Below are 114624 nucleotides of genomic sequence, written 5' to 3'. Positions count from 1 at the left end.
ACTATCCATACCCCTATCATCATGTCCGAAGCTGACTATAAAACCAAGACCGTTGCCGAAGCTAACGTGGAAGTATTCCAAAAAAGACGCTTACCAAAAAAACTTTGGATTTAAAAATGACAATTTTGAGATTTGAAAAACAGTTGGTTGCATTCAGATTTTTTTCAGAGTCTGACAAAAAAATATTAAAGCTGAAAACACATTCAACGTTTGAGTAAAGTTTTGTGTCATTAGGTCTGTACGATAACTTCGCAAGTAAAAAGTACTTGCAAGTTCTCAGTAACTTCTCACCACTCTTGACATAGAAGGCGCCTTCAATAACGTCAAACTCGAATCCATCCACAATTCACTCTTGAACTTAGGTGTTTCCACCATACTGATCAATTGGATCGATGGAATGCTTAGCGGCAGGATAATCAATTCAAACATCGGTGAGACCTCCATTCGGAAGTCTGTCACCAAGGGCACACCACAAGGTGGCGTACTATCACCACTGCTGTGGCTCCTCGTGATTAACGAAATACTTAAAGAATTTGACCAACTACGTATAAAAGCAGTAGCTTATGATGATGATGTGGTCATAATGATCAGCGGGAAGTTCCCACTAACGCTATCGGAACTCATGCAAGGAGTTCTAGTCAATTTATCAAGATGGGCACACAACAATGGACTTGGGGTGAACCCATCTAAGACAGAGCTGGTTCTATTTACGAACAAGAGAAAAGTCAAACCATTCACCCTACCAACGCTGGACGGAGTGGCCCTAAAGCTCTCTCTAGAGGCCAAGTACCTTGGCATTATCCTGGACCATCAACTAACGTGGAAAAGGAATGTCGAAGAACGTGCCAAGAGAGGACTTATAGCCCTTTATTCATGCAAGAATTCTATTGGTAAGAAATGGGGATTGAAACCACAGGTCATCCACTGGATTTTTACGACTATAGTTCGCCCTACTCTGACTTATGGTTCATTGGTATGGTGGAATGCCACCTCTACCCGGTATAAAGGTTTATACCGATGGCTCCAAGATGGAAAGGGGAACAGGAGCGGGCGTCTACAGCGATACTCTCAACTTACGGATCTCGTACAAGCTAAGCGAAAATTGTAGCGTCTTCCAAATCTTTGCGGTCACAAAAGCAGCAGAGCTGATAAAAAACATGGAAGGGGACATAGCTGGACCGGTGACTGTCTATGTGGATAGTCAAGCGGCCCTAAAATCATTTAGATCCCACTCAATCAAGTCTGCTGCGGTCTTGCACTGCAGGAAAGCTTTGGAGGCCCTAATATCATTCGTTACCTTGTGCTGGGTCCCGGGTCATTGCGACATCGAGGGAAATGAAAAGGCGGATGAACTGGCACGTCGCGAATCTGAGTCAAACGACATCGAAGTGGATAACTCGATCAAGCCACCCTTGTGTCAGTTCATGCGGCTCCTAGAACAAGCATACGGGGAGAAGGCTGGTCAGATCTGGAACAACGAACCTGGCTGTAAGGTATCAAAGGCAATCTGGCCCAACCTCTCCAAACGGAAGACCACTTCTCTACTCTCTATGAGAAAACCCGACCTGAAACTAATGGTTGGAGTAATCACGGGACACTGCAGAATAAGATCAATGACCTGCAAATGGGATAGAGATTACTCCACGGACTACTGAAGATTATGCGAAGATGAAGAAGAAACAGAGACCAATGAGCACTTATTATGCCGTTGACCAATGCTCATGACCAGGAGAATTCAAACAATGGGTGAACATACAATATCATCTCTGACAACATTCTGCCAAGTCGAGCCGACAACACTGCTTCTTCTCGCCAAGGGTCTGAAGTGGCTTCAACACAAACAAATTACAGCACCTTAATATGGCAAAACTTCCTCAACTGTCTTTCAATCCATAGCACTTACTTAAATATTCTTAATTACTTACTTCTTCCCTCGATAACTTCTATGCAATTTTATTTCTTCTCTTTTATCCAACCCTCACTATAGGATGAACACAATGGACCATAAGGTCTCCGAGTGGAGTGGCTGTCCAACACGACAGCTGCGAGTCCCTTAACCTAACCTAACTTCTCTTCACTTGTTTTACTCTCTCGAAGCTAAAAATTTGCAGAATGTTATCGAACAACAATTTGCAAAAACTTGCAAGAAGTCAGTTGATTTGACAAACAAGAAGTTTGGCGGATAGGATTTAATTTAACAATCGAAGATTGTTTCCGACTATTGTTTGATTATCCATTGCTACAAAAACAATTATCTTTCCATATAATAAATTAACGGCTGGCTGTACACATAGTGTTCATCCTACTCCGTGGATGCGCCGCTTTTGCTGGGATTTGATACCTTAGAAATAAAACAATCATCACAAACTACAAAAAGTAAGTTATTATACAAAATAAGTCGTTTCCCATAATTTGTTTAGTTATCTCTTCTATTTTTTATCTTGTAATTATTTTAATAACCAAATGTTAGTTTATGTTTTTGCCAAGAATTGCAACGTCCGCCACAAAACATTCGAATTTAAATCAGCTGATCAAACTTGCAAATTCTTACAAGGACAATTTTGCTTGCAAAAACTTGTAAGTTCTCAGTCACAAAACTCTTCAAAATTCTCTCCAAAGTCGCTCTCTTTTACTTTGTTATCGAACAGCATTTTGTACAAATTTGTACAAACTTTTGGGTTATCGTACAGACCTATTATGTGTGTTCGTTTACTTACAATTTGTACAAATTGTTACTGGATGTTGTTCGTTTACTCTACAGTACAATGTAAAATACCTTAGTCGATTGCAAGAAGTTACTGGACTTGTACAAGTTATTGAGTAAACGAACACACCTAATATGTGTGTATGTTTACTTCCTAGTTCTTACTGGAACAAATTGTCCAGTAAAATCCAGACAGTTCTCAATGAAGAAAAGTATAAATAAACTAAACATTTGGTGTTAATGGACAATATCCAGTAAAATTTGGTAACAATTGTTACTAAATATCGATTAACCAGAACGCGATAGTGCCTCGTATGACTTGTTTCATGTGGTCTCATCAACATCATCACAAATATTGCGTGCTAATATTTTTCAGACATTGATGAATAAAGGAGTTAGAATCGCATGTACAACATGTATAATTATTAAACTTCCAATGAAGGACACGATTTAAAGGAATGGATAAAACGGAGAGGAACACTTATTCTGTAGTTACATAATATTTTTATATCATCAAAAGATTTATTTACTTTTTTTCAGCCCATTTAATATGGGTCTGCGCCATGTTTTTTTTTTTTTTTTTTTTGGTGACTAGTAGTGGAATTCTGTAACCATTTTTATGGGCTTTCGACAACATAAGTCTATTGTCAACATCCTCTTCTAATCCATTTTCCGTTGACACAGTGACGCCAGGCAAGATCTATTTAACAGGTCACGTAAGTAGCACAACAACAACTCTATTTTGGCCGAAAATTCTTCAATATGTCAAAATGTTTGTTTACGTTTTCATACAATTTATTCACAATAACAAAATATTTGCAGATTGAAACCAATCAGCTGGCCGTTTTACGCCACCTTATAATTTCATCATGACGCCAGGATAGCAAACCAGTCTATCTTTCAGAACTTCTTATTGAGTCTAATCCACTCGATTTCAACTGTCAATTCCATTGCTTAAACGTCAAATGAAATCCAATGGATTTCAGATGAGTATTCATGCAAAGGAATTGACAGTTGAAATCGAGTGGATTTCGTAAATGTAAACCAAGCATAAGGCTTTTTTGAAGTCTACAAAAACTAAATAAAGAGGTGTTCTCAGTTCTAGCGATTGCTCAATAATTATTCGTAGTGTGTTTGTTTCATCCAAAAAACTTCTTTGCTCATCTCTAAGTATTTTTTCGATTGATTACCATTGTAGTATGATCATAGGTCGTTTTTCTTGGGCGGTTTTATTATAAGGCTATTGTTCTTGAATTGGTCAATTCTTCGTTGATCCACCCGTTACGGACATGAGGATGTAATATTTCTGCTGACGTTATTGGGTTAGATTGTACGAGTTCTGGTGTGATTCCATCTTCACCTGGTGTCTTGCTTCTTTTGAGCTTTATAATGGTTTGTTTTATCTCGTTCAATTTTGACGTTTCTTTGGATGATCGATTGTCGCTTCTGGGTTCGATATATATTCACGTATGTAGCTTATCATTTCAATGTGTTGTTTCCATCGATGCGTTTGTTCATCAACTTGGGTGATCGGTTGACTGTTTATATCTTTCACAATGTAATCACAACTTCAACATATTTTGGTTACTTGGCCACCCTATAAGTTTATGCAATTCTCTCATTTTGTTTGATTCTGCGTAGCTTCTGCATAACTGGCTTAGTTTTTAAAATAATTTCTTGTATCTTTCCTGGCATATTTTTTCATAAAATTTGCCGCAGTTTTGAATAATTTTGACGATTTTTTTCATTCATGCCATGGTTTTCTTTTTCCCTTTTCTTTGTAACCGTTTACGTATCTTCCGAAGGTCTGTCGCGCTTTGCCTGTGTCTTTCCATTACTTTTGCCCAACCATCCTTCTCTTTGCTACATCTTTGAGTGATTGGAGATCCAGTTGTCGGATCGTATTGATGTTTTTTTTATAGTTATACTAATAGCTCTTGATCGTTGCCCATGTCAGTACGTCTTTCATCTATCTTTACCTTGAATACACACATGTTCTGTTAGGTTGTGCGAATTCCAGTTAGGCGATGTTCGTGTATATTTGTGGATTGTCCAATGCGGAAATATTTATGCGTCAATGACTAAGTCAAAAGTTCGACCCAATTCTATGAACGAAAACGGTCTCCATTTTCATTTTTCAAACCTATTCCGTGTTTACCCATTATGTGTGAGAGGTCGTACTTATCATTGTCAATTTTCGCGTTGAAGTCTGGTTTCAGCATCATTATCAGGTATGTGATGAAAATCGATTTCGATCTGAAAACGAGTCGATAACGACTGTAGGTGTGATGCATGAACTTTTATAGATATCGAAAACGAAATCGATTTCATTTCTAATTTTGTTCTATGAAAAATTCGATAAAAATGCCTGTGCTTGAATTCGATAATCGTTTATTCTACGCGGATTGAAAACCTTCAATTTCTTTTCGTCGCTTTCAAAGCGATTTGGCTATTTCGAAGCAAAAAGTGCAAAATGTAAGTATAATGTAAGGACATTTAATAAAAAATAAACCTTTATTTGTTTCGGGAAAGCATATTAACCAGCAACAAGAGGATATCTTAATAGATTATATGGAAAAGCATCCTAATTTGGCCAAAGCGTTTCGATAATCGGTCAGATTATTTTCGTCGCCTTCGAAATGATTTGGCTATTTCCAAGCAAAAGTGCAAAATGTAAGTATATTTTTAAGGACATTTAATAAAGAAATAAACCTTTATTTGTTTAGGGGAAAGCATATAAACCAGCAACTAGGGGATATCTTAATAGATTATCTGGAAAAGCATCCCAATTTATCCAAAGGTTTTTCTAAAGGAGACAGAAGGGAGATCGAGAACCTGTGGCAAACTCTTGCTAATAATCTTAATACGGTTGGGCAACCTATAAACCAAAAAATCAACAACTAAACGAAAATTGGCTGCAAATAAAAAGTGCAACAGGAAGTGACCCATACAACCAAACGTACATATCCAGCAAAGACGAAGCAATCGCCAGGCTTAGTGGATTGTACAATGTGGTGCATGGAATAGAGAATACCGACGACTGTGGATTTCAACGTGTGGAAACAGAAGAAGAACGTGCGACAACATCTTCGGATATGAGTGACACCGAGAACGCAGTGGAAGAACTTCCATCAACTTCTTCTGCCGCCTGAAAAACAAAATCAAGCGACATGCAAAGTGCAGTAAGTGCGGTCTTAACAAAATTGCACACCACAATGGAGGATACCCAGGATGTGCAAAAAAATGTAGAGTCAAATACTAAACGTATGTACAGGGCCTTTGATAAGATAAACGAACAGGGCCTTTGATAAGATAAACGAACGAACGAACAAACTATGAAGCTAAAAGGGCAAGAAGCTAAGCAACTAAGACGTAATAAGAAATAGGAAAACACCTTTATGAAAAATATTGAAGAAAGAAGTATTAGAGCTCCAAAAAGAACAATATAATCTCCATAAAAATTAATAGATATATTTATAAAATAAATGATCCAGTGATCCTGGTTTTATAACTTGAATATCATCAATGCAGCCGACTACTCCAGGAATTCTATACTTGTCAAAGAAATGTTTTTTGCATTTCAAGATTTGTTGTGGATCAGTTGGTAGTTTTACCCATTGTCGGCATAACTCATTTTCCAAAATCGCAATCATATTTCTCGAGATCTTAGAAAATGTTGTACGGTGTACTGAGACTAGTACATCATTGCCTACTGACCGTTGAAAACTGTCTTCAGCCGATATTGGATTCCATGCAAAAATGCCTTCTGTAGATGTTTTGAAATTATGAATCCCATCATGCTTTTAACTCTTTTGTCTTTTCCACTATACATACAATAAATAATTTCAAAAATTTCGCCCAAAAAATTAATCATACTTAAAAATTAAAATAAAACAATTTAAGGTTTCCATCCAAATACAGTAGACCTTCTCTCTCTAGTGTAGTAAGGATTCTTGGTAGCTGGACTCGATAAGAGGTTCAACATTTGTAGTCTGGTTAAAATCGTCAGCAATAAGGCTGTTGCTTAGATTTTACGCCTTCTCTAGGAAATTCAGTGCATCTCTAACTAGAAACACATCTATCCTGTCATAACATATACTTCGGATTTGTGAATCAGTTTCCAAATTCCCCCAATTGAGGTCCTATGTCTAATAAACATTCCATCCTCTTCTTCTGATATATTTTTAAAGTTTTTAAAGATTTGACTTTAAAAGCTCCCTTAGTTTTTCTCGCTACACTGTGTCGAAAAAAACCTTTAACGCAGACAACAAAATATTGGTCCCTTTTCAAATTCTATATTTTGAATACAAAACAAACAACAACAAAAATTGCAATGGAAAATTTCCACATTTTCTTGAACAAATTTTCTGATTGTATAACCCATTGTCGATGTTTTGCTTGTGTACGTGGGTCGCTTTTGTCTTCAGCCTTTTTCGTTCAGCACAACAAACATGCATAAACGGAACACAAAAATTCCTTTAGTCGCAGCCACACAACAACTTGGTGGTATGGGAAAAATTTGTTTTTGTTTATTTTATGCGTTCTGTGTGCATATTGCCCCGCGCTGTTGTTGCTTTACGGATTCAATGCTACTTTTACTGCGTCCCAATGGCTGGCTGGCTGTTTGGTGAGAAAAAGATATGTGGTGTTTGCATTTTTATGCTTTTTGTGTTTCTAACACAGAAATATAAAATATTGTTGCGGCCCATTGGGGATCTCTCGCGCTCTAGCTATCGTGCGCTTTTTGTCCGCAAAGAAACACACATCACAAAAACCGAACAACTTTCGAGGAGGCGATAACAACCAGAGTCAGAGCTATAGAAGCAGCAACAGCAGCAAACACCGCCACATCAAGCAAGCCAGTCAACCAGCCAGCCAGTAAGCCATCCAGCTACATTAGCTAGTGAGTGAGCAAGCAAAAGTGAACAAGCAATCCAACCAGACCAGACCCACCAAGCAGTCAAACTGCAAACAGCCAGTTCACTTTAGGCAGTCGCAAGGAACGGTTGTTGGTTATTTCTAGAAACTAGAAATTTTTATATATTTTTCTTTTAAAAAATAAACACACACAGACATACAAACGAAGCACGCAGACGGTTAGTAAGAAAAAAAAAAATAAGAAACAAAAATAAAACATCAAGAGTTAAGAGGCGGCGGCGCGTGAATCGGTCGGTCGCTCGGTGGTATATAAGAGCCAGAAAAAGCAGCGGCGGACACATTAACGGAAGCAACAACAACATAAACATGGATAAAAATTACGAAATATTTTCAGTTTCTAGATGGGAATCCATCCATGGTCCAGTGGAAGTTAATTATTACCACTTTCAATTATTCTAAAGACCATGTTGAGTATTTGGGGAACGTATGACCGACTACAAACCCATGCAGCTGTAAATCATCATTTGCTGGGTGATTTTCCCCAAATACTTTCGTTTTCGCTAGTAATGGAGGTCATGCCGAACACAACGTTTCATGAATGAATCTCAGAATTGGTTGATATGGTTTTTTTTTTTGGGGTTTCGATTTTCGATGTCAACGCTCCACATACAACCTATCTCTACATAAATAACATAAAGGCACAAATACCGCCTAACCAATACCTGTAGCTCCACTCACTCACACACACGCAGATGAGTGTGTGGCTATAAAAAAAAACAACAACCAGCTTTTTTCTCTGCCCATTTCTTTTTCACGTTTTTTTGTCATCAAACGACAAATTTCAATTTTCCGCTCCCGCTCCACATTGTATCTGAAATCGTGCGCGGGTTTTTATTTGTTATTCTCATTAGAAGTGGAGTACGCGCAAAGCGTATGCGTTAACCGCTACTCAATCGAACTCGATAAAAATCACATGCACCCAGTGGGTTGTTGTTGTATTTGTTTTATTAATTTTCTTTAATTTGTAATTGGTGTTGTTGCTGTTGTTGCCATTGTTATTGTTGGCTCTGTTGCTGCCGATATTTGGTGTTTTGAAATACATGTTTGCCCGATGTACGGATTTATGGACGACGCGTATGAAAAATGCGTTTCTTGCGGTCGCGTTTGGTGTCAACGTTTCTTTTTTTTTTGATATAGTAAAAGAATTTTGAAAAGAGCGAGAGAGATCGAAAGAAGAGAAATAAACACATTCTTTCTTTGTGGTGTTATAAAAAAATCGACCAAAAAACTCATTGATAAAAATAAAACGGATAAATTAAAGAAAGAAAATAAAAATAAAAGCAAAAAAGTGTCTACAAAAAACAGAAAATTTACTGTGAAAATTTAAATTTAAGCCAAAAATAATTAAAATAAAAAATAAATAAAATAAATAAATAATAAAGAAATTAAAAACAAAAATTGTTTAAAAAACTATTTTTAAATTAAAATAAACATTGATCGAAATTTTCACAAAAATTGATTTCGCTTTCTAAGTTATTAGCTGTTACAATAAAACCAAAAACCTGGCTGAGATCCTAGAAGAAGAAACCCCCAAATTCCCAAAGGATGTGACCTAAATTTTGGGGACATAGCTAATAAAAGTTCTAGAAGTAACGGTCTAAAGTGATTGTAAAATTCACTTTGTGATTCTATTCTGGGAATTTAGCATTTGAAGTTACGTTTAATTCACCAAAACAAATTCTTGGGAGTTGGGTTATTCTTCCTATCTCCTTACATTACGTTCTGAACTTAATGAATTTATAGCTACATATTACATATTCGACGACCAAAGTAAAAGGAGGCAAATGTTTCCTATTTAAGTCTTTAACATGATATTTTCTTTTTATTCGAAACACATGTGAAATACAATAAGATTTCCAACTTATCTTACTTACAATCAACATTGCACTGAGGCTATAAAGAAAAAAGAGATTGGCGGTTGAATTTTTGGTTTTAGAAATGCATTGTGAACAAGTTGAAATTAGAATTTTTTAATACTAACAACTCCACTCTTTTGTGTTCGAATTTTCTATATGATTCATTCGTATTTAACTTGTACTAAATGGAAGGTAGATATTGAAAATATTTGAAAACTTTTTAAAGAATTGCAAGGATTGGAGAAGAACAGTTTCTAGATGAAAACATTACATTGATTTCATTTGACGTTTAAGCAATGGAATTGACAGTTGAAATCGAGTGGATTTCGGAAATTTAAAACGAGCATTAGACCTTTCAGAAATAAACAAAATTCCTCGATCTAAAGACAAAACTATTAACACGAATTTTGGAAAGTTGTTAAAAATGATTGAAGATATCGGTGATAATATTGTGAATGGTAGAACAAAATGACACAATCTTGGAAATTACACATTTTGTGGTGTAAAGGAAAATTCCGTAATTGATGCTATATGTCGGGAAAATGGTGTAAAAGGAATGTCTACTCCTAATCAATACGAATTCTGGAATGTTGTTAAAAATTATTGAAGATATCGGTGGTAATATTGTGAATGGTAGAACAAAATGACAAAATCTTGGAAATTACACATTTTGTGGTGTAAAGGAAAATTCCGTAATTGATGCTATATGTCGGGAAAATGGTGTAAAAGGAATGTCTACTCCTAATCAATACGAATTCTGGAATGTTGTTAAAAATTATTGAAGATATCGGTGGTAATATTGTGAATGGTAGAACAAAATGACACACTCTTGGAAATTACACATTTTGTGGTGTAATTGACGATGCTATATGTCGGTAAAATGGTGTAAAAGGAAGGTCTACTCCCAATCCTAATGATATAGACTTATCGAGAATCGATCTCGATATCTAAGAAGGGGGAGAAAGAAAAGGAGACCAACAAAGGAAGCTTCTTCTTCCAAACTTTTTTGCTGGGAAGGGACATATTACAGTGTTTGAAAGAAACTGACGTGGCTAATGCTCCAAGAATATACGGTCTCCCAAAAGTCCATAAAATGGATATCTCTTAAAACCCATCTGTTCATGCTTTTATCCTTATCCAGTCCTTTCTGATCCGGCTTTGGCTTCGGAATAGCTTTAGGTTCCGCGTTACTGCCAGAAGCAGCAGGCTTCACCTCCACTTTTTTGCTTGTCACTGCAGTCTCTTTCGAGTCTTTGGCTGAAGCAGTGACAGGGTTTGGGAGGAAGATTTTGTCCACCAAGAGCTCACATCTGGGTGCAATAGCATAAGTTCTATCGAGCTTCCTGACGTACTTGAGCTTACTCTTGATGAATATAATATCCCTCTTTGAATGCGAGTTCGCGTCCCTTACCACGAACTTGCGCAGATACGAAATCACACGTTTATAGTGCCTCGTATCTGCAGCCTCTTTGGCGGATATTTCAGTTACGTCGGTGTCCGTCGATGAGGTCTCCTTGGATTCCCCAACGCAAGCCGGAGACTTAGAGTCAGTGGCTATTGTTGGAGTTTCCGTTGATTCCTCATCGTTGGCCATCGACTTAGAGTCAATGGCTGTTGATGGATCTTCTTTAGATTCTCCAGCAACATCCATTGACTCAGTAGCAATCTGCCTCCGAAGCTTAGTATCGCCGGGTGCCGATATCAGACCAGGGGCTCAATTCTGTTTCTATTAAAATGTGAAATGAAAACTTTTATAAAGAAGAAAAATTTTATTTTTATAAATGAAAAAAATATAAAGGAAATATTTTTTATTTCAAATTTTCATAGAACAAGAATCCAGCCCCAGACTGGATTCGATTTGTTAGGGCTTGTGAACCTAGGTCCACAGCATCTTCGACCACATCACCGTCAGTGGACATGTCATCATCAGACCTCCTAGTTGACTCAGCTGGGATCACCGTAATGTCCAGTTCGTCGTCAGTGAGGGTGAGATTATTTAACAAGTAATCTGGTGGCATGGTCGGAACAAGTCTCTCTAGTTGGTCAAGGAGTTCCCTACTCTGTCTCTCACGACTGTCTCCAATAACTTTGAGATTTCCGTGTAGGTCGTCCCCGCCCAAGACTACGGTCCTGTCAGCCGTGAACTGATTTAGACCAGTTATGGCTAAAGCGTTTTCCTTTGACGTTGCCGGTTCGTCATCTATATTGCGGATTGAATTTTCTGCACTTGTAACAGTTACAGCTGTAGGTGCCAAGGCATCCACACCTAAGACAGCCGGACCACAATCGCTTGATCTTGACGTTACGTGGCTTGTGATCTCACCAACGCTTACCGCCGGTACTTTACTCCCTTTACGTCTTTTACCCATCTTAGTTGATTTGTTTAAGGGAACTACCCCGATCCAATTTTGGTCCACGGGGGGTTTAAAAAAGAAAACCCCCAAGGTCTTGGAAATATGTGAAGACAGCATCGCCTTCGGTTTCCCTCAAGCAGTGCTGACTCCACATCTCCCACCCCTTCCCATCCGCCACGCGAGAAGACGCGCCCAGTAGAAGATTGGCAACTTCTATGAAAAGACCCCTCCATATTCTACTGTAAGTCTACATGGTCTTCTGTGCAAAGAACCTTTGGTCTTCTTTAAGAAGATCTTAAGTATTCCAAGTGAATACCTGTGGTTTTTCTATGGCAAGACCAGATGGTCTTCTATGAGAAAACTGTTGGTATTCTATGGCAAATCTTCTATGAGAAGACCTGTTCATCTTTTATGAGAAAACTTTCGGCCTTCTTTAAGAAGACCTATTGGTCTTCATAAAAACATTTGTTACGAGAAGGCCGAATGTTCTTCCATGATCTTCAAAAGACCTGTTGGTGTTCTATCGGAAGACAATATTGTATTCTATCAGAAGGCATGTTGTTGTGGGGAGACAAAACGGTTTCATATGAGAAGCCTTATCTGTCTTCCATGTTAAGACCAGTTGGTCTGTTATGCGGAAATTTTTTATTCTAATATAAGAAGACTTCTAGGTTTTAAAAAGCTAGATATTATTTACTTTTATGGGTAAACCTAGAAGTCTTCTTATATTAGAATAAAAAGTTTCCGAATAACAGACCAACTGGTCTTAACATGGAAGACAGACAAGTCTCGTTATATGAAACCGTTTCATTGGCAGTACCTGATGGTCTTCTATAAAAACAACTTTTATTTATGAGATTGTTTACTATGGAAAGACCCGATGGTTTATTATTAAAAAGATCTGTTGATCTTCTTTGAAAAGATCTTTTGGTATTCTAGGTGATGACCTATTGGTAATGTCTTCAATGAAAAAATCATGAAAGTACCTGTAGTGGGATTCTGTAACTCATTTTTGCTGTTACCGACAAAAATCGGTAAAATTAAATCGCAAAATTATGACTAAAAACATAAAGAAAAGTTGGCATCACTGTTTGTGTCGGAGATGATAGCGACTACTTTTTATTCATCGTTAACTTGCCGAAAAATTTCGTTAATTATCGAAATTATAAGCATTTTAATTTTACCGACAATTATCGATAACAGCAAAAATGAGTTACAGAATCCCACTACTGTTGGCGGTCTATGAGTCTTCTATGAGAAGACGTATTGGTCTTCCTCAAAAAGACGATCAATCGTATGGCCTGTTCCTTTACTTTTGAAAATGGCAAAACCGACAAAAGTAGTAAAAAATGTATACTATGTTTACATTTACGAAATCCACTCGATTTCAACTGTCAATTCCATTGCTCAAACGTCAAATGAAATCCAATCGATTTCAGATGAGTTTTCATTTGACGTATACACAAAGGAATTGACAGATGAAATCGAGTGGATTTCGTAAATGTAAACATAGTATTAGACTGCTCCCATATGAATTGTATGGTGTCTTACTAGGCGTTTACACCAGACAGTTTGTCTTCAAATACAACTCTGATTTACTAACACATGCATACATTTGTCGTTTGTCTCTCAGCTGTCCAACAGTTTTTCACAGACAGCCAGGTTGACAAATTTTTGACATTTTTGTGAAAAAGAAGTAAGATGATAATTCAAATGTGCTGAAAAACAAAATATGTGAACGGAAAACAAAAAGAAATCGGTGATTTTCATTCATAATTTTACAACTGTTTTTGCAGTTGTCTGGACGCCTACGTCACATAGGCAAGTTGTGGGATTTTGACAACCAATACATGAAGTCAACTGTCCTGTCATTTGTAAACGCAACGTTAGTAACTAGGCGTTTACACCAGACTGTTTGTCTTCAAATACAACTCTGATTAACTAACACATGCATACATTTGTCGTTTGTCTCTCAGCTGTCCAACAGTTTTTCACAGACAGCCAGGTTGACAAATTTTTGACATTTTTGTGAAAAAGAAGTAAGATGATAATTCAAATGTGCTGAAAAACAAAATATGTGAACGGAAAACAAAAAGAAATCGGTGATTTTCATTCATAATTTTACAACTGTTTTTGCAGTTGTCTGGACGCCTACGCTACACAAGCAAGTTTTGGTTTTTTGACAATCAATACATGAAGTCAATTGTCCTGTCATGTGTAAACGCAGGGTATAGGAACCCTTTTCGAGTAAAAAGTGGTAAAACTTGAAGATTCTTGTACGTAAAAAAACAGAGCTATAACAACGCATTTATCTGTTAGACCCTATTCCCAACTTTTTATTTGCATCCTTTGGAAAATAGGAACCTGAAAAACCTTATAATTCGATTATTCTTCGGTGGAATCGATTTAAATATATGAAAATTCGATCAATGTTTTTATTTTAAATGCTTCACAAGTTAATTAATAATGTCGAACCCCTTGTCCTTGCAATAAAAAAACAACAGGAAGAAAATTCGTCCTAACATCCCCCACATACAAAAAAACTGTTTATTTCTTTCATTGAGAAAGGGGGCAACACATTTAACAACTTTTGTTTTTCTTTTAATCGCTTAATTCAACCCATAAAGGTAAATAATATCAATACCAACAACAGCAATAACAACAACGAAGAATAGTAACAACAAGTAACAAGATATCCCCAACAGCAGCAACAACAAAAGACAATTGTCAATAAACAGCGCAGCAGCCGCATTCATTCATACAGCATTTACTCACTGAAAAAGGTAAGTAACAACAACCATTATGAAGTGGAAGAAGAAGAAGAATGAGTAGTGTGGTGTGCTGCAGCACACCATACCATACGACACATTTACTCTGCAGTTGTATTGTACGTTAGTGTTCCCCATATATTGTAAATACGATGAGAATGGGAGAGTGAAAGAGCTCCAACATTATTTGGCACCCATTCACTCATCATCACTCATACTACAAATGGGGTTTGGGGAGCACGAAATATGTGTGAGAGTTGGATACATGTTATGCAGAGAAAGAGAGAAGGAGATTTTGTGTTCAGGTGGTATTACATTGCTGTTTTTCTGATCTTGGTAGGAGATGGAAGGAAGGTGTTTTTATTGTTGTTGTTGTTGTTCTGATGTCCATTTCACGCAATTGGAAGTGGTTTAACCGGCACTTCTAGTTAACAACAACAAAACAGCAACAAAAAATGACTACTACAAATAAAGGGTGCTAATCGATTGATTAATGCAGAGTGAGGCAGAGAACATTTTTGGGTCTCTCTTGTGCTCTCAATGAGCGTAAATTTGTTGTTGTTCACAACGTGTTAGCATCTACACAGGCTGTGAGCGATAACAAATTTACGCTCACTTAGAGCAAATGGGCTCTCTTGTGAGTCACAATGCCTCCTCCTGGATTAATGAATGCATTATTTTTTTAGGGTAAACAGTGACGTATACGTATTAAATGATTTTTTTTAAATACGTATGTAAATAGAGCTTTTTAAGTTAATTTTGAAACGGGTTCATAAATTATTTTGACTTCATTAGAATATATCTCTGTGGTTTTTGCTGTGTGTCACGTGTTGTTTAGGGGGGAATATTTTTTTTTTCTAAATTTCGTGGAATTTCCTACCCTTGTTTTCCCATTAACTTGGGTGTGATGACATTTTAAAGATAGGTGTGCCATCATCTTCATCATATGGTCAATATTTGTTTTTGAAAAAGCCATGGAAAAAAAAGCTTGCAAAAGAATTGTATGTTGAGAGGGATTGTAGTGTTTACTTTTAAGCCTAACCTTCAGTTTATGTTGTCTTTTTTATGAAATAGTTTCAGATTTCATGATTGATGATTGCAATTTTTTTTTATTTGAATAAGCATGTCGCAGGGACTTTTAGTTTATTTTGCATAATTATTACTGATAACGTTCGTTATCTCATACAACTAGAAAGGTTGTGAAATTCGTAAGCAGTACCTACGTGTGATTGCAGTGATTTTTCATATTTTTTATCAAAATGATAATAATTTAAGAAAATAAGTAGGCAGTAATTTTTATATGGGATTTAACAAAATTTACCACCAAATTATGAATCACGTGTTGACTTTATTATGACTATTAAAAAAAGGTGTTAATTTGGGGAGAATGTCGTTTACAGACGGGCATGAGAAAAAAAAACAAAATTTAAAACTTTGAGGTCATATTTTTGATGTTGATTCGAATGTCACAAATCGCGGACGGAAAATATTTTCATATACCGTCCAAAACCGAGTAAATCTGGTATGCGATGGAAACTGAATTGTTTTCAAAATATATGTGATTCGAACAACAACGATTGATGGTTAGGTATAAAAAGTTTTTTTTTTGGAAGCAACAAAATGTGGATGCATTAAACATACATAAATAAATTGAGATTGAAAGTTGCTTCACATGCCTTGGCAGAATAATAAATGACAATAGTGGAAAACACGAAGATATACTAAACCGAATCAACAATTTTTCTCCAGACAGACAAAACTAAGAATGAATTATAAGACAGACACCGAACTTACTTACTTAGCTGGCGCATTACAGAACATTTGTTCCATAGATCGAACTAAGAAAAGATCTCTAGAGTTGGGCAATCTAGTTCCCGGAGCGGATCGATCTTTCTAGTTCCTTTTCCCAAAAGGAACTAGTTCCTTAAAGTAGTTCCATAGTTCCGACATCGATATAGTTCAACGAATTTTTCTCTTTCATCGTTCTTTTTATTCCAAATGGTTCCGAGACCGAAACAGTTCAACGAATCTTTCTCTTTCGTCGCTCTTTTTGTTTTTTTTTTTTCGTTCCAAATAGTTCCGAGACCGAAATGTTTTCATTGTTTGGTGGATGAATTGACATTGCAGCGAACAAACAGCAACAACGAAAGATCGACGTAGGCATTAAATTGAAGGAACGAGAAAAACGAAATGAACTATAGTAACTAAAGAGTTGGATATAGTTCCAATAGTTTCTTGTCCGGAATATTTCCTTGGAACTAGTTCGTTCCGGAACTACACAACTCTAATGATGTCCAATTCTCTCCGTCTTGTCATCTCTTCATCCACTTGTTTGCGCCATCTATTCTTTGGCCTGTCAATTCTGCGTGCACCGCCATGTGGCTCAAATTTATACGCCTTTTTAGCAGGTTCATCATCGCTCATTCTTATTATATGGCCTAGCCAACGCAATCGCTGCATCACGATACGTTTAACAATATTGATGTCGTTGTATAGCAGATACAGCTCGTGGTTCATATGACATCGATATTCACCGTCAACGCAGATTGGTCCGTAGGTCTTCCGAAGAATTTGTCTCTCAAACACGCCAAGCACTGCCTTATCTGCTTGCGCAAGTACCCAGGCACGGGTAGTATTAGTGTTTTGTAAAGCGTTATTTTTGTTTGACGAGTTGTGGCTTTGTTTTTAAACTTCTTACTTAAGCCAAAGTAGCATCTGTTGGCCAATACAATTCTTCTTCTTATTACACAACTGATGTCGTTTGTTGTGTTTACGGCGGTGCCGAGGTATACGAAGTCTTTTACTGCCTCAAAATTATAGGAACCAACTTCAACAGTTGGTCCGATCTCAATGGACGCATTGCGCGTCGACACCATTAGCTTGGTCTTCTCGCCGTTTACCGCCATACCCACTTTAGCAGATTCTCCTTCGACCTTCATAAAGGTATCGGTTACTACTTTTACTGATCGTCCCATGATGTCTATATCATCAGCATAAGCAAGTAACATGTGGCTATTGGTGTAGATTGTGCCACTTCCTTTGACGTTTGCCTCTGGTATAACCTTTTCTAGCAGAATGTTGAAAATATCACACGAAAGGCTGTCTCCTTGCCTGAAACCTCTTCTGGTACAAAACTCTTCGGAGAGGTTCTTCCCAATTGTGTCAGTTAGAATCATTTTACAAAGCCAAATGAGCTTTGCGGGTATACCAAAATCAGACGTGGCTTGGAATACCTTTGAACGTAGCGGGCTGTCGAAGGCTGCTTTATAATCGACAAAAAGGTGGTAGGTGTCGATCTGCATCTCTTGGGTCTTCTCCAGGATTTGTCGCAGGGTAAATATCTGGTCAATGGTGGACTTGCCAGGTCTAAAGCCGCATTGGTATGGTCCAATTATTTCGTTGACCATTGGGCTTTAGTCGTTCGCACAATATCCCTGACACTATCTTGTAGGCGATAGGGAGAAGATTTATGCCCCTATAGTTGGAGCATAAAGTCTTATCTCCTTTCTTATGGACGGGACATAGGATGCTCAGATTCCAATCGTCGGGTACGCGTTCTTCCTGCCAGATGGAGCTAACTAGCTGATGCATGTACCTTATCAGCGTGTCGCCTCCGGTTTTAAACAGCTGGGCTGGTAGGCCATCAGCTCCTGCTGCCTTATTATTCTTCAGCCGGTTTATTGCTGTCTTTACCTCATCTTGGCCGGGTGGTATACATTCAATACCATCTTCTGGGATTGGATCTGTGGTATCTTCGTCGACTTCGATACTATTGGAAGCCAACAGTTTGGAAAAATTCACTTTCCATATCCTTAGCACACTATCTGTATCAGTTACCAGATTACCTTGCTGGTCTCTACAGGAGGATGAGCCAGTTCCAAAGCCATCAGTTTGATGTTTCACTCTTTGTTAGAATTTTCGGACTTCATTCTGTCTCCTGTGCATCTCGATTTGTTCACACTCCCGCTTTTCCATCTCTCTCTTTTTCCTGCGGAAAAGACGTTTCTCCTCTCTCCTTTTCTCTCGATACCTCTCTCGTGCGCTACGCGTTGCTACTGATTGTAAAGTAGCCCTATATGCAGCACGACACTCCTGGTCATACCATGGATTCCTTGGTGGAGGTCTCTGGTATCCAAGTACTGATTTTGCGGCTATTTGCATGGAGTGGGCAATGTTTTGCCATTGTCCTGATATGTTATCGGGACGAGGAGACACCGAACACTGTACACAAATATACAGGAATGTCATTGAAGATCGCAAGAAAATTTAGTTGGAAAATTCTTGTCAACAAAGAGGATGCTATAAGCTGTTAGAATAATACAATGTAATTGTTATTGCAGCATTTGCTTTATATTTTTATAAAAATAATTATACTGTTTTAAAGCCAATAATTCCCTGATGGTGACCGTCGATAATAGTCGAAATATCGGAAGAATAACTCAGCATTAAATACAAATTTTGTTTTTTATTTTTATTGACCTCCAGCCAAATGAAGAGAAGAAAAAAAAACTGAAAATGGAAGACAAAATTGTCTTCTATGCGAATATCTGTTGGTATTCTATGAGACGACCTGTTGGCTTTCTATGAGAAAACCTGCTGCTCTTCGATGAGAAGACCTCTGGACCTTCTTCAAAACGACCTATTCGTGTTCTATGAGAAGTGATTGTTAGTATTCTTCAAAAAGACTTATTGGTATTCTATGGGAAGACCGGAGGGTCCTTTAAAAGAGGACCTGCTGCTCTTTTTCAAAAAATTTGTTGGTTTTCTTCTTCAAAAAACTTGTTGGTATTCTATGGGAAGACCAGGGGGTCCTTTAAAAGAAGGCCTGCTGCTCTTCTTCCAAAAACTTGTTGATTTTCTTCCAAAAGACCTTTTGGTCTTCTAGGGAAAGGCCTATTGGTTTTCTTCAAAAAGAAATGTTGGTCTTCTATGGAAAGACCAACTTGTCTTCTATGAGAAGACCAAATTATATCCCACGATAAGATTTGTTGATCTTCTATGGGAAAACCTTTTGTTTTCCTATGAGAAGACTCTTTATGGGAAGACTAAATGTTTTCTATGAGAAGATCAAATGTTTATCTATGGGAAGACCTGTTGCTCTCTTGTCAGAAGACCTTGTTGTTTTCTGTGATAAGACATTTAGTGTTCTGTGACGACCTGTTGGTCTTCTACTAAAAGGCCTGTTGGTGTTCAACGAAAAGGCCTGTTGATCTTTCATGAGACGACCTGTTTTGCTCGTCTGTGAAAAGATCTGTTGACCAACTAAAATGGCTGGTGGGCACAATAATGCTTGGTTTACATCAGCCATGCACGCGGCTTTACGAAAAAGTTAACTACAACTCTCTTTCCCATACAAAAACCCAAAATATCATTCTCTTCTTGTGCACCATTGGTTTACATTTACGAAATCCACTCGATTTCAACTGTCAATTGCTGTGAGTATACGTCAAATGAAATCTCATCTGAAATCCTTTGGATTTCATTTGACGTTTATGTAATGGAATTGACAGTTGAAATCGATAGGATTTCGTAAATGTAAACTTACTGTAACTATCGAATGGAGTGTTTGTTTTTGGCCCAAACATTGCACATTAAAAATAGTGGATTCTTGCAGGTTCTGGAACAAAAAAAAAATGTTTTTATATCTAAAACTGTGCGCGTGTAGTCTTCATAATGTTGAAATAAATAGGTATTCCTATTCTGACCCATTTTTTGGACGCTAGCTTCTAAATATTATTCCAAGATTGACAGATAGATATGACGATCTCATCTATGAAGCCATCGGGAGCTATCCTCTTGATTTACAGTAGCTTTGGTATTTTCCCATAGCTTCAGTGGATTTTCTCCACTCTATATAACCTCCAATCGAGACAAATATGTTGAATTTGTCAAAAATTAAAATCCTAGTGGGTTTCCCCGAGGATAATCAATTTTTCTCTATATCAGACATTATAGGTTCTTCCTTGCTACACTTTCATGATCTTTTATTATTTTAATTACATTTTGAATAGTTCTTTTTGTTTTATGGCGTATAGTTCCTGCTAATATATGCTTCTCTAGCGCTACAGGGTCAACCCTTTCTTCCTGAAGAGAATAACTTTAAATACAAATATGGCAAGATATTTTTGGGAGGCAAATGGGTTATAAATATTCAAAGCAATCGCAAACCTGGAAAGATATAAAAAGTGAGAATAATTTAAATTAAATAAAATTATGTAATCGATATTGAAAGGATTCTTGTTCCTAATTATTTGTTTGATTTCTTTATTACTGATTTTAGATTATTTTTCTTGAAGCTGTTTTACATCAGCCATTCATGGTAAAGAAGTCTAAAATAGTCTTGTCATTGTTATGCCCTTACTTATAAAAAAACGTGCAAATTCACACAAAAATGATATTGAAAGTTTTTTCCCAAGAATTATTTGTGTTATCTACAAATTAATTTTTTTGTCAATGAATTTGATAAGATGTTCTTCGTTCCACTGTTTTAGTTTTATATTTAGATACAGACGAAAGACAATGTCGCAGGAGAATTGTGTAGCATAATTAAATAACCTATATAGATATAATGATATCTGGAAAGACAGACGCATGAAAGTGAATGACATATATATAAATATATGGTATGTTCCCGCACTTTATAAAGGAAACCCAAAATTGGTAAAAGTAGTAAACATTTCAAACACTTTTTAGTACTGGTATTTACATTTAACATTAACATAGCATATTTAAAATTTACAGTATGTAAGAGCTGGAAACGAAAAATTGCTACGTTATAGAGAAAATAAATTCTAAGGAGGCTGTTTTCTGTGACAATCAATATTTATGGTTTACAAAACTATCTATATAGATAATAATTCATTATCTAATCCTTCTTTATAGAGAAGTTCGACTGTATATGTTATGTATGCATTCATGGTGTAAGAAAGAAGGTGATACAATAATAGCAACCTATGTCTTCATTTGCTGTCAAAACATATTTTTAATCAAAAATAAATAACAAATATTTCGCTTCTATAAAAAATATCTGTGTACAACATCTTTGTTTAAGCTTCGCGAATAATATTTCAATGTTTTCTTCTAACTTTTGTGGATATTTCGCGCAAAAAAAATTTGACAGCAAATGAAGACTACAACCTAACCTCAACTATTGGATCACCTTGTTAAATTCGCCTTGGTATGCATTATAATTAAAATATGTATTTTAATTTTTTTCTTAAATTGAATACAATTTTCATAAAACATTTTATCACATTGTTGTTATTCCACAATTTATACTCAATTACCACAGTTCATATCAATAAATGCTTTAACTGACAACACTGTGAACCGAAATTTTGGGGGGTGGAAAATTCCTTTTGGGGATGAAAGCTCTTGGTGAGTATATACAGAACCCAGAAGGACAGATCCGCCGTGAGTCGAACTTTTGAGATATGGCGTGATGAATATTTTGCTGGATACCCTATAAGTCCACAGATATTAGCGTTATATCTTTGTCCGCTGTTGTTTTAGCTTATTTTTGAGATCACATTTCTTCAGCCAAATCAAATGAAGATTATTTTCGTAGAGCATTTTGACCTTCTATCTCGCTTCCTTCAATGTCATTTTCGTCCTTTATTTTAAGAGCAGCTATAAAAGTACCACAAGTTGACGTTTTTTAGCTTCGATATGTTCTGCAAAAATGTCGCTCAGAAAATTTTAGGTACGGCTCTCATTGACAACAAATCGATTTTGTCGCGTTTTAATAGTCATTTTTTTACATTTACTCCTGTTTGCTCAGAAAAAAACTGTGTTTGTGTTTTTTGGTATGTTCTGTAACAAATATACAAAAAACAAAATATAGTCTTTTTCTGAACAAAAACAGGGTAAATACACAAAACGACCACCAAAACGCGACAAAATCGATTTGTTGTCAATGAGAGCCGTACCTAAAATTTTTTAGCCGACATTTTTGCAGAACATATCGAAGCTAAAAAACGTCATCTTGTGGTACTTTTATAGCTGCTCTAAAAATAAAGGACGAAAAGGACATTGAAAGAAGCGAGATAGAAGGTCAAAATGCTCTACAAAAATAATCCTCATTTGATTTGGCTGAAGAAATGTGATCTCAAAAATAAGCTAAAACAACAGCGGACAAAGATATAACGCTAATATCTGAGGGCTTATTGGGTATCCAGCAAAATATTCATCACGCCATATCTCAAAAGTTCGACTCACGGCGGATCTGTCCTTCTGGGTTCTGTATATACTCAGCAAGAGCTTTCATCCCCAAAAGGAATTTTCCACCCCCCAGACTTCGAGCTCCATTTTGTTGCACAGTGCAATCAGTAAAAATTTGTTATTCTAATTATGCCGTTTTTTGCATTTTTTTTTTTGCAAAACAAAATGCATTTGATAGCAACACCCTGTAATCATGTTTACGAAGTGTTTTTGTATGACGATGTCGATGTTTTGTCTCGTGTCTGCTAGCTGGCGCTGACATATTTGTCTGTTTGTGCCGTCAATAAGAATATTTTTCTTTTCTGCAGTGATTTAACCTGCTCGGCTCTCACACATACTCGTACTTGGAGGGCATTCTGATCAATGAATGATTGTGAGATTGCGAGTTGTAAGATTCTCTCAGTAAATAATCGTATGTAGAATCTTATTGGTAAACAACATGATCTTCACGGCGTCAAGTAAAGGGTCCCGCCGAATGGAAGAAAACTCTGTTTATTAGTTCGGTTTAATGTAATGCCAGTGGTATGCATAATATGACCGATAATTGTATTACTTATACCAATTTCAGATACAAGCAGCTTAAAAGAAAATATAAATATTCTGGGATATGAAGAAGCTGGGCAGACCAGACCAAAACTCTATACATCATTATAGAAAAGGTTTTAAAAAGGCTCAAAGGGGGACTCCTTTTAATTGATTTCAAGAAAGATTTCTTGCAAGGAAAGTCAACGTAAACCCGGTCAGAAGTTGAAGCGGATCTTGAAAAATCTTGTCATATACGAACTGTAGGCCGTGTGTTGCACAGAGCCGAGTATTATGGCGAGTTATGAGAAAAGAAACCATTTAATCGTAAATATGGAGTAATGTTCGCTAAAAAATATGACCATCCACAATTCGTCTGAAATGCGGTTACTTTCTCTGACGTTCTTCCGCTGCGATGGATGGGGGTGGTCCCCATGTACGGCATTCACACTGTACCTCTGTACTGCATGCGCGACTGAATCAGTAAGAATGATATCCTAGCCTGCATATTAGTCTCGTTGGTGTAGAGGTTCCGTTTATACCATTGGAACTCTCTCTAGATCATGAAGATCTCTCCTGACTTGCCTGGGAGGGGGAAACCTGTCCATTAAATCGTGACAGGGATAAAAACCAAGTGGGAACTGCATCTGTTGTGCTGATGCACAGGTAAAACACTCGTATCCTCAAGAGGATGCTCCACTGGTGTCATGAGGAGGAACCTTTTGCAGTCCTCAGGGGGGCATTCCGACAGTTTTGAATATTCTTCCACTGCGCATCGCTAACATTTACACACCACGCTGGCGTCGCATAGCTTACCACGGACCTGTCTAACCTCTGCTGTCTGTAGAATACCTCAAGAGGTCTTTTATTGTCTATAGAAGACCTCAGAAGGTATTCTAGTGTCTATAGAGAATTCAAGAGATCTCCTGTTATGTATAGAAGATCTCAAGAAGTTTTCTGCTGTCTATAGAAGATTTCAAGAGGTCTTCTGCTGTCCATAGAAGACCTCAAGAGGTCTTCTGTCTTTAGAAGACCTAAAGAGGTCTTTGCTGACTAGGGAATACCACAAGAGGGCTTCTGCTGTCTATAGAAGGCCTCACGAGGTCTTCTTCTGTCCGTAAAAGAACACAAGAGAGCTTCCGATGTCTATAGAATACTTCAATAGGTCTTCTGTTGCCTATAGAAGACCTCAAGAGGTATTCTGCTGTCTATAGAAGACTTCAAGAAATCTTCTTCTGTCTATAGAATAACTCAATAGGTCTTCTGCTGTCTAACGCTTCGTAAGATGTCAAAATGGTTTTTTTGTCATCACCCCAAGCACTGCAGGCCAGCGACTTGAGGACTTTTTACCTTAAACAAGCGCACTTTAAGGGAACATTTGTTAACTTTTATGGCGAACATAACCGAAGAAGTGAGCCGGCAATGCCATCTTTCATAACTTTAAATGCAAATATGCCAAATTAATACCAACCTGAAAACAAAATAAAAAATATCATAATTATTATTAATTTAATTTACATTAAAAAGTTGCCATAACTTTTTAGTTCTGATCTCAAGATCATGACATTGATGGCGGTAACTGGTGTTGCAATCTCACAATGAACTCGTCTGCCACAGTGTCGTTTGTGTCAATTGTCATTTTAATTGGTCCATTGTCTTAGGAAGTATGGATTTGTCCTAGGAAAAAACAGTTCCGTCGTCTTTACGTGTGCACATTTTGGACCAATCGTTTATTGTATTCGAGAGTTACCGTGTGTACTTTAAGGGAACATTTGTTAACTTTTATGGCGAACATAACCGAAGAAGTGAGCCACCCAAATCCATCTTTCATAACTTTAAATGCAAATATGCCAAATTTATTTTTTTTTACCACCCCTCAGTGATATTTCGGAATCCCTCCAAAAATACTACGAGCATAACTTAATACCAACCTGAAAACAAAATTAAAAATATTATAATTATTAATTTAATTAACATTAAAAAGTTGCCATACTTTTTTAGTTCTGGTAATGACATTGATGGCGGTAACTGGTGTTGCAATCTCATAATGAATTCGTCGGACACAGTGTAGTTTGTGTCATTTGTCATTTTAATTGGTCCATTGCCTCAGGAAGTGTGGACTTGACCCCGGAAAAAACAGTACCCTCGTCTTTACGTGTGCACATTTTGGACCAATGGTTTATTGTATTCGAGAGTTACCGTGCGCACTTTAAGGGAACATTTGTTAATTCTTATGGCGAACATAACCGAAGAAGTGAGCCAGTAATGCCATCTTTCATAACTTTATTAATTATTTTGTTACCACCCCTCAGTGATACTTCGAAATCCCTCCAAATACACTACGAGCATAACTTAATACCAACCTGAAAACAAAATAAAACATATCATAATTATTATTAATTTAATTTACATTAAAAAGTTGCCATACCTTTTTAGTTCTGATCTCAAGATCATGACATTGATGGCGGTAACTGGCGTTGCAATCTCACAATGAACTCGTCGGCCACAGTGTCGTTTGTGCAGCAATGCCATTACGGCTGAAGTATGAGAAACTTTCGACACAATGCAACATATTGTACAACACTTAACACCGAACTTAAGGCACTGAGCTGAGCTTATACTGTTGCATTAAAACATGTTTCGGGGTTTTCAATGAATGAACGAAAGAGCTATGTGTTGTTTTTTGTTTTCGTTGTATCCAGTTTGAGGCCAAGCAGCAGACAGACAATGCCGAAGTATCGAATACATTTTTGTTCTCATGATTATTTATGTAGTATTTCTTCATTGAACCTGAAAAGGCAAAAAAGGAAATCGATGAACCATTCTGTTGTTGGCTGGTTATTGTTTTGTTTTTGGCTATTTTCGCACTGTCTAATGAGGGAACACTGTGACGGGAGGGGTAGTTCATTTTGTTGTTGTTTTTAGTGTAGAACACTGATTCTTAAGAAGAAAATACATACACCAAATTCATTCTCGTGTTTTTTTCTTGAGGAACGCTTTTTAACGATACCAGGCAGTCGGGCAAATGCTTTGAGAAAATGTTTACGCAGCACAGTGTGTTTAATATTACCTTAATTCGTTTTATGCTGTTTACGTTTGTTGTTGATAAATCAGTTGAGGCAATGTTGAAATGTTTGCTGAACATTCTAGAATAAACAATAAAAATGCATTTGGTTTTATTTATTTAAAACAAAACATTTGTGTTTCAATTGCAAACATTTTTGCATAATAAACAATTTAAATGAAATATATTTAGATCTTTTTAAAGATATATCAGGAAAAATGTCTAAAATTGTCTTTTCCATTTCAAAAAAATCAAAAAAAAAATTTGATACTACATCAATGATTTTTGGTACATAGATTAAGAAAAAAATCAGCATTCCAAATCTGTTTTCGTTACTAACTTTGATCGTTGCGCGCAAAAGATATGACCGTTTTAATTATGATAATTAGAAAAAATTCTAAAAAAAAATCGCGGCTTAATATAGTTAGCTGTTATATCCTATTATCGTTAACTGAATTCGTAACCTTTGCGATGATGCAAAAAATAATCGCGAAGCCTCAATGGATTCGCGAAAAATCGAATTTGTTAAATAATTTCACGTATTTATAAACATAGTTTTGAAACAATAGCGCTCATACTTACGAAAAATATATAAAAAAATTATAACAGCATCCAGACATTTTGAGGAATAAAATGAAACCTAAGTTGTGAAGGTTGGAGCTATAGTATTCATGTTATTTGCAAAAATACGAAGAAAACATTACGAAAAAATTAAAATCATATTATTCTAATTTTATTTTTTTATGGTTTTATAGGAAAATTTGGAGAAAAAATGTTTGAGTTCTTCGGCATTTTCGTCAAAATTTTACGCAATAATGATGATATTCCGTTGTAACAAATTTTTCGCTTATAGTTTTTCTATTGGCGAATATTTTTAGAACATTATATTAAATCACAAGGAATTCCAATTGTGGAATAACGTTAAAATAATGTTATATTGAATATTACAACATTTGAGACGCATATAAACCGCGTAATTATAAAAATGACATGATGCGCATACGATTTTCGAACACAGCGAATCAATCCCTTTTATTTTATGTACAGTTTGTCAAATTCTATTTGGCGGCCACGATGTAGCATCTGCTGCATTTAAGGGTGCAAAATACAGTAAAATGGTCATAATTTCCGCGAAGTTCATTTGCATTTTATGCGCATCCGATTTCAATAATCACCATTAAAAAATACATCATTCTATGCCGTTTCAATGCGATCCATCAAGAACCGTGGATGTAGCATCGCACTAAATTTTAAGAAAAAATCTATTATATCTCTGGATTTACGAGAGTTTTTAAATATCTGTTTTCGCGCAGTTTAAACACGCGTATCGATCTATTTATTTAAGTAGAACTGACACATCCAAAACGCGTTTTAATATGCGATATTTTCAAAATAATTTTTTGCAAATTTTCGAAATTTGAGGGGTATCATATCCGCCGATCTAGTGGGTGGATTTTTACGCGTCGTGGCTTGTTAGATTCAGAACGTAAAAAAACTAAATTTACGCGGGTTTCCACGGAAATCGAATGACGTTTGTAAATTTTAAACCAAAAAAATAGGTTTTTGAGAAAAATTTACGCACAAAAATTTCGTGTTTAGGCGCAGATTACTGTGATCCTGTGAGGGCTACACCCTCATGTTATACATCAAAAAATGCGAAATCGCGAGTACTACAATCCAATAATAAGCTTTTAGGGAAATTCATCTGCGCGTCCCGATTAGAGCAAAAATTCAAAAAACCCCATTTTTCAGGTTTCAAAATGTCAGCATCCGTTTGAGGTAGATACAGTGGATATATTAAAAAATCATACATTAGAAACTTCAACTCTGAAGTGTGCTCTTTAACTTCTCCTTTGAGCATTAAACTCTACATTGTGTTGTAAAACCACTAATTGGAAAATAACTTAATAAAACTCGTTTATTTCAACGATTTTTTCCGATTTTTTTACATTAGTACGACCACAGCTTCCGCTAAAATTATTATTTTAAGAAACCCCTCGGTGAATCGGGCTAAAACAGTTTATTTTACCGAAATACGGTCAAAAGTTATGGTATAGTAAAACTGATCGCGAGTTACAATACCCCATACCTCAGTTTCAACATAAGTTAATTTTCCACAAAAAGCTTGATATAAGTCTTATATTTTTTATACCCTTTGCTTTATGGTTATACACTATGTGATGATCTGAAATGTGAACCATTAAAATAATGGTTTTAGGACCCAATTTGGTCATGTCTATCTGTACCACAAAATGTCAAGCAAATTCAGGCGTTAATGTGTCAAATGTGCTAAAAAAACTTGCTGCAGCATCTAAAATGGCTGATGATACCACAGAACAATCCCACAATTGACTCGCAGGAAACATCAACCAGGGGTCATCACTTCAACAATTATGGGCTTTTGTTCGAGTAGTTATTTGTTCACCATAGGATTTGTTAAAACGTATCTCTGGTCGGTCTTGCTGTACGCCTCAGAAGCATTGAAGTTAAAAGCTGTTGACATAAAGAAACTGGAATCCTAAAAATCCCATGGACACATTTGATACCCAATTCAGTAGTTCTGACAAGGGTTAATCGAGAACGTGAACTCATTACAACAATAAAACGAAGGAAAGTGTCATATCTTGGACATATAATGAGGAACCGAAAATACAAGCTGCTCCAAACCATAATCGGTGGAACGATAGAAGGGAAGCCATCCAGAGGACGGAAAGAATCATCATGGATTGACAATATACTGAAATGGACCGGCATTGGAAATCTCTCAATCCTACTGAGTGAAGCCAGAAATAGAGAAGCTTTTATGGAGATCACGAATAATATATGAATATACCTTAAAATTTGTAACAAATGAGGCGTTCAGAGCACACTTCGACTAACTCCATAAAACAAAAAGTTGAGAAAAGCAATGATGAAATGTATATTGTTTTTTAAAATTCCCCTGATAATATGGATTCAAATATATAATGTAGAATACATAATAGCAGGTATAGCTTTCATCTAACGGTATATAAAATAAAATAAAAAAATAGTCAACAAACAATCGTTAGTAATGTTGTGGCAATGGTGGAGTTAATCGAAGTGTGCACTGAAAAAAGTAATAAAGTTAGGTCTTGAATTTTTTATTAACGAAAAACTTAGTTTTATACACATATATTACAGGTTTTACATAAAAAATAATATTGGCAGTTCGATTATAAAACAATATTTGTAATTACTTCATGTTAGCTTTATGTTAGTGGCATTCTTCATGGTTAGGTTTACGACGTTTCCGACGGATGTAATATACATCAAAAATGTATGTCATATACGTCATAATTTCCTAAAGGCCATCTATGGTTTCAACAAAAGCCGAAAGAGCATTGCATGTAAAAATGTACACGTTGCGAGCAGAGCTACATTCGAATGTGGAGTTAATCGAAGTGTGCACTGAAAAAAATTGCATATTTATCAGTGGTCAAACAAAATTTGTTATTTAAACGTGCTCATCTTTATTGTTCAGGAAAGATATTATAATCATAAATAGATATGGCTATATCAAAGGCTTTGACACTAAAATCTCAAATTTTTCAAAAAGTGGAGTTAGTCGAAGTGTGCACTGAGTGGCTCAAATAATGATATATAATTGTATTGGTCGCTTATATTCGAGATCGAATATGCAAATAAAGAAGAAGATAGGAGCAGCAATATATCCCGGAATGTCAGATTCGAGTGCTTTTGGTCCGTACCGGGATAAAGAAGAACCCCGGGCCATGGATTTGTTCTGTTTACCACATCTACCACATGTCAACATGGATATTCCCTTCATTGTACTTCCGAGAATGCTCTGATCTTAGCCGCCTCCAAGACTATAGCGATAGGAGTTAGGATGCTGCTCCAGCAAGCGTAGCAAGCTTCGAAGATTTAACTGGTGCATAAACATAAAAAGATGTTGTCAAGCATCTGTGCCACAATCTGATGGGCAGGTTTCCCCCACGTCAGGAGAGATCTTCATGATCTAGAGGGAGGTCCAAAGCTGCAAACTATAACCTCAAGATCAACAGGCCTATCAGATAGCATCCACACTGATGCTGTTGCGCAGATATTACAAAGGTATATATAGGACATGTCTTTCGATTATGAAGATGAACTAAAGGTAGAAACACAATGAAATACGCAGCTTTTCACGCTCAGTTTCATGTAAAAGACTAAAGGCCAAGTACTACCTAATTCAAATGAATTAGGCAGCATTTGGATTAGGTAGTACTTGTCCTTTAATCTTTAACATGAAACTGAGCTTGAAAAAAGCGGCGTATTTCATTCTGTTCACACCTTAACTCGGACAACTCCTTCGAGTATTTACCCCACAAAACTTCGAGGCTTGTTTTGAAATTTTCATCCAAAATAGTCAACGAAATAATTTTTTTCGTAGTCCATTAAAAATCCTAAAATAATGACCCAAAAAATTAAAAAAAATCCTACGTTGGCCGACATAAATGCCTGGTTGGCACGATACCAATCGGAATGAATGGCTCCTAAACTTAGGTCTAATTCTATAGAAGATATGAAGAGGTCTTCTGCTCTCTACAAAAGATGAATTATTGAGGTCTTCTATAAGCAGTAGAGGACCTCTTGAGGTCTTTTATAGACAGAAGAAGACCTTCTGAGGTTTTCTGCTGTCTATAGACGATTTCAAGAGGTCTTCTTCTGTCTTTAGAAAACCTCAAGAGGTCTTTGCTGACTATGGAAGACCTCAGGAGGGCTTCTGCTGTCTTTAGAATGCCTCAAGATATCATCTACTCTCTATAGAGACTTCAAGAGATCTCCTGTTATCTACAGAAGATATCAAGAGGTCTTCTGCTGTCTATGGAAGAACTCAAGAAGTCTTCTTCTGTATTTAGAGGACCTCAAGAGGTCTTTGTTGACTATAGAAGACCTCAAGAGGGCTCCTGCTGTCTTTAGCAGACCTCAAGATGTCTTCTGCTGTCTATAGAAGATCTCAAGAGGTCTTCTGCTGTCTATAGATGACCTCAAGAGCTCCTCTGCTTTCTGTAGAATACCTCAGAAGCCCTTCTAGTCTCTACAGAGACTTCAAGACATCTCCTGTTACGTATAGAAGATCTCAAGAAGTTTTCTGCTGCCCTTAGAAGACCTCAAGAGATCCTCTACTGTCTATAGAAGACCTCAAGAGGTCTTTGACTCTCTCTAGAATACCTCAGAAGGTCTTCTAGTGTCTATAGAGACTTCAAGAGATCTCCTGCTGTCCATAGAAGACCTCAAGAAGTCTTCTTCTGTATTTAGAGGACCTCAAGAGGTCTTTCTTGACTATGGAAGACCTCAAGAGGAATTCTGCTGTCTTAACAGACCTCAAGATGTCTTCTGCTGTCTATAGAAGATCTCAAGAGGTCTTCTGCTGTCTATAGATGACCTCAAGAGCTCTAGTGTCTATAGAGACTTCAAGAGATCTCCTTTTACGTATAGGAGATCTCAAGAAGTTTTCTGCTGTCTATAGAAAATTTAAAGGGGTCTCCTGCTGTCCTTAGAAGACCTCAAGGGGTTTTCTTCTGCCTATAGAAGACCCCAACAGGTCTAAAGAAGACCTCAGGATGTTTTCTGCTGTCTATAAAAGACCTCAGGAAGTTCTATTTTCTCAATAGAAGACTTCAGGTGGTCTTCTGCTGTCTATAAAAGATTTCAAGAGATCCTCTACTGTCTATAGAAGACCTCAAGAGGTCTTTGGCTGTCTCTAGAATACCTCAGATGGTCTTTTAGTGTCTGTAGAGACTTCAAGATATCTCCTGTTATGTATAGAAGATTTCGTGAGGTCTTCTGCTGTCCATAGAAGACCTCAAGAAGTCTTCTTCTGCATTTAGAGGACCTTAAGAGGTCTTTGCTGACTATGGAGGAGCTCAAGAGGGCTTCTGCTGTCTTTAGCAGACCTTAAGTTGTCTTCTGCTGTCTATAGAAGATCTCAGGAGGTCTTCTGCTGTCAAAAGAAGACCTTAAAGGTCTTCTGCTGTCCATAGAAGACCTCAAGAGAGCTTCCGCTGTGTTTAGAATATCTCAAGAGGTTTTCTACTGTCTATAGAGACTTCAAGAGATCTCCTGTTATCTATAGAATATCTCAGGAGGTCTTCTGTTGTCTTTAGAAGACCTTAAGAGCTATTTTGCTGTCTATAGAAGTCCTTAAGAGGTCTTTTGCTGCCTATAGAAGACCTCAAGAGGTCTTTTGCTGTGTATGGAAAACCTTATGAGGTCTTCTGCTCTATACATAAGACCTCAAGATGTTTCCTGCTGTCTATATAAGACCTCTGCTGCCTATAGAAGACTTCAAGGCATCTTCTGGTGTCTATAGACACCAACAAATTATTGTGGATCTTCTGATACCTATAGAAGAGCTTAAAAGGTCTTATGGTGTCTATAGAAAGCTTCAAGAGGCCTTTTTCTGTCTACAGAAGGACTCTAGCGACCTTCTTCTGCTCTCTATGTAAGACCTCGAGAGGTCTTTTGCTGTCTATAGAAGACTTCAAGAAGTCTTCTGCTGTCCATAGAAGGCCTCAAGAGGTCTAAAGAAGACCTCAAGTGTTCCTTTGCTGCCTATAGAAGACCTCAAGAGGTCCTTTGCTGTCTATAAGAGAACCCCAAGAGGGCTTCTGCTGTCTTTAGAAGACCTCATTACGTCTTCTAGTGTCTGCAGAGACTTCAAAAGATCTCCTAGAAGACCTCAAGACGTCTTTTACTGTCTATAGAAGACCTAAAGAGGTATTTTACTATTCCTCTCTCTATATTAGACCTCTGCTGTCTATAGAAGACATCAAGACATCTTCTGGTATCTATAGACACCAAATATATATATATATATAGAGGATCTTCTGGTGCCTATAGAAGACATTAAAAGGTCTTCCGGTGTCCAAAGAAGACCTCAAGAGTTCTTCTGCTGTCTATAGAAAAGCTCAAGAGGCCATCTTCTGTCAACAGAAGGACTCTAGCGGCCTTCTTCGCTATATAAATAACTGGTTGGCACGATAGCTATCGAAAAGAATAAACCCCAAAATTAGACCTAATTCCAAGATCTAATTCGATCAATTCCGTGAGGTGCCTCCTTCGCAGGTGTTTGTAGGTGGAAGCTTTACGGGACGGCGCCAAAACTTCAAGTGGACTAATTTGACCTTGGATGAGGAGAGCCTGCCTCCATTATTGAATAAAGACGTCATCGTGAAGTTTCCAAACAAAGGTTGGACCAATGCCAGTCAGTTCTTTTGAGGATCATGGTGAGCACTGTTTTAGTGAAAATTTTGGACGTGTTTTTATCATAAATTATAAATTACGAGGCCCAAAATTTGGACCAAACCTATTTGTTCGTTCGAGAGTTATGGTGAACGGATTCCAGAAGCTCAAGTGTTTAGATTTTGATTATAATAAAAGAGGCTTATTAAAAATTTTATTTTGAGCACTACACACACATACACACATACATATATATGTGTATACAGGCTAAAATAAACATGTGTTGAATTTATCCATTGTTTATTCTGATTTCGTATTATGACATTAATCTTCTATGACAATATTTGTCCCAAATTTTAATGTTGTTGTTTTTTGTTTTGTTTTATGAGCGATAACATAATTTGTATTTGTTTTATTTTGAAACAAAGAAATACAAATAAACTCAGTTCTAGGAAAATTGGAATGCACCAGTTGCGGATGCTTTAGATATGAACATGGCCTATGAGTCATTTCTAAGATAGGATTGGTGATTTGTTTGCCCCATGTATGGGATGTTTGATGATAAATACGCACGACTTGTTTGAAATGGAGAGACAGAGAGCAATCTATACACAGATTTAAAGAAATGACGAAGCCATGTCTTCAGCTCGACAGTACGATTAAAGTTTGAAATGTAAAAAAAATGTGAGTCATGCACACGCTGAGCTTCATTTTCATATTTCGTGTTAGATGTGCAAAATATAAGAAAACACTCCGTATTTCATTTAATTTCTTATGAAATCGCACACATCATTAAAACCCATGCACCACAATTGTCCCACTGTCCACAAATAGGCCAATTATTGGCTCTAAGTAGGTAACATAAGAGTCGATGAGACAAAGACGGAGAAATAAAAACACCTTAACATGCCTCGTCAGTAAGTTAAAGACTTTTAAAAGTTTTTTTTTATGTCGGTATGGTGCGTAAGTTCATTTCGAGGCAATGGAGATTCTTGAACGTACATAGATGCCGCTGCCGCCACCGCCAATGATGTTCACTTGCTTGGTTGCACATAACAGTCTACACCTATTTAATCATTCCGTTCACATCCAAACATACCCACAATGGACATGGGAAAATGTTCGTTCGGTCGATGAAACAGACGAAAGAACTTCGTTGTCTACAAGACATCATCGATGTCATACATACGATAATGACGATGATGGTGATGGTAGATGGCAGACATGCTTAACGATTAGCTGAATTTCTACTGCATATTCTGCATTTGCAGCAAAAATTCTGTCTGTCGCTGTGCTTGTTGCAAGTTTAAGTCTTTAACGATATTTGCTGTTAAGTGCCATGTTTTGAACGCCGTGTTGAGACTTGCTGTAGACAATGAAATATTGAATTAATGATTTTGAATTTCACAACAAGTGTTTATAATTCTTGAAGGAAATTTTTAATACTTTGGGAAAAATATAGAACTGATGAGGGGCAGTTACGCTTTTGAGGAGTTATGAGTTAGCCTATGGAACAATGTGAGGTAGTTACTTGCTTAGCTAATCTGGGGGACGTTCAAGAGATTATAATGAAAACGGGAGCACCCTCGGCGTGAAGAGGTCCTTAGTGGTATTTAAAATACCACAAGGCGTCTAAAGAAGACACGAAGATGCCAATAAACAACCTCTTCTCTCTATAGAAGACTCCAAATTGTCTTTTTCTGTCTACAAAAGACATCAAGAGCATTTATTCTGCCTACAGAAGACCTCAAGAAGTCTTTTTCAGTCTACAGAAGACTTCAAGAGGCGTTCTTTTGTCTACAGAAGACTTCAAGAGGCGTTCTTCTGTCTACAGACGACCTCAAGAGGCGTTCTTCTGTCTACAGAAGATCTCAAGAGGCGTTCTTCTGTCTACAGAAGACCTCAAGAGGGTTTCTTCTTCTGTCTACAGAAGACTTCAAGAGGCGTTTTTCTGTCTACAGAAGACCTCAAGAGGCGTTCTTCTGTCTATAGAAGACCTCAAGAGGTCTTCTTCTGTCTACAAAAGACCTCTATCTACAGAAGAGAAGAACCTGTCTACAGAAGACCTCAATATGTCTTCTTCTGTCTATAGAATACCTTAAGAGGAAATCCTCTGTCTACAGTAGACCTCAAGTGGCGTTCTTCTGTCTACAGAAGATCTCAAGAGGCGTTCTTCTGTCTACAGAAGACCTGAAGAGGTAACCTTCTGCATACAGAAGACCTCAAAAAGTCTTCTTCTGTCTATAGAAGCCCTTAAGAGGCCTTTTTCCGCCTGTAGAAGACCTCAAAAGGTCTTCCTTTGCCTATGGAGGTCACCTTCTGCACTCAGAAGACCACAAAAAGTCTTATTCTGCCTATAGAAGACCTCAAGAGAGTTTCGACTGCCTATAGAAGACCTCAAGAGGGTTTCTTCTGTATACAGAAGATCTCAAAAGGTCTTATTCTGTCTAAAGAGCACCTGAAGAGGCGTTCTTCTGCCTGTAGAAGACCTCAAGAGGGTGTTTTCTGTCTACAGAAGACCTCAAGAGGTCTTCTTCTGTCTACAGAAGACCTCAAGAGGCGTTCTTCTGTCTATAGAAGACCTGAAGGGATGACTTTCTGCATGCAAAAGACCTGAAAAGGTCTTCTTTTGTCTATAGAAGACCTAAAGAGGCCTTCTTCCGCCTGTAGGAGACCTCAAGAGGTCGTCTTCTGCCTATAGACGACCTGAAGAAGGTTTCTTCTGCCTATAGAAGACCTCAAGAAGTCTTCTTCTGTCTACAGAAGACCTCAAGAGGCGTTTTTCTGTCTACAGAAGACTTCAAGAGGCGTTCTTCTGTCTACAGAAGACTTCAAGAGGCGTTCTTCTGTCTACAGAAGACCTCAAGAGGCGTTCTTCTGATTACAGAAGACCTCAAGAGTCGTTCTTCTGTCTACAGAGGACTTCAAGAGGCGTTCTTCCGTCTACAGAAGACCTCGAGAGGTCTTCTTTTGCCTATAGAAGACAAGAGGAGGTCTTCTTCTGTCTATAGAAGACCTCAAGCGAGTTTCTTCTGCTATAGAAGACCTCAAGAGGGTTTCTTCTGTCTACAGAAGACCTGAAGAAGTCTTCTTCTGTCAACAGAAAACCTCAAGAAGCGTTCTTCTGTCTCCAGAAGACTTCAAGAGGCGTTCTTCTGTCTATAGAAGACCCCAAGATGCCTTTTTCTGCCCGTAGAAGACCTCAAGAGGTCTTCTTCTGCCTATAAAAGATCTCAAGAGGGTTCCTACTGCCTATAGAAGACCTCAAGAGGTCTTCTTCTGTCTACTGAAGACCTCAAGAGGCGTTCTTTTGTATACAGAAGACCTCAAGAGGCGTTCTTCTGTCTATAGAAGACCTGAAGAGGTCACCTTCTGCATACAAAAGTCTTCTTCCGCCTGTAGAAGACCTCAATAGGTCTTCTTCTGCCCGTAGAAGACCTCAATAGGTCTTCTTCTGCCTATAGAAGACCTCAAGAGAGTTTCTTCTGCCTATAGAAGACCTCAAGAGGTCTTCTTCTGCCTATAGAAGAGACCTCAAGGGGGTTTCTTCTGCCTATAGAAGACATCAAGCAGTCTTCTTCTGTCTACAGAAGACCTCAAGAGGCGTTCTTCTGTCTACAGAAGACCTCAAGAGGCGTTCTTCTGATTATAGAAGACCTGAAGAGGTCTTTTTTGTCTATAGAAGACCTAAAGAGGCCTTCTTCTGTCTATAGAAGACCTCAAGAAGTCTTCTTCTGTTTAAGAAGACCTCAAGAGGCGTTCTTCTGTCTCCAGAAGACTTCAAGAGGCGTTCTTCTGTCTATAGAAGACCTCAAGAGGCGTTCTTCTGTTTACAGAAGACCTCAAAAGGCGTTCTTCTGTCTACAGAAGACTTCAAGAGGCGTTATTCTGTCTACAGAAGACCTCAATAGCCATTCTTCTGTTTACAGAAGACCTCAAGAGGCGTTCTTTTGTCTACAGAAGACTTCAAGAGGCGTTCTTTTGTCAACAGAAGACCTCAAGAGGCATTCTTCCGTCTGTAGAAGACCCCAAGAGGTCTTCTTCTGCCTGTAGAAGACTTGAAGAGGTATTCTTGTGTCTACAGAAGACCTAAAGAGCTCTTCTTCTGTCTATAGAAGGCATCAAGAGGTCTCCTTCTGCAGACGACTTCTACTTCTGTCTATAGAAGACCTCAAGAAGTCTTCTTCCGCCTGTAGAAGACCTCAATAGGTCTTCTTTTGCCCGTAGAAGACCTCAATAGGTCTTCTTCTGCCTATAGAAGACCTCAAGATAGTTTCTTCTGCCTATAGAAGACCTCAAGAGGTCTTCTTCTGCCTATAGAAGATACCTCAAGGGGGTTTCTTCTGCCTATAGAAGACATCAAGAAGTCTTCTTCTGTCTACAGAAGACCTCAAGAGGCGTTCTTCTGTCTACAGAAGACCTCAAGAGGCGTTCCTCTGTCTATAGAAGACCTGAAGAGGTCACCTTCTGCATACAAAATACTCAAAAGGTCTACTTCTGTCTATAGAAGACCTCAAGAAGTCTTCTTCCGCCTGTAGAAGACCTCAATAGGTCTTCTTCTGCCTATAGAAGACCTCAAGAGAGTTTCTTCTGCCTATAGAAGACCTCAAGAGATCTTCTTCTGCCTATAGAAGAGATCTCAAGGGGGTTTCTTCTGCCTATAGAAGACATCAAGAAGTCTTCTTCTGTGTACAGAAGACCCCAAGAGGGGTTCTTCTGTCTACAAAAGACCTCAAGAGGCGTTCTTCTGTCTATAGAAGACCTTAAGATGTCTTTTTTGTCTATAGAAGACCTAAAGAGGCCTTCTTCTGCCTATAGAAGACCTCAAGAAGTCTTCTTCTGTTTACAGAAGACCTCAAGAGGCGTTCTTCTGTCTATAGAAGACCTGAAGAGGTCACCTTCTGCATACAAAATACCTCAAAAGGTCTCCTTCTGTCTATAGAAGACCTCAAGAAGTCTTCTTCCGCCTGTAGAAGACTTCAATAGGTCTTCTTCTGTCCGTAGAAGACCTATAGAGGCTTTCTTCTGTCTATAGAAGACCTCAAGAAGTCTTCTTCTGTCAACAGAAAACCTCAAGAAGCGTTCTTCTGTCTCCAGAAGACTTCAAGAGGCGTTCTTCTGTCTATAGAAGACCCCAAGAAGCGTTCTTCTGTCTCCAGAAGACTTCAAGAGGCGTTATTCTGTCTACAGAAGACCTCAAGAGCCGTTCTTCTGTTTACAGAAGACCTCAAGAGGCGTTCTTTTGTCTACAGAAGACTTCAAGAGACGTTATTATGTCAACAGAAGACCTCAAGAGGCATTCTTCCGTCGGTAGAAGAACCCAAGAGGTCTTCTTCTGCCTATAGAAGACTTGAAGAGGTATTCTTGTGCCTACAGAAGACCTAAAGAGCTCTTCTTCTGTCTATAGAAGGCCTCAAGAGGTCTCCTTCTGCAGAAGACTTCAAGAAGCGTTCTTCTGTCAACAGAAGACCTCAAGAGGCGTTCTTCTGTCTACAGAAGACCTCAAGAGCCGTTCTTCTGTTTACAGAAGACCTCAGGAGGCGTTCTTCTGTCTACAGCAGCCTTCAAGAGGCGTTCTTCTGTCTACAGAAGACTTCAAGAGGCGTTCTTCTGTCTACAGAAGACTTCAAGAGGCGTTCTTCTGTCTACAGAAGACCTCAAGAGCCGTTCTTCTGTTTACAGAAGACCTCAAGAGGTCTTCTTGTGTCTACAGAAGACCTAAAGAGCTCCTCTTCTGTTTATAGAAGACCTTAAGAGGTCTTCTTCTGTCTAGAGAAGACCTAAAGAGTTCTTCTTCTGTCTAGAGAAGACCTAAAGAGTTCTTCTTCTGTCTATAGAAAACCACAAGAGGTCTTCTTCTGTCTATAGAAGACTTCAAGAAGTCTTTCTTCTGTTTACAGAAGACCTCAAGAGGTCTTCTTCTCTCTATAGAATACCTAAAGAAGTATTCCTCTGTCTACAGAAGACCACGAGAGGTCTTCTTTTGTCTATAGAAGACCTCAAGAAGTCTTCTTCTGTTTACAGAAGACCTCAAGGGGTTTTCTTCTGTCTATAGAAGACCTAAATAGATCTTCTTCTGCCTACAGAAAATCTTAAGAGGTATTTTGCTGCCTTCTTCTTTTGTCTATTGAAGGACCTAATAGAAGACTTCAAAAGGTCTCAAGATGTATTTTTTGTCTACAGAATCCAGAGTTATCTTTCTGTCTGTAGAAGACCTCAAAAGGCTTCTTCGTCGACAAAAATACATCAGGAGATCTTCGTTTCTCTATAGAAAACCTCAATAGGAAGACCTCAAGATATTTCCTTTTCACTAAAAAGACTTCAAAGGGTCTTCTTTTGTCTATAGAAGACCTCAAGAGATCTTCTTCGGTCTATATAAGGCCTTAAGAGGTCTACTTCTGCTTATAGAAGACCTTCTTCTGTCTAAAAACGCTATCAGAGGTCTTCTTCCGTTGATAGGGGATATCAAGAGGCTTAATTCGGACTATTAAAAACCCTAAGTGGCGATTATCCACCTTCTTCTATCTATAGAAGATCTCGAGAGGTCTTTATCTGCCTATAGAAGACATCGAAATGTCTTCACTTCTCTGGAGAATACCTCAAGATTCCATAAGATCTTAATAGTTATTTTTCTGCCTATTGAAGACCTCAAGATGTTTTCTTCTCTAGAGAAGGCTTTAGAAGACCTCAAGAGATCTTTTTCTGCCTATAGAAGAACTTCTTCTGTCTAAGAAGGACTTCAGAGACCTTCTTCTATCTATAGGAGATATCAAGACGCCTTATTCGGGGCTTTAAAAACCTCAAGAGGGGATTTTTGTGCCTGCTTCGGTCTATAGAAGGGCTCAAGATAGAACTTCAAGAGATCTACAGAAGACCTCGGAATGTCTTCTTTAGTCTATAGAAGACGTGACGAAATGAACGAATCCATCTTTCCGCAATCGATCAGAAATGCTTGCACCGTAAAATATTTATTGAATATCGATATATTACTTTTCCCATAGTTCCACTTAAATCTAAACTAAATATTTACAAAATAAAACAACGTTAAGCGTGTAGACATTTAAGCATTCGGAAGAGCATTTATAGGCCCCAATAATGTAAGGTAAACAAACATAAATTTATAACCTAACGCTAATCAATTTTAAACAAAAAAAAAATTGACACATTTTTAAACGTGGAAATTTGACACAATTTTCCCGCAGTATATTTATAAAGTTGATTGTACCCTGCGCGTAGTTATAAACTATAAGGGTGATAAGGGTTTCAGAACGCTTGTCAGTGGCAAGCGCATTTTCTCGTAGATGTTTATAACGACGCACTGTTGTATATTAAATATACATATATTTAAGTGATAAGACTAATAAAAGTTGCTTTTTTCGATTTAGATTATTTCAATATTTTTGTTTTTCAAATAGACACTTCAACAATATATTTATTATACATATATAAATATAAATGTGATTATGATTTGACGATGATGATCTGTGGGTTTTAGAAGATGATGATAACCTCTTTATTGTTTGCTAACCCATTTGAAAATATCAACGCAGCACACAATGGAAAAAAATTGAAAATAAGTAAATATTGGTTATCAACAAAGACGAGCGAAGCAAGACAAACAAAAGGCTAAATCCATAAACTGATGGACGACAATTAATATTTGAAATAAGAATGAATATGCTGATTATGGTTTCTTAAAGTCCCTATTTGTCGGCATAGATTTAGCCAATGTGTGTAGGAACAGATCATTTGCCTAGATTTGCAGAGCAAATATTACCTTGGATCTGATCATCATCATGTTTATAGGAAATTGTTCTTCAATTTCTTATTGTTTATACTCGTATATATGATTACTGTGCTGGGTATGGAGAACTAAGAAGCCATGATTGGCCTGATTATTCCAAGAACGCATATTCTTCTTTGTAGTTACTTTTTTTGCCTTTGTGACCGGTTCCATTTTACTATTTGTTTGATTTTTAAATAAGCTTCAGTGTTTTGTTTTTATTTTCTTTCTTTCAAAAAAGAAAACAAAAACAACTGTATATATGATTTAATTGATCAGTCAGCTTGTCAGCCAGACCTGCACGTGTGTAACTAAGGCATCAGCCCTGTGTTACTATCAGAGTCACAAGATTGTTGTGTGGCAGATTTTGAGGTACGACTGGTATTTGTTTTTTTATTTTCGAAAGTAGATGTGAAACTGTAACAATCAAACAACACTCACTCATATTCAAATATACATATGTACGTATGTATATACGCTTACTACTTGTTCAATAACAATACCGAAAAAAAAACAACAACTTGATCAAGAAAAAAAAAAAATAAATAAATAAAAATAAAAGTATATTACAAATATTTAAATGAGTTCATTTGCATACATGTCTCTGAGCAACTACAATCACACCAACATACATCTAACTGTCTGTTTGTATTTATTTCAGTAAATGTAGCTACTTATAGTGGTATATATGCGGCTTATTGACTTCAAAGGTTATTCACTATTTTGCCCCGGCACGAACTATATGAGGTCAAGTTTTTTGGTTTTTGACAAGTGAAACAAATAAGCCACAGTATTAGGCCAAATTATTAGCACGATCAAAATAAATAGACAGATCATTAAACATACTTCCATAAAACACCTCAATAGGTTCTATTATAGACACCTTCGAACTCAAGAAGGCTTCTTCTGACTATAGGAGGCCATAAGAATTCATCTTCTGGCCATGAAGACCTTTAGAGGGGTTTATTCTGTCTATAGAAGATCGAATTTTGTCGACAGCAGCAAGCCTTAAGAGGTCTTGTTCTGTACACAGCAAGCCTTAACAGGCCGTTTTCTGCCTATAGAAGACCTCAAGAGGTCTTCTTCTATCTACAGAAGACCACAGGAAGTCATATTCTGCCTATCGAAGACCTCATGAAAACCTTTGTCAAAAAAGCCGTCGTTGCTCTATAGAAAACCTAAAAAGGCCTAAACAGAAAATAATTGTAGCCATTTGATAAAAAAATTCAAATATTCAATCAAAAGTTGATCGATTTTCCTGATAAAATATTTCACATTTTGACAAAAATATTTATCAAAATATTCCACATTGTCAATATGTGAAATATTTTATCAGTTCAATATAAAAGACCTTACTTACTTACTTAGCTGGCCCATTACAGAACATTTGTTCTATAGGCCGAACTAAGAAGAGATCTCCATTCCTCTCTATTTGTTGCTTTGCACTCTGGAATACCGCGCCTTTTCATCTCATCATCCACTTGTTTGCGCCATCTATTCCTTGGCCTGCCAATTCTGCGTGCACCGCCATGTGGCATGTATTCATACGCCTTTTTAGCGGGTTCATCATCGCTCATTCTTTTGATATGGCCTAGCCAACGCAATCGCTGCTTCTCGATACGTTTAACAATATTGATGTCGTTGTATAGCAGATACAGCTCGTGGTTCATGCGACGTCGATATTCACCGTCAACGCAGATTGGTCCGTAGATCTTTCGAAGAATTTTTCTCTCAAACACACCAAGCACTGCCATGTCTGCTTGCGCAAGTACCCAGGCTTCGGAGCCATACATCAGCACGGGTAGTATCAGTGTTTTGTAGAGCGTTATTTTTGTTTGACGAGATGTGGCTTTGTTTTTAAACTGCTTACTTAATCCAAAGTAGCATCTGTTGGCCAATACAATTCTTCTTTTTATTTCACAACTGATGTCGTTTGTTGTGTTGACGGAGGTGCCGAGGTAGACGAAGTCTTTTACTACCTCAATATTATAGGAACCAACTTCCACAGTCGGTCCGAGCTCAATGGACGCATTGCGCGTCGACACCATCAACTTGGTCTTCTCACCGTTTACCGCCAGACCCACTTTAGCAGATTCTCCTTCGACCTTTATAAAGGTATCAGTTACTTCTTTTACTGATCGACCCATGATGTCTATATCATCAGCATAAGCAAGTAACATGTGACTATTGGTGTATATTGTGCCACTTCTTTTGACGTTTGCCTCTCGTATAACCTTTTCTAGCAGGATGTTGAAGAGGTCACACGAAAGGCTGTCTCCTTGTCTGAAACCTCTTTTGGTACCAAATTCTTCGGAGAGGTTCTTTCCTATTTTAACTGAGGACCTCGTGTCAGTTAAAGTCATTTTACAAAGCCGGATGAGCTTTGCGGGAATACCAAATTCAGACATGGCTTGGACTACCTTTGAGCGCAGCGGACTGTCGAAGGCTGCTTTATAATCGACAAAAAGGTGGTAGGTGTCGATCTGCATCTCTTGGGTCTTCTCCAGGATTTGCCGCAGGGTAAATATCTGGTCAATGGTGGACTTGCCAGGTCTAAAGCCGCATTGGTATGGTCCAATAATCTCGTTGACCATTGGCTTTAGTCGTTCGCACAATATCCCTGACACGATCTTGTAGGCAATAGGGAGTAGACTTATGCCCCTATAGTTAGAGCATATAGTCTCCCTTATCTCCCTTCTTGTGGACGGGGCACAGGATACTCAGGTTCCAATCGTCGGGTACTCGTTCTTCCTGCCAGATGGTGCTAACTAGCTGATGAATACACCTTATCAGCGTGTCGCCTCCGGTTTTGAACAGCTCGGCTGGTAAGCCATCGGCCCCTGCTGCCTTATTATTCTTCAGCCGATTTATTGCTGTCTCTACCTCATCTTGGCTGGGCGGTATACATTCAATACCATCTTCTGGGATTGGGACTGTGGTATCTTCGTCGTCTTCGCTGCTATTGGATACCAACAGATTTGAAAAATGTTCTTTCCATATCCTGAGTACACTATCTGTATCAGTTACCAAATTACCTTGCTGGTCTCTACAGGAGGATGTGCCTGTACCAAAGCCATCAGTTTGATGCTTGACTCTTTGGTAGAATTTTCGGACTTCATTCTGGCTCCTGTACATCTCGATTTTTTCACACTCCCGCTTTTCCATCTCTCTCTTTTTCCTGCGGAAAAGACGTTTCTCCTCTCTCCTTTTCTCCCTGTATCTCTCTCGTGCGCTACGCGTTGCTACGGATTGTAAAGTAGCCTTATATGCCGCATTTTTCTCTTCGGTGGCAGCACGACACTCCTCATCATACCATGGATTCCTTGGTGGAGGTCTCTGGTATCCAAGTATGGATTTTGCGGCTGTTTGCATGGAGTGGGCAATGCTTTGCCATTGCGCTGATATGTTATCGGGATGAGGAGGGCTTTGATTAAGCAATTGGGCTAGTTGAGTGGAATATGCTGTGGCTATCTGTTGTGATTGCAGCTTACCGATGTCTAACTTTCGTGTTGTGTCTGTTCGTACTTTGTTTGCTACGTTTAAGCGGGTGCGTACCTTTGCTGCAACAAGGTAGTGGTCCGAATCAATGTTTGCGCCTCGGAACGATCGTACATCCAACACGCTCGATGAATGTCTTCCATCTATCACAACATGATCAATTTGGTTTCTTGTTTTCTGATCTGGAGACAGCCAGGTGCCCTTATGAATATCGAGATGATTAAATCTGGTACTGCTAACTACCATGTTTTTTGCAGCTGCAAAGTCTATCAGTCTCATACCATTGTCAGATGTTTCACTGTGGAGACTGAATTTCCCGACTGTTGGGCCAAAGATATTCTCCTTTCCAATTTTGGCATTAAAATCGCCTAGAATGATTTTAATGTCATGGGCAGGGCAACGGTCATATGTTTCTTCTAAGCGCTCGTAAAATATATCTTTGGTCTGTTCATCCTTTTCTTCAGTGGGAGCATGAGCGCAAATAAAGCTGATGTTGAAGAATTTAGCTTTTATTCGAATTGCAGCAAGTCTTTCATTCACTGGAGTGAAGCTGGATACAAGATGTTTTAGTCTCCGACTAACTACGAATCCACAACCAAACTCATGCTTTACGTCATGGCAGCTATAATACAGTGCGTCACCTTTAGATGTTGTTGTGACGCCTTTCCCACTCCATCGTATTTCCTGTATGGCAGTAATATCGGCCTTGTACTTTTCAAGTACGTCTGCCAATGCGAAGACTGCACCTTCTCTATAAAGAGTGCGAACATTCCAGGTGCAGATTCGCAGATCATGGTCCTTAAAACGTTTGCGGGGTTCGTCAACTTTAGAGGGGTTTGTTTTTCTTTTCTTTCGTTTTTTCATAGTAGGCTGTTTTTTCTAGGGGAGGGTTACTAACCCGACGCCCAAACCCAAGTTTTTAACGTTCTTATGGGTGAACGCGCGGCACATGTTAGCTCACTACCTTTAACGGGTGTTAAAGGCAGTTCCCCAGGTGACACCACGGGGAGGTCAGTGTCCACTTGGGATGAAAGAGGGACCAAGATAAATCCTGGGCTTTGCCATGTTAAAACCGGTCAGGACCGTTCCTTGGTATCTTCCATCCCCTACGTCACCCAATATAAAAGACCAATAAATATTTTAGTCAATATGTAAAATTTTTTATCAGTTGTATTTTTACTTTGTGATCAAATAATTTTATCGAATTTCGTCAATATGATAATTTTTTTTTTCTGTATAGAAGACCTCAAGAGGTCATATTGTGCCTATAGAAGACTTTAATAGGTATTCTTCTGTCTATAGAAGAGATCAAGAGGTCTTCTTCGGCTTATCGAAGACCTCAAAAGGCCTTCTTCTGCCTATAAAAGGCTTCAAAAGACTTTTTGGGTCTATAAAAGTCCTTCGAAACTTTCGAAAGGTTTTCTTCCCTCTATAGAGGTCTTCATCTATCTATATAAGACCTTAAGAGAGCTTTATCTGCCAATAGAAGACCTTAAGATGTGTTATTCTTTCTATAGAAAACCATAAAGAGTATTTTTTCTTTCTATAGAAGACTTCAAGAGGTCTTATTTTATCTAATGTAGCAATCAAAATGCCGTCTTTTGCCTATAGAAGCCCTCAAAAGGTTTATCATGAACAATCTCAAGACATCTTCTATAGAAAACTGTAAGAGAGCTTCTTCTGTCAATAGAAGACATCAAGAGGGGTTCTTCTATTCATAGAAGTCCTCAAAGTCCTTCTGCTGCCTACGGAAGACATTAAGAGGTCTTTTTATGACTATAGAAGACCTAAAGAGGTCTTCTTCTGCCTATATAAGGCTTCAAGAGGTCTTCTTCTGATTATAGAAGACCTAACGAGGTCATATTCTGTCTCTAGAAGACCTCAGGAGGTCATCTTCTATCGTTAGAAGCCCTCAAAGGCATTCTTTTTACTATAGAAACGTTCAAAAGGCTTTATTCGGTCTACTGAAGAGGTATTCTGCATATAGGAGGTCTTCTTATGATTATAGAAGACCTAAAGAGGTCATCTTCTGTCTCTATAAGACCTCAGGAGGTCATTTTCTATCGTTAGAAGCCCTCAAAGGCTTTCTTCTTACTATAGAAGCTTCAAAAAGGCTTTATTCGGTCTACCGAAGAGGTATTCTGCATATAGGACACTTTATGAGGTAATCTTTTTGCTTTTAGAAGCTTTCGAAATACCGAAGAAAGTCTATAGAATAGGCGAACTTATGAGGCATTCTTATGCCTATAGAATCACTCAAAAGGCCTTCTTCGGTATTGTAAGACCTCAAGAAGTCTTTTTATGCCTATAGAAGACGTCAATAGGTTGTCTCCTGTCTATAGAAGACCCCAAGAGATCTTATTATTTCTATAGAAGGTCCTTTTATGCCTACAGAAGACATCAATAGGTTATCTCCTGTATGTAGAATACCTCAAGAGAGCTTATTCTTTCTATAGAAGACACCAAGAGGTGTGTGTTTTTCTATAGAAAACCTCAGGATGTCTTATTCTACTTATAGAAGTTCTCAAAAGGCCTTCTTCGGTCTATAGAAGACCTCAAGAGGTCTTCTTCTGCCTCAAGAGGTCTTTTTCTGCCCCAAAACGACTTCTGCGGGTATTGCAAGACCTCAAGCGGTCTTTTTATGCCTATAGAAGACGTCAATAGGCTATCTCCAGTCTATAGAAGACCTCAAGAGACCTTCTTCATTCTATAGAAGACACCAAGAGGTATGTGTTTATCTATAGAAAACATCAGGATGTCCTATTCTACCTATAGAAGTTCTCAAGGCAATCTTCGGTCTATAGAATACCTCAAGAGAATTTCTTCTGCCTATAGGAGACCTTATGTGTGTGGTATTCTTCTGCCTACAGAAGCCCTCAAAAGGCCTTCTTCGGTCTGTAGAAACCTCATGAGGACATCTTATGTCAATGGAAGAATACAAGAGGTCTTAATCTTTGTATAGAAGACCTCAAGATGTCTTATTCTTTCTACAGAATTTCTCAAAAGGCCTCATGAGGTATAGAAACATTAAAATGATCATCTTCAATCTATAGATGACTTTGAGAGGGCTTCTTCTTTCTATAGAACACCTTAATAGGGGTTTTCTGTCATTATACGGCCTTCTTCGGTCTATAGTAGACCTTAAAAGGTATTTTTCTGAATATAGGCGACCTTATGAGATATTCTTCTGAATATAGACAATTTCAAAAGATCTTCTTCGGTTATAAAAACCTCAATGGGTCTTCTTATTTCTATAGATGATCTTAATAGGTCTTCTTCTAGCTATGGAAGCCATAAACGGCCTTATTATGCCTATAGAAGCCCTCAAAAAGGCTTTATCGTCCTATAGAAGATCTAAAAAACCTACTTCACAATATAGTATACCTCATGAGGTGTTCTTCTGCGTACAGAAACATTTACATTGTCTTCGTCTGTCTACAGATGACCTCAAGAAGTTTTCTGTTTTTATAGAAGACCTTAAGAGGGCTTCATCTGTCAATGGAAGACTTCAAGAGGTCTTTCTTTCTATAGAAGAGCTCAAGTGATATTTGTTCTACAAAAAAAACCTCAAGATGTTTTAATAGGACTACTTTTGTCTACGGAAGACCTCAAGAGATCGTATTCTGTCCCAAATGCAATATTCGGTCTATAGAAGAACTCAGGTGGCCTTTTTCTGCCTATAGAAGACTTCAAGATGCCTTAATAGGTATTCTACCTACAAAGCCCTCAAAAGGCCTTATTCTGTCTACGGTAACCTTCAAAGGGTCTTCTTCACCATATAGAAGATCTTAAGACGGCTTCATCTGTCAATAGCAAACATCAAGACGGGTTTTTTTCTTTATATACTCATAGAACACCTCAAGAGGCATTTTTCTTCCTGTAGAAAATGTATTTTTCTTTCTTTACAAGACCTCAAGAGGTCTTGCTCTATCTATGAAAGTCCTCAAAAGCCCATCTTCTGCCAAAAAAAACTGCTCAAATGGCCTTCTCTGGTGTATGGAACACCTCAGGAGGTCATCTTCACTTTAAGTGGGGTTCATCTGTCAATCTATAGAAGCCCCCAAAAGGTTGATCTTCATTGCTAATGAACTTCGAAGTTCGCGATTAGAAGCATTAATTTTCAGACTATTTCTTCTACTCACGATTTAATCCGACCGTACTTTGCTCGGAAATTTCTTGAAATAATCATATTTTGGTCCGATCAGAACGTGATCTATTTTCGACATTTCTGTGTTTTAGATTTTTTAAAGTACTGAAATTGCATCCCTTCATTTCACAATTTTACAGCCATTTTTGGAATTAGTTAAAACATTTCTTTACCCCTACCCCTTACGATTTGCGATTGAGCAAATTTTCGATTACTTTAAATGCAAATATATCAGGTTAATTCTCAATGGGATATCCTGAAGATCACATTAGTCTTCGAAAAACTTCATTATATTTTAGTAACTTTTCGAAAATCCAATTTCCATCCTTCTTCTTCAATAAGGTTTCGACATAAAGTGTTCCCTAATTTAGCAAACCTATACGTTTTCGATCTACCAATACCTGCTCAATTTGAATGTCTATATGTTATATACATTTCTATCGAACTTATTACCTTCAACATATTGATGGCAGTGGCATTTGTTGTCGATTCCGGCGAAAATACAAAAAAAAAACTATGTTTTGCGTGAACAGTATTCAGAGAATAGCGACCGACTATAAGGTTAAATAAAAGCACACAGATAGAAGAAAAATTGATCATTCACTTTTCTGTGTGCACGCATTTTTTGATTAGTTCATTTATTTTGTGTTTTTGTTGTTATTCGATTGTGGCTGCTGGTAACTATCGATTGATCTGTTGTTGATGTTGTATTGTGTATCTATTGTCCAATTTAAGTTCAATCAAAATTGTTATTGATCTTAGCGTCGTTTATACGGAGTTTTTTTTTTTCTTGCGTAGAGAAAAAGAGCAAAACTTTTTAATAATATGGGAAATCCTTTCAGAAGCATATACAAAATTTGTTCAAGGTAGACATTTTTGCAATAGTGAAGGAGGTCACATTTAGGGTCTTAAAATAATAACACATTATTTGAAATACTTACATATCTATTCGAATCGATAATCTAATAATTGTTTTTTTTTTTTAATCTCATTTCAGGTAAATATGACGTTTGACATAATTTGTAAACAAAAATCAGCTGATTATCAATTTAAAATCCCGGTGAACACATATTCAAAATAAAAAATGGTGAGAAGTCTAAAACATTTGTGGTGAAAGTTCGAGTGTTAGAGATTTTGTGGAATCTGTAGAGCATGTTGTGAAGTCTGATGAAAACTTTGTGCAGTATTTTGAAGAGTTCTCAACTCAGAACAATTAAAAACGTGCTATTTTGAAACTGTGTCAGAAAATGGGGCTTTAGTAGCGCTGCTGTAGGAAGACTTAGAGATTGTTGAATTTGAAATTATATACTTATACAATTTCAATAATAAAAATGATGAGAAAAATAAATTGTAAAAGACAAGTGAAAAAATAGTAAATTTTGCATTAGAAAATAATTTGCGAGGCCACTGAAAACATTTGTTGTGAAACTTTGAATTTTAGAGTTTTGTGGAACCTGTCTGGTGAAGATTTTTCCAGTCTTCTAAGGATTTGTCGACTACGAAAAATTGAAAAAAATGTATATGAAACTGCACCAGAAAATGGAGCACTAGAGGAAGGGAAGGCTTAGGATGCTTGAAGTTTAAGTATACAATTTTAATAATAAAATTTATGAGTAAAATAAATCATAAAAGACAAGTGAAAAAATAGTCAATTTGGTATCAGCAAATAATTTGTCAGACGACTGAAAATATTTGTGATGAAATTCGTGGAATGCCTAGAGTAAGTTGTGATGAAGATTGTTTCCAGTCTTTTGAGGAGGTTTCGACTCCGAAAATGTACTCCCAAAGTAATTTTTATTAAAAAACGCCATATGGAAAATGTATGGAACAGCTGCTAAAAACACTGCAGGTGGAAGGTTTGGCTTTTCCGTTTTCTGCAGCAGTTCTAGTGGGCACAAAACGACCTAAGTTTTAATTAGAAAAATGCTACCTGGAAGTTATTGCCACAATTCAATTGAAATTAGTAGGATTAATTTATTTTGTTTCAATTTTCCACTAAATATAGAAACGTTAATCGAGATAAACGCAAATTAAATACTGTCATATTAAACTTGTGTATGTCAATTTAAGACCACCGGAAATCATTTGCTATTTAAGTAAAGATCAGGGGAAAACGTCGTCTTCACCTATTCCTTTTAAATGGCTTTATTTGAAATCTAATTTTTTTAAAATATTAAAACAACAACAATGGGATTTTAAAAACACAGTTTTTTAACTTTAAATGCAAATATGTCAATTTAATTCTGCTTAAGATCAATTTAATGCTGCTAAGCTTTACATTAGATAACTTCATTACATTTCAATACTGATATTTACAAATTCCAGACCTTTCTTTTTCAATTAAAATAAAATTGAATCAATAAAAAATGAATAAAAATAAAGTGATGCTAAAAATACATAATAAATATTCATTCAACCAAAAAATCTAGAAAATTAAAAACTTTCGGTTACTTGTTTTTTGATTGATTTTAAATATTCTTTGTACGTCACTAACATAAAAATTAAGCAATTGATTTTGAACTATATGAAAATTAACACTGTGTTCCTTTGTATATCATGCTTTCCTTTGGATACTAGTTAGCCCTTTTTTTCCTAAAATATTCTTTAGAAGCCCATATTTGGTAGATCAAATGTCCTTCGACTATTCTTTCTGAGCCCACATTTGCTGACAAATGGTCATTCGACTTAAAATATTCGTTAAAAGCCCACATTTGCTAGACCCAATGGCCCTTCGGCTGCAAATATTCCTTCACAGTACACATTTGATACAACAAATGGTCTTTCGACTTAAAATATTGTTTAGAAGTCCACATTTGATACAACAAATGGTCCTTCGACATAAAATATTCTTTTAAAGCCCACATTTGATTGACCAAATCGTCCTTCGACTTCAAATATTCCTTCAAAGCCCACATTTGATGCACCAAATGGTCCTTCTATTTAAAATATTGTTTAGAAGTCCACATTTTATAGACCGAATGATCCTTTGACTTAAAATATTCTTTCAAAACCGATAATTGGGAGACCAAATGTTCCTTCGACTTAAAATATTCCTTCAAAGCCAAATAGTCATTCGACTTAAGATATTGTTTAGAAGGCCACAATTAATAGACCATTTTTTTTTAATCTTAAAACAAAAATAATGGGATTTTGAAAAACACATTTTTTAACTTTAAATGCAAATATGTCAATTTAATTCTGCTTAAGATCAATTTAATGCTGCTAAGCTTTACATTAGAGAACTTGATTAGATAATTATAATTACAATTCCAGATAATTACAAATTCCAGACCTTTCTTTTTCAATTAAAATAAAATTGAATCAACAAAAAATAAATAAAAATATTGTGATGCTAAAAATACATGATTAATATTCATTCAGCCAAAAAATCTAGAAAATTAAAAACTTTCGGTTACTTGTTTTTTTGATTAGTTTTAAATATTCTTCGTACGTCACTAACATAAAAATTAAGCCATTGTTTTTGAACGATATGAAAACTAACACTGTGTTCCTTTGTATATCATGCTTTCCTTTGGATACTAGTTAGTCCGTTTTTTCCTAAAATATTCTTTAAAAGCCCATATTTGGTAGATCAAATGGACCTTCGACTAATCTTTCAGAGCCCACCTTTGCTGGACCAAATGGTTATTCGACTTAAAATATGCGTTAAAAGCCCACATTTGCTAGACCAAATGGCCCTTCGACTGCAAATATTCCTTCACAGTACAAATGTGTATAAAACAAATAGTCCTTAGACCTTAAATATTGTTTAGAAGTCCACATTTGATACAACAAATGGTCCTCGAGATGAAATATTCTTTTAAAGTCCACATTTGATTGACCAAATCGTCCTTCGACTTCAAATATTCCTTCAAAGCCCACATTTGATACACCAAATGGTCCTCCTATTTAAAATATTGTTTAGAAGTCCACATTTAATAGACCGAATGGTCCTTCGACTTAAAATATTCATTCAAAACCGATAATTGGGAGACCAAATGTTCCTTCGACTTAAAATATTCCTTCAAAGGCCACATTTGATACAACAAATGGTCCTTCGACTTAAAATATTGTTTAGAAGGCCTCATTTAACAGACCAAATTTTTTTTGAAATATTAAAACAAGAAGTATGGGATTTTGAAAAACACATAACTTTAAATGCAAATACGTCAATTTAATTCTGCTTAAGATCAATTTAATACTGCTAAGGTTTACATTAGAGAGCTTCATTACATTCCAATACTGATAATTACAAATTCCAGACCTTTCTTTTTCAATTAAAATAAAATTGAATCAATAAAAAATAAATAAAAAACAGAGTGATGCTAAAAATACATGATTAATATTCATTCAGCCAAAAAAATCTAGAAAATTAAAAACTTTCGGTTACTTGTTTTTTGATTGGTTTTAAATATTCTTGGTTCGTCACTAACATAAAAATTAAGCCATTAGCCATACATAAAAGGCGGCGTTTTTTTTTTTGTGGAGTTTGTAACTGGTTTCATTGCTGGCTGCTGAATTATTTCACTTAGATTAGCTGAGCGAGTGACTGGCCGACTAACTGTCTGTCTGATTGAGTGACTGACTGTCTCATTTGCTAGACTAGAGCAACATTGTTGATATTTGGCGTGTTGTTGCTGTTTTCTTGCTGGCATGTGCAGCTTTTAGTGGTTTGTTAGCTTCTTATCTTGCATGTCTTCGGTGGTTATTTAATAATCCATAAAGCTGTAGTCCTCACTTAAATGTCTTGCCTCTTTACTTGTCAGTCAAGCATTCAAAATCAAAATTACCTTTTTATGGCCAAATTTCATGCAAGCTTCTACATTTTTTAATATAATTATTTAAAAATATAATTAAAATGCCATAATGTGAAGAAAAGAATAGAGAATTATTTTGATTGCTGCAACAAGTAGCTGTGAAATCAAAACTAGAAACTTTCTGTGGTAAACATGTAGGGATTGCAGTTTTAAAACCATCTACATATTGCAAGACTTTTAAGTTTCGTCAATAAAATTCCAAAAAATGACAAAGTGGCTGCTTTCTCATCAAAACCTACTATTTCTATATCCGTAAGTCCCTCAATTTCACACGCCTCTGTAGATGCATTTCAGTACAACAAGATATGCATTTCAATGCTCATTTATCACAAATCGAACACCAGAAGCATGTCATCTGTATGTTTTTCCGTACCACTTACAACTGCAACACACTCCACTTTAGACATTGAATTGATAAACCACACAGTTTGTTTTCATTAAAGTGATATCTAAAAGCCGGGAATGTTAATGAACTCTTCGAACAACAGCAGCAACAACAAAAAAAAGTGGAAGACGACTACACATTGGAATTTCAGATGATTTCATTTCATTATCTTGTTGTACATTCGTTGCTGAACAAATTTTATGTTTGTTGTTCCCCATTGAATACAAATGTATTCCTTGGGGAGATCTGAAAAAATTGCTGGTAAAAGCAGAACATTAACTAAAAGATATAAACAAAAAAGTTCTCATCATGAATACAATCATGGCCGATCGCATGGTAGACATTACTGCATAAATCGACCCGCTAGTCTTATAGCTGGGACACATAAGCCATTGATGAGTTCAGAAGAAGGTACTAGAGATAAAAAAATATTGTAATTTGTGTAGGCAAAAAAAGGATAATAACTACTTCCAATATAATGATAAAATCTATAATCAAATTTAGGAATGCCAATGGGGAACCCACTGTCACCAACTATAGCGGACATAGTATTAGATCACCTACTTGACGACTCTATAGCCTATTAAAACGAAATGACACAAATATCAGATACATAGCAAAATATGTAGATGATATTTTAGCCACAATAGATAAGGACGATGCGGATGAAATCTTGACTACATTTAACAAATACCACAATAAGATTCAATTCACGATTGAAGTGGAAAAAAATGGCGAAATACCATACTTAGATGTAAAACTACAACGAGACAAAGGAAATATTATGTTTGATTGGTATACGAAGGAAACTTAATCCGGCAGAATCATCAATTATAACTCCACACAACCCAAATCACAAATCACGAACACTGCAAAAAGTCTAATTTACAGAATCGTAAACATCAGCGATGACAAATTTCACAACAAAAACACCAGAATTATAATAAATATCTTGAACAATAATAGTTTTCCATACAACATTATACACGCATTAATTACGAAATCAAAACTAAAATACAAAAAGCAAATATAAAAAGAACGATTGAAAGTAAAAACTATCATACACACAATGAAAAACCGAAAGTTTTTTACGGTATACCATACATTCCGGGATTGTTCGATAACCAACAGCAGAGACAAATTATAAACAACAACAACAACACTTAATTTACCTATAAACCAAACACATCACTAAGCTCAATATTCACATGCACAAAAACTCCAATTGTAAAACAACAACAAAATAACGTGGTATACCATATTGCATGCCAAGGAAAAGAGGACGAAGAATGTAACAAAATATACATAGGGACAACGAAAAGAGCGCTCAGCATTAGAATGGGAGAACACCGATCAGACATAGAAAAGGGAAAAGAGACTACAGCACTATCACAAAATGTAATGAACGCAGGCCACATACCGGATTTTGACAGAGTTAAAATTCTAGATAAAGAGAACAATGAAAAGAAGAGACTGCGAATAGAAAGTTTAAGAATACAACAAAAAATTGACGTAACGATGAACTTAAAGGAAGCCACAGATAACATAAGTGCAATTTATGGAGTGGCAGTAACATAAACAAAATCTAGCTGTGTTCCTTTACTTACATGATGTTACCATTTTTAACCTGCAAAGCGTTCCTTAACCCCAAAAAGTGGTAAAACTTGCAGCAATTTTTAAGAGAGTGAGAGAGAGCACATATGCTTTTCTCTTCTACCACAGGCTACAAACAAAATTTCTGCAGGAAAAAAAATGGTAGAAATGATTTTTCGACTTTTGTTTGACGATTATTTCAGGAGAAAGGAATGGAAAAGATTTAATTATCTATTTATATTATTTTTGAACTAAAATATATATTATGAGACAAAAATATCAATTAGAGATTTTCGGGACCTATGCTGATGCCCTCACATATCTTCGTCTCCTCATGAAGATGGTTCAGTCCTTTGGGCGGCATTCTGGCAGGTTTGAATATATTATTTATATATATTACCAAAGAACGGCCTATGACTTTGTAAGATATTAGGTCTATCTGGGGTGCCAATTTGGTGGTTTTCCCGCTACTTGTGTGGTGTGGTGATTTGTGACGTACAAAAACCACTGTTTAAGCAGGAATGTTAACTGTTTTAAGGTAAAAATCGCCACAGACCTATGGTGCGTATTTGGCTGTAGCGATTTTTACCTAGGAACAGTTGGCATCCCTGTTTCCCAGCAAGAACTTTCTCAGAGAGTAAGGAGTTTTTATTCTCTTTTCCAAGAAAATTGTAAAAAGTAAACAGGCACCTTCCCAGCAAGCAATCAGCTGACTTGCCGAAACAGAACAATTTTGTCCGCCAATGAAGGAACCAAAGGAAGCAAAATTGTTGTATTTATTAGTTTGCAACTGCGTCAGAAAAATGGAGCTCTAGAGAAAGGGAAAGCTTAGAGATGGCTGAATTTTAATTATACAATTTCAATAATAAACAGTATGAGTAAAAGAAATTATAAAAGACAATTGAAAAAATAGTCAATTTAGTAATTGTGGGATCTCTAGATCAAGTTGTACAATCTGATGAAGATTTTTTCCAGCCCTTTGAGGAGTTTACGACTCCGAAAATGACTTTGGGCGTAAAACAATAGTACATTAAAAAACGCCACATAGAAAATGTTTGGAACAGCTGCTAAAAACAGCGTTCAGCCTGGCTTTTCCGCTTTCTGCAGCAGTTCTAATGGGCACAAAACGACCTAAGTTTTATTTAGAAAAATATTACCAATTCCTTTTAACCAGCTTCAATCGAAATCCACATTTGTTAAAATATTAAAACAACAAAAATGGGATTAAGCCCGACTATTCTGAAAAAAAACACACACACAAATTTTTTAACTTTAAATGCAAATATGTCAATTTAATTCTGCTTAAGATCAATTTAATGCTTTTTACACAGGGTTTAAAAGCCAGCATCTAAAACATTAGCATTTGTTGTACACTTCAACTGCTAAACAATATTCACACACACGGCTAAATAAGCAACCGAACGCATATTTATTTTTGTACATTTTTGCTTATTTCGTTTTTTTACGTCTAATCGTTTTTTTCGTTAGGCATAATCGACAACCACGCTACATATTTAGCAGTTGGCTGACCATTCGTCGCAGCGAATTAGCAACCGAGGGTGTTTTTAGTGATTGGGGTTGCCAACGCAGTAATAACAAGTAAGAAAAGCGTTAAGTTCGGTCGGGCCGAACTTTTTATACCCTCCACCACAAATTTCAGCCATTTCGGTGGATTAATGTTGCCACAACCTTCAAACTACCGAAATTCGGAAGGTACCGTTCTATGGGGGCTATATGATGGCGTGGACCTATACCTACAAATTTCTGGGGGAAAGTTTTATACGCCTAAAGAAGACCATCTCGGTGTGATAATGAGGCTAAAACGTTCAAAATATCGAAAATCGGGAGATATTGTATTATGTGGACCAACATGTGGACCTATATAAACATTTTATGGTAGAAATATTTCTTAGCCTCTGGAAACACAAAATACAAAGTTACAACCGATTCTTTGGTCAAATGGGTCTAATACATTCAAAATATATTAAAATGACGCGTACTTTATAAGGGGCCTTATGTGGGGGCTATACCAAAACGTGGACCTATGTAACCCAACTTTAGTAGGAATATTTGTTGGTCTTTGGAGACACAAAGTACCAATTTACAACCAATTCGGTGGTAAAAAGGGCCAAATATCTTAAAAATTCCTTAAAACGACGACGCGTCACGCGTCATTTTGTATGGGGGCTATACGAAAGCGTGGGCCTACATATCCCGCTTTCAATACCAAAAGTCCGACGTAAATATAACATATTTTCCCAAAATTTCATCAACCTACGTCAATCCGTTCGGACGCTAGAGTGATTTCCACAGACGGACAGACGGACGGACATGGCTAAATCGATGTAGAATTGCACGCTGATCAAGAATATATATAGTTTGTGGGGTCTACAATGATTATTTCGAGTAGTTACAAACGTAGTGACAAACTTAATATACCCCCATCCTATGGTGGAGGGTATAAAAAAGGTGTCATTTAATGTCAAAATGCCCCCATCATATGGTAAACCCTAAAGAATACTAATTATTATTGTTTAAAAATAAAAAATATATATTTTGAACGGCTTCAACAGAAATTCACATGTCCTTTGAAGGAAAAAGTGGAATTAATTATATCATGATTTCTAATGCATTACACTGGTAACCCTTATATCAAAAACAATTGTTTGCTGAAAACATGGCTAAGCCGTTGAAACTTTGTTGCTTATTCTCTTTTCTGATATGTGTTGATCATGTGTGCTGCAAAATATGAGTATGCGTGTCCGATGCTTTTTTATTATAGCAACAATATCAAATAGCATCAGCATCGCTAGCAATATTTTTGTGAAATTTGTTGCTAAATGTTGCCGTTGTTCACTGTTGCTAAACATATTTCGAATAAATTTTAGCTGGCAAAGCTGCAAATATTCGGTGCTTTTGCTAATATGGCGTTAGCATTTTAAACCCTCTTTAATTTTTAAAACAGATGATTGATTGTTTTCAGGAAGAAGAAGAGTTGCAAGTGCTTGCAAGAATTTGCAAACTCTCAGTAAAAGAACTGTCAAAATGTCTCTCTCTTGCTGACTTTTTGTGTTAACAGACAACTTCCAGCAACAATTGGTACATATTGTTACAAATTTTAGGGTAACCAAACAGACCTATCATTTCAATCATTTCTCGATCCGCAGAATCAATCCTTTTATGACGGCCAAGACCCACGTGGTTTACTCACATTGAAGGCTTTTTATGATTATCTTTGCGTGGTTTGAGAACACCAACCTACACTATGATGGATTCTATGGGCGCCATACTTTAAGAGGTGTATCTAAGAAAAGAGAAGTATTACTTAAAACTCGATTTTCAGTTATTCGATTATTTGAGAATCTACTAAAAGTCGATTTTCGATTATTCCTTAACCGCCGAAAACCGATTATAATCGAATATAATCGACCATTTCCATTGCTGCGATCCGTGATAATAGTCGACTACGAATAATAATAGACTACGACTAATGGTCGACTACGAAAAATAGTTGACTCCGTCTTTCGAAAGTCGATTAAGAATAATCGATTATCCCATTTGCGCAGTTAATAGTCGACTACGACTTTCAGAAATTTTGCGGCTAATAATCGATTAACCGAAATCTATTTTACGTATCCCTAATTTAAAATTCACGAATCAAAATGCGAATCATTTCTAATGAAGATATCGTTAATTCAGAACAGATAGTGAAACTTTTTCCTGCAGGATAGCATGTGGATCATACCAAATCATATTGGGGGTTATCATGAACGGCAATTCCCCGTGGATTCACTTTACTCCCTTTCACTTACTCCCTTAAGTTGCAACGACGGAAAAACAAAACTCACGGGGAAATTTCATTCATGATAACCCCTACGATATGAAAATTAACACTGTGTTCTTTGTATATCATGATTTCCTTTGGATACTAGTTGGTCCTTTTTTCCTAAAATATTCTTTAAAAGCCCATATTTGGTAGATCAAATGGCCTTTCGACTTCAACTATTCTTTCAGAGCCCATATATGATAGACCAAATTTAAAATATTTTATAGAAACCCACATTTGATCGACCAAATGGTCCCTTGACTTAAAATATTCTTTCAAAGTACATATTTGATGGCCCAACTGGTCCTTTGACTTAAAACATACTTTTAAAGCCCACATTTGTTTGACCTAATGGTCAAAACCGATAATTGGGAGACCAAATGTTATTCGACTTCAAATATTCCTTCAAAGCCCACATGTGACACAATAAATGGTCCTTCGACTTAACATATTCGTCAAAAGCCCACATTTGCTAGACCAAATAACCCTTCGACTTAAAATATTTTATAGAAAACCACATTTGATAGACCAAATGGTCCTTTGACTTAAAATATTCCTTCAAAGCTCACATTTGATGCACCAAATGGTCCTTCGACTTAAAATATAGTTTAGAAGTTCACATTTTGATAATTGGGAGACCAAATGTTCCTTCGACTTCAAATATTCCTTCAAAGCTCACATTTGATACAACAATTGGTCCTTCAAGTTAAAATATTCTTTAAAAGCCTACATTTGATTGATCAAATGGTCCTTCGACTTCAAATATTCCTTCAAAGCCCACATTTGATGCACCAAATGGTTCTTCGATTTGAAATATTGTTTAGAAGTCCACATTTGATAGACCGAATGGTCCTTCGATTTAAAATATTCTTTCAAAACCTATAATTGGGAGACCAAATGTTTCTTCGACTTCAAATATTCCTTCACAGACCACATTCGATACAACAAATGGTCCTTGAACTTAAACTATTCTTTAAAAGCCCAAATTATTCTTTTAAAGCCCACATTTAATTGACCAAATGGTCCTTTCACATCAAATATTCCTTCAAAGCCCACATTTGATGCATCAAATGGTCCTACGATTTAAAATATTGTTTAGAAGTCCACATTTGATATACCGAAAGGTCCTTCGACTTAAAATATTCCTTGAAAACCCACATTTGATACAACAAATGGTCATTCAACTTAAAATATTCTTTAAAACCCCACATTTGATTAAACAAATGCTCCTTTGACTTCATATATTCCTTCAAAGCCCACATTTGATGCACCAAATGGTCATTCGACTTCAAATATTCCTTCAAAGCCCACATTTGATACATCAAATGGTCCTACGATTTAAAATATTGTTTAGAAGTCCACATTTGATAGACCGATGATCCTTCGACGTAAAATAATCTTTCAAAACCGATAATTGGGAGACCAAATGTTCCTTCGACTTAAACTATTATTTAAAAGCCCACATTTGATAGACCAAATGGTGCTCGCCTTCAAATATTCTTTCAGTGACCACACTTGATAGACCACCAAATGGTCCTCCGACTTAAATATTCTTTAAATTTGATAGCCATTAAAGACCAAATGGTCCTCTGACTTAAAATATTCTTTAAAAGCCCAAATTTGATAGACCAAATGGTCCTTCGACATAAAATATTCTTATAAAGCCAACATTTGATAAACCAAATTGTCCTTCGACTAAATTATTCTTAAAGAACCAGTATTGTGTGGAACAGTTATTGACTTAAATATTGAATAAATATTCGTGCAAAGTCTATAATTGATAGACCACATGGTCCTTCGGCTTAAAATATTCTTGAAGAGCCCACATTTGAAAGACCCAATGGTCGTTCGACTTAAATATTCTTTAAAAGGCTACGTTTGATAGATCAAATAGTCCTTCGACTTCAAATATCATTTCAAAGCCCGTATTTGATCAATCAAATTGTCCAATGATTTTATTCAAGAAATAATTTCGATGAAAAATGGATTGATTTTGAACGATAAGAAAATTGACATTGTATTCCTTTGTATATCATGCGACACACAAAGCTTTTGTTTGTAGTGTCCCAGATCTAGTTTCAGCTAATATGTCACTATTTGTTGAGGTTATATATGGATACATTCGAATTAGTGAGATGGTCATATAGAGACAATGTCACTATATATTGAACATTTCGTATTTAAATTCCCACAAATTTCTTAGTAGCGCTTTATTAAAATCAACATTTAAAATTCTCCATTTAAAATGCACTTCCAGAGACAATAAAATAATATCCAAACCTCATCTAATACTTCAAAAACCCATTATTTACAAAGTCTTAGGCTAAAATACGAGGTCCACTAAAGATTTTTTCAAGACTTTAAGGGAAATTTAAGTCAACTGTGACATTTATTGGCCACTTAAGAAGAAGCACTTATGCAAGTGGTTTGGTGATAAGTGACGTTAGGGTGGCTGACGGCTACCAACAAATATCACCCCAAATAGGGGTGTGTTATTGTTGTGTTTTCGAACTGAGTGAAATTGCATAAGAGCCTCTTTTGTTTTTTCAAGAAGCTATAACATCGTCGTTGGAGGTAACATTTCTATTTTATTGCTGTATTGTACTTGAAAATTTTGTTATGCTTGTTTTGGTTTTCATTTTCTTTAGCAGCAAAAAAAACAAAAGAAAATACATATATTATTTTTGGAAAAAATATACATACATATATTATTTTTTATTGTTGTTGTCTTTCATTTTTAAAGAATGTTTTTTTTGTTTTGTTTTTTTTTTAGTATATTTGTTTAGATAATGTGATCATATAATCAAAAGTTGAAACAAAATTCATGTGATGATTATGGTGACATTATGAAGTGCATTATTATATGCTCGGCCCCACAAGAATGTTCGTTCAACTGATAAGAATGTCAGAAGTTTAATTGTTTTAATTATAGGCCCCTAATTCGGGCACCGCCACCACCACCACCTATCCGTATAATGATAAAATGTATTTTTATCTTGGAATAAAAACAGAAATATTTTTTGGCGCATAAAATGTGATTATATCTTTTATGACCATCCACTGGCGTAGTTGGTACGATTTTTGTAGGGGGGCGATGTTGTCCAAGATGTTGTTAAAAAATTTTATTGAAATGTGAACTATACTATATTAACCAAATGGTCCTTCGACTTAAAATAGTCTCTCAAAGCCAAGATTTGTTAGATCAAATAGTCCTTTGACCTAAATTATCTTTTAAAAGCCCACATTTGGTAGACACAAATGGTCCTTCGACTTAGAAGATCCTACATTTGGTGGATCAATTGGTCTGAAAATATTCTTTTAAAGCCTTAAAATATTCTTCAAATACCCACATTTGATAGACCAAATGGTCCTTCGACTTAAAATATACCTTAAAAGCCCACATTTGATACAGCAAATGGTCCTTCGACTTATAACATTCTTTCAAAGCCCACACTTGACAGACCAAGCGGTCCTATGACATAAAATATTCTTTAAAAGCCCACATTTGATCGACTAAGTGGTCCATTGATTTTAAATATTTTTAAGCCCACCTTTAATACTGTAAATGGTCCTTCGACTTAAAATACTCTTTAAAAGCCCACATTTGATCGACCAAGTGGTCCATCGATTTTAAATATATTTAAGCCCAAATTTAATACTTTAAGGGCCTGTTCATGTATTTCGGTAAGAAAATGAATGCGCAAGAAAAATTTGAGTGTGTTTTTCAAATTTGTTTTTGTTTAGAAGCAAAAGCAAAGACAATAATATTTCCAAAACTAAAGTTTGGGTGTATTTCATGCGCACACATTTTCGTTTCGAAATACATAAACAGGGGGTAAATTGTCCTTCGACTTCAAATATTCTTTAAAAGCCCACATTTGTTAGACCAAATGGTCCTTCGACTTAAAATATTTGTTCAAAGCCTACATTTGATAGATCTAATGGTCCTTCGACTTAAAATATTCTTTTAAAGACCACATTAGATAGACCAAATGGTCCTTCGCTTAAAATATTCTGCAAAAGTCCACATTTGATATACCCAAATGGTTCTTCGACTTAAAGTATTATTGACTTACCTACATTTGATAGACCAAATGGTAATTCGACTTAAAATATTCCTGAAGAAGTTACGTTTTGGCGTTTGCAAGGCAAAAAAAAACTGAATGTGATGCATCAGACATTCTTGAAACAGAACAGTGGGACGAACACTACTAAAAGTGAAAATTACAACAATTTATTTTTAAAGCAAAACATCATTTATTTAAAAACGTGTACTTTTAAAAACACATTTTTCGCCAAAAAATATTTTCCCATCAAACACGGATTTTTAAAAAACTCTTTCCAAAAAACGTGGATTTAAAAAAAAAAAACTTCTCCAAGAAACGTGTTTTTTTTAAACCATTCCAACAAACATGGATTTAAAATAAAATATTTTTCCAATAAACGAGGATTATATGTAAATATTTTTAAAGGACGTGGATTATTTAAAATCTTATTGTTCGAGGACTTAGAATTTTTTAAAAATATTTTTCCAGGACGTGGAATCTTTTTAAATATTTTTTAAGTTCGAACATTTTTAAATAATATTTGTCAAGGACGTGAAATTTTTTAAAAGTATTTGTCAAGGGCGTGAAATTTTTTAATAATATTTTTCAAGGACGTGAATTCTTTAAAAATATTTTTCAAGGAAGTGGAATTTTCTAACAATATTTTTCAAGTACGTGCATTTATTTAAAATATTTTTTCAAGGACGTGGAATTTTTTAAAAATATTTTTCAGGTACTTGGAATTTTTTAGAAATATTTATTCAACAACGCAAAATTTATTAAAAATATTTTTCAACAACGTAAAATTTATTAAAAATAAATTTTTAAAAAATATTTTTCAAACTTGGATTTAAAAAACACTTTTCCAACAAACGAAGATTTTTAAAAATATTTTTTAAAGGACGTGGAATTTTTAAAAATATTTTTCAAGGACTTGGAATTTTTTAGAAATGTTTTTCAAGAACGTAAAATGTATTAACTATATTTTTCAACAACGTAAAATTTATAAAAAATAATTTTTAAAAAATATTTTTCCAACAAATTTGGATTTAAAAAACATTTTTCCAACAAACGAGCATTTTTGAAAATATTTTGAAAGGATGTGGATTATTTAAAAACATATAGTTCGAGGACCTAGAATGTTTTAAAAAATATTTTTTCAAGGATGGGGAATTTTTTAAAAACATTTTCAAGGAAGCGCAATTTTTTTAAAATATTTTTCAAGGACAATGAATTTTTTAAAAATATTTTTCAAGGACTTGGATTTTTTTACAAATATTTTTCAAGAACGTAAAAGTTCTAAATTTTTTTTTTTTAAAAAGTTCTTAAAAAATATTTTTCAACAACGTAAAATATATTAAAAATAATTTTTAAAAAATATTTTTCCAACAAACGTGGATTTAAAAAATATTTTTCCAACAAACGAGGATTTTTAAAAATATTTTAAAAGGACGTGGATTATTTAAAAACATATGTTCGAGGACCTAAAATTTTTTTAAAATATTTTTCAAGGATGGTGATTTTTTTTAAAAATATTTTCAAGGAAGTGAAATTTTTTTAAATATATTTCATGGACGATGATTTTTTTAAAAATATTTTTAAGCATGTGGGATCTTTTTAACATATCCTTTAGAGACGTGGAATTTTTTTAAAAATATTTTTTAAAGACGGGGTATTTTTAAAATATATTCAAGGAAGTTCAATTTTTTTAAATATTTTTCAAGTACGAAAATTTTTAAAAAATATTTGTCAAGAACGTGAAATTTTTTAAACATATTTTTCAAGGATGGGGCTTTTTTAAATATTTTCAAGGAAGTACAATTTTTTAAAATATATTTCAAGGACGATGCATTTTTTAAAAATATTTTTCAAGAATGTGGAATTTTTTAACATATTCTTCAAAGGTGTCGAATTTTTTAAAAATATTTTTCAAGTACGAAAATTTTTAAAAAATATTTGTCAAGGACGTGAAATTTTTTAATAATCAGGGTTATCATGAATATTTCCCTCGGAATTTTCCGCACGGAAAATAATTTTAAAAAGTGAAATTATTTTAAAATCAATATTTTAAAAAGTTGAAAACTACTAGAATCACTTAATTATGGAATATTCTTACCGAATCGACAAAAATATTCCCTTTTTGGACATAAATATGGAAATAAAAAATTGTGAAATTGGGGAAAGGGAAAAATTCCGCACGGAATTTTTATTCATGATAACCCTGAATATGTTTCAAGGACGTGGATTTTTTACAAATATTTTTCAAGGAAGTGGAATTTTCGTACAATATTTGCAAGAACTTGGCATTTTTTAAAAATATTTTTTCAATGACGTGGAATTCTTTAAAACTACCTTTCAAGGACTTGGCATATTTTAGAAATATTTTTCAATTTATTAAAAATATTTTTCAAGAACGTAAAATTTTTTAAAAAATATTTTTCAAGGACGAAAATTTTTTAAAAAGTATTTGTCAAGGACGTGAAACTTTTTAAAAATACTTTTCCAGGACGTAATTTTTTTAAAAATATTTTCAAGGAAGTTTGATTTTCTAACAATATTTTTCAAGGACGTGCATTTTTTAAAAATATTTTTTCAAGGACGTGGAATTTTTTAAAAATATTTTTCAAGGACTTGGAATTTTTTAGAAATATTTTCAAGAACGTAAATTTATTAAAAATATTTTTCAAGAACGTAAAATTTATTAAAAATAATTTTCAAGGACGTGGAATTTTTTAAAAATATTTTTGAAGGACTTTGAATTTTTTAGAAATATTTTTCATGAACGTAAAATTTATAAAAAAAAATTTTCAAGGACGTGGAATTTTTTAAAAATATTTTTCAAGAACTTGGATTTTTTTAGAAAAGGAAAAAAATTTAGTAAAGATAATTTGCAAGGACGTGGAATTTTTTAAAAATGTTTTTCAGGACTTGGAATTTTTCAAGGACATAGAATTTTTTATTTTTTTATAAATTTAAAAAATATTTAACCTAAACATTGCTTTACTTTTACAATTAGGGGACCACATGTTAACTCCCAATTACTCATTTTTCCCTGCTAGAGAATGGGAATTACAAATTCTCAACAGGTAGCTGATATTATTTTGTGATAACTAAACAAATGTAACTCTAAATTTAATTGCGGAAATTCGTTCTCCACACCAAAGGCCGCAAAGCTATAAAACAAAATATTTAATATATAAAGTTTTTATTTTGTATTCTTTTTTGTTTTTTCTTCAAACATTCCGAGAATGGAAAACGCTGAGTACATCCTGAGTACATAAAAATTTGGAACGGAAATAAACCACTATAAAATGTCTTATCACTTTTCTTTTGAAAAGTATTACACCACAATTTGTCTGGCCGGTTGGTTTACTTGGTGTGTTGAGTTGCTTTGCTTATGTGTCTTTGCTGTGCCTGAGCTTGGGATTTTGTTGTAAACACATTATCAAAAATAAATACGAAGTAGCGGATTTTTGTGGCCACACACATACATATGTAAATGAGTCTTTGTGGTCATAGGAGGTAAATATTTTTGACAAAACACCTTGGTCCGATGTAGAACTTTAACTACCACACAAAAAAGCATCCATGGGGATTTCCAAAATAAACATCGCACACATGTTGTTCGACGCAATTTTTGTTTTGTGCCATGTCAGAACTTCAGCGGTAGTTAAACATACAGCGTCGTAACACCACCAACGCAATTCAAAGATCGAAAGATAACGACACCAAAATCAGCAGCAACATAACAGCACAATGCAGGCAAAATGTTTGTTGGTAATGCGAATGGGATGGCTAATGGTTTGAAGGCGCAATACGTTTAAAAACCAAACACATGTATTTATGTGGGACCACAATCTTCCAACATACTCGTATAGCGGACGAAGCCCCCACATGGATAAAAATAACCAAAACTAACTTACTGACTGGCACACAGACGTCAGCACATTTGTGTTCAACTAACATGTTTTTTTATTTTCTGAGTTACTGTGTGTCATCGTCGTTCTCCCGTTTTCTCCCTGGTAATTCTTTGTGGCGGATTAAGTGCCTCTTTTTTTCTTCGTTCAATCAATGAGTGACAAACTAAAGAATGTCTAACAGACTAAATGTCAGACAAATGCAAGTATGTCTGTCTTCCGACAGACTCGATTGCAGTGAAAATAGCTAGGGAACAAGTTAATAGTACCGTTAGGTCTAAACATACAAGCCGCAAAAGCAAAATAATATCGACAAGTCAAGTTTTGTACCTACTTATTTTTCCAAAGAAATACACTTTTCTTCTTTTTTGACTGCAAAATAGCTATGGTATAATAAAGAGCGTATTCCGAACTTTTATAAAAGCCTATTTTTTAAGGTTATCAGTTGTATAAAGGCTTTAAGTCTAAGGACCATTCGGTCTATCAAATATGGGCTTTAAAAGGCTATTTGAAGTTGAAGGGCAATTTTGGTCTATTAAATGAGGGCCTTGAACGAATATTTAAAGTCGAAGGACTATTTGGTGTTTTAAATGTGGGCTTAGAAAGAATATTTTAAGTCGTAAGACCATGTGGTCTATAACGTGTAGGCTTTTAACGAATATTTTAAGTCGAAGGACCATTTGGTCTATTGAATGTTGGCTTTTAACGAATATTTTATGTCTAAGAACTATTTTGTCAATCAATGTTGGCTTTGGAAGAATATTTTAAATCGAAGGACCACTTGGGTTATCAAATGTGGACTTCAAAAGAATAATTTAAGTAGAAGAAACATTTGGTCTATCAAAAGAGGACTTCGACAGAATATTTTAAGTCGAAGGACAATTTCGTCTATCAGGCGTGGGCTTTTAAAGAATATTTCAAGTCGAAGGACCATTTGGGTGCTTCTATAGTCCCTTTCTAAAAAAATGGTAGCATCTATCATCCCTTTCTGAAAGCCCTTTCTGCAAGAAAGTGTGCCTCAATTGACCCTATCTGCAACAAAGGGTGCTTCTAACCACCCTTTCTGCAAGACAATGTGCCTCTATTGACCCCTTCAGCAACAAAGGGTGCTTCCATTGACCCTTTCTGCAGGAATGGGTGCTTCTATTGACCCGTTCTGCCACAAAGGGTGCTTCTATTGACCCTTTCTTCAAAAAGGGTGCTTCTATTGACCCTTTCTTCAAAAAGGGTGATTCTATTGACCCTTTCTGCAAGAAAGGATGCCTCAATTGACCCTTTCTGCAAAAGCGGGTGATTCTATTGACCCTTTCTGCAAGAAAGGCCGCTTCTATTGACCCCTTCTGCCAGAAAGGGGGCTTCTATTCACCCTTTATGCAAAAGGGGTGCTTCTATTGACCCTTTCTGCAAAAGCGGGTGCTTCTATTGACCCTTTCTGCAAGAAGGGGTGCCTCAATTGACCCTATCTGCAACAAAGGGTGATTCTATTGACCCTTTCTGCAAAAAGGGCTGCTTCTATTGACCCTTTCTGTAAGAAAGGGTACTTCTATTGACCCCTTCTGCCAGAAAGGGGGCTTCTATTGACCCTTTCTGCAAAAGCGGGTGCTTCTATTGACCCTTTCTACAAGAAAGGGTGCTTGTATTTACCATTTCTGCATGACAATGTGCCTCTATTGATCCTTTCTGCCAGAAAGGGGGCTTCTATTGACCCCTTCTGCCAGAAAGGGGGCTTCTATTGACCCTTTATGCAAAAGGGGTGCTTCTATTGATCCCTTCTGCAAGACAGTGTGTTTCTATTGACCCTTTCTGCAAGAAAGGGTGCTTCTATTGACCCTTTCTTCTAAAAGCGTGTTTCTATTGACCCTTTCTGCAAGACAGGGTGCTTCTATTGACCCTTTCCGCAAGAAAGGGTGCTTATATTGACCCTTTCTTCAAAAAGGGTGTTTCTATTGACCCTTTCTGTATGAAAGGGTGCTTCTATTGACCCTTTCTGCCAGTAAAGGTGCTTCTAACGACGCTTTCTGCAAGAAAGGTTGCTTCTAACGACGCTTTCTGCAAAACAATGTGCCTCTATTGACCCTTTCTGCAAGAAAGGGTGCTTCTATTGACCCTTTCTGTATGAAAGGGTGCTTCTATTGACCCTTTCTGCAAGACAGGGTGTTTCTATTGACCCTTTCCGCAAGAAAGGGTGCTTATATTGACCCTTTCTTCAAAAAGGGTGTTTCTATTGACCCTTTCTGTATGAAAGGGTGCTTCTATTGACCCTTTCTGCAAGAAAGGGTGCTTCTAACGACGCTTTCTGCAAAACAATGTGCCTCTATTGACCCCTTCAGCAATAAAGGGTGCTTCTAACGACCCTTTCTGCAAGAAAGGGTACTTCTATTCTGCAAGAAAGGGTGCTTCTATTGACCCTTTCTGCAAGAAAGAGTGCTTCTATGGACCCTTTCTGCATGAAAGGGTGCTTCTATGGACCCTTTCTGCATGAAAGGGTGCTTCTATAGACCCTTTCTGCAAGACAGGGTGCTTCTATTGACCCTTTCTGCAGGAAAGGGTGCTTCTATGGACACTTTCTCCAAGAAAGGGTGCTTCTATGGACCCTTTCTCCAAGAAAGTGTGCTTCTATGGACCCTTTCTGCAAGAAAGGGTGCTTCTATGGACCCTTTCTGAAAGAAAGGCTGCTTCTGCCAGCCCTTTCTGCAAGAAAGGGTGCCTCAATTGACCCTATCTGCAACAAAGGGTGCTTCTATTGACCCTTTCTGCAAGACAGTGTGTTTCTATTGACCCTTTCTGCTTATATTGACCCTTTCTTCAAAAAGGGTGTTTCTATTAACCCTTTCTGCATGAAAGGGTGCTTCTATTGACCCTTTCTGCCAGTAAAGGTGCTTCTATTGGCCCTTTCTGCAAAAAAGGGTGCTTCTATTGACCCTTTCTTCAAAAAGGGTGCTTCTATTGACCCGTTCTGCAGGAAAGGGTGCTTCTATTGACCCATTCTGCCTGAAAGGGTGCTTCCATTGACCTTTTCTCCATGAAAGGGTGCTTCAATTGACCTTTTCTGCAAGAAAGGGTGATTTTATTCACCCTTTCTGCAAAAAAGGGGTGCTTCTATTGACCCTTTCTGCAAGACAGGGTGCTTTTATTGACCCTTTCTGCAGGAAATGGTGCTTGTAGTTATCCTTTCTGCAAGAAAGGGTGCTTCTATGGACCCTTTCTCCAAGAAAGGGTGCTTCTATGGACCCTTTCTCCAAGAAAGGGCCCTTCTATGGACACTTTCTCCAGGAAGGGGTGCTTCTATAGACCCTTTCTCCAGGAAAGGGTGCTTCTATAGACCCTTTCACCAGGAAAGGGTGCTTCTATAGACCCTTTCATCGGGAAAGGGTGCTTCTATAGACGCTTTCTGCAGGAAAGGGTGCTTGTAGTTATCCTTTCTGCAAGAAAGGGTGGTTCTATGAACCCTTTCCGCAAGAAAGGGTGCTTCTATAGACTTTTTCTGCAGGAAAGGGTGCTTCTATAGATATTTTCTGCAAGAAAGGGCGCTTCTATAGACCTTTTCTGCAAGAAAGGGTGCTTCTATAGACCTTTTCTGCAGTAAAGGGTGCTTCTTTAGACCTTTTCTGCAGTAAAGGGTGCTTCTATAGACCTTTTCTGCAGTAAAGGGTGCTTCTATAGACCTTTTCTGCGAGAAAGGGTGCTTCTATAGACCTTTTCTGCAAGAAAGGGTGTTTCTATAGACCTTTTTTGCAAGAAAGGGTGCTTCTATTGACACTTTCTGCAAGAAAGGGTGCTTCTATTGACCTTTTCTGCAAGAAAGGGTGCTTCTATTGACCTTTTCTGCAAGAAAGGGTGTTTCTACTGCCCCTTATTGCAAGAAAGGGTGACCTTTTATGTAAGAAATATTTTTATTTTATTAATATTTTTATTCTTATCACATTTATTTGTTGAATATTACTTGCTCTGATGAACTCAGGTGACGCAAATGGAAATGAAACCTTATTAAGACTGGGCGGTTGCTGGAAGCTTGGTATTTTCAAAACAAAACACCCATATCTCCATGGAATAATTAATTCAATGATCATTCGAATGCAATTTCAATCACAAATTATAATTGAATATTTATTATATAAATCATTAATAAAACATTGTTTATTAACAATGAAATGGTTCAATAACCTTACAAAAGTGATAAATTATATAAAAACAGGAGGCGGGAAAACCCAATTGCATTACGAAAGTCAAATGAAAGTAAAACAAAACGAGTTTCAATTTTCCATTAGAACAGCACGTGGTTCCTTTCAAATTCACCTTGCCACCATTTTTTCAGGGAGAAAGAGAACTATAGGCAGTAATAATCATATTTGTAAACATTAATCTGTCAATGACTTCGCAACAAATATCACAACAAAACAAATCTGTATACAAAACACGACGGAGCAGCCAACCAACTCAACCAACGCAACTCTGCTGCTCTCCTAATGGTCACATATTTTATTCCGCTTATCTTCATCTCAGGGTGTAGAGCAATTAAAAAGGCCACAACAAACAACCAACACTGCTTTCCATTTCATGCGATGCCAACACCGCCACAATTCATTCACTTATCACCCACAAAACAACGCTGGCTCTCTATAAGCGTTTAAATTGTGATAACGTCGATTGTGTTGTTGTTCTTGTTGTTGGTGTGCTGATATCACAGCCCCCAATCTAGAAATCTACCCAAAAACAGTGTCATAATCCAATTTGTTGTTCAAACATTGCATCCATAAAAGTCTCGTAACAACTCAATGTGAGGAGAGCTGAGAACCAACAGCAGCAGCAGCAGCAGTACTTTGTGGACGGTTGTTGATGGTTATCTGCCGAGGAAATGGTTTGGGGGGAAATTTTTAATTTACTGTCTCCTCCTGGCCCAGTGGTAGAAGAAAGCGTAGCAGTTCTATAAAACACAACTAAACAATTGTAATCTGAAGGTGTATAGAGAGCGATATTGTTAAAATGTCATGTTTTGTTACTATGTTCAACAATTTAGTAACAGCAACAACAACAACCACAAAACAATTAACAACTAAATTTATGATCCAAATTAATGCCTTGTGTTGGTGGGTAATGAGGTTTTTTTAATCGTATTTGGGAAAAGTGCATACTTGCACAGTGGTTACTAGGAGGGAAAAAATGGGGTTCAGGAAAAAGAAGTTGTCGCGGTCACAACGACATAAATTCAAAATTTAGCATGTTCTTCTGTCCTTAGAAGACTGCAAAAGGTCTTCTTCGGTCTAGAGAAAACCTCAAGAGGTCTTCTTCGGTCTATAAAAGATGTCAAGAAGTCATCTTCTGTTTACAAAAGACTTCAGAATTCTCAGGAGACCTCAAGAGGTCTTCTTCTCCCTATAGAAGGCCTCAAGAGGTATTCTTCTCCCTATAGAAGGCCTCAAGAGGTATTCTTCTCTCTATAGAAGACCTCAAGAGCTCTTCTTCTCTCTATAGAATACCTCAAGAAGTCTTCTTCTATCTACAGAATACCTCAAGAGGCCTTCTTCTCTCTATAGAAGGCCTCAAGAGGTCTTCTTCTGTCTATAGAAGGCCTCAAGAGGTATTCTTCTCTCTATAGAAGACCCCAAGAGGTCTTCTTCTGTCTATAGAAGACCTCATGAAGTCTTCTTCTGTCTTTAGGAGACCTCAAGAGGTCTTCTTCTTTCTATAGAACACCCCAAGACGTCTTCTTCTGTCTATAGAAGACCTCAAGAAGTCTTCTTCTCTCTATAGAATACCTCAAGAGGTCTTCTTCTCTCTATAGAAGACTCCAAGAGGGGTTCTTCTGTCTATAAAAACCTCAAGAGGTCTTCTTCTGTCTATAGAAGACCTCAAGGGGTCTTCTTCTGTCTATTGAAGACATCAATAGGTCTTCATTTGTCTATAGAAGACTTCAAGAGGTCTTCTTCTGTCTATTGAAGACTTCGAGAGGTTTTCTCTGTCTGCAGACGACCAATAGGTCTTCTTCTGTATATAGAAGACGCCAAGTGGTCTTCTTCTGTCTATAGAAGACCCCGAGACGTCTTATCCTGTCTATAAAAGACCTCAAGAAGTCTTCTTCTCTCTATAGATGACCTCAAGAGGTCTTCTTCTCTCTATAGATGACCTCAAGAGGTCTTCTTCTGTCTATAGAAGACCCCAAGACGTCTTCTTCTGTCTATACAAGACCTCATGAAGTCTTCTTCTCTCTATATAATACCTTAAGAAGTCTTCTTCCCTCTATAGAAGACCTCAAGAGGTCTTCTTCTGTCTATAAAAACCTTAAGAGGTCTTCTTCTGTCTATAGAAGACCTCAAGGGGTCTTCTTCTGTCTATCGAAGACATCAAGAGGTCTTCTTCTGTCTATAGAAGACATCAATAGGTCTTCATTTGTCTATAGAAGACTTCAAGAGGTCTTCTTCTCTCTATTGTAGACTTCGAGAGGTTTTTTCTGTCTGCAGAAGACCTCAATAGGTCTTATTCTGTATATAGAAGACGCCAAGTGGTCTTCTTCTGCCTATAGAAGACCCCAAGAGGTATTCTTCTGTCTATAGAAGACCCCAAGAGGTCTTCTTCTGTCTGTAGAAGACCTCAAGAAGTCTTCTTCTGTCTTTAGGAGACCTCAAGAGGTCTTCTTCTCTCTATAGAAGACGTCAAGAGGTCTTCTTCTATCTATAGAAGACTTCCAGAGGTCCTTTTCTGTCTATTGAAGACCTCGAGAGGTCTTCTTCTGTATATAGAAGACGCCAAGTGGTCTTCTTCTGTCTATAGAAGACTTCAAGAGGTCTTCTTCTGTCTATAGAAGACTCCAAGAGGTCTTCTTCTGTCTATAGAAGACCTCAAGCGGTCTTCTTCTGTCTATAGAAGACGTCGAGAAGTCTTCTTCTGCCTATAGAAGACATCAAGAAGTCTTCTTCTGCCTATAGAAGACATCAAGAAGTCGTCTTCTGCCTATAGTAGACATCAAGAGGTCTTCTTCTGTCTATAGAAGACCTCAACAGGTCTTCTGTCTATAGAAGACCTCAACAGGTCTTCTTCTGTCTATAGAAGACCTCAAGAGGTCTCCTTCTGTCTAAAAAAGAGGTTTTCTTCCGCCTAGAAAACAACAGGAGGTCTTCTTCCATCTACAGAAGACCTCAAGATGTCTTCTTCTGTCTATAGAAGACGTCAAGAGGTCTTCTTCTGCCTATAGAAAACATCAATAAGTCTTCTTCTGCCTTTAGAAGACATCAAGAGGTCTTCTTCTGTCTATAGAAGACCTCAAGAGGTCTCCTTCTGTCTATAGAAGACATCAAGAGGTCTTCTTCTGTCTATAGAAGACGTCAAGAGGTCTCTTTCTGTCTATAGAAGACCTCGTGAGGTCTTCCTCTGTCTTTAGGATACCTCAAGGGGTCTTCTTTCGTCTATAGAAGACGTCGAGAAGTCTTCTTCTGCCTATAGAAGACATCAAGAAGTCTTCTTCTGCCTATAGAAGACATCAAGAGGTCTTCTTCTGTCTATGGAAGACATCAAGAGGTCTTCTTCTGTCTACAGAAGACCACAAGAGGTCTTCTTCTGTCTACAGAAGACCACAAGAGGTCTTCTTCTGTCTAAAGAAGACCACAAGAGGTCTTCTTCTGTCTAAAAAAGAGGTTTTCTTCCGCCTAGAAAACAACAGGAGGTCTTCTTCCATCTACAGAAGACCTCAAGATGTCTTCTTCTGTCTATAGAAGACGTCAAGAGGTCTTCTTCTGCCTATAGAAAACATCAATAAGTCTTCTTCTGCCTTTAGAAGACATCAAGAGGTCTTCTTCTGTCTATAGAAGACCTCAAGAGGTCTCCTTCTGTCTATAGAAGACATCAAGAGGTCTTCTTCTGTCTATAGAAGACGTCAAGAGGTCTCTTTCTGTCTATAGAAGACCTCGTGAGGTCTTCCTCTGTCTTTAGGATACCTCAAGGGGTCTTCTTTCGTCTATAGAAAGCCGCAAGAGGATTTTTCCGCCTATAGAAGACATCAAGATTTCTTCCGCTAATAGAGGACCTCAAGTGGTCTTCTTCTGTCGATAGAAAAACTCAAGAGGTATTCTTCTGTCTATAGAAGAGCTCAAGAAGTCTTCTTCTGTTTATAGAAGAGCTCAAGAAGTTTTCTTTTGGCTATAGAAGACCCCAGGAGGACTTCTTGTCTCTAAAGGAGACCTCAATAGGTCTTATTCTGTATATAGAAGACGCCAAGTGGTCTTCTTCTGACTATAGATGATATCAAGAGGTCTTCTGTCTATAGAAGACCTCAAGAGATCTTCTTCTGTCTATAGAAGACCTCAAGAGATTTTTTCTGTCTATAAAATGCCTCAGGAGGTCTTCTTTTGTCTACGGGAGACCTCAAGTGAGGTTCTTCTGTCTATAGAGGACCTCAAGACGATCTTGATTAGGGACCTCTAGGGGGTTGTATCTACTATTATCGATAACAGTCCGGGTAAACCGACCGATTATACATGGGAAAGACCATCAAACGAATTTATTTTGGAATATTTCTATTTATTTTTTTAATAAAAAAATGTATCCATAATTATTTGTTTTCAATAAAAGTATGAATAATCCAACCCACTGTCCACTCCATCTCTAATACAATCTACTGGGGGAGCGCGATCGTCGTCGTCAATCTTCCATTCTACAGTTAATCAAATTTATCAATGAAAGGTTTATAGTAAATTATGAAATGATTTATTCTCGGCGTCTCACATTAACGCTGGTAAGTGAAATACGGAAGCGCCGTCCGGCAGGCAACGTGTTTCCAACACAATTTTTTTTTGGTTGGATTTACCTTTTTTCTAAAGCCCCGAGGAAGAGGGTAGAGAAAAATAGAAACTGTTTTTCATTTTCGTTATTGTGACGAGGTAAGGCAATTGTGGTCGACTCTCTGCAGATTGGCCATCCATAAAACGCAACTACCCAAAAAAAGAAAGAAATGAAAAATACACTAAACCGAACGATAAGATAAATTTCAAGTGTAGTAAATGGTAGACTAAGCAAAGTCTAGATTCTAGATTATATTAGGTGCAGTTGGTTTGAACAGAATTCTTAGTTATAGTGGAGATTTTACTTGGCATTCAAGTGGCTGACTCCTCGTTGTTTGTTGGTGACACTACGGTGTAGGAAAGGTAAAAAAAATAACATCAGATTTTTTTGAAAAAAAAAATAATAATAACAATCTTAAAAATATGTGAAAACAATCAATATCCATTTGAATTTTTTTAAAGGCCGGTTGGTACATTGACATATTCCGCTGCCGTTAAAACAATAAACGCATGTGATTAATTCTCTTTTCGAAACAAAATCGTGGCCATTAATAATCTTCAAATAAATAAAAGTGTTGCTTATATGGACTTTAAAATCCACCTGCCATGCAACCTCCTATAACGTGTTTTCAAAGTGACATTTCTTGTGAATAAATTTTTGAAATTCAAAGTGAATTATCTGTTCATTGCCTTTGAAATACTGAAAATATTTAATTTTGTGTGTTAAAATTAAATTTCTTAAAATTTTTCTCAAATTTGCCAAAAAAGGACATTAAAGTGGAAATGATTATTATTGGAAAACGTTGCTTAAGGATTAAAAAGTCCTTACAAGAGCATCTTAAAAATTAAATATGAAGAGCAATAAGGGTATCAAACCAACACTAAGCAAGTATTTTAAGGATTACTTTGTATAAGGTACAAAAAAAAAACATTGTTCCACAACATCCCATACGGGACAAGGGAGACTTCTCTCATATCAATGAGTGCACCCCGATTCATATTTAGCTCAATGATATGGGACCTACTGTTTATCGCCGAGTCCGAACGGAGTGTCTTAAGACACCACTTATGGAGAAGTTTTTTCAAGGCTGAAATACTCAGGAAATGTCGCCAACATTACTGAGGGGTATTTTGCCACCTTTGAAAAATGTTTGATGTTGCCTAGCCGGGAAATCGAACCCCCGACCTTCTGCATGCAAGGCGGGCGGACATACCATTGCACCACGGTGGCACCCACTTTGTATAAGGTGGCTTGCGAAAAAAGATCTTAAGATGTCTTCTTTGGTATATAGAAGACCTCAAGAGTCCTTCATCTGACTATATAATACTACAAGAAGTTGTTTTTTCTGTCTAAAGATGTCTTCTTCTGCCTATAGAATACTTCAAGAAGTTTTCTTCAGTCTATAGAATACATCAAGAAGTCCTCTGTCTATAGAAGACCTTAAGAAGCCATCGTCTGTCTATACAAGACCTCAAGAGGCCTTCCTGTGTATATAGAAGATCTCAAGAGATCTTCAATTGTCTATAGAAGACCTCAAGAGGACCTTAAGAACCTTTCTTCTGTCTATAGAAGACCTCAAGAAGTTTTCTTCGGTCTATAGAAGACATCGAGAGGCCTTCCTGTGTCTATAGGAGATCTCAAGATCTCTTCAATGGTCTATAGAAGACCTCAAGAGGACCTTAAGCACATTTCTTCTGTCTATAGAAGACCTCAAGAGGCCTTCTTCCGCCTGTATAAGACCTCAAGAGGGTTTTTTATCTGCCTATAACAGACCTCAAGAGTTCTTCTTCTGTCTGTAGAAGGCCTCAAGAGGTTTTCTTCTGTCTGCAGAAGACTTCACAAAGTCATCTTCTGTCTATAAAAAACCTCCAGAGGTCTTCTTTTGTCTATAGTATGCCTCAAGAGGTCTTTATCTGTCTACAGAAGACCTCAAGATGGTTTCTTCCGCCTATAGAAGGCCTCTAGAGGTCTTCTTTTGCCTACAGAAGACCACAAAAGGCCTTCTTCTGTCTATAGAACACCTCAAGAGGCTTTCTTCCGCCTATAGAAAACATCAGGGGGTCTTCTTCTGTCTGCAGAAGACTTCAAGAGGTCTTCTTCTGTCTATAGAAGACCTAAAAGGTCTTCTTCTGTCTATAGTAAACCTCAAAAGGTATTTTTCTGTCTTCAGAAGACCCCAAAAGATCTTCTTCTGCCTGTAGAAAACTTTAACTGGATTTCTGCTGCCTATAGAAGATATCAAGAGATCTTCTTCCGGCTATAGAAGACTTCAAGAAGTCATCTTCTGTCTATAGAAGAGCTCAAGAGGACTTTTTCTGTCTATAGGAGACCTTAAGAGGTCTTCTTCTATATATAGAAGATCTCAAGAGGCCTTCTTCTATCTATCTTCTGTCCAAAAAAGAGGTTTTCTTCCGCCTAGAAAACATGCTCTGTCTACAGAAGGTTTTCTTCTGTCTAAAAAATAAGTTTTCTTCCGCCAAGGAAACATCAGGAGGCCTTCTTCTGTCTATAGAAGATACAAGAGGTCTTCTTCTGTCTATAGAAGACCTCCAATGGTCTCTTCTGTCTATGAAACTCTTCTAGAGGTTTTCTTCCGCCTAAAAAACATCAAGAGTTCTTCTTCTGCCTATATAAGACCTCAATATGTCTTCTTCCGCCCATAGGAGACCTCTAGAGGTCTGCTTCTGCCTACAGTAGGCCACAAGAGGTCTTCTTCTGTCTGTAGAACACCTCAAGAGGCCTTCCTCCACCTATAGAAAACATCATGGTGTCTTTTTCTGTCTTTAGAAGACCTTAAGAGGTCTTCTTCGGTCTATAAAATACCTCAGGAGGTTTTCTTGTGTCTATAGAATACCTCAAGACGTCTTCTTCCTACAACAGAATACCTCAAGAAATCTTCTTCTATCTATAGAAGACCCCAAGTGGTCTAGACCTTTCTATAGAATACCTCAAGACGTCTTCTTCCTACAACAGAATACCTCAAGAGATCTTCAATGGTCTATAGAAGACCTAAAGAGGACTTTAAGAACCCTTCTTCTATCTATAGAAGACCTCAAGAGGCCTTCATTTTCCTATAGAAGATCTCAATAGCTCTTGTCCTGTCTATAGAAGATATCGAGAGGTATTCCTGCGTCTATAGAAGACCTTAAGAAGTCTTCTTCTGTCCATAGAAGACCTTAATAGGTCAAGAAGTCTTCTTCTATCTATAGAAGACCTCAAGAGCCCTAGCCCTGTCTAAAGAAGACATCGAGAGGCCTTCCTGTATCTTCTTGTGTCTATAGAATACCTCAAGACTTCTTCTTCCTACAAAAGAGTACCTCAAGAATTCTTCTTCTATCTATAGAAGACCTCAAAAGGTTTACCCTGTCTATAGAAGACATCGAGAGGCCTTCCTGTGTCTATAGAAGAACTCAAGAGATCTTCAATGGTCTATAAAAGACCTTAAGAGGTCTTTTTCGGTCTATAGAAGACCTCAAGAGGACCTTAAGAACCCTTCTATCCATAGAAGACCTCAAGAGGCCTTCATTTGTCTATAGAAGATCTTAATAGCTCTTGTCCTGTCTACAGAAGATATCCAGAGGTCTTCCTGTGTCTATAGAAGACCTTAAGAAGCCGTCTTCTATCTATAGAAGACCTCAATAGGTCTTCTTCTGTCTATAAAATACCTCAGGAGGTCTTCTTATGTCTATACAATACCTCAAGACGTCTTCTTCCTACAAAAGAATACCTCAAGAAGTCTTCTTCTATGTCTTCACCTGTCTGTTGAACATTTCAAGAGGTCTTCCTTTGTCTATAGAAGACATCAAGAGGTCTTCTTCGGTCTATAAAATACCTCAGGAGGTCTTCTTATGTCTATAGAATACCTCAAGACGTCTTCTTCCTACAAAAGAATACCTCAAGAAGTCTTCTTCTATCTATAGAAGACCTCAAGAGGTCTAGCCCTGCCTATAGAAGACATCGAGAGGCCTTCCTGTGTCTATAGAAGACCTCAAGAGGTCTTCCTTTGGTCTATTGAAGACCTCAAAAGGTCTTCTTCAATCTATAGAAGACCTCAAGAGGTCTTCTTCTGTCCATAGAATCCCTTAAGAGGTATTCTTCTATCTACAGAAGATCTCAAGAGGGGTTCTACCGAATACCTCCAGAGGTCACTAAACAAATAGTTTAATCATTACTTTGTATGAGGTCATTTCCACTAACTAAGATTTTTAATGTGTAATGTTCGATAGCAATATGTTGCCGAAGCAGTACCTGTTTGGTTGTTTTTTCGCCGAAAGCAAAGCTACCACAATCTAGGGGACAGGCTTCACCCATCCAGGCACGTCAGGAGAGATCTTCATGATCTAGAGAGAGAGGGGTACAAACGAGAACCTCTAAATTATTTGACGCTTAGATTTTTTTACGATATCACCTTAAGTCCGGACGGTTAGTATTGGGTGGTAAAGAAACTGGCTAGTCAGCAACAATTTATGCTACCCCACTCTTTCAGCATCCTGGTATTATCGTGAAAATTATCCACTTATTTGTGTGTGTACGCTCATCAGTTCTCTATGCCTAAGTATATTAGGTCATTACGAATCTCATTTGGTAGTGTAGCCGCTTGTGGTAAGAAATTCGATCGCACTTCGAACATTAGAAAAAATGCGTAGTTCTCTGAGGCTGTTCTCTATGGATAAGAAGTGTTGAACTCAAAGGAATACTAGTGCAGAAGATTATAGGAGGTAGTCTGCCCTAAGAGAAATTACGACTGGACAAATCTGCTATATCCCTCTGCAGGGTAGTTTTTCAACATTTTGCTTATATTATTGATATATGTTCATTTATCGATTGTTTTTAATCGGTCAATTTAAAGCGTTTCGCGTAGCCCAAAAATGGCGCCCAACCAAAAATTCTTTCCAATTAATATTCCGATAATAAAACGGCAAAGAAGTGCCACTATAAATTATATTTGGGAATTTATTACGAAGAAATGAAATCAATGAGTTAAAGTGGACAATAAAAACATTTGTACATATGTAAATAAATATGTATGTACATACATATGTATGCATATACAAATGTCCCACACTAAACCCATAAGTATTGTGTGATGAGTGATAATAGCCCACAAATCAAGGAATAACTAAAAAAAGAAACAACACAACAGACGACGACAACAACAATCATAACAACATTACAACAAATTATGCACGTAAATTGCCAATGTAGGGCTTCTTTACATTCGTCACAATCGCCTACAACACAGACGGACGGACGGACGGACGGACAGACAGCTCGCCAGCCAAATTGTGGACAATGCATATAACAATAGAACAGAAAAGTGACATGACAAAAAACACAAAACAATGGCTAAAAATAAAGTTGAAAGGAGGTTGGCGCGTAGGTGGATGGGTGTATAGGTGTGAGGGCGCCAACTGCTTTTTATGGCCAAAATCTATGTTTGTTGGCCTTTTGGAATTTGCCATGGGGAAGAGATTGAGCTTTTTTTTTTTGGTTACCGGTGGCGTCTACTTGTTAGAAATTCTTCGTTACGGCTTAAAACGATTTTACCAAGAAGAAAAGCAACAGCAACAAAACATTGACAAAGCAAAACAAAACAAAGAAGAAAGAAAGAATGTGAAATAATTGCGACGCACTATTTTTTTAAAGAAAGAGGTTTCAACAACCGACCAAGTTTACAAATAGTTAGAGGGCACATAAACGTCAATTATCCATTATCTCTTTTTGTTTATTGTTATGAAATGCTATTGACAGTTGTTGCTGCTGTTGTTCTTTTCAATAGCGATATTGCCAAAGAGAAATTGTTATGTCAATGGCCTCAGTTAATAATTCTAGGCGTTGAAATGGTGAAATTTTTTACACTTATGCGTACAGAATTGTTTGCAATACTTTAAGAGGTAAGATAATAGTATCCTCTGAGAAGTCAAAATGCCAAAATAACTGTGGCATCTTTGGGAAAATGTGTACAGGTCTTCTGTGAACTTGACTGAAGGACTTCTTAAAGGTCTTCTGTGGATAGAATAACAACTTAAGGTGTAAACACCTCACCGTTTTAAAGAAGATATAAGGGACGTAAGCAGGGGGGGCCCAGGGGTCCCGGCAAAATTTTTTGAGCAACTTCAACAAATTATTACGATTTTTTCCCTAAAATAATTTTTGTTTTTGACATTTTAAATGAAATCTGATATTTTTTGAAATTTTGTCTTTTTTTAGGACGAAGATCATTTTTAATGATTTTTTGTTAATTTTCTCGTTTAGAGTTAAGCTTGATGATGGGAAATTATTTGCAAGTGAAAAGGAAAGCCAAGGACTCGAACCCACATAGTCACCCAATTACGTTACCTGGTTTCACTGGTGGTAAAGCAGATCTTCGGACGTATCGACTATGCAGTGGCTTCTCTGTCCTAGAACTTTTTGTTTTTCAAATGCAAATGTGTTTTATATATTTACGCGGATATTTGACCGCTGAATGAATATTGTTCTGAAGGTTGTGTACTGAAAATGTACTTTCTCAACAAGTTGTCTAAGAAATAGTTAAAAATTTTTTGTTTGAATACTCTTTTTAGAGAAGCTTCCTTCTTTATGCCATGCCAGTGTTTTGGAATTCTGTAATGAATATAAAGGTCTTGAGGCTTTAAACTCATTTTGTATTCAAAAAGATTACAAATTCAGTATTGTGCAGATTAGAAGTACATAAAATGAAATGTATATTGGACAATATGAACGACATACCAAGAGTTTTCCGCGGAGTATATCCCGAAAACCAGTTAGAAAATTGTTTTACTGCCTTAATCACAATTTTTTATTCCTATTTTATATCAACCTGTTGCTAAACAGTGGGATAAAATAATGGAAAAAATGAATTGTTGTGCATTATACAGTGATAATATTATTTTTCATTTTCCTATCAGTAACAAACCTTGGTTTTTCCTATCAGTAACAAACCTTGGTTATATGGTATTGTATTAAAATCTGTTGTTATTTGTATTGTACATTACGGTGATCTTGAACCAACTCTAAATGAAAGAAGTTTAGATGAGAAAGTCAAAAAAACAAAAAATTCGCATTTTTAGGGTTTTATAGGTTTTGCTGGGAAACCAGCAAGTTCTGGAAGTTCTTCTTCTTTATTTGCCTATTCGTCATACGAACGTTGGCGACCATTACAAAGAAACAATGGATTTTAAATAAAAAATTCAAATAAATTCATAGATTTTTCACAATATCGGCAAATATGTCTCTGCTTCTGGCAGCACTAAGTAGGTGTCCCACGTCTCGTATTCCAGTCCATTCTTGAATATTCGCAATCCAACTCAATTCATTTCGGCGTTTAGGAGTTTTTATACCCTCAGCCTTTAGGCTAAGGAGGGTATATACACTTTGATACGATGAAAATGTGCCTCATCGAAATAATGGTTTTAGACCCCAAGTATGTTTGGACGAAATGTGTTTCGGACAATTTGGAGTCGATCTAGCCATGTCCGTCCGTCTGTCTGTCCTGCTGGCTGGAGCGCACGATAACTCTCGAACGGATGAACCGATTCGGTTAAAATTTTGGCTTTCGTAATATTTTGCCCAAACTTAGTTTAAGTTCGAAGATGAGCTACATCGGTCCACTCCTTCCGGTACCTCCCCCACAAAAGTTCAAAAATGTTCGGAAAGTTTGTGCGCACGATAACTTTTGAAGGGAGTGACCGATTTGGTTCAAACTTTGTAAAGCGTAAACTTTCTGCCAGAATAATATGAGGTTCCAATATGGTATTAAAAGGTCCACTCCTTCGGGTACCTCCCACACAAAATTTCGGAAAAGTTCAGTTTAGGGCCAACTCTCGATTCGCTTTGATTTTTGTTTTAGCAACTTGTATTCACTGCCCTCCATACGACGGTACAAGTTTCATCAGGGGCAAGTCCATACTTCCTGAGAAAATAGCATGTAACTTGCAAAAAACCCCTATGACACCGTGTGAGGTGGTTTGAGCGAAAGATAACTCTCGAACGGATCTGCTGATTCGGTCTAAAATATGTCCTTAGTAATATTTTGTCCAAACATAGTTTAAGTTTGAACATAACTCATATCGGTCCACTCCTTCAGGTACCTCCCCCACAAAAATTGAGGGGAGTGACCGAATTGGTCTATACTTTACTCGTCCTAATATATCTACCAGATGATTTTTGTTCAAGCCACTTGCATTCGCTGCCTCAATTACGACGGCAAAAGTTTTTTTAGTAGCAAGTCCATACTTCTTGAGCAAACAGCGCGAAGAGTGTAAAAGCCCCCTATGGCATCATATGTTGTGGTTGGAGATCCACTTCCATAACGGTCAATGTCGATCCATTCCTTTTAGTATCTCCTCCGCAAAATTTTTGATCTTTAATCTTTTGATCTTTAATCAACATCTTCGTCGGTTCAAACGCCCAACATTTTTAAAACCCCCTAAATACATACGCATTTTGGCAAAAATTTGTTTCAATATACACAGGCTGAGGGTATATCTCTGTCGGCAAAGCCGATTGATACTTTTTTACTTGTTCCTTCTATTCTTAATTTTATGATATCCTGCAAGAGCTTGTATTTTGAATTCCTCATGATACGTCCAAGGTAGACAGTTTTTCGTCTTTTGATGTTTATCATTATCTCTCTATTTTGATTCATTTTTCGAAGCACTTCATTGTTTGAAACTAAGGCAGTCCATGGTATTATCAAAATTCGGCGGTAGATACACATTTCGAAGGATTCTAATTTCTTCACGTCTAATGATTTTATTGTCCATGCCTCCATAGCGTATAGTAAGGCTGACCATATATGTATATGCATTTATAAATCTACATTTAGTTTCAAGATTTATATCATGGCTGGACAGAACTCTCTGGTATTTGAAAAACGAGTCTCTAGCAATTTCAATACGCCTTCTTATTTCATTGGAGCAATCCCATTCGTCATTTAAAGTTATTCCGAGATATTTACCGCCTGTTCATGTATGTCGCACGGAAACCTGTACGAAAGGAAAGCAGTCACTCACTTCCGTCTAAAAATGCGTTCATGTATTTCGCAAACTATCGTGCGACTACGTATCCTATGTGAAATACTACTAATTTGAATGTACATTTGTACAACTATGTTCCATAAATGAGAGCCAAATGAGAAATGAAAACGAAATCCATATATACATACAAATATTGAAATATGTGTGATTTGTTTTGTTTGAAAACTAAAATGCGTCGGTATTTTGAATTATTTTATTTTATTGATTTCTTCCAAATAATGAATGAAACCGCCATTAAAACGTGTCTACAAAATTTTTTATTTTGTTTCAAGAATGTGTTGCATAAATTTGTTTTAAGATTTTCGGTGTTATTCGCGAGTTTACGTTCTACTCGGCAGCTACAAAGCAAGTGAGCGATTTTGACATTCTCTTTTTATAAGAGACAGTTCTTTCGAAATACATAAACCCAAATTTAATGGAAAAATGTGCGTTTACGTGTTATTTCGTATGGCTTGTCGGTCGCATAGATTTTCGTTTCGAAGACGTTTAGATGAACAGAAAATGATTTTTTCCACTTCCGAAGTGCAAAAAACCTTTCGGTCGACATACATGAACAGGCTGTTAATGTTTTGGACTCTTTCGATTGAGAAATTTTGTATTTTAAGGGAAATATTGCTTTTATTCTCTTTTTTTATTCTCTTTTGCTAGAAAATTGTAAAAAGTAAACAGACGCTTTCCCAGCAAAAACCAGCATGCAATCAGCTGACTTGCCAAAACAGAACAATTTGTCCGGTTGTTTTCAGGAAGAAGAAGGATTGCTAGTTGCTGCTATAAGAAATTTGTCCAGCAAGAATTTTCAATCTCTCAGTGAAAGAACTGTCAAAATGTCTCTCTCGAATCGCTATCTTTTGCTGGTTTTTTGTGTTAACAGACGACTTCCAGCAACAATTGTTACAAATTTTAGGGTAACCAGACAGACCTACTATTAGCTAGCATTGTAGTATCATCAGCGTATCGTATGTTATTGATGTATCTACCACCAATAAGTATACCTTTTGAAGTTTTATTGATTGATTCTTCGAAAATTTTTCGGAGTATATATTAAACAGCAAACGAGACAATATACATCCTTGTCTGACGCCGCTTGATATTAGGATAGGTTCTGTGTTGTCTCCGTCAATAGTAACTTGATACCAGTACAGATTTTTGATACATCGGACTTCTTTACTGTCAATCCCAATTGAGGTAAGGATATCAATTAGTTTGTCGTGTTGCACTATATCAAATGCTTTCTCATAGTCGACAAAGCATATGAAAACATCTTTCTGTACTTCTCGGCATTTTGGAATTATAATTTGCAGGGAAAGTAAGGCTTCACGAGTACCCATACCTTCTTTAAACCCAAATTGTGATATTCCCATGTATTTTTCGCAATTTGGATAAATTCTGGTGTATTATCTTAAGAAATATTTTTAAAGCTTGACTCATTAGACTTATTAGCCTGTAGTCATTGCATGATTTGGCGTAGCTTTTCTTGGGTATGGTTACAAATGTTGATTTTAACCAATCTTGAGGATATATTCCTGTTTCATAAATCGTATTAAAAAGTATTGTTAGTAGCTCAATATTGTTAGAGTCTATAAGTTTTAATATTTCCTGGAGTTCAGACGTTGTTTGCTGCCGCCAATCCTTTGGTCAGACGCTGCCCTTTTTCCCCTTTTTGGTTCGTCCCGCATATCCCGGGTTTTGCGGTACCCTCCATATCTGGTGAGCGTTCTCCTATCCACCACCTGGGGAGGCGTACGATGGGAGAAAAATATGGGAATATGGAAGATCAAATTGGGACAATTCACTGACTGTACCGTCTGCTTATAAAACAATGTCATGACTACAATTTCCCAACTTAAACTTATATATCTCAAAAATGGTGCAACCCAGTAAAAAAATTACGAATCCCAATCCTGTAGAGAATTTTCACAGCTGTACGATTTTCTGTAGTCCCATTTCGATAAGACTTACTGTTTTGAAGCAAATCGTAAAAACCTAATAAAAAACCTAAAAATGTGACCTGAACTACACAAAAATTGTAAAACAAAAATGGTAAAATAGAACAAATCAAACAAATTTTCAAAGTTACAGTAGCGGTATTCACTCATTGTGGTAGATTTACAACTCTTGTTAATGTACTATATGTACCAGGGTTTTTTACAACGAAGTGTGAATGTCTTTTTTGTGAATATCGTAAACAAATCAAAGCATCTTAACGTCGTCGTAGGTGTATCTTTTAGTTTCAGTTTTATTACACTTTTTTCATAAAAAATATTTTTTTCTTGGCCTCCATTATTTTATTATCTTTTATTCTTTTTATTTTTCCCCATTTTTCCACCAAAAAACAAAACTCCAACATAAAATAAAACTCACAACAAAGTGACGGCACAACAATCAGCTGTTCTAACCCTTGTAAAAGTACAATGGAATGTTTACAATACCTTTAGGTCGAGTAAATTAACAACCCTGTGGTAAATTAAACTTTCATGTATTTTGTTGTTGTGGTATTGTAAACACTTGTAGATCTACAATATTAACAAGATGTACAAGATCTACAATGCCACTTTACCAACATGAGTGAATACCGCTAGTATTTTCTTTAGCCCCATTTCGATAGGAGGCGAGGTTTCCTAGCAAAATCACGAAAACCTAAAATAATCCTAAAAATGTGAACTTATTAAAAATTCGCTCCTGCGATTTTTTCTTGTTTTTGGATTTTTTTCATCTATGAACATTGCTGTTTCAGAAACCACCAAAACTTCCCAGTTGTAAGCTCCTTTCATTTAACGTTGGCTAACGATAAAAATGTACCTCATCGAAAAAATGTTCTAACACTAACCATATGTTTTGACGAAACCCGCGTCAAACTATTTGGAGTCGATTTATCCCAATTCGTCCGTCTGTCTGGCTCGTGCCCATTATAACTCTAGAACAGATCAACAGATTTGGTCCATATTTTGGATCTTGCAACATTTTGTCCAAACTTCCTTTGGACACCAGACTTCAAAATGTTTCCCTAAAATCTTGAGCAAAGTCCAATTCGATTTTTTCTAGACCTAGAGTAGGTTCGAATATGGATTATATCGATTCACTCCTTCAGATACCTCCAACACAAAATTTCAATTATCCGATTTGACCGAAACTATAAACATCCTTAAAATTACGTACATATATCAAGTACCAAGAGGTTATATTTGGGACAACATCTTCGAATACATCCCTCACAAAAGTTCAACACCAGTGTAGTTTAAGGGATGTTGGAGGAGTCATTGCACATTTTGACCAATGGTACTTCTTGCGGTCTTGTTTACAGCGATATTGTATTTTTAGTGGGTAAGTCCATAGTTATGTCAGAATTGGTCCAAAAGCTCAAAATCTTATGCCGACCAACTAAATTGAATTCCAAAATTAGGTCCACTTCCAAAATGGAATCAGTCGCTTCTTTCAGGTAGCGTCTGTACAAAATTGCAAAACTTTTGTGCTTTCATCGAAGTCACATTTTTGAGCACAACATAAGTATTTATTCGTAACGCCAACAATCGTGAAGTTGTACACCCCAAATGTTTCGAAATTATTGTCGGAAAGTTTATACGTCCAAAAAAGGAAACTTCTTCGCTATGCGATCTGTCTATATATAAAAGTCTCAACTCACACAGGCTGAGGGTATATCTCTGTAGGCAAACCCGACTGTTACTTTGTACTTGTTTTCCAGAAAACAAAAGTTATGTATTTTCATAAGTTTGTCTCCGCTGTGCCGACAGTAGTGATTGGTCTTTGGAAAGTTTTTAAGGTCATCGAGTCCATAAACATCTGGTCGCACAATTAAGATAGAAATAAGCGGTAGCAACTACCATTGATGTATCAGATGGAGTTTTTCGACTTAACCTATTTTTTCAGGAATTAGCTAAAATGTTGCCGAGCTTTTTTTAGAGATATTTTTTCGACCATGATTTTGCGTAGACTCAAAAAGTACTGCGATTTGGATTCGGAGTCTATGAGTCGTAGAATACTTCGCCCGGCTCCTGATATTTTTTTAATGTAATTTTCTGAATTTTCAATTAGCTTTCACGGACTCTATCACTTCTGGTAAAATAGTAAAGTTTTGGTGCTTTTATGCACTTAAAGAATATTATTTTCTTAGAGCAATACAACACTTTATTAATGGCACTGAAGTTAGCGTGTGATATATGTACTTTAAAGAAGAAACGGCGTTATGTTCGGATCGAACTGTTTATATCCTCCAAACACTGTATATATCTATTCGACATGTCAAAAAAATCAACCTGGACCGCCTGTGTCCATAAAAATCGGCGACAGGTGAGTTGGCTTAGCTGGGCAGCTAAACAAATGCAACTATGTGGTGCGGTACAATCCACATGCAGGGCCATAAATTCGAATTGAGGAGCTGCATTGTCCGGATCTTAGATGGTCAAAAAACCCACTAGTGTTTACCTCGACAGCTGGCGTTCTTTTGCAGCGATGGATGTAGGGTGGTTCCGAGTATGACATCCACACTATACCTTTGAGCTGCATGTACAAATACCGCAGTGTGAATGGTATCGAAGTCAAGTTGATCTAGAGATTCTCGTCAGGAATAGGACTTGCGGTTTCCAAGCAAAATCGTGAAATCCTAATAAACCCTTGAAATGTCGACTTGAATCGCGATTTATTTAAAAAGCGTATTTTTTTTAATTTTTAAGAAAATTATATTTTTTGTAATTTTTTTTTTAAAAAATTTATGCATTTTTTTTTAATTTTTTTTGTAAGTTTTTGGTGTTTTTGTAGTTTATTTATTGGCGTTTCACCATCTTTGATATATAGGAAGACGTAAAAAAACACAAAAACACTCATATTTTGATGAAAAATTGTAAAAAAAACTCAAAGGTTTAACTTTGACCTTGAAGTTCTCTGCAACCACCTGACCGAATTTGATCGCTTATATTTCATCGAAAGCTGATTGTGTTATCTGTCTAACAAAAATTTTTGGAAAATATACAATTACGGCTTTTTTTAATTTTTGAAAAAATTTAAATTTTTTGTAAATTTTTTAAAAAAAGTTAAAAGTTACAAAGTTTTAACCAGTAAAAAACGATTCTAGACCGCCGTTTGGGCTCGGCAATAAACAGTAGGTCCCATATCTCATTGACCTAATATGAATCGGGGTGCACTCATTGGTATGAGAGAAGTCTGCCTTGTTCCATCTGGGATGTTTGTGGAACAATTATTTTTATAGCCTCATTGCCTAAAAGGTGAAGGTGTAAAAATGGCGCCCAATAACAACATTTTACAAAGTTTATCATATTGTTCATATCCTCGTTACTTTAAAGATTGAGTGTAAAATAACAAAAAATGGCGCCCAATTGCAACTTTCTACACAGTTGACGAGTTAAACACGTGTGCTAAAGAATTTTTGCGTTTTAATTTCGCAATTTCCAGTTTTTTTTATGACTCAGGGTTACTTGTCCTCAAAACAAATAAAAATCTCATTACTTCTCATAAACAGAGAATAACATTGTTTTAATACATAAATATACGCATTCGCATGATGTGACATGTTTTGAAAAGTAATTTAAGAAAACAACAACCAGAAAACGGCTATCCATCAAAGACTGCCCGAACACCATCAAGACAATCACGTGCGTCATTCCATTGTCCAATACAAGAAAAAAAAAAAAACAAAAAAAAAAACGAAATAAAAAACATTAGCAACACTCCTTCAATCTCATTTGGCTGCAGGCCATCATAATTCGCAAGAACACTACGCAGCAAATAAAAAGCAAGCGGTGTTTCGGACAATACTCTAAACACTTTCTACCTTACGGTTAAAAAATATTTTCACATATACAAAGATTCTATAGAGACATACAAGCTACATACCTACGTAGATATGTAGATATGAAATTGACAAAAGATCTCCACAAATCGTGACATTTCAATATGGAATGATCCCAACGATGATCCGCCTAAAAAGAAAAGCAAATACAACAATGCATCCATCACATGCTTTGTTTTTCTTGGGATACACACCCCCTTCTAGTATTGGCAAACAATTAAAAAGTCCATATTTCCCTGACTCCCACATAACCACACAATACATACATATCTAAATTATATACATATCTTTCACACATATTTATGGCTAATATATACATAAATCTTCCTCTTCTTATTTTCTTTTGAAAAAAATTATATGTACCTTTGTTTTTTTATCCACTAACGAAAGTCTTTCCATTTTCTTCACATTTTCTTTGCAGATTAAATGGCCGCAACACAACAAAATCATCGGAATGTCACGGTTGCCGCAGATGAACCAGCCGCCTCTGACAGTTTGGTGAGCAAAACGAACAATCATCACTCCGCGCCACAGGACAAGGAACAATTCGAAGATGTGGACAGTGCAACGGCCGCAGTTGTTGTGCCACCCGATAGTGGCTGGGCCTGGGTGGTCATGGTGGCATCTTTCCTCTGCTGTACCATCATTGATGGCATCGTTTTCTGTTCGGGTTTCATTCAGGATGACCTTATCAAGGAGTTTAATGTCAGCAAATTCTATGTGTCCTTTGTATCGTCACTGCTGAGTGGTTGCTATTTGATGGCTGGTCCATTTGTAAGTGCAATGGCCAATCGTTTTGGTTTCCGGCCGGTAACTATAGCGGGTGCTCTATTTGCAGCATGCTGTTTTGTTTTGGCCAGCTATGTGCAGAGCATTGAATTGTTGATGGTGGTGTATGGTGTGCTCGGTGGCATTGGCTTCTGTATGGTGTATATTCCAGCTGTGGTCATCATTGGTTTCTATTTTGAAAAGTGGAGAGCTTTGGCTACTGGTATTGCCATGTGTGGTTCCGGTGTGGGTACTTTTGTGTTTGCCCCTCTCTCCAACTACCTACTAAAAGAATATGACTGGAGAACCATGTTGAAGGTCCAAGGTTTGATTATTGTTGCCTGTGCCATCATTGGTATTGCCTTCCGGCCCATTCAACCCCTCACCTTGGCTGTTACCGATAATGGTGTGGAAGAAGACAAGGACAACAAGAACAAGGCCAATGGCCATGGCAACTCTGTGGCGCCCAAACCCCATTTTGCCACCACCGCCTTTAGCAAACCCCTGCCTGAAGGACGTTTTGCCTACTCCATGCCCAATTCGGCCCACAACACCTACATGGGTGCCTCACCCAAACACCACTATCCCACGGCAGCTGAAGTCTTCAAGGGAGCCAATCTGGAACGCCGCCTTTCTGGAGCTTCTGGCAAGGGCACAGAACTGAAGAACATGCGCAAGTCCCAGCCCACAACACCCAACGGCGAACCCTCACAAATGACCTTCAATCTCCACAAGGAACTCACCACCGTTGGCGAAAATGAAGAAGAAACCGAGAATGAGAACTTGTTGGTTACCGAAGCCAAGCCCACAATTGTTCAAGCCCGTCGCCACACCGTTTCCGGTAGACGTCCCCAAAACATTGGCAGTCGCAGCAATGTCGGTTCTCAGCATGATGTCACCACCACCGTTACACGTCCCATGTATCGTGATGATGCCTTCTTCACCGGTTCCCTTACCCGTATTCCCCAATACCAATCCCAATCATCATTGGCCTATCACATGTCCGTTACCCGCCTGCCCACCAAACAAGATCAACTCGAAGAACGTGAAAGTGGTTGTCATTTGTGCCCGGAAGCTGTACGCCGTACCCTCTCGACTATGTTGGATGTGACACTCCTCAAATCGCCTTCCTTCATGTGTTTGGCTTTCTCTGGTTTCCTTACAATGATGGGTTTCTTTGTCCCCTTCACATTCTTGAAACCACGTGCCGTTGAGGGTGGCATGGATGATAGTGCCGCTTTGCAAGTCGTGTCCGCCATTGGTTATTTCAACACAATTGCTAGGATATTCTGCGGTTCCATCACCTCCTTCCCCAGCGTTAAGCCACTGTGGTTGAACAACATTGCCATTACTGCCGGTGGTATTGCCACCATTTTCAGTGGTTTCTACATCACCACTGCAACTCAATGGACCTTTGCTGTACTCTTTGGTTTCTGTATTGCCTGCTTCTCGGCGCTGAGATCATTGATTGCTGTCGAAATGATTGGTTTGGAAAAACTGACGAATGCCTTTGGTTTCCTGATGTTGTTCCAGGGTATTGCTGCAACAATTGGTAGTCCCATTGCAGGTGAGTGAAATAATAAATGTGTAGTAGTGGGTGTCCCAAGGAAAAGTTTTTATGTCCTCAGCCTTAAGGTTACACTTTGGTACGAACAAAAATGTGCCTAATCGAAATAATAGGTTTGGGTCCCAAGTATTTTTGAACGAAATCCATTTCGAACCATTTAGATACGTTTTAGCCCTGTTCGTCCGTCTGTTGTCATAGCAAAGCAAACATCATTTTAGATTCTAAAATTTAGCAACCTGGATTTTCTACGTCCATTTAGAATCGGGAGACAGGTCAGTGGATTTAGCTAGGCACTTAAAAATATGCAGCGTTGCGTGCAGTACCAATCAACATGCAGGGCATGTTGCACCATGTTTTACGAGGAAGGTTGGATTCTGTTGTCCTGCTATCAGGGTTGAATCATTCCACCGCGTCCTCTCGGTATGAAGCTGATCGGCTAACAGCAAAGAGGGTTTATTTGACTTAGTCTAGATCCGCAGTTTATTGATAAGTCCTGATTAGGCGTGATATTTACGTTTACAACGATTTTTATACTCTTGGAGCACAGATTGTCTTCTTCTTAAAGAGTGGGGTTGGGTATTAGCTCGCATTGGTAAATAATCTATCGGCGTGGCCTCTAATGTTCCTGTATTAATTCCCATAAAGGTGTTCAATTGTTTGTCGATGCTCCTTACGGGAGGACTATTTAGCCAGATTGAAGAGCCGTATTCAGCTGTAGGTTACACCTGGTCCAGGGCTGTACACAAGTTGTACTATTAAAAGTGTAGGGTTCTGTCAAGGGTTACACCAAAATATTTCGGGTTGAAGTTTTGACAGAGGGTGCCACCGTTAACATTTATTAATAGTTTCCTGTACCTCGATGTAAGTGAGATGGAAGTAGCAGACTTCTGTTTACGAGAGGCTGGGGTTTTGTTTCCATTTGTGGCAGTAGGATGATATTAAAAATAAGTGTGATTCCAGAACTTTAACTAAGATTTTAAATTTCATGTTTTGTATTGCGATTGCCATACCGTTTGCATAATTAAATTTGAGGGAATATCATGAATGTAAAGATTAAACAACGTTTAGGCAAGGACTGAACCCTGGGGAAGACCCTTATTGATTTTTTTTTTGTTCTGCGAGAGCTGTCGTTTAAGAGGACACTAAAGCTGAAAACAGATCCAACGTTTGAGTAAAGTTTTTGTGTCATTTCTGGTAGATGAATAAAAGACAAAGACATGAAAAAAAATGATTAGATGCTCATGGAGCAACAATACGGGTAAAAATTGGTAAAAAAAGTGCAAGTATGATTAGATGCCAATGGAGCAATAATACGGGTAAACAACTGGTAAAAAGTGCAAGTATGATTAGATGCTCATGGAGCAACAATACGGGTAAAAATCAGTGCTGATTTTTCTTTATTCTTCTACCAGAAATGACACAAAACTTTACTCAAACGTTGTATGTGGTTTCAGCTTAAAAAGTCAGTCGCTTAGCATGACATGTACGATGTTCAATGAACGCAAACAAACGAAACGATTCCAGTACCATTCACACAAAGTCACAAACTTTTCATATTTTCTGAATCGTTTCGTTCTCAAAACAAAACGAAACCACAAACTTTGCAACTGAAGGAGAACAAAACTGTACGATTGCTGAAATGTATTTCGGCTATGCTATTTCGGGTTGTTTCATTCACGAACGAAACAAAATGAATCGTTTGCAAACGTTTGTTGTGCGAAATAATAAAATAATTACAAACACACATTTGATTGTTAAACAACGCACTTAGCTAACATCAACATACTTTTGGAACATACAATGATGGATGTTTTAATCAACCAGCAAACGATTGAAATGTTTATTGTACGGTTTCGTTTTCTATGATTTGTTCATCAGTTGAGAACTTTTCGCTTTCCATTTTGTTCGCACACACCAATGTAAACAAAACGAAACTAAACAGCGAGTTCGGTCAACTTGGGTTATGTTTCGTTTTGTTTCTATGGAAAATACGAAACGAAACGATTGCAAACGTTTCATAAAGTTTATTCCCGTACGCTGATGATGTTGCATATTATAGTGTGGGAGATTATTTTGTTTAGTTTGCATCCTGTCGAAATCATTCTCGATTTAATTAGTGAGGGCCGGTACTTGATCCGCGCAACATCGTTCCCTACGGAAGTCTGCTTGTTCATTGGGGATAAATTGTTCAATTTCGTCTTCAATGCGGCATATATTAGACAATCAAAATGTTTTGAGCACTCGAAAACAGAGCGATAGGTAGATAGCTCAATGCTTCTTCTGGATCTTTACCTGGTTTCGGTAGCTTTAGACCTTTTTGAGGGAGCGAGGGAGGTAACCAGAGTGCGTACGCTGTGTAGAGTAAATTAATTTTGATTCCGTCGATTCCGGCGTCTGTTCCTTGTTCCATTTTTGAGAGAGCATGATTGATTTCCGTTGTAGAGAAATGATGTGAGTATAGTTCGTTTGGGGTTGTGTTGTTACGTAGGCGTTTAACATAAAAGTTGATCTTGTGTGAAAATGGTTTGTCTTGATCGGCTTAGATAGCTTTATTATATGAGAAACGCTGACGTTTGGATTCACGGATGGGTTTGAAGAGAAAGACTCCAAGCTTTGCGACTGGAGTGATCATATTGTTGACAGCGTTGACTTACACCGATTTTCTGGCTTCGTCAAGACTATTTATTAGCTCATCTGCGACTTCCTGACTTTGTGTGAAATGGAACTCTTCCACAAGTCGTTCGCTTTCTTCGTTTCGGGAAGATAACATTTTTTCTATTGATATTTTCGCATTGCACTACGGCAAATCTCTCGAAATTCTTTGTCGTAATAAAGTTTTGTGATGTATTTCGACAAGTCAGTTTTCATAAAATTTCATCTTGGTTTTGGGTTGGATTATATGGATGGTATTATAACACCGATATCTATAGTTGATATTATTATATATTGGGTGGTGGGTCATTATATATGGGTGCCAGCGTGGGTGCAAAGTAAGCACGTCCGCCTTGCATTCAAAAAGTCGGCGGCTCGATTCCTAGGCCGGGCAAAAACATCATACTTTCCAAAATACCTCTCAGTGTAATGTAGGCGACATTTTCTGATTATTTGAGCCATAAAAAACTTATCTACAAGTGGTGTTGTAAGACCCGCCGTTTAGACACAACTAAATTTGTTGACCTAACTACCTGTAATTAAGCGTTTGATGTTCTCAGAGGCCACAAAATATCTCCACCAAAAATTGTCATCATAGGTCCATGTTTCGGTATAGCCCCCATATGATGGTACCTCCCGATTTTCGGTATTTTGAGGGTTTTAGCAACATTTTTTGACCGAAATAACTATTATTTGAAGTTTTAGATTCACAGAGGTCACCAAAAATTGCAAACAAAAGTCCATGTTTTGCTATAGCCTCCATATAATGGTACCTCCCGATTTTCGGTATTTTGAGGATGGTTAGCTAGCTTTTTTGACAGCTAGCCAACTGCAAAATTTTTCAATATGATTTTATGTTTCGGTATAGCCCCCATATAACGTTACATCCCGATATTCGGTATTTTGAGAGTTGTGGTAACACTTTTTGATCGAACTACCTGAAATTTAACGTTTGGTATTCCCAGAGATTACGACTCACCTCCACCAAAAATTGTCAACGTAGGTCAATTTTTTGGCAATTTGTTACTTGAGGTTCCTAGCGATCACAACACGTCTCTACTGAAATTTGTCAATACTTTTTATCTCAAAACTTTTCCACAAAAATTGTCAATTGTCAGGAGTTTAGCGACATGTGTTGACCGAACTATCTGTAATTTGACATTTGAGGTTCCCAGTGGTGACACAATTTCTCCACCAAAAATTGTCAACATGGGTCCACACTTTGATATATCCTCAATATAAAGGTGGCGCCCGATCTCCACTTAAAATTGTGGACAGGAAAGAAAACTAAATAATATGTATTTTATGGGTACAAAAAGTTCGGCCCAGACGAACTTAATGCTTTTTTACTTGTTATTTCTGATATTTGTCTCATTGTGAATATCAAGTCTTGTGTACTTCGGTCGGTAGGGTCTCAAACTCCACTGTTCGTCGTCGAGTTGGTCGTCAATTTCATTCCTAAGCTTGTTTGTTAGGATTCTTAAATAGATTTTTCCTGCAACTGATAGAAGGAATTCTCTTCGATTGTTCTGGCACAGTTGGTTATCGACCTTTTTGAATATGCTGTTGACGATGGCTAACTGCCAGTCGTCCATGCTAAATTTATCACTTCGTGAAGCACTTCTTTGCCTGTCTCTCCCATTTATTTCAGCAATTTTGGGGCGATACTAGACCACGTAGTAAGTCTTGACTAAGTTCTTGCTTTGCTATTATATTTGTTCTGCCTTCATTTTCTTGGGATATTGGTATTTTTCAGCAACGGCCATCCAATCATCATTTAGTAGCTCCTTAAAATAATCTATTCGTTATGTCTTGTTGTTCCTTGTAACTGTTGTAGTTTGAAGTATGAAGTTGTTGAGGTATGATTTCCATGTTAGTTTTTCTCTGACTTTGTATTTAATGGTATCCTTTCACAATCTTGTCGCTTGTACGTTGTGATGCCCAGACTTTGCAAAGGCAATTGGTCTGTTCCTTTACTTTTAAAAATGGTAACAGTGGCAAAAAATGGTAAAAGTGGTGAACTGCTGTCATATAAATTTTATGCTTTTTAAAGGGGAGTACAAACTAACAGTCAAAACTGACAGTCAACGTACTTTAAGTACAATTTTCCGGCAAATAACAAATTTTATTTAGTTAAAAACGTTTGAAATACAATAGTTACGGTATTATTTAGAGATTATAAAAGAAAATTTTCAATTAGGCTTTGCTATGCACGAAATAAACCTCGATGACTGTCAGTTTTGCTTGTCAATGTGTACTATACTTAAAGTAAGGGAACACCTCAGGTCCGTAAAGGAACACGACTAATATGTATTTCTTGTGCGCAAACCCAGGGATATCTTATTCAGGGGTGCCAAGTTGGTGGTTTTCCCGCTACTTGTGGTGATTTTTGACGTACAAAAACCACTGTTTAAGCAGGAATGTCAACTGCTTTAAGGTAAAAATCGCTTCAGACCTCTGGTGCGTATGTGGCTGTAGCGATTTTTACCTCGGAACAGTTGGTATCCCTGATCTTATTGTTTAACGCACACAGCAATGTTGTTTTTGTATAGTCAGGCCATGAATTGGTTTGTCTGGTTACAAATTGTTTATACCAATTGTTGTTGGTCTTCTGTTAACACAAAAATTCCAGCAAAAGAGAGCAGTTCGTGAGAGACATTTTTACAGTTCTTTGATGCTTAAAATTTTTTGTGCGAGGTTTTCCTTTGCTAACCACGACAGATGGGAATAAAGAGAACATATGTTGTTGTTGCAGTCACGTTAAGCGGGGTACACACGATCAGTTTTGACTGTCGATTTTTCGGAAATATCGATAAATGTCAAACTGTCCAGGAACTAGAGCTGGCAAACCATCGATATTCGCAACATTAGATATTTTCGATATAATGTTTTAAAACATCGATTGCTATCGATATTATCGTTAAGTTGTTATCGCCATTAATTTGGATATAAAAATGGCGGAAATGTCAATGATTTTCTTGAAATTATGCAAAAGTAGTTCACAGAAATGTAAAGGAGAATAAACAACTGCTTTTATTTTATGAAAAATGTAAAAAAAAACATTTTTTTACCGAAAAATGTGTACGTGTGACTACGGACTTTCTTTCTTACACACACATAACCGAAAAACAGCAAAATTTCTATTTATTTCAATGGATTTCAGGTTAGGGGTTTTTATTCCGATAATATCGATAGGCAAAACTATCTATCGATATTGATTTTTTAAATAACAATCGATATTATCGATAGTGTCATCGATTTTTTGCCAGCTCTATCATGCAACCGCAAAATGTTTTGTGGTTGCTGGACGGTTGGACAGTTATCGATAACTGCGAAATATCGACATTCAAAACTGACAATGTGTACTGCTCATAACGTGTCGTCCACTGCACTTCGCCGCCTACTTCCTATGCTATATTTAACAATAGGTGTGTCTGGTTACCCTAAAATTTGTAACAATAGGTCTGTCTGTTTACCCTAAAATTTTTAACAATTTGCACCAATTGTTGCTGGAAGACGTCTGTTAACACTAAAATCCAGCAAAGGAGAGTGATTCGGGAGAGACATTTTGACAGCTCTTTTACTGAGAGTTTGCAAATTCTTGCTGGACAAATTTCTTCTAGCAACCACTTGCAACTCTTCTTCTTCCTGAAAGCAATCTATCATCTGTTTTTAACTTTTCGTTGATTTATGCTTGTGAAAATTAAAAACAATTTTATTATGGAAATAGCAAGCCAAATTGTGTTATTTTTTTGGAGAACAAAGTTGCAAAGTGGAAAAAATACTTTTTTGGTCATTTTCTTATTTATTTTTAATAAAATACAACATTTTTGCTTCCTTTAGTTACTTCATTGGCGGACAAATTGTTCTGTTTTGCCAAGTCAGCTGATTGCTTGCTGGTTTTTGCTGGGAGGGTGTCTGTTTACTTTTTACAATTATCTTGCAAAAGAGAATAAAAACTCCTTACTCTCTGATAAAGTTCTTGCTGGACAATTCTTGTCTGGAAAGTAACCAGACAGACCTAATTATTGTGCAAATAGCAAGCCTAATGGTATCGTTTCCTGTTTTTTTTGGAGAACAGAGTTGCAATGCCCCTTTTTTGGGGCATTTTCTTTTTTTATTTTTATACCCTCAGCCTTTAGGCTATGGAGGGTATATACACTTTGATACGATCAAAAATGTGCCTCATCGAAATAATGGTTTTAGACCCCAAGTATGTTTGGACGAAATGTGTTTCAGACAATTTGGAGTCGATCTAGCCATGTCCGTCCGTCTGTCTGTCTGTCTGTCCTGCTGGCTGGAGCGCACGATAACTCTCGAACGGATGAACCGATTCGGTTCAAATTTTGGGTTTCGTAATATTTTGCCCAAACTTAGTTTAAGTTCGAAGATGGGCTATATCGGTCCACTACTTCCGGTACCTCCCCCACAAAAGTTCGAAAATGTTCGGAAAGTTTGTGCGCACGATAACTCTTGAAAGGAGTAACTGATTTGGTCCATACTTTGTGTAGCGTAAACTTTCTACCAGGGTAATATGAGGTTCCAATATGGTCTCAATAGGTCCACTCCTTCGGGTACCTCCCACACAAAATTTCGGAAAAGTTCAGTTTAGGGCCATCTCTCGAATCGCTTTGATTTTTGTTTTAGAAACTTGTATTCACTGCCCTCTATACGACGGTACAAGTCCCATCAGGGGCAAGTCCATACTTCCTGAGAAAATAGCATTAAAGTTGCAAAAAACCCCTATGACACTGTGTGAGGGGTTGGAGCTCAAGATAACTCTCGAACGGATCTGCCGATTCGGTCCAAAATATGGCCTTAGTAATATTTTGTCCAAACATAGTTTAAGTTTGAAGATAAGCCATATCGGTCCACTCCTTCAGGTACCTCCCCCACAAAAGTTTAAAAATGTTCGGAAAAATTGTTCGTACGGTAACTATTGAAGGGAGTGACCGAATTGGTCTATACTTTACACATCCTAATATATCTACCAGATATGGATCAGGTTCAAATATGGACTATATTTGTCCACTCCATCCGGTACCACCCACACAAAATTTCGGATAAGTTCACTTTAAGACCTCATATCGAATCAATTAATTTTTGTTGAAGCAACTTGCATTCGCTGCCTCAATTACGATGGTAAAAGGTTTTTTAGGGGCAAGTCCATACTTCTTGATCAAACTGCCCGAAGAGTGTAAAAACCCCCTATGGCACCATATGTTGTGGCTGCCATTCCTCTTGGTATCTCCTTCGCATATCTTTTGAGCTTTAATACTAATCAACCTTTTTGTCGGTTCAAACGCCCAAAATTTTTAAACCCCCTAAACACACATATTTTTGGGAAAAAATTGTTTCCATACACACAGGCTGAGGGTATATCTCTGTCGGCAAAGCCGACTGATACTTTTTTTACTTGTTAATAAAATCAGCTGATTGCTTGAGGGATTTTGCTGGGAAGGTGTCTGTTTACTTTTTACAGTTTTCTTGCAAAAGAGAATAAAAACTCCTTACTCTCTAAGAAAGTTCTTTTTGCAGAATTCTTGCTTGGAAAGTAACAAGTAAAATAGGTCTTAATTTGGAGTTGATGATCTAAGTTCATTAGCCTTTTCGGTTACTTTTCGAGAAAATTCTTCTTGGGACGTTTTAAATTTTAGAATGTATCTTGGTAAAAAATCTCCAAGATCTGTAATAAATAAAATATCAATTAATAATTTATCTTTAAAATAATCATTTTTTGAAAATATTTACCTTTTCATTTCCAGGTGCCTTATACGATGCCACCAAGGATTATAATGCCTGTTTCTATTTTGCTGGTGGTCTAATATTGCTGTCGGCCTTCCTCTGTTATCCATTGCCAGCGGTGGCTAGATGGGAGAACAGACGTAATGAGAAGAAGAATGCACTGCCTCAAGCTTAAAAGATCCACTTTTTCAGTTTCGCATATCAAACAACACACCACACACACAATCATACATATACAAAAATCATCTTCATTTAACTCCGCCCCCCTCAATTGTAATCATCCATTTTGTATATTTCAAGCCGAGAAATAAAGGAAGTACAAAACAAAATAAAAAACCTATACATATATAGATGAAAATGCCTTCCTTCCTTTCAACGAATAAAAACAGGAAACTAAAATAAAAGAAAACTGTCTTCCAGACCCTAGTGAAAAAAAAAAACAAAAGTGGACAATCAATCAGAAACTTAGAAATGTAATAAAAAAATTATATTGAAATTAAAAAAAAAAAAAACAAACAAAACAAGGAACAGAAACAAAAGAAAAGAGTGAGCCAAAGTTCCTACTAATCCAAGGAATATGAGATGTTGAAATTGAAATTTTGTAGAGGTATAGATGGAATGTTGAAAAAGTCTCCTTGTAACGAATTTTGTTACCTCTGTTTTGTGGGACAGTTTTTTGTTACTTTTTTTTTTGCATTTCCTTGTTAAAAATAATGTTTATTTTTTTTTTATTTTTAATTTTAAATATTATCATTTTTTATATATAAATATGTATAATTATCAGTCATAACCCAAATATAACTGCTGTTGCATTGAGTTTTTTTAATAAATAATTTTGTGTAAACGTTAAGCCTTAATTAAATAGATAGAAACTTGCCTCATCATAATTTGTTTTAGCGAAAAAAGAAGAAGAAAAGGGTGATCAAATGAGACTGATACAGGTTTTATAATATTTTTATTTTTCTTTTCCATTATTTTTTGTTTTCAATTATAATTTTAGGTTAGGTTGAAAAAAATTTGGCCAGTTTCTAAATAACAAAAGCTTTCACAAACAAGGAGATTATTTTATTTATGTATGCTTAAAGAAATCAAAAAGTATAAATGACCTTCTTTTTCAACATAACCTAACCTAACATTATTTTTATAATTTTGTTTTTTTTTTTTTATGACCTCAAATATTCTAAAACAAACTAACTATAATTATTAAACTATGTAGTAGTAATAGTTAGTAAAATAAATTTAAAACAACAACAAATAAAATAAAATGTATAAAAAACCAAACCACCCAATTTGTAGTTGCAGTGAAACCTAAGGTTGTTTTTTTGTTTTTCTCAACAGCTATTTGAAAGTCCAAGGCCTTCACTTCAATGCTTCATTGAATATGGCCTTGAGACAAGTTTCGATTCTTTGCTAATTACAATTTGTTTTTTTGTGTGTGATCAAAAAAAATTAAAATTATTTTCAACCTTTTATTGAGAGTTTATAAGAAAATTTACAACCTGTTTGGCAGTTCAATACATGCAATATGCCATACTGGGCGGGAAGTCTTATAGTATATTTACGAAATCGAATGGATTTCAACTGTCAATTCCTTTGTGTGTACGTCACATGAAATCTCATCTGAAATCCCTTGGGTTTCATTTGACGTTTAAGCAATGGAATTGACAGTTGAAATCGAGTGGATTTGGTAAATGTAAACCTAGCATAAATCATCATAAAATGGAGAAGAATGACATTTTTACTTTTTTGGAAAAATAAACCGAAATAAAGAACCAAATATGTGTGCTGAATGCATGTCCGGGCTTCACATTACAGTTTTTACTTTTTGTGATGACAATGATCCCATACAAAAACGGACACATCTCTTGTAATTACCTAGCATCCCTTTCCTGAAATTTACTTTTTAATTTTATTCATACTCTGTCCAAAAATAAACTCAACCAAAATATTTGATCCCTCTTTTTTCTTTGATAAGCAGACAAAAAAAAGTTGATAAAAAGTAAAACAAATAAATAAATGAAAAAAAAAAAACTGTTATATTTTAGATTTGCTGTTGATCAGCATTTAGTTTTAAAATATAATAACTTTATTACTATTATTAATGTAGCCTTATCCATATTTGTACATGAAACAAAAACAAAACAAAAACGTTTGCAAAAGAACGAAAGACATACTGAAGAAATTTATTAGGAAAAATATGGACATAGACTATAATTTTAGAAGACAAAATGTAAATTTATAAAAAAACCAGAAAGTGCCTTTCAATAAAAAAAATTAAAAAAAACTGTTTGTTATTTGTTAAAAATAACATAATGAAAATTGATTTCTTTTTATGTTGCAAGTGTTAACTCAAAGGGTAAGTACATACACGTCCAAAAGCCAAACATACTTGGAATCTTTTACGCTTTTAGTTTGTTTGGTGCTCCCGTAAAGAAGAATTTAAAGAAAGAGAAGAATTTGGTCTGTAGAGTCTCTCTCGATCATCTTATACATTATTCTTTTTTATATGTATATCGGGGCTAAACACTTTTGACAAAGGGCTTGGATTTGGTATAATACAGAATGATATATCAAATGAACAAGTAAAAAAAAAATTAGTAAAATTTTTAAATATTAGGAGAAGTACCGGAAGTTGTGGACCGGTATTGCCCATCCGGTATTGAACTGAAACTGAAGTTTGGACAAAATATGACGAAGGCCAAATTTTTTTTACAAATCGGTTGAACAGTTCGAGAGTTATCGTGCTCTCCAGTCACTGCATTGCAGCGAATGCAAGTTGCCTCATGAATAAATTTATCCAAAATTTTGTGTGGGAGGTACCCGAAGGAGTGGACAAATATAGTCCATATTCGAACCTGATCTATATCTGGTAGATATTTTTCTTCTTTTCCGTTTGACTCCTTGAGGAGCATAGGGCCTCTACAAACAACCTCCAGGATGTTCTGTCATTTGCTAGTGCTTTTATTTCGCTCCATGATTTTCCGGTGCTTTCTAACTCCTTCATAAGACTTTTTTCCAGAAGTTTTTAGGTCTTCGTTTTTCCAATCTAGGGCTTGCCGGCATAGTTCTTCGTTATTTTTCCTCAACGTGTGCCCTATCCACTTCCATTTTCTCCTTTGTATGATGGTTGCTAATGGATCGATACTGCACCTTTGGTAGAGATCGGAATTGGTTATGACATTTGGCCACCAAATTTTTAATATGTATCGAAGACATCGATTTGTAAATGACTGTAGCTTCGAACCTAATGCTATTGTTGTCAACCAGGTTTCACATCCGTAAAGCAATACTGATAGAACGTTCGACTTGAATATAGTTATTTTGGTATTCGTGGATATAACAGAGGAGTTCCAGATACATCGTAATTGATTGAAATCTCCGTTAGCTTTGCCAATTCTACTTGCGATGTCGGCTTCCGCTCCGGCTTCGATTGCAATTATACTTCCGAGATAACAGAATTTCTCCACGAATTCAATCGGTTCGTCTCCAATAAAAAAGGGGTTTGGGTTTATGGATTTCGTGTTTATTGCTTTTGTTTTACTTATATTGATCTTAAGTCCTGCTTTAGCTGACTCTGTTACCAAGTCATTAATTTTTGACTGCATATCGCTGTGTTTTATGGACAAAAGACATATGTCATCTGCATAGTCCAGGTCCTATAGGTTCTCCGTTAAAGTCCACTGAATTCCTCGATTTTTATGATTAATTGTGTCAGTAAGGACTTTGTCAATGACCAGCAGGAATAAAATGGGTGAAAGTAAGCAGCCTTGTCTTACACCCGACATAGGAGTGAACGGTTCAGAGAGGCTACCATTGTGTAGAACTCTGCATTTAAAGTCTTCGTATTGCGCTTTTATGAGATTGGTCAATTTCTTGAGTATAATTAATGAAGGCTAGATATATGTGGGTTTGCCATTCTTTTGTCTGCTCCATTATGATTCAGAGTGTATTTATGTGATCAACGCATGATTTTTTTGCACGAAATCCTGCCTGCTGCTTACGAAGTTTAGATTAAATTGTTGCGCTTATCCTGTTTAAAAGGATTTGTGTCAGAATTTTTGATGGTATTGATAGCAGTGATATTCCCCTGTAGTTCTTACACTGAGAAAGATCTCCTTTTTTTGGGATTTTAATTATTATTCCTTCTAACCAGTCTTCTGGTAGTTTTTCTTCTTCCCAGATTTTTTTATGAGTGGGTGGAGTATTTTTGCCATTTTGTCGGGGCAGCATTTTAATATTTCTGGAGGTATCCGATCGTAACCTGGTGATTTATTATTTTTTAGTTTCCTAATAGCATTTTCAATGTCAAGGACATCGGGACAACTGGTGTTTATATCGAGGGGTCGTGGCGCTGTAATTTCTGTTGAATCGAGAATAGAAGAGGTATTGGGATAGTTGTTCAGAGTTTCCATGAAGTGGTCTCGCCATCTTATTAGTTGATCGTCGGTATTCGAAATGAGAGTTCCATCTTTAGACTTAATTGGCCGATCTGATGAAATATCCTTTCCAATAAGCTTCTTAGTAAGTTTATAAACGGTTTTAGTGTCATTTTTACTAGCAGCGTCATTAGCTAGAGTGGCAAGTTCGTCTATGAATAACCTTTTGTCCTTTCTACAAGCTTTACGAACTTCTTTGTTCTTTAGTTGGTATTCTTTTTCCAGTTTTACACGCCGAGCAGGGCATGGCTCATCATTTTTTAGTTTCTTTAGATTTCTCCTTTCTTCAATTAGGGTCCACGTAGTAATAGATATCCATTCTCGTTTTTCTTTTGGATATTGACCTATTTTTTCTTCGCATATGCACAGAATTTTCTCTTTTATATGTTTCCACATCTCTTCGATTCCGTCGGTTTCCGGATATTGATCCTCCGAAATAATTATTTCATTTGTTACAGTTTGTTTATGATGAGGCTCAAAGAGTTTAGCCACGTCAAATTTTTTAGATGGACATGTTTGGTGGATTTTCTTGCAGGCATTCACTTTCATTTGTAGTACGGCTAGTACGAGGTGATGATCGGATCCAATATCTGCACTTCGTTTGACTCGAAAATCGCATAGATTGTGTTTCCATTTGCGACTCATACAGAAATGATCTATTTGGTTTTCTGTTTTTCCATCGGGAGAGACCCATGTGGCTACGTTTGTGTTTGAATAGGGTTCCACCAATAATTATATCGTGGCGACTACATGTTTCTAACAGAAGTTCACCATTTTCATTCTTCTTTCTGAGTCCGTGGCTTCCTATAACATGTTCAAATCCCGTATTATCCTTTCCCACTTTAGCATTTAGATCGCCCATGCAAATCAGTATATCACCTTTTGGAGTTTCCGATAGAGTACGGTCCAATTCGCTATAGAATTTCGTTTTACTGTCGATTGTGGATGTTTCTGAACAATCGTAATATTTCTAATCTTGGAATGGAAACGAGCAGACATTATACGGTGATTGATGGGACGCCAATTTATTAAAGAGGCGGTTGCCGAACGGCTAATTAGGATTGCCACTCCATCGCAGTGGATATCATTCTCTTCACGACCAGAATATAAAAGTTTCGCTCCTGATTGAGTTGTGAACGTACCAGAGCCATTCCATCGGCATTCGCTTATACACAATATATATATATATATATATATCCCCCGTTTTCTTCGTTCTTTACATAGTTGTTGTATTTTTCCGCTTTCATATAAAGTGCGCACGTTCCAGCAAGCAATTTTGGTTCTTTTCTTAAAAGCAAATGGTCCTTTTTTTCTTGTTTGTAGAGGTTTCTGAAACACTGTCTGAACATGAAGTGCTCCCTCCCAGACACCTGGAGCTTGCCGCAGTTGCGAGAGGATTTGGCATGTGCCTGTGACCTCCTGGGAGATTAAAATTTCTTTTCGTTATTTCTTTCATGTTTTTGGTGGCAACATTTGTCAGGATTTCTTCTTTGCTTGTGAGCACAAGGAAGAACTTAGAGAGCCTGGCACTCAACATCGTCTAAGCACGAGCGTAAACTTCTTGGAAGCCTGTGGGCGCCACCGTTGACCTATATGGGCTCATCCGCTGTCATCCCTACTGCATTGTCCGACATAACAACGCAGATATCTGTAGACCCTATTCCTTAAGTACTTTGAGTTGGCTCTAACAGATATGTTGTAGATATTTTAGGATGTGTAAATTATGGACCAAATCGGTCACTCCCTTCAAGAGTTATTCTGCGCAAAATTTTTCCGAACATTTGTGGGGGAGGTACCTGAAGGAGTGGACCGATATAGCATATCTTCGCACTTAAACTATGTTTGGACAAAATATTACGAAGGCCAAATTTTGGACCGAATCGGCAGATCCGTTCGAGATTTATTTTGCGCTCAAACCACTGCACACTGTACCATAGGGGTTTTTTGCACCTTTCAAGCTATTTTCTCAAGAATTATGGACTTGCCCCTAATGAAACTTATACCGTCGCATGGTACAATAATTCATAGGTAGGCCAGGTATGAGAATCGCCAAAAAAATATGTCGCTATGGCTTAAAACGTCAAAATTGTTTTGATGAATGATAACGGATGAGTAAACGAAGAAGAACGAAATGTTGAAATGAAAACAAAACAGAGTTGAATTTTTTGATCAATAATAAATATCAACTCTGCATGTCAACACGGTTTTGACAGATTAAGCCATAACAAAAAAAAAATTGTAATCAGCTGTTAGCTCTGGCCTACCTAAGAATTATTGTACCATGTACCGTCGTATGAGGGGGCAGTGAATACAAGTTGTTGCAACAAAAACCAAAACGATTCGAGAGCAGGTCCTAATCTGAACTTATCCGAAATTTTGTGTGGGAAGTACCCGAAGGAGTGGGCCGATTGAGTCCATATTGGAACCTCATCTAAATCTTTTAGAAAGTATGGACCAAATCGGTTACTTCCTTCAAGAGTTTTCGCGCTCACAAATTTTCCGAACATTTACGACCTTTTTTGGGGGAGGTACCGGAAGGAGTGGACCGATATAATCCATCTTCGAACTTAAACTAAGTTTGGACACAATATTGCAAAAGCCAAATTTTGGACCAAATCGTTCATCCGTTCGAGAGTTATCGTGCGCTCCAGCCAGCAGGACAGACGGACGGACATGGCTAAATCGACTCCAAATTGTCTGAAACACATTTCGCCCAAACATACTTGGGGTCTAAAACCATTATTTCGATGAGGCACATTTTGCCCATATGAAAGTGTATATACCCTCGTTAGCATAAATGCTGAGGGTATAAAAAGGAAGTACAGATATATATATGTATTTCTTTTCCTTTTGCATGTTACAAACTAATACCCAAAGACATAATACATATTGTTACGGAATTAGATTTAACTAATCTCCGTGTAGACGTTGTTTTATTCCCCGATACGATTTGTACCAAATAAAACAGGGTTCGTTTTAGATTACGTTTCTACAATGCTTTATTTACTTTATTACACTTATTCAGAACCGACTTTAATTACTAAGCACACAGCAAGTCTCTAGTTAGCATGCACTTTAACCGATCTGTTCAGTTCAACGCTTAAAACACAACCAACCCGTCATTGCCAGTTCCCCTGTATTTATATCCCAAAGTCTCCCTGTTCGAGAGTCCTCTAGAAAATGTCTGGCAACTCCTCGAATAGGTACAACGAACACACAGACGCACATTCGCACTAAGCGAACAACCAGACTCACATACATGGGGGATGATCAATGACGTAATTACAACAACAAATAAATGCAAGAAAAGAAGTAACAAACTAAACGATAATTACATGATTTTGGCAAAACAAACAAAAGAACATTAACAAAAGCTAATGTAACAACTAGAATGATGAAGAGAGTTCTACATGGTAGTTGTTGTTGCTTAAATAAAATAAGTGCGTAATAAAAAGTTACGTTACAATTCAAATTTTTAAATTAACGGAAATTAAACTAACCCAAGGATTACACATGCAAGTAACTTGCAGACAGTTGTGTATACAAATTATAGTCGAAACTTCAATTTTTTCGAACTGACACTTGCATGTGTAAACGTTCGGAAAAAATTGAAGTTACTTTTAAAGCACTTACATTGATTACTGACAAGGAAATTTTGTCGGCAGTGAGGTTGTTAGTTGGTGTGGCAGTGAATATGTGTGAGTGTATTTGTGTTTTTCGAACTGCCACTTGCATGTGTAAACGGGTGGTTAAACCTATCAGTTACATTCGTAACAATATAATACCCCTAACCACAGCAGTGTGTAGGGTTAATAATTTTAGATATGTACCAGTAACAATTATCTACATCTTTGAAAACTTACCGATATTAAAATATACCTTCAATAAGCTTCCAATTTAATGCAACCACAATTTCAGAATTCTCTGTAGGTAGGAGGTTTTCGGAAATATAATTTTGAATCTCATTTCAAAACAGAAATGTCAACACTTTTTATAACGTATGTCAATTACAAACCGTTTTCGACCATTTTCACACACCCCGTCGACCTATTAGTGTTTTTAATATTTATCTTTATTCAAGCACTTTTATAAAGGCTAATCATTTGGAAACCGTTTTTTCAAAAGTTTTCGTTTATTTTGTTGACGTATACACCACTTCCCGTATGTTTTTGACCGCCTCTATAGAACACATTTAGTGGTATTTTATAAAAAATGTCTTTCAATTTGGACTAATAAGAAAACGATACCGTTATTTATTCATTTCCAAAAATCACTTCAAGCATCAAACGATCTTAAACACAATATTGCACCAGCGATCATATACCAACGAAAAACACACGCACATACACGACCATTTAAAAAGAAACAAACTAACAAATATTTTATAGCAAATCAATTATTTTCAGAAAAACTGTTTATAAAATAAAAAGAAAAATCGCGCAAAACTACAGTTGTTCTTTAACGTTGTTATCTTTGGAGAACAGAGTTGCATAAAAAATGGCACTTGCTTGGTTGAATGGCATTTAAAAATTTAAAGGTGCTTTATGTTGTGTGATTATTAAAATAAAAAAATATGTGATACAAACAAATGGCGTTTGCATTAGAGATAACCTTCTTTATGAGGATTTTTTTGACGTTTGCTATATGTAATTGACATTTGAAACCCAGTCAGTCGGTTTATTAAATCAGGTTAAGTGCAAACGGAGAATAACAGTACGTTTACACATAATTGAATTTAGTTAATCCAGTGGGTTTCAATTGTCAAATCCATTGTGTATACGACAAAAATCCTCATAAAGGTGGTTAACCCGATAAAAACTCTAATGTAAGCATGTTGTAAGCCAAATTAATAGCCTGTTTATCTTATAGCTTTTTGCAGTCATAACCTTCTTTAGGAGGATTTACCCAATGGAATTGACATTGACAACCAACGGGGTTGATATAATCGGTGGTTATATGTAAACGTACTATAACATCCTGAACAATATCACTAAAATGTTAAAAAAACTGAATTACTAAATTAGAGAATCAACTCGAGGGGATCAACCGAAAAAATTCTTTTACAAACCCAATAATGATATCTAAAAAAGTATTGTGCCAGAAGATCATTTGGAAGCGCAATCTCAGTTCGGTTTACGTAAGAATCGTCTCCTCTTGCCTTGTAGCATTCCATATAACAATTAAAATTCCATATAAATATTTTTAATTGCTCATTTTATGTGTCTTGTTGTTATTTTTTTATTGACAAAAAATGGACAATAGATCTTTATTATTCTAACGAGTTCAAAGTCTTATAAATATAAGAAATATATATTTTGTTGTGGTTGAATGAATGCAGAAATAAGTATAAACAAAAGAAAAAAAATTCAAATAGAAATAAATATTCATACAGTTGCAGAAGCGTTAAATTCCAATAGAAAACTATACATGTGTATGACAATCGGGCGGGGGACTAGATACTATATTCAATGGCTTAGCAATTAAAGAAACAAAAACAGATCTTTGATGTAGTTATTGTTTTTTATAATGGAGAGATGCAATTTTTGTTTGGTTTTACTTTTCTTGATTCAATGAATTTATAAATTCTTCCAATTTTTCTTGAATTTGTCTTACTTTAACTGAAAAGAAAAGGGAGAAATCCACAATGAATTGAATAGGATTTTCTTGGAAATGTATTTAACTTACTTAATTCTTCTGCTAGAGTAACTCTTTTGCCCGTCAACAAGTGGGCTTTCTTTTCTTCATCTTCACTGAACTCGTCTAGAACTTCTTTGATTTCTTTGTCCAGTCTTCGAGCCTCACGATTTATAACCTGCTGGCGCAAAGCGTTTGCTGTAACGCGTATAACTTGTTGTATGCGCCAGAATAATACAACATCATTGCAATTTATCTGTTTTAAGGAATGTATGGAGAAACAAAATGTTAATGAGGGTTATGGGAAAATTATTATGTTATTTAACTTACATCACAATCTGCTCCTTGTTGACTATATAAATAATAAGCCTTACGACAGTCATTGGCTCTTTGCAGCGCTTGTTTAAGGAAGTGTCTGAAAAACAAACAAAAAAATAAACAATTTAATCTAAAAATCCAGTCTCTAAATAGTCTCTCTGAAACCATTTTTTTAAAAAAATTTTGTCTCTCTAAGTTTATTTAAAAAAAATCCACGATATTCGATAGCTTCTCTAAAAATGTTTTTTTTTTTTTAATCCACGAAATTCTATAGTCTCTCTAAAAATGTTTTTTAAAAATCCCCAAGATGTGATAGTCTCACAACAATTTTTTTATTAATCGCAGAGCTGTGATAGAGCTGAAAAATATTCTTTAAAAATGTAGGAGTCTGCATGGAAGCTTGAAAAATAATCTTTAAAAATGTAGGAGACTGGATGGTCTCTTGAAAAATATTCTTTAAAAATGTAGGAGCAGGGTTGGTCCCTTGAAAAATATTCTTTAAAAATGTAGGAGTCTAGATGGTCCCTTGAAAAATATTTTCAAGCTGTGTTTGTCGCCTGAAAAATATTCCTTTAAAAATCCACGAGCTGTGTTTGTCCCCTGAAAAATATTCCTTTAAAAATCCACGAGCTGTGTTGGTCAATTATAAAATATTCCTTTAAAAATCCACGAGCTGTGTTGGTCAATTATAAAATATTCTTAAAAAATCCACGAGCTGTGTTGGTCAATTATAAAATATTCTTAAAAAATATACGAGCTGTGTTGGTCCCTTGAATTTTTTTTAAATCCACGATCTGTGTTGGTCCCTTGAAAATTTTTCTTTAAAAATCCACCAGTTGTGTTGGTCCCTTGAGTAATATTTTCAAAAAACCACAAGCTGTGTTTGTCCCTTCAAAAATATTCTTTAAAAATCCACGAGCTGTGTTTGTCCCCTGAAAAATATTCTTTAAAAATCCACCAGTTGTGTTGGTCCCTTGAGTAATATTTTCAAGAATCGACAAGCTGTGTTTGTCCCTTGAATTTTTTTTTTTTAAATCCACGATCTGTGTTGGTCCCTTGAAAAATTTTCTTTAAAAATCCACCAGTTGTGTTGGTCCCTTGAGGAATATTTTCAAAAAAACACAAGCTGTGTTTGTCCCTTGAAAAGTATTCTTTAAAAATCCACGAGCTGTGTTTGTCCCCTGAAAAATATTCTTTAAAAATCCACCAGTTGTGTTGATCCCTTGAGTAATATTTTCATAAATCGACAAGCTGTGTTTGTCCCCTGAAAACCATTCCTTAAAAATCCACCAGTTGCGTTGGTCCCTTGAGTAATATTTTCAAAAATCAACAAGCTGTGTTTGTCCCTTGAAAAATATTCTTTAAAAATCCACCAGTTGTGTTGGTCCCTTGAGTAATATTTTCAAGAATCGACAAGCTGTGTTTGTCCCTTGAAACTTTTTTTTTTTTAAATCCACGAGCTGTGTTGGTCCCTTGAAAAATTTTCTTTAAAAATCCACCAGTTGTGTTGGTCCCTTGAGGAATATTTTCAAAAAACCACAAGCTGTGTTTGTCCCTTGAAAAATATTCTTTAAAAATCCACGAGCTGTGTTTGTCCCCTGAAAAATATTCTTTAAAAATCCACCAGCTGTGTTGGTCCCTTGAGTAATATTTTCAAAAATCGACAAGCTGTGTTTGTCCTTTGAATAATATTCTTTAAAAATCCACCAGCTGTGTTGGTCCCTTGAGTAATATTTTCAAAAATCGACAAGCTGTGTTGATCCCTTGAAAAATTTTCTTTAAAATCCACGAGCTTTGTTGATCCAAAATTTCAAATATTCTTTGAAAATCCACAAGGTGTCGTAATGCCTTGTCAAATATTCTTTAAAAATCCACGAGCTGTGTAGGTCCCCTGAAAAATATTCTTTTAATTCCACGAGCTGTGTTGTTCCCCTGAAAAATATTCTTTAAAAATCCACGAGATGTATTGGTCCCTTGAAAAATATTCTTTAACAATCCAAGATCTGTTTTGGTTCCTTTGAAAAATATTCTTTAAAAATCCACGGGCTGTTTGGTCACTTGGAAAATATTCTTTAAAAATCCATGAGCTGTGGTGGTCCCTTGAAAAATATTCTTTAGAAATCCACAGCTTGGCCCTTGAAAAATATTCTTTAGAAATCCACAGCTTGGTCCCCTGAAAAATATTCTTTAAAAATCCACGAGCTATGTTGGTCCCCTGAAAAGTATTCT

The 114624-nt window shown here is 36.5% G+C and overlaps 2 protein-coding genes across 16 annotated transcripts in view; one reads left to right on the top strand and one right to left on the bottom strand.

Moving 5' to 3' along the window:
• The first annotated feature begins 7400 nt into the window (after positions 1-7400).
• On the top strand, positions 7401-102416 carry LOC141386441 (monocarboxylate transporter 9). Of its 12 annotated transcripts, none has more exons than XM_073954912.1 (4): positions 7401-7607; positions 14357-14635; positions 91697-93610; positions 102028-102416. In XM_073954912.1, exons 3-4 carry the CDS (start codon positions 91702-91704, stop codon positions 102180-102182), a joined length of 2064 nt encoding a protein of 687 aa, XP_073811013.1. In that variant the 5' UTR covers positions 7401-7607; positions 14357-14635; positions 91697-91701; the 3' UTR covers positions 102183-102416. The 12 variants fall into 12 exon arrangements, with proteins under 12 accessions (XP_073811013.1, XP_073811017.1, XP_073811011.1 ...); XM_073954916.1 differs by having other exon boundaries at positions 7494-7607; positions 14480-14635; XM_073954910.1 differs by having other exon boundaries at positions 7510-8695.
• A 9224-nt stretch (positions 102417-111640) lies between these two features.
• Positions 111641-114624, bottom strand: part of Opa1 (Opa1 mitochondrial dynamin like GTPase) — an 11519-nt gene continuing 8535 nt past the window's right edge. For all 4 annotated transcript variants that reach the window (XM_073954902.1, XM_073954904.1, XM_073954906.1 and 1 more), the window contains 3 exons: positions 112408-112492; positions 112129-112333; positions 111641-112061 (listed from right to left, as the gene is read on the bottom strand). In XM_073954902.1, the coding sequence (XP_073811003.1) occupies positions 111997-112061; positions 112129-112333; positions 112408-112492 (355 nt within the window). In that variant the 3' untranslated portion in view covers positions 111641-111996. The remainder of the gene's footprint in view (positions 112062-112128; positions 112334-112407; positions 112493-114624) is intronic.

Source organism: Musca autumnalis, unplaced genomic scaffold (assembly GCF_047663935.1).
Source record: "Musca autumnalis isolate F117 unplaced genomic scaffold, ASM4766393v1 scaffold_5, whole genome shotgun sequence".
Classification (NCBI taxonomy): domain Eukaryota; kingdom Metazoa; phylum Arthropoda; class Insecta; order Diptera; family Muscidae; genus Musca; species Musca autumnalis.
Note: the sequence above shows the minus strand (reverse complement) of the source record. Positions and strands in the feature narration are given on the sequence as shown.

Coding starts and splice junctions, on each gene's coding strand:
- LOC141386441 (XM_073954912.1), top strand. CDS start 91,702: ATGGCCGCAACACAACAAAATCATCGGAATGTCACGGTTGCCGCAGAT. Junction 93,611..102,027: donor AATTGGTAGTCCCATTGCAG/GTGAGTGAAATA, acceptor TTTCATTTCCAG/GTGCCTTATACGATGCCACC.